General features: G+C 42.1%; 10 protein-coding genes across 20 annotated transcripts in view; 5 read left to right on the forward strand and 5 right to left on the reverse strand.

Annotated features, from left to right (window-relative positions):
* The window catches only part of fcho2 (FCH and mu domain containing endocytic adaptor 2), a 45,721-nt gene extending 35,131 nt beyond the window's left edge, over positions 1-10,590 (forward strand). The window contains exons 19-27 of the mRNA XM_077585866.1: positions 1-97; positions 781-840; positions 2,667-2,778; positions 3,907-4,062; positions 5,242-5,374; positions 6,415-6,614; positions 6,893-6,957; positions 8,173-8,337; positions 9,365-10,590. The exon at positions 1-97 is cut by the window's left edge and continues 33 nt beyond it. Of these exons, the coding sequence (XP_077441992.1) occupies positions 1-97; positions 781-840; positions 2,667-2,778; positions 3,907-4,062; positions 5,242-5,374; positions 6,415-6,614; positions 6,893-6,957; positions 8,173-8,337; positions 9,365-9,387 (1,011 nt within the window). The 3' untranslated portion in view covers positions 9,388-10,590. The remainder of the gene's footprint in view (positions 98-780; positions 841-2,666; positions 2,779-3,906; positions 4,063-5,241; positions 5,375-6,414; positions 6,615-6,892; positions 6,958-8,172; positions 8,338-9,364) is intronic.
* Positions 10,591-23,184: 12,594 nt separating this feature from the next.
* On the forward strand, positions 23,185-72,981 carry btf3 (basic transcription factor 3). 4 transcript variants are annotated; one of them, XM_077542502.1, is made up of 7 exons: positions 23,185-23,248; positions 34,215-34,307; positions 70,583-70,651; positions 70,778-70,891; positions 70,958-71,159; positions 71,604-71,663; positions 72,552-72,981. In XM_077542502.1, exons 3-7 carry the CDS (start codon positions 70,583-70,585, stop codon positions 72,596-72,598), a joined length of 492 nt encoding a protein of 163 aa, XP_077398628.1. In that variant the 5' UTR covers positions 23,185-23,248; positions 34,215-34,307; the 3' UTR covers positions 72,599-72,981. The 4 variants fall into 4 exon arrangements, with proteins under 4 accessions (XP_077398628.1, XP_077398627.1, XP_077398629.1 ...); XM_077542501.1 differs by lacking the exons at positions 23,185-23,248; positions 34,215-34,307 and adding an exon at positions 69,911-70,021; XM_077542503.1 differs by lacking the exons at positions 23,185-23,248; positions 34,215-34,307 and adding an exon at positions 70,053-70,137.
* foxd1 (forkhead box D1) lies at positions 64,789-66,572 on the reverse strand. The gene has a single exon (XM_077542497.1). It carries the CDS (start codon positions 66,314-66,316, stop codon positions 65,324-65,326), a length of 993 nt encoding a protein of 330 aa, XP_077398623.1. The 5' UTR covers positions 66,317-66,572; the 3' UTR covers positions 64,789-65,323.
* On the reverse strand, positions 72,979-76,653 carry ankra2 (ankyrin repeat, family A (RFXANK-like), 2). Its single transcript, XM_077542498.1, has 8 exons — positions 76,076-76,653; positions 75,682-75,840; positions 75,535-75,600; positions 75,160-75,257; positions 74,955-75,080; positions 74,260-74,326; positions 74,013-74,093; positions 72,979-73,851 (listed from the first exon to the last, which is right to left on the reverse strand). The coding sequence occupies exons 1-8, from the start codon at positions 76,383-76,385 to the stop codon at positions 73,796-73,798; spliced, it is 963 nt and encodes a 320-aa protein (XP_077398624.1). The 5' UTR covers positions 76,386-76,653; the 3' UTR covers positions 72,979-73,795.
* A 579-nt stretch (positions 76,654-77,232) lies between these two features.
* Positions 77,233-81,094, forward strand: tor1 (torsin family 1). Of its 3 annotated transcripts, none has more exons than XM_077542494.1 (5): positions 77,233-77,589; positions 78,269-78,534; positions 78,902-79,077; positions 79,397-79,524; positions 80,120-81,094. In XM_077542494.1, exons 1-5 carry the CDS (start codon positions 77,349-77,351, stop codon positions 80,362-80,364), a joined length of 1,056 nt encoding a protein of 351 aa, XP_077398620.1. In that variant the 5' UTR covers positions 77,233-77,348; the 3' UTR covers positions 80,365-81,094. The 3 variants fall into 3 exon arrangements, with proteins under 3 accessions (XP_077398620.1, XP_077398621.1, XP_077398622.1); XM_077542495.1 differs by having other exon boundaries at positions 77,234-77,547; XM_077542496.1 differs by lacking the exon at positions 77,233-77,589 and adding an exon at positions 77,669-77,978.
* Positions 81,083-84,152, reverse strand: nsa2 (NSA2 ribosome biogenesis homolog (S. cerevisiae)). Its single transcript, XM_077542499.1, has 6 exons — positions 83,984-84,152; positions 83,035-83,222; positions 82,729-82,879; positions 82,465-82,644; positions 82,112-82,304; positions 81,083-81,339 (listed from the first exon to the last, which is right to left on the reverse strand). The coding sequence occupies exons 1-6, from the start codon at positions 83,984-83,986 to the stop codon at positions 81,272-81,274; spliced, it is 783 nt and encodes a 260-aa protein (XP_077398625.1). The 5' UTR covers positions 83,987-84,152; the 3' UTR covers positions 81,083-81,271.
* A 167-nt stretch (positions 84,153-84,319) lies between these two features.
* gfm2 (GTP dependent ribosome recycling factor mitochondrial 2) lies at positions 84,320-92,673 on the forward strand. 2 transcript variants are annotated; one of them, XM_077542489.1, is made up of 20 exons: positions 84,320-84,564; positions 84,632-84,713; positions 84,829-84,874; positions 85,359-85,456; positions 85,561-85,686; positions 86,038-86,126; positions 86,204-86,292; positions 86,381-86,441; positions 86,781-86,966; positions 87,132-87,212; positions 87,573-87,721; positions 87,810-87,953; positions 88,306-88,405; positions 89,073-89,235; positions 89,306-89,382; positions 89,589-89,727; positions 89,789-89,971; positions 90,041-90,156; positions 90,234-90,416; positions 90,539-92,673. In XM_077542489.1, the coding sequence occupies exons 1-20, from the start codon at positions 84,556-84,558 to the stop codon at positions 90,665-90,667; spliced, it is 2,250 nt and encodes a 749-aa protein (XP_077398615.1). In that variant the 5' UTR covers positions 84,320-84,555; the 3' UTR covers positions 90,668-92,673. The 2 variants fall into 2 exon arrangements, with proteins under 2 accessions (XP_077398615.1, XP_077398616.1); XM_077542490.1 differs by having other exon boundaries at positions 84,321-84,564; positions 87,813-87,953.
* On the reverse strand, positions 90,929-97,614 carry hexb (hexosaminidase B (beta polypeptide)). Of its 2 annotated transcripts, none has more exons than XM_077542491.1 (14): positions 97,278-97,614; positions 96,545-96,699; positions 96,176-96,241; positions 95,915-95,961; positions 95,665-95,775; positions 95,474-95,575; positions 94,780-94,912; positions 93,908-94,088; positions 93,749-93,835; positions 93,605-93,677; positions 92,336-92,516; positions 91,618-91,708; positions 91,238-91,342; positions 90,929-91,149 (listed from the first exon to the last, which is right to left on the reverse strand). In XM_077542491.1, exons 1-14 carry the CDS (start codon positions 97,532-97,534, stop codon positions 91,086-91,088), a joined length of 1,653 nt encoding a protein of 550 aa, XP_077398617.1. In that variant the 5' UTR covers positions 97,535-97,614; the 3' UTR covers positions 90,929-91,085. The 2 variants fall into 2 exon arrangements, with proteins under 2 accessions (XP_077398617.1, XP_077398619.1); XM_077542493.1 differs by lacking the exon at positions 92,336-92,516 and adding an exon at positions 93,142-93,322.
* Positions 97,615-98,624: 1,010 nt separating this feature from the next.
* On the forward strand, positions 98,625-111,480 carry enc1 (ectodermal-neural cortex 1). 2 transcript variants are annotated; one of them, XM_077542488.1, is made up of 3 exons: positions 98,625-98,892; positions 102,512-104,331; positions 109,373-111,480. In XM_077542488.1, exon 2 carries the CDS (start codon positions 102,518-102,520, stop codon positions 104,291-104,293), a length of 1,776 nt encoding a protein of 591 aa, XP_077398614.1. In that variant the 5' UTR covers positions 98,625-98,892; positions 102,512-102,517; the 3' UTR covers positions 104,294-104,331; positions 109,373-111,480. The 2 variants fall into 2 exon arrangements, with proteins under 2 accessions (XP_077398614.1, XP_077398613.1); XM_077542487.1 differs by having other exon boundaries at positions 102,512-104,320.
* Positions 111,481-133,076: 21,596 nt separating this feature from the next.
* arhgef28a (Rho guanine nucleotide exchange factor (GEF) 28a) overlaps positions 133,077-141,498 on the reverse strand; it is a 24,246-nt gene continuing 15,824 nt past the window's right edge. For all 3 annotated transcript variants that reach the window (XM_077542945.1, XM_077542948.1, XM_077542946.1), the window contains 9 exons: positions 141,173-141,249; positions 140,910-141,088; positions 140,713-140,804; positions 140,352-140,522; positions 139,850-140,037; positions 139,421-139,468; positions 138,061-138,507; positions 134,592-134,790; positions 133,077-133,422 (listed from right to left, as the gene is read on the reverse strand). In XM_077542945.1, coding sequence (XP_077399071.1) covers positions 133,256-133,422; positions 134,592-134,790; positions 138,061-138,507; positions 139,421-139,468; positions 139,850-140,037; positions 140,352-140,522; positions 140,713-140,804; positions 140,910-141,088; positions 141,173-141,249 — 1,568 coding nt within the window. In that variant the 3' untranslated portion in view covers positions 133,077-133,255. The remainder of the gene's footprint in view (positions 133,423-134,591; positions 134,791-138,060; positions 138,508-139,420; positions 139,469-139,849; positions 140,038-140,351; positions 140,523-140,712; positions 140,805-140,909; positions 141,089-141,172; positions 141,250-141,498) is intronic.

Raw genomic sequence — 141,498 nt, forward strand, 5'->3', positions numbered from 1 at the left:
GCCAGTCCGCCTCCTGCCGCGCCGCTGGCCCGCGCCGAGAGCTCGTCGTCGCTGTCGTCCAACGCGTCGCTCAGCGCCGCAAACACGCCCACCGTCGGTAAGGAGGATGCCATTTTGGCACATCAACGCTGCTTTGTCCTACGCCCTTGAAAGCATCGTTATGCTTTCACACCTTTCTTCATCCGTTGCCCTTCCTTCATTGCGTCTTGCCGTCGTCATCCATTTCTTCCTTCATTTATCCATTCCCTTTTTAATCTATTTTTCTTACTTTACTTTTCCTCATCCATTGCTCTTATTCCTCCTTTTTCCATCCATCCATCATCACATCCGCCTCTTGCTTTTATTCCCTCCATGTCTCTTTCCTTCATCATCCTGGTTTTTCTTCCTTCTTCACCCATGTCTTCTTTTCTTCAACTCTTTCCTTCATCTACCACTTGCTTCCTTCCTCACCTCCTCCTTTCATTCCATCCCTCCCTCCTTTGAACCCTCTTCCTCGTCTCTCAGGCCCTGATCACGTTGTTCCCGTTCGTGTGTCGGAAGTCTTCTCCTCTCCTTCGTCTTGTTTTTCTTCTTTCTTCCCTCTTAGTCGAAGTGAGTTTCCCATTGCCAAGCCGTCGTCCTCTCCTTTCACAATGTCCAATTTCTACCCAAATGCATCAAATTATGTGGAATATTTTGCCCTTTTGCAAGTCCCACACACTTGCTAGAAAATTGTGTGGTGCGCATTTGTCAGTCGGTCCTCACATTTGTGTCCTCCTCCTCTGCTTCTTTCGATTAAAGAGGACGACATGTTTGTCTCCAAGCTGCCAACCTTTGAGAGGCGATGTGAAACACCAGCAGGTACCCGGGAAGGCGATCCTCTGAAATTATTTTTCTTATATTTTTTCTTTTTCATGAATACCGGTTGTTGTATTTTTACTGCCTTCTCTCCGACAGCATCCACTTACTAATTTGTGTTTGTGCGAAAGTAACAAATGGTTTGCATCCCGACGTCCTAACTCGTTTGTTTGAACGTGAATGTTTCTTCTAAAGGCTGTGCAATTTATTTGCAAAGCTGATGTGCACTGCTTACACTAACAACATGGTTTGCAAAAGCAGAGTCATGGTTGCCAAATGAGACAACTAAAGGCATTTTGTAGGAGACTACCGATAGTATGATTAAAGTCCATTAATCGATGGCGACATTGTTATATTTTGGACCAAGCGGATCCCAACCTTATTTTCCCCCACAGACCGGTTTGACGTCAGGCATTGAAACAAATTGATTCAAACAAGCCATCGTTCTGTTAACCATAATTATAATTTGTGGGAGTTGATCTTATCTTGTGTTCCAAAGCTAGTTGAAAATCATCTGTAAAATTGCCGATGAGAAGACGAGATGCTAAAAACCTGTGATTAGCGATTTGGTGATGTGCAGTGGTAAAGTCGCCGAGTCAATTAATTGATTCAGCAACTCCTAAATTGTGGGAATATCTAAAAGTTATTTTTGTTCAATTTGCAGGAAAAATGCTTAAATTGAAAATCTGAGCATTTTCTTATTTTCAAGCATAAAATGTAAGAATGGAAAAATATGCAGGGGTGCACCGATCACAATTTTCCGGCCGATACCCGATCTTCTATAAAGTCTGACATGCCGATCCCGAATTTTGCCGATCCTGATTTTGTATTTTTTTTTTTTTCATAACAAGCAGCATACACTTTCAGTATTCCAATCTTGGTTTATTGGAAAACATTGACAAATATGTGTGAAATAATACAAATGGGTTGTTTTAACTTCACATGAAGTAGTTTTCGCAAATAAAAATGAAAAACCTGTTAAGTCATTTCAGCAGAAGACGACAGTGGCTGATTTTTTCCCCCCAGACCTCTAAGGAGGGAGAGGAGATCGGTGGAAAAGATCGGTTTATTTTTAACTCTTTGACTGCCAACCGTTTTCAGAAAAGGGATGCCATGGGTGCCAGCCGATTTAAGCATTTTTGACTGATCTTTCAAGGTCCACAGAAAATTATGTGTTTGGACTATGGAAACACATATACTACCAAATGAAAGATTGGACTCTCATCTTTCATCAGAAAAAAAAGTTTGTTTCTACCTTATTCCGTTTTTCAGTAATCAACAATAGAAAATGGTTAGTTTCACCTCAGTTTTGAAAAAAAAACGTCTTTTAACGTCTTTGGCACTCCTCCATAGGATTTTACTAAACGTTATTTAACGTTTTGGGCAGTCAAAGAGTTAAGGGATCAGCTGATCACCGATCCCCCAAAATTAAAGAAATCGGGGCCGATAAACCGGTCAATCGGTGCACCCCTATCTATATGTGGCAGGAAAAAATCTGCAATATGGTGGGACTGTGATAGATGAGCCACCAAATAGTGGGGATTGCTACAACCAATTTGTAAAAGGGACACGCAGAAAAAAAATATTTTGGGTGTAATTCCACTTTGGACCTTTGTTTGATGCAGTGTGATTAATCCAAAAATAATCATTTTTGTGGAGGCAAAAAGTGTGGGATTGCATTTTAAAGCTACGTCACCCAGCCTTTGTTCCTAATAATATGACTCCTCTTTGCCATGCGCTCTTTTTGAAGCAAAGCCGCCCTCTAAAGTCCTCAATCCGCCGAACTCCTCCTCTCCCTCATCATGGTCTTCATCTTTGTTGTCGCCCAGGCACGTCCCGCGGCCCCAGCCCTGTGACGCTGGCGTCCAGTGACGCTTTGCCCATCGCCGTGGCCTTCACGGAGTCTGTCAATGCTTACTTCAAAGGCGCCGACCCCACCAAGTAAGTCTCACGTCACCTCCTGGAATCCATCCTTCCTTTCGACCCTACCTTTCTGCTTTGTCCCTTTCCTTGAATTGTTTCCTTTTCTTGATCCATCCCTTCCATCTTTCCTTCCTATTTCCGTCATCTCCTTCCCGTCAAGCAGGACAAAATGATGACACGATGAGTTTCAGTGTGTGTGTGTAAGCTAAACGGCGCACATGAAAGTTGCGGGCAGAGGAAAACCTACGAGGCGTTTTTATTGGCTGACTGTTGCTAAATTGAAGTTGAAAAAGACGGCTTATTTAGTCAGGGATTAGCCAATGGAACATTTCACAAGCAGAGATCCCCCAAAAGCCCAAACCTCCCCCCCCCCGTTACGGCCTCTGTTTGGAAATTAGAGCTGAATGTGAGCGGTGGTGTTTATAAACTGTTGCTACGCGGCATGTATAATAATGTAGTCAGACAGAAGAGACCCCAGAGAACTCACAGTGTGAAGTCCAAACATAGTTTGAGGTACGAGGGTCATTACTTGCATATTAAGGTGTCTCTAAAAACAATCTGGACTACCTGTAGAAACAGACGAGTCTGTAAGCTAATGCTACAATTCCGTGTCCCCGCCACCCCTTATCCCATTGGACACAACTGTAACGGGACACCTGTGAGCATCAGGGGGAGGGGCTTGGGAATTATCAGCCAGGTAAAATCTCAACTCTTTGTACTTCCTGTTAGGGATCGTCGATAATTGCTAAAAAAAAAAATAATTACTAGTTATTTTGATTAAGATTTCAATTATGATTAATAAACACGATCGTTCATTGCAAAACATTTGGTATTTTTCAACTTAAAATCTTACTTGCAAGAAAAATATGGCAACAATGTAAAATTAGAACACATTAAAATAATAGCAATAAATCAAAACAAAATGACTCACCTGTGTGCGTTCTGAGGTGCGAGAATATTCGTTATTTGAAGGATCAACACTCCCGAAACGCAATGCTAATTTTCCGTGAGCCTGTCAATAGGATTTTACATTGATTACTAGCATTTGCACTGACGGTGTTTCTAAAAAAAAAAAAAAAAAAAAGTACGTCTTGTATGTAAATATACAATCTATGTATCAAGTATTTCCCACGCTTCCCCCTCCAGGTGCATCGCCAAGATCACGGGCGACATGACGCTGTCGTTCCCCTCGGGCATCATCAAGGTGTTCACGGGCAACCCCTCGCCCGCCGTGCTCACCTTCAAATTGAAGAAGGCGGGCCGGCTGGAGCAGATCCTCCCCAACCAGCAACTCCTCTTCAGGTAACCTTTTTTTTGGAAGCGCGGGGGCGGGGCCTGCTTTTTTTTGAGCTGACTGGAACGCGGATTTGGACGGGATGATCCGGAGGGGAATGCGAAATTGAATTAGCGGGTGGACCTCAACGTGTCATTAAGCTGTTAGGCAAATACTTTCCAGCAGAGACGCATCTGGAATGGCAAACAACGGCCGCCTTCTGAGGACGTCCGCTCCATTTAGCGCACGCGCCTGCTTGCGGTTAGGCTGCTTTTTATGGCGTGGAGAGAAAAAAAAGAGTGTCTGATTTGGTTGTTGTGAAAAAACCTTTCTTTCTAATTAGTTTGCATTTTCTCATCAATTTTATTAAATAGTAAAGAAACTTTATGGACACGCCATTCAAATTCAAACCTTTATTAACTCTTTGACTGCCAGACGTTTTCAGAAACGGGACGTCGCCAGTGCCAGCCGATTTAAGCATTTTGACTGATCTTTCAAGGTCCACAGAAAATTATGTGTTTGGACTTTGGAAACACACATACTACCAAATGAAAGATTGGACTCTCATCTTTCATCAGAAAAAAAAAGTTTGTTTCTACCTTATTCCGTTTTTCAGTAATCAACAATAGAAAATGGTTAGTTTCACCTCTGTTTTGAAACAAACGTCTTTTAACGTCTTTGGCACTCCTCCATAGGATTTTACTTAACGTTATTTAACGTTTTTGGCAGTCAAAGAGTTAATTAGGAATGACAAATCTGTACATGTTTACAACAGGAAGAAACAAAAACAATATCAACGTTGAATCAAAGCAACGGCAAGAACAGTCGGCAGCGTTGCATCATCGAAAGAAACTTCACATATATATATATATATATATATATATATATATATATAAAAAAAAATTAAATCGACATATATATTTCTATTCCAGATCAGGCGGTCGCATTTAGTGCAAGCGAGGCCTTCATTTTGACTTGCGCTCGTATTTCGAGTCATTCCTTTCACCTCCACTGGACTAATTGAATCAAACGGAATCCATGATTTAGTAGCTGGTAGGACACAACGGGAGCTTCACACACACAAAGTCGAGACAGGCAAGAGATGTGAGGGAGGGAAGGATGAATAATTGAGCGGACGATTATTCCTTTTACGCATGCGAGGCGTACTGACTGCGTGCGTGCGTGTGCGTGCGTGCCTTGTCGTGCAGCGATCCGTCCCAGGGTGACTCGGAGTCCAAGGACTTCTGGTTCAACATGCAAGCGCTGACCGCCTACCTCAGGAAAGCCTCGGAGCAAAACCCCGCCGCGTCGTACTACAACGTGGACATCCTCAAGTATCAGGTCAGCACTCGCCACACTTGTCGGACGCACAAACCGTCACCAATCAGCAAAACCCGTGAGTTGAGCGTGCATGAAAGTTCCAAGTGGGACACGTTGCAGCTCTCCAAAAGACACCAACCCAAGTTTCCTTTATTCAAACATACAGTATTAACAATATAGTAAATTAGTAGAATATAGTTCATAATATAAATACAGTTTTAAATAGTTTGTGCATCATAATAACTCAAAGGGCATGTGCTGCGCCTTGACCACTAGGGGGCAATGGAACATTCAGACTATGGTGAAGAGTTGGCTGTCACAGTTACAAAATCTGCGAACATTTTTCGCGGACATTAACTCTTTCACTGCCAAAAACGTTACATAACGTTTAGTAAAATCCTATGGAGGAGTGCCAAAGACGTAAAAATACGTTTTTTTTTAAAACAGAGGTGAAACTAACCATTTTCTATTGTTGATTACTGAAAAACGGAATAAGGTAGAAACAAACCTTTTTTTCTGATGAAAGATGAGAGTCCAATCTTTCATTTGGTAGTATGTGTGTTTCCATAGTCCAAACACATAATTTTCTGTGGACCTTGAAAGATCAGTCAAAATGCTTAAATCGGCTGGCACTGGCGACATCCCGTTTCTGAAAACGTCTGGCAGTCAAAGAGTTAAGAAAACTTATAAAAGCGGAAATTCATTAAAAAAAATTACAACATCATACAAGCCTGAAGCCACTTTGTTGTCATTTTCAGTTGCCAGCAGGGGGCGGTACTGCATAAAATGTAAGCCTCCTTGGAAAATGAAAACGGGTGGATAATTCTGATTTAATCCTAATTCTTATTCCAAAAACAGTCGTAATGACAACACACCATGACTAGTTGAAGTATATTGAACATTTCAAAAATCATAATAATAATAATAATACAACTGGGACAGTGATTCTTTCAAGTACCACTAGAGTGAGGCCACACTTTGAGAACCTCTGTTTTAAAGCGTAAAAAAAAAAAGGCTAGAAGGGAAAAAAAAGCTGATTGACACTGCGGTGTTGCGTTCAGGTGCAATCGGACGGCATCCACTCCACACCGCTGAACCTGGCCGTGTACTGGAAGTGCGCATCGGGTTCCACGGACCTGCGCGTGGACTACCGCTACAACCCGGACTCCATGGCGGCGCCGGGGCCGCTCGGCAACCTGCAGATCCTCGTGTCCGTGGACGGAGGCGTCACCAGCATGCAGTCGCTGCCCGTCGCCCTCTGGTGGGAACGCCACTCGCGCACGCGCGCACACACACACCGAAAAGCTCTGCCAGTGGTTCTGAAACTTGGGTTCTTCCGGCTGTCTGTGAGACGTCATTTGAGGTCCACAAGATAGTTTGCAATAAATGATGTCGTTAGAAAAGACTGGACTGGTTGCCAATCAATCAAATATATTAAACCAATTACCCCTTCATATATTAGCATTTCAAAACTCTGATGCCTGTTGTTGTTTACAAAAAGCACTTTTTGAAGTGTGGATTCTGCTTGTGTCCTTTCAGGAATGCTGAGCAGAATAAATGTCTTTGGAAGCTGAGCGACATTTCGGAAAAGTCTGAAAACGAAGGTGCTGTCTCGTGTTTGTGCTCCTTTTCTATCAATTTCTTTACAAATATAGTGTTACCTTGACGTGCAAACGTATTTTGGTTCCGTGACCGCGCTTGTAACACAAAACTCTCAGCTCATCTTTCCCGCATTGAAATAAATGGAAAAGTGGTTGCAAAATATCAACAAAATTTGTAGTAATATGTTTTTAAAAACATAGAGTAATATAATGAATGTCAATATAGAAACAGTTTGTGTTATCCTAAATGGGCATTTTAATTGCTCATTGTGGTGTGCTCACTGTGACCACCGGGGGCAGTATAATCAGTACAGGCATACTACCGATTTTGTTGGCGTCGGACGCAATCCTGGTCACTCCAAAATCAACACTTATCAGGAGACCCAAAAATTGGCATGCTTTAACATTTGTCAAAAATTTATTTAAAAAAAAAAAAAAAAAAGTGTGCGATTAGCCAACAATTTGTAAAAAAAAAAATAATAATAATAGTAATAATACATTTTTAAAATGCAGATTAAAGATGAGTCAAAAAAGTGTAGAAATATGAATTGTTTAAAGGTTAAGATGAGCACTTGGTGTTAGCATTAAGCTCGGTGGTTTGTTTAGCCGCGCAACATCTATATTGTCTTTACGCTTCGTTTTAAGGTCGACTGGAACGGTATCAAATGAAGGCTTTTTCGGTAGGATCGTTGACTAATCTGTCAAGCTTGAAGCTTGTTTTGCATTTCGCGCTCACCACGGCTTGTGCTCGCCGCTCAAATTTTTGCTCACAAACAAAGCAAAAACAACAACAAAAAAAATCCAGGTACCACTGTAATTAACTCTTTGACTGCCAGACGTTTTCAGAAAAGGGATGCCGTGGGTGCCAGCCGATTTTAAGCATTTTGACTGATCTTTCAAGGTCCATAGAAAATTATGTGTTTGGACTATGGAAACACACATACTGCTAAAACAAGATTGGACTCTCATCTTCCATCAGAAAAAAAAAGTTTGTTTCTACCTTATTCCGTTTTTGAGTAATCAACAATAGAAAATGGTTAGTTTCACCTGTTTTGAAAAAAACGTCTTTTAACGTCTTTGGCACTCCTCCATTGGATTTTACGAAACGTTATTTAACGTTTTTGGCAGTCAAAGAGTTAACTCTATGCCTGTTTGTTGTCCGACGTTTTAACTCTCGTGTGATTGTTTGGGTCGTTCGTGTGGAAATTTTGTTGACAGGCGCCGGCTCCATTCGAGCCAAGTTCGAAGTGTCCGACGGTCCGTCCAACCCGTCCACGTTGGCGGTACAGTTCATGAGCGAGGGCAGCACACTGTCGGGCGTCGACATGGAGCTGCAGGGCAGCGGCTACAGGCTGTCGCTCAGCAAGAAGAGGTTCGCCACAGGTAAGACCGCCCGCCCGCCTCACAACAACAAAAATACAAAAGAACTATTTTCATGCCTTTTTTTTTTTTTTTTGGATCCAAAATCAAGTTGGAGCAAAACAGCTGAAGTGATATATCATATTAAAGCTGCCGATGAGAACTTGACAGATACGTGATTAGGTTATCAACATGTCCTCACGTGAAGACGCAAATTGACCACAAAAATTCGGACTATTTTTGCTTGTTAAAATTGTTTAAAAATGAATTTGCAACAAAACATGCCAAGTAACGTATCATATTAAAGTAACTGGGGAGCACTTTATAGCCATCGGATTATTTTGTATACAGGGATGTGATTTTTCCGCTAATTTGCGGAATTCCGCTTTTTTTATCTCCCCCCCCCCCCCCCCCCCAAAAAAAAATCCGATTTTTTTTTTAGTAGTTGATTGTGTATGCACATGACTCCGACAGATAACATCTTCTGCTATAACAAAGACATTTGTGGTATGCTCTAATATGAGTTACTTTTCATTTGGTCATGATACAATTATTTGTTCATGAAATTTGAACCCCTCAACATTATTTATGTGTTAACTTAGTAATCACATTAGTTAGATATGATGATATTCTCAGTGATAGTTTTTAAAAGCAAAGGCAGTCCAATGTTTTTGAATGTGACTGATTTTGAGTTGACTAAAACTGCCATTTTATATGGGATAGTTCAATATACATTGAAAATTTATGCTGTTGTTTTGTCTATTTCTTTGTCATGTGAGTGCATTGAAAGTACTTAAAAACACGGAAAACCCATGAGCTCCGGGGGGCTTTGCCCCCCTTGTCCCCCAACCAGGGCACTGCCCCTGGACCTAGCTGGGTGCCAACGGCCCCCAGACCCCCGGCTAAATTTTCAGATAATTTCACTTTGGTCAAATCACATCCCTGTGTATATATCCTCATGCAAAGCAGCAAAAGGTGCACAAAACCAGCCCTACAGGTGACCTCATGATTTGTGATTGTTGTGCCGCTTGTCTTTTTTGCCCCCCCTCAGGTCGCTATATGGCAGATTGCTGAGGCTGTTCCCGGGGGAAAAAAAACAAAGCAATGCCTTATCTCGCTTTAAACAAAAGTTGCCCAGGACAACCCCCCCCCCCCCCCTGCCACCGGCGGGAATCACTACAATAAAGCAGCACTGAGTACTGAACACTGTTTAATGGAGAAATAAAAGGTGAGCTTTGGGGGACACGTGTAGCTTATGACGTCTTAAGTGACATTTTCAGGCGCTTTATACTTTGTGAATTTGTCCATCTCATCAGTGTATATTTGAAATCATAAAAAGAGGAAGAAAAAAAAAACATGCACTAACAATCTTTTCAGGCACCCTTTTTTTTTTTTTTTCCCCCGGCGTAACTCCGCTCACTGTGTCAATATTAACAGCGAAAAAAAAACATCTTCACGATGATTTTGTTGCTCTTTAATTATGGATGGCGCGCAATGAAGGAAGAGTCGATCTCATAGCACAAAACGAGAGTGAGAAAAGAAAAGAGAGAGAAAAAAACAGGACCTCAGTGCCTCCTTCGCAAAACTGTGCTCGTTTTTTGGAAACGCACGTTCGGATTTCAGGGCTCTTTTGTCAACGTCCTTTTTAAATGTTTTTTTTTTATTTTTTTTATATAACTGTAAAAGCGTTGCAATGCTTTAAAAATGCTCCAAATGACCCGTGTAGCCTTTCATCGAAACTTGAAGATTTGTTTTTTTATTTTTGCAATATTTTGTCCCCCCTCGCCAAGAAACAATAACGTGCCTGAACAAAAGCGTCACCTTTTAGGATGCTGAAGGGAAGACGTCCTCGGCAAACTTGGAGATTGGAGCTTTCACATAATCTAAAAGATTTTGACGAGAGCTAGCTTTGTCCTCCCATGGACAAAAAAGAAAGAAAGAGAAAAAAAATCCCTGTTTGAAGCATCCGAAAATTTGAACCGCCACTTGTAGCAAGCTGGTTCTTGCTCACCCTGAACATCAAAAACGGGGGCAGGGGGGGGGGGGGGGGTAGACGTTATATATTTACGAGCCTCCAACTTTGGTCACTTTTCCTTTGTGTTTGTATTTAACAGATTTTCTTTTTTTTTAAGCAAATTTGTGTAAATGATTCTCATAAATTGTGCGTTTTTTACAAGTATCAGCCATTTTTTTTGTCTCTCCGTAATGAATTCCCACTGTGCCTGTATTAAATGTGTAATATATGAATATATACAAATATATGAATGACTACTTTAAGAGGGCTTGGTGTCATTTATTTCAAGTTGTATTTTTTTTATGCTTCTTTGTTAACTCTTTGACTGCCAGACGTTTTGAGAAAAGGGATGCCGAGGGTGCCAGCCGATTTAAGCATTTTTGACTGATCTTTCAAGGTCCACAGAAAATTATGTGTTTGGACTATGGAAACACACATATTACCAAATGAAAGATTGGACTCTCATCTTTCATCAGGAAAAAAAAAAGTTTGTTTCTACCTTATTCCGTTTTTCAGTAATCAACAATAGAAAATGGTTAGTTTCACCTCAGTTTTGAAAAAAAAAAACGTCTTTTAACGTCTTTGGCACTCATCCGTAGGATTTTACTAAACGTTATTTAACGTTTTTGGCAGTCAAAGAGTTAAAATTGTCCTCCTGACAGTTCACAAAATGTGTATCTCTAAATGTGCTTTTCATCTATATCCCAAACGTAATACAAATAAAGCTGAGAACAAAATCCATCTTGCCAAATTGCCAAACAAAGAATTTGACCGTGTTACCATTTTTGTCATCGTAACACCAAAAAAATTGTTGACTTCGGATTTTTGTGTTTTTTTTTTTTTTAATTGTTATTAAATCGTTGGACAGCTAACATTCTCTACAATAAAAAAAATAAAAATGGACTTAATGGTTTGTTGACCAAATTCAGTGTCAGCTTGTTCAAGTCCTGACAAAAACAATGAAAAATTATTTTTGTATTAAAAAAAATTAAAAAGAATGTCTGCATATGCATGTCCAACAAAAAACATCACTTAATTAAGATTATTTTTTTTAAAGCAAAATTCTCTTGTTTGGTGTCTGAGAATGACGATTTGAACCCTCCAGCCTTCCATGCTAGACTCCACCCTCAATGTTTATTTAGTCCATTTTTTTTTCAAAGAAGATCCTCAGGCTTCTTGGGTGTGATCATTTTTTTTCCCGGCCAAAGATTTGCGAGGGTCCGTCGAATCCAGCAGCCGCTGATCCGTACGACAACTCCTGTGTGAGATGGAAATATGTCGACGCTATAATAATAAAATCTCTTTTGTTTTCTCTCTCAAGATGAAAACGGACATTTTTCCCGTTTCACACTCTAAGCTTCGAACTCCACAGTGACTTCCTCCTCGATATTTGGAGTGACGGTCGGGACCGGCTGCGTAAACCGCAAGTCGTTAACATCTATTTAAAGACGTTAACTTTGAACTTGGTTGTCTGGTGTCGATTTGACGACCCGAAAGTCGGGAGGGTCTCCAGCACCTTTGTTGTCCGTGTTTGCCCAAAGGCCCGGCGGAGTCGTAGGTTTTCCCCCCCGCCCCTCCCACATCACTGACTTTTATGGACCATTTAGAATTGATGTGGCCGTTTGCTCTCGCCGAAGAGAACCATCTGAACAAACAAGAGGACGCTGTAACTCAATTGCGTGAATATGGACTCCTCGGATTCCCCGTCCCTGCGGGACCGCTTTCGGAATAACTCAGACCCGACGGCCGCCGGGGTCACATTTTCCACCAGGCAAGAAGACGGGATGTTAAAATATCCTAACTGTGTCCTAATACAGACGTGCAAGCAACAAATCAACCAAATAGCTAACCAACTCATAACTAATCAATACGGTAAAACCTAATCATCTTAAAATGCCTGTTGACCAGAACACGCATACTAATAACTAACCTGCCAATATACACTAGCAACAACTACCAATCAACAAATCCACCAAAGCACAATCATCCTACAATGGCCATTAACTCATCAACTATCATCAACCAAAACCCAATTGGTCAACAACTAACCAGCCAACAACTGATCACAAACTCACTAATGAACCTATCAACAATTAACCAACACACCAAAGCCCAATCCTTCTAAAGTGGCAAAAGCAAAACCAGCCCACCAACTAACTAGCCAACCAATCACATGAGCAACAAACCAACTCATCAACTCAAAAAGTTCCCCACGGGGAAAATTAAAAGTATATCGTATCGTATCGTATCGTATTGACCAACGAGCAAACCAATGTATCAGCTAACTAGTCCACACCAAAATCCAATCTAAACTAGAGTAACTAGCTCCAAAACTAGCCAACCAGTTTATCAGACAACCACTAATCATCCAGTTGGCAAACCAACTAACCAATCACCAAAGCCCAATTATCCTGAAATCGCAGATAAAACAAAAATCGTATCAGCATCAAACCAACTAGTCAACCAATGTTTTGGCAAACCAATCCGCCAACACCCAATAATCCTAAACTGGCCATCAAGCAACCAAATCACCACTAACCAACTACTCAACCAATTAGCGAACCAACCTATCAACTGACTGATCCCACCAAAGCCCAGTCATCCTGAAACCAACCCATCAGCTACCTAGTCAGCAAACAAACCACTTGAGCAACTAACCCAATTCTCCTACAGTGACCATTCAGTTGCATCAGCAACAAACCAACCAACCAACCATGAACTACTTCCTATCAACCGATCGTCCACAACGCTCTCATTTCTACCGACCAATCAAACGCTAGCCTCAAATTTTCAAATCTGCGAGTTGTGCCTGCATTCTGCCCACGGAAGCTCCTCTCGCGTCCTCCTCCAAGAAGACGAACGGGATTAAAAAGGTCCAGGCCGCCGTCGCCGCCTCGTCATCAGCCCCGGGGAGAGGGAGTGGACCCTTCCGTGCCGCGTTCACAGAGCCGTGTCACATACGATTTCGTCATGCTAAGCGGAAGCGTGTGTGTATGTTGGGGGTGACTGAGACGTGCCCACATCTTCATTCCAATCATTGCCTTTACAAAATGACCCATTTTTCTGGGGAAATTAGAAGAAACAACTGATACAATGTGGTTGCACAAGTGTACACACCCCTTTAACCCATTAAGGCCCCCGAAAACCTGAAGTTTTCCTGGAAATTCAACAATATTAAAAATAAAAAAAAATCAGTTCAGCCCCCAAATTCCAATTATCGGTAACTTAACATGTGATTTTGTGGACATGTCTGTCACAAGGAGACGCACCCAAAAAAGTGAATGCGTGTGAGTAGCAATTTTGCCATTTTCATCTCTTTCACAGAGACGGCCAAAAGAAGCAGAAGCTCCAGGAGATCAATACAACACTCACACACACAGAATTCCTTGGGAGAGGAAATGTCCAGGTGATAAATATTTGGAGTTTGCTAATTGAAATTGAATGTGCGCTGTTTGGATTCTGGGCGGTCTTTAAACACATGGACACACTCTGTGCTTATCTGACATACACGCACACACACACACACACACACACAATTGCACTTTAGGCCATCAGGAAACACTGCGCGATGCACAGAAAAGCATGTTTGCATGTCATTCGTTTGGCATGAACAATTCATGAACACACATACTGCAGATGGTTGTTTACATTCTTTATTTTTTGGGGGGGGGGGGGGGGGTATCCTTCAGCAAGCGTAGCATGCGTGGAGCACACAAGAGGTCTTGTTGGCGTGTTGCTGCTCACGGAGTACAAAGTTGCGTGTTTAAGTGGCTTTACATGCCACCCTTGCAACGCTCGATAACTTGAGCATTGAAGAGGAAGAGAGCCCTCGTGCCGGTTCAAGTCCAGTGAAGGTTCATCGCAGGCGGTGAATACATTCCGAATGCTAACTCGAGCCTTTCAACCACATTTCAGCGTCATTTAAAAACACATAAGCTTTTATTTATATTTGGAAACGACAGCTCTTCTTCTGGCTCTTAATTACACTGCATCTCTTCCAGTAGATTTCAGTGCTGCCACAACATGTTGTGGCACAACGTGGTACTACACTGAAGGCGCCCGACTTTAAATTTTGACTTCCCTGCATATTGAATACTTGCTTTTTCTCTGGCATTTGACTAGCATCTGTGATTTGTAATTACTTTGTTTTGTTAGTTTGTCACTCGTTTCGCCTTTTCCTTAGCTTTTCTTAATCTTTTTACCAGCATCCATGGTAGGCTATATTTATTCTTACACTTTGCCATCAAGGATGCTAACTGCTGTTATAACTTGCACCACATGACGCAAAATTGATGTACGTTTTTTTTTTTTAACTCACGTTTAAGGTTTCACTTTTTAAAAAAAAAAAAAAAAAAAGGTGCGTTTAAGGTTTTACATTTAAATAAAAAAGTCACGAATTTTGCTATTTGGCTTTTGAAATGTCGCTTTGGTCAAACGTTTTGGCTAATTGTAAGAATGCTAAAAATTAGTTTAGGAGCCCTGTTTTGTTTTTTTAAGGGAACTTGGCAAATGTATTTATACAAGAACTTCCATCTTGACCTTCACTTTATTTTTTGTTTTTATTTGGCTTTTTTTTCTTGAATTCTCACTATGTAAACGGAAATTGCACTCAATAATAGATTTAACTTCTAATTCAAGACACCACATAAAAACCTCAATTTTGTAACTCAGTGTTTATTTTCCCCTCCAAGTTTACCTCTTTTTACACTCGTAGGCGACACTTATTTTTTTTTTATTTTTTATGTTTTATTTTTTGACGAGCACTCTAGTACCAATAATGTGTTTTCCCATTATTTCCTTTGAGTATACTATTTTAGTGGTTTAGTAACGTTTTGTTTGTTTGTGAGTTGTTATTGTCGTGCAGGAAATGTAGTGAGGGAGCCACATGGGGGCACAAGCAGCAACACTCACATCAGCTCCACGCCGGAAACCAAACACACGCACACACTCGGATCTTAATTCCCTCCTGGTTCTCTGCTCCTTAGATTTGCGTATTTCTTTTCTTTCTGGCTTGTGCCGTTTGTGTTTTGCCTGTTAACCGTTATTTTGTTCTTTTACGCGAAATGTAATTCATATTGCTGCTTAAAAGTTTTAATGATTCATTTGTGCACTCTCTAAAGTACGTTTTCTTCCTTTTGGCTGGGAAAAAAAATAATGTAAAGTTTTATTGTCAAGCCACTTATTTGATTGGTTTGAAAAAAAACAAAAACGTTCAAATGTGTATATAAACTTGTTTATTTCAATTCATTCTCATTTTTAATTGTTTATTAATGTATTGATTATGAAATAATTACATTGGATTCAAAACAGTTCATTTTACTAATATTTAAAAAAAACAACTTACAATTAACTATGTAATGATAAATGAATAAAAGATAAGAAAAATAATGAATACATTTTTGATTGACCAATTTTTATTTTATTTGCAGTTGGGAAAAAGGGCTACATTAAAACCACACGACTCTTAATAGTTGCTTGGTGGGACTGATTCACGGGACATATTTTTGACACCCCTTATATGAATCATAAATTAAAAAAAAAAAAAAACACTTATTGACTGGACTTTACTGAAAACTTTAAATGAACACTTCCACTTAAAAAAAAAGCTTTCTTGAATGAACAGTGACAGCTGAACTTTTTTTTAAACACTTAAACCACAACAAATCACTTTTCCATCCCTTTTCAGGCCGTCATTCGTTCATTTTCCCCTTAAAGAATAAAAAAAAATGAGGGGAAACACAAACCTATGGAGTCCCGCGAGACTTATGTCACTAGCTTGCTTTATATGAACAATAATTTCCGTCTCAAATAACACTTGTGAACAAATCGGTCTACCTTCTGCAGCAAACACTAAAAGAGATTCGTTCAATTTTCATATAAATGATGTCTGTCATTCATTATGACCGAAATTCTTCAAACGAAAAACGCAGCAGCTCATTTGTCCGCTTCGACGGCGGCGCCGTGGACGCAACAGGTGCGTTCATTGCTTTAGCTTGAATAACACGTTTGAATTGTTTTTTTTTAAAAAAATGTTTGTCATCTTTTAAACTTTAACTCACATATTCTTAATGATCATATTATTACAAAACAAAAAACAATTAACGTTCATTTGTGTGAAGCGTTCACATCCGGTAGTTATGGAAAACCAAAAACATATCGGCTACTCTCAAGTTAATAGGTGCGTTTCCGATAATGTGAATAAATACATAAAAACGTATAAATTGATATGAATAAAATAATAACTGTGCTATTATTAAATGTTAAAGACGTTCCAAAACAACGTAAGCAACGCAAAGTGGCCGGGAAAAATTACGTCATGTTCTGTTTCAAAAGGATTTAGCGCGCCAAACGGATTCCAGGCGCGGGGAGAAAACTGTTTTCGGTTGTTTGTTGACGACACACACACGCACGCACGCACGCGCACAACAAGCGCCCTCGCGATAGGCTGACTGTCTCTACAGCTGACGTTTGAGTTGACACGTGATGACGCAAAACACGTCACCATCAGAGGACAAAACGGAAAAGACATTTTTTTTTTCTAATTCTAAATCATGTTAAAAAAAAAAAAGGTTATATTTTTGTAATTATTTAGTTTCGTTCAAAGTAGCACGTGACGTCATTTCTTATGTATTCGTTTTGTACTAATATTTTATTTAGTGCAACGTGGCTTCATTTTCTTAAAAAATGACATAAACACACAAATGATAGATATATATTTTTTAAACATTTAAACTGTTTTCACAATGGTCATAATTCTGCCACCCTTTGGTTTTGCACTCATTCCATGAATGCAAAATTATCCAAATTTTTTTCTTGTAATAAATGTAAACCTACATTTTGGTATGACTATTCTCTATATGTGAAGCACTTTGTGAGTCCTCTGTTTATAAAGTACTGTAATTACTTTCTTACACATTAGTACTCTTATTAGGAAATATAAACTCACCAGCCAAAATATGTGTGATGCACATGAACACAATTGAAACGTGTTTCTACCCATGCAGTGCTGATAAAGGACCTTCAGGCCCAGATGGACAAGCGCCGACATTCCCGGGTGTCTGCGAAGGCAACAGTAGGTCTAACGTTTCCCCACTCACACAAATTAGGGGTCCTGCGGGAAAAGTAAACACGGGAGAATTATTTGAGGGGGGGGGGGGGGGGGGACGGTGTTATATTTTGAGGGAAAAGAAGTTCCCGTGTTTGTATTAATATTCCACCTCTGGGAAAACTCACGTCGCTGCCAATTTGAAGATGGAGATGATGTCGATTCTTGACTTGATTGAAGGAAGTGTGTGGCGGGGGAAAGAAAAAAGGACTGAGCAGGAGGAGGCGGGAATATTTAAAGATGGAAAATCACCAGTTATTTTGCTTTCTAAATGTCTTTAGGAGCACATGTGGTCCTCGTTTTTTTTTTTTTGGTTGGGCCCCGGATAGCCCGAATCTCCGTAGTGACCCGTGACCCCCGGCTCCTCGGAATGACATGATTCCGCCTGTCTCGCTCCCCGGCCCCGGAGGTTCAAAGGTCACCCGCGGGGAGCAGCAAATTAACCCAATGTGTCAAAGGCGCCATGACACCATGTTCAGAATCGGAGGCCCAAATGAATTCACGTTCGTGGGCTTTTTCTTACCCAAAAGTACGAGAAAATCAACTTTGCGCACCTCCCGGTTTTTGGGATGGAAAATTCAGCCCCCGAATCCTGTTTCACTGAGCCACATGACATTTAAAAGCAATGTATATCATGAGAAGACCCACCAAAAAGTCTCAAGAAGCCAAGCCTGAAAAGACACAGGATGTCGGCCATTTTGGTTTGAAGCCATCATTTGTTGGTCAATCTTGGCCATTTACTTTCAAAAACCAATTGTCAGTGGATGTTTTTGAAAATTCAGCCCCCGAACCCTGTTTCACTGAGCCTCGTGAAATTTAAAAGCCATATCAATCATGAGTAGACCCACAAAAAAGTCTCAAGAAGCCAAGCCTGAAAAGACACAGGATGTCGGCCATTTTGGTTTGAAGCCATCATTTGTTGGTCAATCTTGGCCATTTACTTTCAAAAGCCAATTGTCAGTGGATGTTTTTGAAAATTCAGCCCCCGAACCCTGTTTCACTGAGCCTCGTGAAATTTAAAAGCCATATCAATCATGAGTAGACCCACAAAAAAGTCTCAAGAAGCCAAGCCTGAAAAGACACAGGATGTCGGCCATTTTGGTTTGAAGCCATCATTTGTTGGTCAATCTTGGCCATTTACTTTGAAAAGCCAATTGTCAGTGGATGTTTTTGAAAATTCAGCCCCCGAACCCTGTTTCACTGAGCCACGTGACATTTAAAAGCCATATCAATCATGAGTAGACCCACAAAAAAGTCTCAAGAAGCCAAGCCTGAAAAGACACAGGATGTCGGCCATTTTGGTTTGAAGCCATCATTTGTTGGTCAATCTTGGCCATTTACTTTCAAAAGCCAATTGTCAGTGGATGTTTTTGAAAATTCAGCCCCCGAACCCTGTTTCACTGAGCCACATGAAATTTAAAAGCCATATCAATCATGAGTAGACCCACAAAAAAGTCTCAAGAAGCTATACCTGAAAAGACACAGGAAGTTGTCCATTTTGGTTTGAAGCAACCATTTTTGGGCGTTTTTTTTTTCAAAAGCCAACTCGTCCACAGAATAAAAAAATAAAAATTAAACCAATTTCAATTCGCCGTAAAACTCAAAACTCTCATATTTAAGTCTACAAGTTCCAAGATAATTAATTTATCACTATTTAAAACTTCTACTTCATCATCTTTTCTAATTCTTGGGACGAAACGATGCCCAGAACCCGCCTCCTATCCCGGGAAGATCACCTTGCTGGTCTCCCTCACTCTGCGGTTAAAGACGTTTCAGTTCAGCTGTCACAAATTACGTTTGCCTGCCCAGCTGTCAAAACAGGGCGGGGGGGGTTTGTGTGTGTGTGTGTGTGTGTGTGTGTTGGGGAGGGGGGGTGTCCCTTTCATTCCAGCTCACATGCCATGAAAGGACATGGGGACGGGTGGGGGCTTTAAACGTCGTGTTTGGACACAAGCAATTATCTCTAATTATTGTTTTTCTTTTCAGTTTGCCTGTCCCGATGGAGGTCCGACATGCAATAATCCGCTCCGGTCGGCCAGGATCGGGCCCGGGCCGGGGCGGGGCCCCCGCAGGACCTGGGCGGCTTTCATCTCAATGTGAGTCAGGAGTTGATTCAAACGTGGACTGATGGGAGAATTAACCCCCGGGACCCAGCTTTCAATGGGCTCAGTCAAGAGATTATGTGTGTTGATGGCAGCCTTTTATATGCGAGCACAACTTAGCCTCTGTCCACACCTACGACACCATTATTTGGAAAAACTTACTTTATTGGGCCACACCAGGAGTAGTTTCTTTCCTTTTTTTTTTTTTTTTTTTTTTTTACAGTCTATGTAAAAACGCGTTCACAACATGTTGTGTGCATGCCAGAGCAGTAGGTGGCGCTATAATGTTGACGTGTACCTACCGAATTTCAGTTTTTGTGTCATTTTGTTCATTTCCCGGCGTGTTTAAGACTTACATAGACTTTGTCCAATAGCTCTCATATTTCAACCACGTATACGAGACACATTGACAAGTTGCAAAGAATTTCAGCGCAATTGGATCATGACAGCTAAATTTCATGACTGGCAAATATGAAAGTCTTTTTTTTTTAATAAAGCCAGGTTTACTTGGGAAATTCAAATGTAATAGACATGTTAGCATGAGTAGACACACAAAAAAAAAGTCTTAAGAAGCCTCACCTGAGATGGCACAGAAAAGCGGGTCGTTTTGTTTTCAAGCAGCCATTTCGGGTGTTATTTCTCTCCAAAAAGAGATCAAAAGATTTTGGGGAAAATCCAGACGCTGGATTTAATTTCACCTCGGAAAAATAATATTTTGCATTATATCTATCATCAGCAGAACCACATAAGAAGCCTTGCTGACAAACACACAGGAAGTCAGCCATTTTGGTTTAAAGCAGCCATTTTTAGAGTCATTCGCCTTCAAAAGTGAACTTGTCCTTATTTTTGAAAATTCAGCTCGCTTATGAAAATGTTATTTGGTAGACAAGTCTATCATGAGAAAAAACAACCTCTAAAAGCCATGGCCAAAAATGCACAAGATGTCTGCCATTTTGTTTTCAGGTCATTTTGGCCATCTTCACAGCTCCTTGGAAGTTTGATGACTTGTCATAAAACACAAAAGCTCATCTCCAAAGCAGCAGGTGGCTTTATATCCCCGCAAATACAATTTCTGCCAACCCAGACCCAAGAAAGTCCTTCTCGAATCTAACTTTTTAACACAAAGTCAATAAAACAATACAAATTCCGTTTGCCCGCCCATCCCAAATCAATAGTTTGCTGCAATGCTACATACTCATGACCTCCCAATGCTAAGCTAATTGCGCTGAGTTATGAACGTATGAGTGACATCTGCGGTGGCCCTCGGCAGAGAGGAAGTCAGACCACTTTTTACAACATACTGCTTGCATCCTTTGGTTTGGGCGCGAGAGCCAAACCCCAAATAAAAGGCACACTAAGGCCAAAGCCACAAAGGCTGAGTCCAACATGGCCGCTGCGCCAAGGAAGGAAGAGGAGAAGAACAACAAAAACAGACACGCATGTTTGTCGTCCCTAAATCAATCATTTCAATAAACTGGTATGAAATAACGAAAAGGGATGATCAGAGCAATCGGATTGGACTGTTTGATGGCATCATTAGTTTATCTTCTAGTTGGATATTTTGGATCCCGAAAATCTCCCAAACTTGTAGCGTATTTAGCATTAGTGATGCTAACAATGCCCGTGAAATTGACCCGAGTTTCTTTGACACGTTGACATTATTCTTGTTTCCTGGCTAGCGCTAATACTATCTTTTAGCATAGTACAGGTAGCTTGTAGCATTAGCATTGCGACTGAAAGTAAATGATATAAATTGTTGTTTTGAAATGAATCAATGAAGCGTGATATGTGTTTGCCATTTTCCTTAGAAATTTGGCGAACGTTGAATACTCAACATAAAATTTGGTAGATGTGTCGCTCACAAGTAAAGCCACAAAGATTTCATACTCAAAAAGACATAAATCGGCCATTTTGTACCGAAGTGGTCGTTGTGTGGTTCATTCGAAATCCTAGAATTTTGTCCAATTGCACATTTTTGATTCATTTGAATTACATATCCAAGACAGAGGGACAGAGGGACTTAATTGTGAATTGTTTTGAGTTTATGTAATGCTTTTGTTGCTGATGTTTTTATTCAGTTTTTCTTGCTATTCTCCGTTAGCTCATAGCATTAGCATTGTACGCGAAGGCTGTGCGTGAATGGTGCAAATTTGCCGTTTAAAAACGAGTCATCAAAGACATAAGAAGTGTCATGTGTGTGTACACGTTTGTGTGAGAGGAGTCTTTGTTTCGGGGGGGGGGGGGGGGGTCTGCGTCTGTGTTTGATTTTGGCCCGATTGAAACCCAAAACTCGGGAAAAGCTGACAAAACACGACGTTCCCAGGTGGTTAATGAGTGGGCAGAAATGACCAGTTGACCAGCGTCGTGTTGACGAGCCCTCTCTGATGCGCCCCCAAACCTCAGTCCACCGCCCGGACCCCCCATCTGCAAGATATTACACACAACCCACCACCACCAATGGAGAAAAATGTCGTGTTTGTTGAACATATGTAACAGATGGGTGGTCCCTTGTTAATGCCAAACGTCTTCGGGATGTCTCCAAGTTGGCTTACTGCTGCACTTCGTTTCAAATGATGGATTTTAACGCCTTGATTCAAAAAAAAAGAAAAGACAATCAATAATTTAAATTAATTGTCGTGTTGTCAAAAAAACCCTTTTGAGGACAAATTACGACTCAAAAGCGCAGAAATGTATGATTAGCTTTGGGTTTAGCATTAGCATTCTTCTTCTCTTGATTTGTTTTGACAGTCGCCAACCGTTCCAAGGTGCGACTAACGACACTTTTGTCTTTCTGTCCACCAAAACATATTTTTGAGGCCAATATTTGAACAATTTCATTGTGCTTCATTAATTAGCCTACATAGCCTGAATGAATTTTTAAATGATTTTTTTTTTTTTTTTTTTGCCTCCGTTCTTTTCTGCTGCACCACCAAAAGATGAGCCCGCTCCAATTTAAGCAAAGTTGCAGGTGTCAGGGGTGATAGGTCGTAGGTCCCGCTAGTGTGGGTGGCTCTGATGGAGCCCTGTTAGCGCTTAATGAGGCCTCCGCAGACACACCCGCGGAATCTTGTCACAGGGCTGGGGGGTGGCGGGGGGGGGGGGGGGGTAATCGGCCAATATTCCCCTTTGACAAGAGAGATTACATGGCGGCACAATGGAGATTTAGCTCGTAATGTCGTCGCTAAAGAGCCGGCGCACAAAAAGATGGCGCATCGGTCCGTCACTGAGGGCCAATTAAGGTTGGCGGTGGGTGTGCGGGGGCTGGGACAACGTTGGGCTTGGGGTGGGGTGACGTGACACCAGTGAGGCCATGCAATGGTGGTGGGGGTGAGAATTGAGGGGTTGGGGGGGTACTGCTATATTGCGCATTTTTTCAGCGTTGCTTTTTTATGAGTTATTCCAGTATATTGCTCAGGCAAGACCCAATTTAGTGTCCATACTAAAAAATCTCCCCCCACTCCCACAACCATCCCAAATTTGATGTCCTGCTATATTGCAGACTCGATTTATTTCAGTACTTATTACTCAATTTTGTTCATTTTTTTCCCCTTTATTTTAGGCTTATTTCCACTGTCGACCACTAGATGGCGGCACTTTGTTTTGTTTGATACTGTGTTGACTAAAGAAGAAGAGTTAAAACAGGAAGTCTTACAGCAAGATTTTTGAATGTCACGCTTTCAATCCTGCTTTTTACATCTACAAAGAGCGACGGGGGTAGGTTTATTCTAAAATATACAACTTTGTCATGATTATTGTTGTATCTTGTGAGATGATAAAATGTTTATATCCCTATTTTATAGTTTTGTATGTCAAGTGATGACTGACGGTTTTCCTCACATGCTAACTTGCTGCTTGTTATGCTGACTGGATAGCCTCACATTTGAACTAGCTGTACAATTATGCAAAAGCTAACTAGTAGCCTCCCATGCTAACTCACAGCTTGTTTACGTCAACACTGACTGGTTGCTTAGATGTTAACTAGCTTCTTGTTTACATAAATGCTGACTGACTGGTCACCTTGCATAAGCTGTCCGGTTGCCTCCCATGTTAACTAGCAGCTTGTTTCTACAAATGCTGACTGGTCACCTCACGCGCTGACTCGCTGCTTGTCTACACAAATAGAGATTGGTCGCCTGACATGCTAACTCGCAGCAGGTGAGGTTTAGCATTTACATCTGTTGGAACATTTAGCACAAACTGGAACAAAATGCGCTTCCTTTGTCGCTGTCGTGTTAGCGTCCGCGATGCGTTTGGGCGCTTCCGTGCGGCCGACGTGAGAAGAAAGTCTTGCGAGGTTTGCCGTCTGGACGGGAACCGTGCCAAACCTCAGCGTGCATGTGCTACAAATGTGCATGACACGGACCACCGGGGTCCCGCCACGCTATATGTATTTTTATTTTATTATACATGTGTGTGTGTGTGTGTGTGTGTGTAGCAGCGTGCTAACCTTTGGAGTGTCGAGTCGTGTCTGTAAAAGTCATTGATGTGACTACAAACCGCTAATATGCTACATTATGAGCTTTCCATGTGCACCACCGTGCAGACTCGGGTCGTCTTTTATTTCTTGGCGTTGTTAGCATCTGGACAAGTGAATCCATTGGTCGAAAAGTCCCGATGCTTCACGATGAAGTCATTTTCATTTGGTTTGTTTACTGTATCGCAGTTGAATGCTATCATTTTGGAAAATTTGGGTATATAATGTTGACGGGTAGATTGGATAAATCTAGAGAGAAGTCTCTAGCCTCAAGGCTAGGCTATTGTGCCAGAAGAAGGTGCTAGCCTTGAGAGAAGGTTCTAGTCCCAAGAAAGGGTACTAAAACCAAGGGAGGATCTAATCAGATTAGGACAAGAGCCATCTCTCTAGATTATTTAAAGAAATGGCTCTTGTCCCAAGAGAAGGTCCTAGTCACGGGAGAAGGTTTTAGTTCTGAGAGGAGGCTCCAGTCCTGAGAAAAGGTTGTAGTCCAGAGAAAGGGTTTCAGTCTTGATAGAGGGTACAAACCCAAGAGAAGATTCTAATCTAGAGAGAAGGCTCTAGTCCCAAAGAGAGGGTCCTAGTTCTGAGAGAAGGCTCCAGTCCTGAGGAAAGCTTGCACTCCAGAGAAGGGATGCTAGTCCTGATAGAGGGTACTAAACCCAATGGAATGTTCTAATCTAGAGAGAAGGCTTCAGTCCTGAAGAGGAATAATTGAATTTTGTCCTCTTTGCGTGTTCCAAAAATGAAGATAGATTTAATGTAAGAAAAATACACCTTTGCAAAAATGATTTTTAATCAATCAGAGAATCTCTGGACAAATAACTGCCTCTAATCATCACTTAAACAACGTGGGATTTCAGAGCGTCAAATGTGTCTCTTCCGGGTGTCGAACGGCTTTTATAATTTTAGGACCTCCTCTCTTTTATTTGTAGACAAAACATACCTCTGAGTACTTTTCCATGAGCAGATGGCGTAAACAAGGTCAGTTGGGTGTTTTCGAGACAAACTCTAGTTCAAGGGCTAAATGTGTTTTCGCACAAAACGCTGAGAAGGAATTTTTTTAGACTAAATAGTATGTCCCAGTTTAAGGTCAAATTATACCAAAATCAACACCATCTGCTCTGCACAGGACACAAAACATTTCGACAAGGTTAATATGAAGAATTAAAATGTTCATAATGTGTAACAATAGTTGATATATGAAATTAGGTATTAAAAATGTTATAATATCTTTCAGTCCCAAGAGAAGGTCCTAGTCCAGAGAGAAGGTTCTAGTCCTGAGAGGAGGCTCCAATCCTGAGAAAAGTTTGTAGTTCAGGGAAAAGGTCCCAGTCCTGATAGAGGCTACTACTAAACCCAATGTTCTAATTTAGAGCGAGGGCTTTCGTCCTGAAGGAAGTCTCTTGTGCCAAGAAAAGTTTTTCATCCAGAAAGAAGTTTCTAGTACCGAAAGAAGGTCCCGAGAGGTTTTAATCTACAGAGAAGGTTGTGGTCCAGACGTTTGTACATGTTTTCTATTTAATCTGTGTCTCTAATAACCTAAATGTAGATGTGACGTGTGATGTTCACATGTAACTGATTCTTTTGAATGCTTTTGATATTGATTAATTTATCTCAATTCACCAACTAATAATGGCAGTAACTGGCGACATGGTCGTTTTCCGACTTCACACTTGCATGTCAGGACATTGCAGCATGTGTGTGTGCGTGCGTGTGTGCGTGGCACTCACCCGAGACCACCCGCGCAGCCTCCATATCGATGATGCTCATAAAAAGTTACAATGAGGCTAATTGTCGTCCTGTACTTCAGATCTGATTGCCAGCGTATGAAAGTCAATAAAATGTGGTATTTGTGGCCTACAGGGGCGGTGGATTAGGGGGGTTTGGGGGGGGGGGGGGCTACGAGTAGATCCACTTTAGCATGAACGATTCGCCAGCCCCCCCCTCCTGCTCTATTGACGTGATGTGTAAAAGTTCCTGTGGTGCGGCGTTCAGTGAGAGTCTCTCCAAGCCAGAACACGTGCGGCCTAGCGCTGACTGAGTAGTCAAATGTTCACTTTACTCAGTCATCGACTGCTAACAGGCTAATCAGCGCGTCCATTAGCATCCTCCAAAAGCTTGTCCAAGCGCTACAGTAAGAATCGGATGATGAATCATCCCAGCATGCGCCTCTGATGCCTTGATCAAGCCCTTTGATTGAATATCATCCTGTGGCCTTTACGATGCCCCTCTAGGTTCCCATCCTCGATCCGTCCACTCGTGCCCGCTACACCCTGATTCTCCTGTAATGCCCCTTTAACACCCTCAATGATTCGCCCTCTAACGCCAACAGGATTAACTCTTTGACTGCCAACCATTTTCAGAAAAGGGATGCCGTGGGTGCCAGCCGATTTAAGCATTTTTGACTGATCTTTCAAGGTCCACAGAAAATTATGTGTTTGGACTATGGAAACACACATACTACCAAATAAAAGATCGGACTCTCATCTTTCATCAGAAAAAAAAGTTTGTTTCTACCTTATTCCGTTTTTCAGTAATCAACAATAGAAAATGGTTAGTTTCACCTCTGTTTTGAAAAAAACGTCTTTTAACGTCTTTGGCACTCCTCCATAGGATTTTACTAAACGTTATTTAACGTTTTTGGCAGTCAAAGAGTTAACTTGCAATGCCGCCTTGGTTATACCCCCTGATGTCCGCCGATTTTCCCCTCAATTCCACCCGTGATGTCCCCCCTTGTTGCCGCGCTTCAAAATGGCGGCTTCCAACCAGATTTGGTTTGTAACGGTTGCTTTGATAAAAGTGTCACAACAACAACTATTGTGCTGAATAGACAAGTCTCGAGCTGTCAAAATGAATGGATTAATCGACTAAGTAATCGATGATCAAATTAATCCACAACCATTTTATAAACGAGTATGAAATAAACACCAATCACTGGTTAATCAACAAAATAATCAAAATCAAAATACAGTAAAGTATTTTAGGGAAAAAAATGCTTTTGTAATACACTTTAATGCAAACTTAAAATGAATCTGATTAATCGATTAAATAATATTATAATAATATTTCATCATCCAACACCACCCCGATTCCCATATGATGTCCCCTCGGACCCCCCCATCCCCCCCCCCCTGTAAGCACACCCGGCATCCTTCTGCTGTAAAAACGGCACACAATGTGAGCTGAGCGTCGGAATCAGATGTTTGGGCACAAACCGCAGTGCGAGGGGACCATGTGGGGGCGGACCACCCATGAGCGTCAACCCCCACCCCCCCCCCCCCGACCGCTCTCCTCCCTCCACTCACCAAAAGCAGCCACCACCCATGTTCCCGGGGCTGCAGCTGGAAGTGGCAGCATGGCGGAGCGAGGGAACAATATGCGAATGGTGGCCATGTTTTTTATGTTTCTGCTCTTTGGGGGCGGAGTCAAACAGGATGTTGTGAGATTTGTCAGCTAACGTGCGCTAGTGGTGTACGTAATTGAAACCAGACAATGCTGGAGTCTGATGAGGTTTTAATACAAAACACTGTCGGGATGCTGAAGGCGAGGTGCGATGAAGTTTTTATTCTAAGAAATACCAAACGCTGTATCTACTCACCTACGGGTTGATTCATAAATTTTGCAATTTTTTTAATTAGGGGTGCGCCAACTATGTTACGAGGTTGAAGAGGGTGCAAGACATCCAAAACTTTGGGAAAGCCTTATTTTGACTTATTGTAAGGATGTGCGCATGGGACGGGGGGGTGCGCCAACTTTGTCGTGATGTTGAATGTGGTGCGCAGATGAAACAGTCGAGGAAAGGCTGTGTTTTGACTTTGGGAAAGAGGGGGTGCGCCTACATGATGTCAATGTTGATGGGCATGTGTGAGAAAGGAGGTGCACCAACTCAATTAAATCTAACAACGGTGCCAATAGCTGGAACGGGGGTGCGCCGATTGAAAAGTTTCAGAAAGGCTTTATTTTGAAGTTATTTTTAAGTGCGCATGAATGGAATCTTTGTTCATACTTATTTATATCTGTCAGGATGTCAAAGCGGGTCGGAGGTATGTTTTGCCTTTTTTTTTTTTTTTTAAGGGTGTGTACGAGAGCAAGGGGGTGCGCCACCTCTGTTAGGACATTTAATGGTTTGTTTTTGAGTTTGCATAATGTAACATTTTTGGGCAAATCTTGTTTAAAAAATTTTTTAAGGCTGTGTGCTGTTGGTGAGGGGGTGCACCAACTTAAAAAAAACCACATGCTTGTTTATGGACTTGCTAAGCATAAAAAGAAGCGCTGGCAACGCTGTGTGCTGTTGTCTCTTAAAGCGGCGGCGCTGATCATGTGCCATGTTTAACCTCGCTCACCTCGCGGCTCAGCAAAGCAAACAAACGCTAAAAGCGTGCAAAATGTCTGCAATGAAAGCCAGGCTGAGTAAACCAAGCAGAGTTTACAAGATGGCGGCGCGGCCCGGCCCGGGCGGCTAGCGTTAATGCGAAACAGCTGAGCGCACCCTTGGACCCGTTAGAGAAAAAAAAAATAGTTTGAAAAGTGTCGCGGGCCGAGAAAAAGATGATTTCATCGGCTTACAAATGCAGCACACACATCAGTAAGCTCACATTTGGGCTCAAGTGATCATCAAAAGCAAGCCAGAGTTTATTCCTAAAAAGTCCATTTTATATTACCGTAAACCTTTAACGCTGCGCTTAAATTTAGGGAAATAAAAACACTGTACTTAGATAATGATTCATTGATTTAAAATGTACTAAGATTACACAAATGTTACCTAAATAAATATATATATATATCTTAAAAAAACAGTTGTTAAAGATTAAATGTAAATTAATTTATCTTAAGGCGCAAGTGTTACCTGTATCGCACTTTGGGAGTCGCCGCAAATGAAATTTAAAATCAACATCCGAAAACAGGAAAAAAAAATTAAAAGATAGCAAACAATTGTTTCTAAGTTAATTTTTTAAAAGTTGAGATTTCCAAGATTTTGTATTACATTTTTTCCAAATGTTAAAAAAAAAAAAAAGGTTAATGAAAAATGTTCACTTTTTTTAAAATTAAAGGATGCACAGTATTTTTTGATATGACTTTATTTTAAATTGTTTGGTTCAAAGGTTTAATTAATCCATTCCCAAAAAGCCCTACATAAAAACATAATTTAACGTAATATTTGTAAATATTTCTAATAGGAAAATTAGCATATAAAGAATTAGGCAGTTATTTATTTATTCTTAAGGTTTTTTTTTTTTTATCAAAATGTTAGCCTTTTCGATTTGAAAAAAAAAAGATCATTACTCCAATGCTATGTTGATTTGAATTTGCTAAATCGTCCACTTTCCTCCATTTGTGATCTTCACTGTCGGCTCACTAAACACTTGACAGAGTCTTTAACGTAATCCCGGATCATCCCATTCTGAGTTATTGCACTCCGTCCAGGGAATAACCCTCACCCTCCCTGACCCCCCCCCCCCCCCCGAAAAACAACACAAGACTTCTTTTTAACTTCTTCTCCCAGATAAAAGCTGAACAAACACAGCCGCACATTCGCAACCGTCCCGCAAGTTGTGAAGAAAAAAAAAAGATCGCTTTCAACCCCCCCAAAAAATTGGGGGTGGGCTTGTTCACTTTTATTGAAATAATAAGACACGGCAACCAAAGACTGCTCTTCTCTGCAGGCGCTTGCTGAGCTTGACAAGTTGTACTCGAGGAGACATTTTACCAAACTTTTTACACCGCGCACCACCTCAACACCCCCGACGGAGTTACTGCATCCAAAGGTCCCTTGTTTTCTAAAACTTTTCTAGCTGTGCACCCACTTCAACATCCTGACGCAAATAGCGCACCACCCTTTCCACCCCTACACATCCCAAAAAGCTTTTAAAAAGCCTTTCTTCAACTTTTTAAACCAGGCACCCCCTTGTACATCCTGGTCGTGATTGCAGACTCTAAATCTGCCTCGGCTGCATAAAAAAGTTAAATCAAAGCCAGTCCCAAAAATTTGCAAGCCGCACACCCACTTCAACATCGTGACACCGATAGCGAAACCCCTGACACACCATAAAAAAGTCTAAACAAAGCCGACGCCAAAGTCGGCGCACCCTTTCTCCCATGCACAAATTATTTTGAAAAAAAAAGATTATCCGAAAGTTTTAAATCCACGCACCTAAAAAAAAAAAGCCAGATCAAAACTTCTTCCAAAATTTGTCAAGTTGTGCACCACCTTCAACATCGTTACACAGATGGCGCACCCCCCTTCTCGCTCTACATGCCCTTAAAAGGTTAAATGAAGCATTTGCTAAACATTTTTAGACATTTATCCACTCCAACATTCTGACACAGTTGGCGCACCCCCTCCTCCTCACACCACACCCTAAAACAAGTCAAACAAAGCTTTCCCAAGCTTTAAAAAATAAATAAATAAATTCCCATGCAGCATCTGTAACATTCTGACAGAGCTGGCGCACCCCTTTTTCCCCACACACACACACCCTTAAAACAAAGTCTTGCCAATACTTAATTAAGATGCGCACCCCTTTCAACATCCCGGACAGTTAGAAAATCAATTTTTTTGCTGTGCTGTGCACCCCCTTCAACATGCCGGCAGAGGTGGCGCACCCCCAATCTCATCCTGGAGGACATTAAATGCTCCTGATTGATTGCCTAAATACAAATTTTCCGCATTATTATGTCGTTAGGCGAGCGCCCGCTGGCCTCCATGTAATCATTTCCTGGGGATATTTAAAACAAACACATTAAGCCCCGAGGAATCCACCAGGTGTCTGCGGCCATAACGCCGGGCCCGTTTGATTGGCACGAGGCGCGGGACGGCGCTCTGGCTTTCCAGTAAGCGCCGGTGTTGCCCGGCTGCCGTTTAAATGACGGGATAATGGGGCGCAGGCGGCGGCGGCGGCGGGGCCGTGTTTATCCAACGGGCCGCTTCACGCGCTTTCTTCCCGTCGGCTTCTGGCGAGCGGCGCGGTGGTCCCGCGATCCGACTGACCCGCGCCATGTGTTTTCACTTTGGCCCTCTGATCTCAGCTGGCCCACCGGCGGGGAGACCAATACAAATTGAACGGTAAGCATTCGCAGGCGTCTCGGAACGCACCGCGCACCCCCCAAAGAGGAGTAAAGGAAGGAAGGATGTGCCCCTGCGCTGCATCGTGCATCCTGTAATGTGAGAATAAAAATTGTTTTGTGAATCTGACCCAGCACAGAGAAGTGTTGTTAACAACCATGGACAATTTGAATGATTACCGCGCTCCCAAAATCAGGAAAACAACAAAAAAAATGTTTATTTCTTCATCTCCATAATTCATAATAAATCTCTGAATTCACTCTTTCACATGTTTTTCCGGGCGTGTGCAAGGGAGAGAGGGTGCGCCAACTGCCGGAATGTTGAAAGTCAGTTCCAGAGGTCACTAAAAAGGCAACCGGTGTACAGAAAGTCAGCAGGTACTGTAGCGTACCGCGATTTGGCCGCCTTACCTCATGAGTGACTTAGTAGAGTCAACGTAGTGCCGCCGGGGGTGTGTGGGGAGGTGGGTGGGTGGGGGGGGGGGGATCCACCCTGCCACCTCTCTGCAGTGTTTGCTTTGATGGGCCTTGGCGGAGATCGCGCAGGTCTGGCGCTTATTTGTCCTGCAGCTGGGAAAACACACGCAGCCCGACTGCATTAGAGCTCATTTTGAAACATTTAGGGACGACGGGCTCACTGTTTATGCAGCCCTCTCGCACACACACACACACACACACGTGTGGTTAATATCGTTTGCTAGTACGACATATTTGGACAGTTTCGCTATAGCGCTGTACTTTATTTACTTATACACAGAGGTAGCTAGCTAGCTCCCTAGCAGGTAAACGAGCAGCATGGGAGCTAGCCAGGGGGCTCGCTAGCTAGCACCTGGGGCTAAAGCCTGTGGCAGGGTTTTTACTTTCTGGACCTAGATTTGCCACTTCTGTTATAGCTAATCTATAAAAATAAAAAAAATAATAATAAAAACTATAATCAGAGGTGGCAAATCAAGGTCCAGAAAGTAAAAACCCTGTCATAATTTGGCTTTAGCCATTGATGCTAGCTAGCTAGCTCCCTAGCAGGTAAACAAGCATCATGGGACCTGGCTCGTGAGCTAGCTAGCTAGCACCTGGGGCTAAAGCCTGTGGCAGGGTTTTTACTTTCTGGACCTAGATTTGCCACTTCTGTTATACTGTAGCTAATCTATAAAAAAAATAAAATAATAAAAACTATAATCAGAGGTGGCAAATCAAGGTCCAGAAAGTAAAAACCCTGTCATAGTTTGGCTTTAGCCCCAGGTGCTAGCTAGCTAGCTCACGAGCCAGGCCCCATGACGCTCGTTTACCTGCTAGGGAGCTAGCTAGCTAGCATCAATGGCTAAAGCCAAACTGTGGCAAGGTTTTTACTTTCTGAACCTGGATTTGCCACCTCTGCTTATACAGTGCTCAACCTTCCTGTTATGTTGTGCAACAAAGTCACTTGAAATGTTTCTTTTTTTTTTCCCCAGTTCATGGCAATCCTTACTTCATTTTAGCATTGACATGAAAGGGGACACTAATGTGCTGTTCATGTCTTTCCCGCAGCTCCTGCCCGTGTGACAAACTGGCCGCAAGCTATTTTCAGATTTTGTATTTCTTTTTTTAGTGGTCAACAAAAGCCTTTGTTGATTGTTTCCCTATGGCCATTTTTTTCTCTCTCCTCGAGACCACCATCTACGTGACAGCGCCTTCTAACTGTGACTTACGGCCCCGTCAGCGCCGCGCTAACCAAGCGTCATCCGGCATGATCCCGCGCTGGGCGAAAACCATAATTGGCCACTGCCAAGAGAGGCGCATCCATCACCAACGGCGTGTCGAGCGCCTTCAAAAACAACCTCAAAAAGGGCTTAAAACACGAGAGGACATGTAATTTATTTCCTTCTGCAAAAGCCGCAAAGGGGCCTATCGATATCCGCTTTGATTTGTAGCATTGTATGACGCCATCCGTTTTGTTTCCTTATTTTTAGCCGCATCTTCAAACGTTACCACACGTACATGATGTCACCCCCCCCCCCCCCCCCATTTGTTTATTGTGAAGGCACACTCTCCTCCCGACATGTTGAAATCATCCAGGTTTGTCCGACCAGTGCTAACATGTGTTTTCGGGCTAGCTGTTAGCATTTGTGTGTCCACAGTCTTCAGTTTGATGCACTTTGACCTTGTCAGCTGAAGTTTTGAAAGAACAAGACTACAAATGATCAAAACAACAACAAAGAAAAATCGAATGATCTTACACCGCTGCGCAATTATCCTCTTCAACTCCGCCTTTGCCGCAGTTTGCGTTGCTGCAGCATAGCAGCCTTTGTTCCACCTGCATCCAAAACCTTTTACAGCCATCCATAAATCAGCTTGGCGTATATTTTTATACATGAAATATAAATAAAGCGTGGGAAAGGTGCCGCACTGTTGGTGGCGGCCTTCTTGCCAAATTAGCTCCCATTAATATCTGGCGGCTTTGCACGCGCTGAGTGCAGCGGCGGCGGGGGGGGGGGGGGGGGGAGAAACCACAACTTAAGACCACTTTCGGAGGGCGTAATTTCTCTAAATGGTTCTTGAACGCAGCGTAATGTTTAAATGCTTGTATAAACCAGGTTTTGCCTGCCTGGGGGGGGGGGGGGGGGTGCAATATTTGACAAGAAGGAGCACAGAGTAAAGATGTAGGCTGCGATGTTAACTTCTCAATCTGGCCATTAGCTAGTTAGCACAGCTCGCTAAGGTTGTCATTTGTGATCAAGAGGCAGCATTTTGTGTAGCTGAGCTTAGGTCAAAACATTTATTGACTATTTTAAAACACTTGTAGCTCTGTTTATTTCAGTAGTTCAGTTTAGCTAAAAAACACTGGCTGTGTAGCCTAGCTTAGTTTGAAATGCTCATAGCATGGCTTAGTTTAAGAAAACTCATAGCAGTTTAAAACATTTGTAACATAGTCGATCTGAAAACATTGTCTTGCCGAGCCGAGTTTAGTTTAAAACACTCATAGTTTAGCTTATAGTTTATTACCGTCATAGCTTATCTTATTTTAAAACAAACAAACAACGTAGCTAAACCCGTAGCTAAGATTAGATTCAAACCCTTGAAATAGAGTTCAGCTAACTACTTTTTATTTTTATTTATTTATTTATTTATCTATCTATTTTTATGGTCATTATTTTTCTTTTTCAGGTTCTTACTAAACAGACCTCAGGACCCTAAGAGGCCTCGCACCCAAATTGCTGGACAGACGAGATAGCTTGGCCAAGTATCGGACACCTCGAGGTGAGTCAGCAAAATACAACCACGTTAGGCTCATATTTGCTTTGCTTGACTGTCAGACAATAAGTTGAAGTCCTTTTTTTTTTGGTATCTCCATTATTTTTATACTGTACATTTTACCAAATAGCTTTATACATAGATACTATAGGGATGTTGCTACATGCTAATTACTAGACACAACGTGACAACTTTAGGTGAAGTTTCTGACATTCCTGAATGCTCAATTTTGCTAGCGGGTCATTTTTCTCCACGTCCCTTACTTAAAAAAAAAAAAAGATTAGCTGTACTAATGTATATTTTCATCTTTAAACATATCAACATTATATTGTTTACATTAAATTACTCCTTTTTGGCTAAAATGTGTGACTCAAAACTTGAAATCTTATTAGATGACATCATTTATCAATTTTCGGACAAGCGCTGTAATATACTTACTTTTCCGAAAGCGCTGTTAATGGTTTACTGCGCTCCAACAGAGCAAATAACAAAAACAAGACTGAGAAAGAGTTTTTGAAGGAAAAACGAAAATTTATTTACCGAATGACGCGTTCCGGAGCAGTTCTTGGCTTTTTTTTTTTTTTTTTTTTCATGGCATTTGTCATTCACGGCATTCATTTTTTTCACGGTTGTGACGTGCACTTTCTCCGAGCTAGCGCGACATATACTTTGTCATTGTCACTCGTCACACGGCCAGGTTTGTAAATTACTGTAATGATCGTCAGATCTCTGTAGATGGCGATGTTGCACCAGTTTGGATTTGATATCAACACAGCTTTTGAGTTGGAAATAAAGATTAGACGGTAAATCTCGGCTTGCCACATCTAGTTGCCAACACGTTGGAAGTCGGACATTTTTTTTGGCTCCTGTACTCCAGCGTGCACGTATACGCGTCCTAGTCTCGATCTGAAAACACTCGTAGCGTAATGTAGCGGCGCACCTCCTCATCCCAAATTCTCGCTTGGAATGCGTCTGGCTATTGTAATGCGAAACACACTGTGGAGGGAAAAGAGAGGGGGAAAAAAAAAAAAAAAAAAGCAAGCGAGCCCACCGCTTCCCCTCGGCGGCCGGCGTGAGACAATTAAGAGCACATTAGATCTTTTCAAGTGCTTGTAATTTCATAAGATGAGGGAGGGGAACGGAACGGGGGTCTCGGGGCGGGAGCGGGCTTTTTAGAGAACAAGATGGGGAAAAGCCGCAGTTCCTCAAGAGCCACTTGGGAAAGATGGAAAGCAGATATTAACCCTAAGAGGGACGCTCTCCTCTCTCCAAAGACCACCGCCGCCACTATGAGACCACACACACACACACCTGCAATATGCCAAACACACTCCCGTTTATTTACTCTTAAAGCTATAAGTTACACGCATGATTAAAACCCGGCTCCACAATGAGAAGAAAGCGGCTTTTTGGGCCCCCCGGTGATGTATTGTCCCAATTAGACGTCGAAATATGACTAATCCTCCCAGCATGCATCACTCCTCGGGTTTATTATTCCAGCGCGAGGTGCGGCTCTGTTTCACGGGGGCCCAATCACGCCGTCGTTAGCGTGTTGTCGCACCTGCGTCATCGGCGCCGTTTCGTGTCGTCGTTTGATTCTGATATCGGATCATACTGTGGTGACGGGAGAATTTCGGAAGAATTTGATCATTTGTCCATTTTTAAAAGATGCCTTCCTATATAAATATGATGGGATTATAAAAGATATCGAAGTTGGTTATTAAATTCCCAACTTTGTAATTGCACAATTTAAAAAAAATTAATAAAATAAAATAAATAATAATAATAATAAATATTAATTGGATGTGATCATTTTATATTAGCAAGAGAATGCAGTTTATAAAGAACAATGAATAATGTAATTGTTTGATTCCAATTCATGAACACAAACTCATTCCAATACAAAAACAGTCTACACATCAGTTTATTAAAATAAGTCCAGATTTGAACAATTTGACACCCATGTGGTGAACTACAACACAATAAAACGTCAAACAAGCACAATCGAATGCAATGAGATGACGATTCGGGACTTCCTTTAGCTCACGCGTTTCACTTTGATCCGACACGTTTGAGGCCTAATCACGCCGTCGTTAGCTGGTTGCCCCTCCGCCCCCCCCGAGAATCCGCCTGGCCTGGCAATGTCCATACATCATGGCCGACGGCGGGGGCGGCGGGACCCCCGCGGGGAATCGTGGGTGTCAAGAGGTTGCACTCGCTGGGCTTTGAGGTCTGAGAGTGGCACGACAGTGAGTGATGGCCGCCATGTTAACCACGCCGTCCCGCCTTTAATCACGGCGAAGTGTGCAGAAGAAAAATGGTGGCCGTTTTTTTCCCCCCTCCCCCTTACACTTTCTCCTTTTAAAAAAATACACATTTTGATAAGAAACCGTTGCACAACATTTTTATTTATTTATTTATTTATTTATTCATTCTGTATGGATTCATTTGGAATGTTTAATTAACTCTTTGACTGCCAAAAACGTTAAATAACGTTTAGTAAAATCCTATGGAGGAGTGCCAAAGACGTTAAAAGACGTTTTTTTCAAAACAGGTGAAACTAACCATTTTCTATTGTTGATTACTGAAAAAACGGAATAAGGTAGAAACAAACTTTTTTTTCTGATGAAAGATGAGAGTCCAATCTTTCATTTGGTAGTATGTGTGTTTCCATAGTCCAAACACATAATTTTCTGTGGACCTTGAAAGATCAGTCAAAAATGCTTAAATCGGCTGGCACCCACGGCATTCCTTTTCTGAAAACGTCTGGCAGTCAAAGAGTTAAAAAGGAGAGCAATGACAATGTCAAATCGAATGAACAATACTGAGCTCTCCTTAAAAACAAAACAAAAAAACAAACAAAAAAAAAAACATTGCACTGAAGGCATCTTCTTAGCTAGCTTGGTATACGTTTTGAATATCTGCTAGATAATCAATTAAAGGGGAAGCCCCCCCCCCCCCCCCCCCGTAATGTGTTATATGCAGCCCCACTAGTGTAAATACAGTATTTTGGTTAATATCGCGTTCGTAATCAATATCAGAAGGCGGCCATTTTGTCACTTGCGCAGGTCTCAAGTGACAACCAATCACAGCTCAGCTTCAGAAAACAGGAGAGCTGTGATTGGTCCTTGCCTGAGTCCTGAGCAACTGGTGATGTCATCTTCAGTCGACAGCAAGTGGCAAAATGGTTGCCCCCCCCGAGATGGATTAAAAACGGCTGGATTGTGCTCCATAACTCATATTCCACAAATGTAATATTATTTAGAATGTCATAACGCATATAAGAAAGAATTACACCTTCTGTATTAAAAATTCAATCAATTTGCTTTAAGAATGTCCCCGTTAGCTTAATGCTAACACTTGCGCGGCCGGTGTTACAACCTTTAATGGCAAAAGGGAAATTTCCATGTTAAAAACACAAAAATCAATAAAAAAATGAGATTTCTTAGTCATCACTATCATAAATATTCTCCGAAGGCTTTTCCCGTCACTTCATTTAATTGCGTGAGTGGCGGCCTTGTCACCTTGACCTCTGTGGGCCCAAAAAAAAAAAAAAAAAGTGGGTCGCCATGGCAACAGCTGAGCCGAGACTCCTGACTGACGGCCCGGGAAAACACCCCCCCAACCCCCCACCCTAATCTCCTCTGTGTGTGTCTCTCTCTCGCTCGCACCACCGCCGCGGTAACCCTTGCGTGCAAGAGGCAGCACCGAGAGCGCCGCATTTCGGCCCCGCTACCTTCCGCATGAGTAGGCTTGGGGAGGGGAGGGGCTGGCTGGGTGGCGGAGGAGGAAAGGCAGGGGTGAGGGGGCAGGACGGAAGGCATCCGGAAACACACACAGCAAGGTCAACTAGTGCCGTAAAATTGAAATTATGATGAGTGGGAAAATTTGGGGAAAATGGGGATAATAAGTGAAATTGAATTTTTGTAATTGCACCTTTTTTTTAAGTGTAATATTAACTATGCGTGGAGTGCAATTTGTCATGAATGTTATGTTGCATAAAGTTTTAAATGCCCTATATGAGTAAAAAAAAATATTAGGGAATATAGGGGTGTTAGAAAAAATCGATTGAGCAATGTATCGCGATATTACAGCGCGCAATTCCCGAATTGATTCGATATTTTTAAACATCAATTTTTTATGGGAATGTTCAACAAAACGTCTTACTTAGGGTTAGGATGTTATATTAATGCAACATTAAGCCTTAATATTTGATTTCAGTGCTGTTCAAACATGAAACCCGAATGCAACCTGTTTGCTAAATGCAGTGGCTCAGTTAAAAGAATTTTCAGATAAATAAATAAATTCTCTTACAAATTTTACAGTGTACATGTACAAGTTTACTGATTAGTATTTTACAAATTTGAGTTTTAAAACATCGCACTAATCAATTTATAGATTCGTATCGTGATGAATCGTGATACGAATCGAATCGCCAGGTACTCGGCAATTCACACCCCTATTAGGGAATATATATATTTGTCCTTTAAAAATGGTGATAATAGCTCGTGAATTTTGGAATTGTAGGCTACAATGAAAACTAATGAATTATGGATTGCATTTTTTTTCTGAATTTTGCTCACTGGGGGTAAAAAGTGCCATTTTGAAAGAATTTTGCAAATGCACAATGAAAAAGACAATCATAACAACTAGGAAATAGAATTTCTCATGAATGCTGCAATGGCAAAATAATTCTCTTTTTTTTTTTTTAAAAAAAGATAACAATGAACATATGCTTCCCCTCTCCTTACACACACAACAAAAGTACACAACAATACCAACACACATTCACAGTCAAACATGTGCGTGCTGTGCACAAACACAACCTGCCAATTTGATGACATCATCAAATAACTGCAGAATGTAATTCACAATTACATTTTGTTATCATGAATTACTTTCGAACAAGTACGGAAGTATTTAGAAACGGCACACGCTTCCTCTCTGCTAGTACCTGGCAGCAAACGCGCACACACACACACACACACACGCACACACACACACACACACACACACACACAATCACTACAGAATGCAAAAAAAATATTGAGAAATATCTGAAGGTTGTTTTAGTAATTCAGCACCATTTTTCTTTCTGGGCTTGTAGTTTGCAGGGGCGCATCCAATCAAAACTGACTGATATATTATTTAGTGTGTACACAAACACTCTCTGAGGTATTACGCACACACACACACACACACACACACACACACACACACACACAGTCAGTCACATAGCAGACGGGATGAGAGAAACGTCTGGCAAATTCTCCTCTCTTGAGATTTCCTCATAAAAATAGCTAAAGAGTGCAATGACAGAAGAATTTTAACAATTGCAACGATAATAAAAGCTACCCTGTAATAAAATACAAATATACACTAGCGTCCAAAAGTTTGGAGTCACTTAGAGATGTCCTTAGAAAATCACTTCTTTTTTTTTTTTTTTCAATGAATACGAATCGATCAGAAATACTGGCTAGACATTAACTCATTCACTGCCATTGACGACTATAGACGTCAAAAATTCATTTGAACTATTTCAATTAGTTGAACATGTTTTTCCACTTTTGTTAACAAGAGTATAGAACCTAGAAAAAAAAATATTGTACGTTTAGAACAGATATAAAATTTGGGATTAATCGTGAGTTAACTAGTGAAGTCACGCGATGAATTACGAAAAATTCAATTGCCTGACTCCTGAATTTTTAATAGTCTTTTCTTCTTCTTCTTTTTTTTTTAAGTAATTGTAATTTAAAAAAATTGAAGAAAAGATTATCAAAACCCAGGCGATTATTTTTTTTTAAATAATAATTAATCGCATGACTTCACCAGTTAACAAATTTTATATCTGTTCTAAATGTACAGTATTTTTTTTTCTAGGTTTGCATACAAACAAAACAAAAGTGGGAAAAAATGTTAAACTAATAGAAATAGTTCAAATGAATTTTTGACGTCAATAGCCGTCAATGGCAGTGAATGAGTTAATGTAGTAAAAAAATAGGACTTTCCAAAATCATACTAAAACTTTTTAATCCAATCTTTAGCATTTAAGACTACATTAGCTGCTACTCTCATGAGCTAAATGACATCATCAGACCATCGTAAACAGATCTTGGTATGATCCACATGACCAATAATCGACAATGTTAAGTCCAAAACTCCATCCATCCTTTTCCGATGACCAGCTCTTCTCTTTTTCAAATCATCACAAAAACAAAAGAAAAGTTGTTTTGTTTTTCCGAAGCGCTTTCTGGCTCAAGCGTGCGTGTCAGTTTACACAAAAGCGTGTTATCGGCAGCATGAAGAAGGCCACAATTACTCGGCCGCACATTTCTTAAGTTAGGAAATGGGCTTGAAAATTGGCCCGGCCTGCACAGTGTTGTTGGGTCCCTGGTGTGTGCGTGCGTGTGCGTGCGTGCGTGTGCGTGCGCGCTGTCAGATGTCAGAGCATAACGTAAACCCATTTAAAGCAGCGTTCCTCTTTTAACCCTGTTAAATAACAATAACAAAGGGAAGGGGGTGAAAGAGAAAGTTTTTTTGAAAATGGCCTTGAAGCACTTTACAGATGGAGAATGAGCAGATGAAGAAAGTATTGCGCCGGCAATTACTTAAATGGCTTTACGCTTGCGTTTTAGGGTTCGAGCTATCTTTGAGGACCTTTTCAAGTGAAGTTCACGATAACACCAAGTAGGATGTTGTTTTGACAGCCAAAAAAGGGCAAGTCACAAATATTGCCAATTTATTATGCGATTATTTTAGGTCATCATTCTCATATCATATTGTATGTGAATCAGGGGTGTCAAACTCAGATTAGCTCAGGGGCCGCATAAAGGAAAATATATTACCAAGTGGGGCCGGATTGTTAAAATAATGGTATATAACTTAAAAACAATTGCCATCAATTTGAAGCAGATTTTCACTATTTGTGGGCCAGCCCTAAATTACGGCGTCCAACTGTAATCATATTGCACGTTATCGTGATAACTTACATTGATGTTTCTGCATTTGGCAATTTATTATTATATTATATTATTAGTATGGGATTTTTTTTTATGGGCTTTAGGTGAACTGATGAATACACACACACACGCTCGCACGCACGCACGCACGCACACACACACACACACACACACGCGCACATACACATACTCACCCACATACAAAAAAAAAAAGTATATATATATATATATATATATATATATGTGTGTGTATATGTATATATATATATGTATATGTATTTAAAAAAAAAAAAAAAAAAACATTTATTAAATTTTTTTTAATTGATTTGTTGGATTTTTAAAAAAAAAAAAAAAAAAAAAGGAGAGCAATGATGATGTCAAATCGAATGAACAATACTGAGCTCTCCTAGAAGAAGAAAAAAAAAATGTAATCATATTGCACCAAAAAATAACATGAATGCAAATGCAACGCGGCAAAACTTTCCGTGTTAAATCTACTTTCTGTTTTGCACATATATTGTTCCCAGAATGCATTGCGTGGCACAGGATATGAGGACGTTAATCTTTGTCATATGTGTTTATGTTACCAGTAATTGAATTTGTGTCGTATTTAACACGGTCTGCGATTTAAAACTAGCTTATTTTTTTTTTTAAACAAACCGTAACTTTAAGTTGTGTGTAAAATAATGATTTTTTTATGATCATTTTTATTTTTTTTTACTTGACAAAATCGTCTCGCGGGCCGGATTAAACCCCTTTGTGGGGCTGATCCGGCCCGCGGGCCGTATGTTTGACACCCCTGATGTAAATGTTCTCATAGGTTAATCTTATCAGTTATTTTTTTTCAGGCCAATAAGAAATAAAAAAAATAAAAAAAGAATAATAATAAAAAAATAAATTCCTTTAATACCACAAGTGACCCCAAGAAGTGCATAAAAAAAGAAATATCTGTAAAAAAAAAACACACACACAACCCTAATGAGACGTCATCAAAAGAGTAACTAGAGAATGCAATTCCTGACCACTCATAAGTCATCGTCTAATGCATTTCTCCAAAGGCAACACCGGCGCAGCGTTTGTCAGTACAACCCGCGACGTGTTTGACGCTGCGCATAAACAAGTGAGCCGACGCGTCTCTGCTTTTTGTAGCGCGGCCTCCACTTGTTTACCATTCCCGGCCCGGCGGGATCACTTTCCGTTCCGAGAACAAATGCTAAGACGGGGGGGGGATGATGTCATAGAACGCAACACGCTGACGGCCCCTTCCACCCCTGAAAGTTATTTATTGACAAATCATCCAAAAAAAAAAAAAGAGGATTTCAACAATCTGCTCCTCTTTGAAAGTATATGCGGTTGCGCCGCCATGTATATCGTGCCATCAATCCGTCCACTGTGAACGACATGAAAGTACGTCATGGAGATGATATAGAAGCGCCTTTTAGGCCTCTTTTGTGTGTGGTTACAAAGTCTGTAATTATGACATTATAAATAATGTTCTAGTGAAGATGATGCTGGTTTTCATCAAATAAAGCACAACCCCGAGTGGGTGTGGCTAAAGCACCAAGACACAGGTGGAGATGTCAGGCCCAAAACGGGCGCCTCCTCATTTTGCTGCCGGGTCTGCCGTGTTTGGGACCGTGTTGCGCCGATATAAACTACTAATCCACCACCCTGTTTTGATATGGAATGAGTGGAGCCGCTTCAATTGGCAGGAAGTCGGCTGCATTCCAGAGCAACACGCCGTATTCTATCTGCGCTCTCGTCAAGCAAAATACCAAAACAGGGATGTGATTTTTCCGCTAATTCGCGGAATTCCGCTTTTTTTTATCTCCCCCCCAAAAAAAAAAATTCGATTTTTTTTTTTTTTTTTTTTTTAGTAGTTCATTGTGTATGCACATGACTCCGACAGATAACATCTTCTGCTATAACAAAGACATTTGTGGTATGCTCTAATATGAGTTACTTTTCATTTGGTCATGATACCATTATTTGTTCATGAAATTTGAACTCTTCAACATTATTTATGTGTTAACTTAGTAATCACATTAGTTAGATATGATGATATTCTCAGTGATAGTTTTTAAAAGCAAAGGCAGTCCAATGTTTTTGAATGTGACTGATTTTGAGTTGACTAAAACTGCCATTTTATATGGGATAGTTCAATATACATTGAAAATTTATGCTGTTGTTTTGTCTATTTCTTTGTCATGTGAGTGCATTGAAAGTACTTAAAAACACGGAAAACCCATGAGCTCCGGGGGGCCCTAGACCCCCGGCTAAATTTTCAAATAATTTCACTTTGGTCAAATCACATCCCTGCCAAAAGAAAGAAAACTCCACCACAGTCTTTAAAACTATGAAAATACTTCTAAGATAATAATGATAATATTTTTTTTCAATAAATTGACTTCTATAATGATTCCGAGGGACCGCCCCACTCAGTTGTCATATTCATGGAGGGAATACGTTGACGTCCGCCACAATCGTCTGCGGTGCTTCACAATCTGCGCCACAAGTTAGACCTGCCTTTTTTGCAAGTCTAAAATGGACCTGTGACTGTGACATGAAAGTGGAATGGCGCCGAGGAAGGTAAGACAAGGCGGGAATCATGGATGATGTCAGGACATATGCGGACAAGTAGCAGTCAAAACATCTGGCTACTAGTACCTAAATTCCTTCTCTTTTTTTTTTTTTAATCCCATTTTTTTTTTTTTTTAAAAATCCAACATAAAAGAAGCGTTTGAAGTGGCAGCGGACGGCGGATGAAAATGATCATGTGACGCTGTGGAATAATGAACGCGCTGAATGAATGAGCGCTCCTCTGCTTTTGTCCCTCCTTTTAACTGCTAACTTTAAGACTGACGCACACGCACGCACGCACGCACGCGCACGCACGCACACTCTTGTCGGTCACACACTCTTAAAGGCATTGTTCCTTTTGGGCTCGCAGCGTATTCATGAGTCTTATTATCCGCCAAAGTTTTGTAGCTTGTCCTTTTGATGTGTCATTGTGTTTCTCAAGCCTTTTTAGGTGGTTTTCCTCCTTTTTTTTTTCTCCCCGGCAACATTACATGAACACCCGCCACGCACACTCATATACACACAAAAGCCTTCTCCATCTCAAACAGCCACTTCGCCTCCACCAGCCCAGTTCCACTGCTAATGATGTGAAAGAGAAGGAATGAAAAAAAAAAAATGAATGGGAAAAAATTATATAATCTTTGATGATGGATATTGAAAGCATTTCAGAAAGCAATTTTTTTTTTTTTTAATAAACGGGTATATGTCACTCTCCACTTTCAACTATTCTGTATTGTAGTTGTCGGTACAGTAGATTTGCAAAACTGCTGGATTTGCCACAAAATGTAAGTCGATCCACTGTTGCGATCTCTACCACAACTCATTTAGGCAGCAGATTAGTTAGGCCGAAATGGACCGGCCCGCCCTGCTGGTTGCTGGTTCATTTTCCAGCAACAAACAGATATATTGTAGTTTTGTTTATTTGTGTCATGTGCGCAGAGCTTTAATACCATTTCCATGGCAACCCATTTAGGCAGCAGACAATTTGGCAGAAATTTACATCGCTCCCCGCTGAGGTTGCTCAAGTCTGGTTTGTCCATTTTCCTTTATATTCATTTGAAAGAAACGTTCTGTGGCAACCCATTTAGGCAACAGGTGAGTTGAGCCTGAATGAACTCTGCCCTCTGCTGGTTGCTGGGTTGATTTTACACTTGGCTGTGCTGTCGATTTATTGGTCATGTTTTTGTATAAATCGATACATCAGTCTGTTGCGATTTACCTGGCAACCCATTTAGGGAGAAGATCAGATGGGCCTAAATGAAGGTGTGCCCTCTGCTGCTTGCTGGTTGATTTTTACGCCAGTTTGTTTTTTGGACGCTTTAGTGTATTTTGGTTAAAAATGATCAGGGAAAAAAAAAAAGTGTTACAATTTGTATGATAACCTGTTAAGGCAGCAGACTAGTCGAGCTGGGCTAAATTGTGCCCTCTGTTGGTTGATGGTTAATTTTTCACCTTTTATGTAGCAGCCTGTTTAGGCAGAAGACTAGATGGGCTTGAATTATTTGCTGGTTGTTTTCCCACCAGTTTTTTTTTTTTTTTTGTGTACATCATTCCGCATAAAACTTGATTTCAACTGCAACCCATTTAGGCAACAGACGAGTGTGACCTAAATAAAATACACCCTTTGTTGGTGGCGTGCTTTTGAGGTGCGTAGAAGTGCTTTATTTACAACAAAGTTTGCTCGATTTTGCATTAGCAAGCACAAAAGTTAATTTCTGATTTTTATGGCAACACATTTAGGCAGACGACTAGATGGGCCAAAATGAAGTGTGCCTTTTGCTGGTTTCTGCTTGATTTCACATTTTCAGTCAGATTTTTTTGTCACATTCATATCAATCAATCATCACAAAACCTTTGCTGGCATTTATGTGGCAACCCGTTGAGGCAACACTTTCGATTGACCGAAACCAACTTCAAATGTCCTTTCTATTTCCCACCGGTGTGACCGACCAGAGCCTTTGTTGTGGCGCTCAATGTCTCCGCTTCAAGACTCCTCGGAGGTCCGCGCATTCGAGTCCCACTTGGGCTTCCTCTTTATTGGCGGCGAAACGCTTTACGCCGCCGCAATGAGCTCTCGTGACCAAAAGAAGGCCACTCGTGCTGAAGGGTCCGCAAAGTCTCCTGAAGTGGCCGCCTCACCGCCGGCCCAATTAACACGGCCGAGGTGTTACGCCGGCAGCTGGCGCTTAGCGGGTGGCCGCCTTGCCCGACCACTTCTTGAACTTGGGCGGCCATTTGCAAATCAATGAGCGCAGGTGGAGGTTAAATAGGATGCCAAGATGGCTGACATCATGTTTAGCAGCTTGTTTAGGAGGTTAAAGCATCGCCAGCACAACAACGGCTGGCCCGGAAATGGGACAGTCGTTCTGAAATCTCCCACGATTCCCTGCTACTGGTAGTAGTATTGTCGTCATTGTGGTCATTTTGAAAAGAAATGTTCAGTAGTCAGTTGTACTAGTTTTTGTATTGTATTGTATTGCTATTGTCTATGTCCTTAGTACTATTAGCATTCATGCTAATAGTAGTAGCAGTAATGTCAGTAGTACAAGTACTGTAGTAGTAGGAGTATTAGTAGTATCTTCACTAAGAGGGGTGACAAAATTAGTGCGTTAATTTTGAGGTAATTTAAAGTTCCTTTAACGCCACTATTTTTTATTTTATTTTTTTTTTACAGGAGAGCTCAGTATTGTTCATTCGATTTGACATCATCATTGCTCTCCTTTTTTTTTATTTTTATTTTTAAAAACCAACAAATCAATTAAAAAAATTTTAATAAATGTTTTTTTATATATATATATATATACTTTTTTTTGAGTGAGTTTTTGGGTGTGTATGTGCGTGTGTGTGTGTGTGTGCGTGCGTGCGTGCGAGCGTGTGTGTATTCATCAGTTCACCTAAAGCCCATTAAAAAAAATCCCATACTAATAATATACCACTATTTTTTTTAACGCGCGATTAATGACCGTCCCTTACTTGGAATTCCAATCGCACATCCACGTTAAAATTTAGCAGTAATAATATTGCATATATTTGTGGAGACTGGGGTCAAGTTGTGTTTTACAATTTTAAAAATGTGCAGAAGTGACTTCATGTTAAAGATTAGATCGCATTTAATCTGAAAAGAAAAATGCACTGTTGAGCTGTTACCAACATCTTACAAATGCAATTATGCCATCTAGTGGCAGAAAAATGACCCCAACACAAATCCATATCACACAGTACATCTTTTTAATTTTAACACAATTTTATGAATTATTATTACACTGTATCAATGAGTAAAAGATGCAGCCATATTTCTATTATTTTGACATATTTTTCCCACTTTTATGTTAACAAGAGTATGGCAACTTAGGAAAAAAATATTTTATTGTACATTTGAATGTACATTTAGAGCAGATATAAAATTTGACATGAATCGTGAGTTATTATTGAAGTCATGCGATTAATTACGATTACAAATTTTCACCTGACACCCCGAATAGTCAGTAATGCTATTAGTAGTTGTATTGTCAGTAGAAGCAGTAATACTAGTAGTACTAGTAGCATTAGTCTTTTAATGAGTGAGTATTGCCAATAGTAGTAGTATAATCAGTACTATAGTATTATTTATGTTAGTAATAGCAGTAGCAGCATTAACTCTAATAAAAGTAGTAGTAGTATTGCCCTAGTAGTACTAGTAATACTAGTTAGCTACTAGTCAGTAATACTCCCCATAAATACACCAATAAATATATTAGAGTATTACACACGTGATCGTCAATATTTGCAACTTTTACGGGCCTCCTCTTCCTCGTCCTCCTCTTCGTCCTCCCGGCGGTCCCCTCGGGGGAGTCCTGGCCCACTTTCCCGGGCCTCCCCACGGACCCTCGGCTGGGTGAACCTGACCAGTCAATTAGCCCAAGCGACCCAATGTAAACATCGCGTGCGTCCCAGCCGCCCCTGACATACATCGACACACACGCACACACACACACACGCACACACACACACACACGCATATGCTGTGTTAATTACATGAAATGCACGGAGCACTTTGTATGAATTAATACTCACACTCACTCACGCACGCACACACACACACAGAGTGTATCAATTAAGTAAAAGCATCCTGTGTTGTGTTGACTTTCACACGCCACACTCGCTAGACGTCGTTAATTCATTTCGTTTCTATACATACGATGTGACAAAAATGACATATGAAATATTTGTTTTATCACATTATCATAATCCCCATTGAAAGTACAGTTGTATGAGTCTTTTAACAAGACTACTAGAAAGAATACTGAAAAATACTCTCACAAACAAATACTGAAAGATACTCTCACGATGTATATTGAAACACTTTTCAGTAGTGTATATGAGAACTTTTCAGTAGTGTGTTTGTGAGAGTAAAAAAGTGCATGTTTGCCTCTTTGCACCCAAGAACTAATTGCACACACAAGTGAAATTCTCTCATTTATTGTGAAATCCTCTCATATATTGTACACAACGAAAAGTCTTCTCACACCTGCAAATATAGAACTGAAATCCTCTCATGTCCACTGAAATGCTCTCGTGCGTTATAATAAAACGCTCCTACACCTTACAGTTAAATGCTCTCACACGTTACGCTGAAATGGTCTCATACATTGTTGAAATGCATTCATATATATATATATATATATATATATATATATATATATATATATATATATACTATTTATAGTAATGTGTATGAGAGAATTGTTTGTTGAACACATTTTTAAATGTATTTTTATTTTTAAGTGTAGCATTTTTTTTTTTGGGGGGGGCACTTGCAAACAAAGCATTTGATTTTACAGCAGGAGAGAAATCCCCTTTAAAAAAAACAAGCAGCTGCAGACCATCAATATTTAATATTTAGGGAGTGGCACAAGTGCTCTCACACACACACACACACACACACACACACACACACACATACAAAATTGGGAATTAAAGACACTTCATTAGGTACACCTGAAAAAGCTCGACTGACGTCCAATACAAAAGATGTGCATACAAATCTGTTTATGGTTAGACGGGCATTGTTGCTATTCTTTGTGCAATTTATATATATATATATATATATAAAATACAATATAACATATTTATTTTATATATACATTTGATAAATATGTTTATTCGAGGGATTAGTGAAGAGGGTTTTTAGCAAAGCAAACAAGTGGCTGCATGTCAGAGAGCACTTTTGTGGTTTACTGTAGTGCGTGCGTGCGTGTGCGTGTGCGTGCGTGTGTGTGTGTGTGTGTGTGTGTGTGTGTGTGTGTGTGTATAATCAGGCCACTTTGCAGAGTTTGGACTGGACGAGCTCCAGTCAGCAGGTTTTACCTCAAAGCTCCACACTACTTCACCTTTGAGGCACACACACACACACACACACACACACACACACGCAAAATATAAATCAATGTATACTCAAATTGTAGTTCGGGAATTTAAACCCCAAGGTTGTTTTTATCATGAGAAACGTTAGATCGTTTATTTATATTTATAATAAATTTATTTAAAAACAAAAACAAATGTGTTTATAGAAAAAAAAATTCAGACACTCCCGTATGACCAATTATTTACAAAAAAAAACATCTTTGATGTGTCCCAAATGTGCACAATGACCTCCCCCAAGGAGCAAAGCTGAGTTTTCAGGCCCTGTGCCTCAATGACCCTCGAACCCTGGACCAGCCTAGCCTCCTTAGACCGCTTAATCCCACCAACATGGATTTAAACAAACAGTGTAATCCATAACTCCTCTTTTTTTTTTTTGTTTCTGTTTTGGGGGCGGATTCCCACACTTGCACGACATCAGTCAAGTGACGCGTCTACCAACTATTAGCATGTTAGCATCTCAGCAACACATTAGCACTTGGCCATTGAGGTTTCCAAATGAGCGTTAGCTCACGGGTCCAAGCCGGTTATTGCTGTTAGTATTGTTGGAACTTCCATTTTGTTTGTTAGCATGCTAGCTGTTAGCATGCCTGTTATGCCCGCTATTGAAACATCAATTTTGTGGGAGCAGGAGAATGTCTATGTGGCATGCTCTCTGTTAGCATCGTTGGACCATCTGTTTTTTGGGGGGTAATATATTTCTTTTTCTTTTAGCTGTTACCATCCTAGCTGTTAGCATGCTAGCTTTTATCTTACCAGCTATTATCATTGTGGGGCCACATTTAGAATGTCTATTTTTATTATTTTTATTTTATGTAGAATAATTGACATGTAGCGTGTCTACAGCAGTTGTTAGGCGTCTAGCTGTTAGCATTATTGGAACTTCCATTTTGTTGGTTTAGAATGTCCATTTCTGGGGGCCACATGTAAGATGTCCATGTGTACTGTTACCCTTCTAGCTGTTAGCATGCAAGCTGGAATTTAGCATGTCCATTTTGGGGGGGGCTACATGTAGAATTACTGACATACAAATTGTCTATACGGATTGTTAGCCTTCTAGCTGTCCACATTTTAGATGTTAGCTTTCAACCTGTTAACATGCTAGCTGTTACAGATACAATTTCCTTCATTTTATTGGAACTCCATGTAGATGGGGCTCCCAAGAGTTTAGCATGCTAGTCATTAGCTTTGTTTGAACATTTGTTTTGGGGACGGTAGTGTTTCCACGTTAGCCTGCTGGCTGCCATGTTAGCAAAGAGGCATCAGGCCCATTCGTAGCCATGCAGGGAATGCAGGTGTGTGTTTTGGGAGGACTCAACACCCCCCCATCCCCAACCCCGCCCCTGCCCCTGCCCCTCCCTCCCGGCCTGCATCCAGCACCTCTGCGCTCCCTTGAAGCGGTTCATCAATATTTTGGTTGGCCTTTGACTTGACCCGGCCGGTGGGACAATGGGATTTGGGGTACACTAAATGGGCCGGCTTAGCAGCGGAGGGCCGACTAATGAGAGGATGTCGTCTTGAGTTTGGAGTCGAGTCCAGAGGGCAGCCGAGCGGAAAAACAATCCGACGTTCCGTTAAGCCGCCTCACGCAAACTTTCAAAGCCGCCCGGGACACTTTGGAATCGGCCTGCGCCCTCCCCGGCACCCCCAAACACCCCGTATCGTTCACCTCCAAACCTCCTCTTTACACCCAAAATGGTGTTCCGCTTGTACTCGCGTTTCTGCTTCCTTGTGCGTCACAGGCAAAACAAACACTTTTACGGTTTACCTCCGTGTGTGTGTGGTTGTGTGTGTGTGTGCGAGACAAAGGCAGCTTTTGTGTGTTTGGTGTACTTTCCCCTCGCCGCCGTCGTCGTCGCTTTTTCAGGCCCTCAGCTGGAGTAACACAAAAAAAACAACTGCAGAGGCGAGTGGTTTCTTTTTCTTACTTTAATTTTCTTATGCTACATTTTGCTCTACATGCTCATTTTTATGACTTGTGCGTTTGTCAGTATGAGGCTGATAATGGACTTTTACTCACCACTGTTGCTTTTCTAAAAGTATTTTATACTACTTTGATCCAATTGAATATACTAGTAAAAAAAAATACTATTGACGCTAAATACATTTTTACTGGATTTTTTGGGGGGCGAGGAACAAAATTGTACATTTCCATAGATTGTGATAGTTTAACTGTTCATGTATAAATTAGAAGGGTAGTGGTTGTCAAATTCAGAACATATTAATTTTCCTTTATTATTATTATTATTATTATTATTATTATATAATATTATTATTATTATTATTTTTTTATTATTATTATTATATAATATTATTTTATTTTTTTATTATTATTATTTTATTATTATTATTATTATTATTATTATTTTCTCTTACATATTTTTGTGTGTGTCAGTGTGAGCGATTAACTTCACTACTGCTGCTTTTAAAATAAATTAATAGATCACTTAAATAAATTTAATCCATCATATTTTGGCAAAATCATATTACATATATTACTGTATATATTATGTATTACATGCTTGTGTGTGTGTACGTGAAAGGCAACTAATCAACAAATAAGTTGTATTTTATTTATTTAGAATATGTTTGTAAAATAAAATGTGCATTTTCACATTTTCAGTTACCATTCTTAAAATAAAAGTAGTGCTTATCGAATATATTTTTGTAAGTTAAGAACTGCTTCATAATGTCAACTAAATATTTTAATATCATTTATTTCATGCAGTGTGAGACCTTCACTCCCCTACTGCCGCTTTCTACAACTCTGTCATACTTGTAGTGATATTACAGGGCACATAGAAAATTGATTTAAAAAATAAAATAAAATGAACAGATTGATAAAAAATAAACCTGTATTTTGCAGTGTGTAGTTAATGTTTTTTGTTTAGTAATAATACAAGTAATAATTCTTGAAACGTTTCTGTTTTTCTTATTATGTATTCATAATTTCATTGAATTAAAACCATTGCAAATGGAACAGATATTACAAAAATTGGGTTGCATATTTTGTGCTATGCAATGTGGGGCAAATGATTGACTGTAGATTCACGACCGCTGCTTAAAAACTATTTATACTTGCACTGAATAGATTATTTTGTAATCATGTATTTTCCCAAACTTAAGTTACCTGTGTGTGCTTCCTGTTCATCCTTCAAATAAAAATGCTAATTGTCCTGGAAAAAAAAAGAACACAAATATTCATTAAAATGTGCAGCTTAAGTGTTTGAATCCACTTTACACTTGAATCTTCTTTAAATCTCATCTCATCCTAATTTAATAGTACAGTTGTGTTTGAAACAAAACTGTAAATGTACAAAAGCTGAATGTCGCTCAAAGACAAAAAAAAAAAAAGGCTATGAATGAACCACCAAAATTCACACTCTCATCTCTGCTCACGTCAACTTCAACCTCTGAGAAATATCAAAACAATTGCCACAGTATTTTGGATTTTATGTACATTAAGCGTTTGTCTCACCGTACAGTGCGCTTTTCAAGCACAACTGTATGTGATATTTCTGTTTTGAAACAAGAACCAGTTGACACCATTTTTTTTTTTGTGGGAGTAGAAAAAAAGGGGCGGAAATAGAAATGGCCGATGCTAACGGAAGTAATTAATATGGCCTACCCGTTAAAAACTCAAAGTAATGCCAAACAGGAATATTACAGTGTAATACAAATAATAATCATAATCATAATTATTCACATTCTCTCGTTATTAATTGTTGCCATGGCGACGACGTGGCCGTTTCCATGTAGACAGTGTGTGGTGATTTATTAGCTTGGGGTGCTAATGTTTACGTAGCGTAAAGCTTCTGACTCCATCACTGCTGTCATAATAGGAACATGTGAGCTCTTGCTCTTATTTATCTTCATGCCAGCAATATTATGATAACACACACACACACACACATTCACACACACACACACACACACACACACATACACACGCACCCACTCCATCCCCATTGGCTGACTCTTTCGAGGAACCGCCTCCCTGAGTGACAGACTTCATCGCTTTCGCTCCAATAATCTCGCACAAATGCTGCTGCATGTGGCCGGCGCATCCCTGTGTGCCTTACGCATGCACGCACGCACGCACGGCACGGTGGCGCAAGTGGATCGGACGGGGTTAGATACCCCCCGTTGTGCATAGACCGACATCCGCCCCTCGGAAATTCTTGCGCGATCTCAACAACAGTATGCGTTAAGCAATGTCTTCCGAGCCTGAAAACAAAAGACAAATGTAAAAAAATTCAATGTGTTTATATAAGCTGAAAATGTTACATGAAAACATACAAAAATGGTAAGTTCACAAGCATTGGTGTTCATTTTGTTGTTTTCTGTGCGTTTTTTTTTTTTCAACAATTGGATGATTTTTGGAGCCTGAAAATGCAAAAATTCACAAGTGGTTCTCAAAATAGAAATGCTTTTGTTTGTCTACACAAACCGAAAAAGCATGACATGAAAACGTACAAATAAATAAGGTTGAGTGGAATTAACTTTGTCGTTTTCACAACTTTGGAACAATATTTGGAGCCAGAAAATCAAAAGTTATAAAGTGGCTAAAGTGGATTCAACCACCACCCCCCCCCCCCCCCCCCCCGCTATGTTTACACAAACTGACATTTTACGTGAAAAAGGGAAACATAAACAAGGTTGTTTTCATTGTTGTCCACAATGATGGAATCATTTCAAAACAAAACATTCTAAAGTGGGTCTCAAACTGGAAATTTTTTCCGTATGTTAACGTGAGCTGAAAACGTTACATGGACACATAATATAAAGAATAACATAATAGGGTTACTTTACATGACAGAAATGGGTTTTCATTTGATCATTTTCACAATGATGGAATGATCGCCGTAGTCTGCAAATGCAAATGTGAAAACTTTTCAGAGTTCAGTTTTGTGAAAACGTAAAAATTGAACCGTGTCATTTCGGTTCAACATGAAAAACTTAGTTTTGGTGTCTGTAAATTGGTTTTATTTTTTCTATACCTTTTAAATAAGTTGAAAAAGTTTTTTTTTTTAAAAAAGAAGAAGAAAGTGGTGTTGACTTCATCCTTTGGTGTGAATTTTGAATGTGACTTGTACATGACTGCTAATTAGCTTACTAGCTCCCTTAGCTCCCTTAGCTTTTTAGGGCTAAGCTTGCTAGCGCCAAGGATAACAACTAGACCTTGTGTTGGCAGCATAACCTTCGCGCTGTAGCTAATGAACAAAGAAGCTAGCTCGGTACGTGACACCTGGGTGGTCTAGTACGCTGCGATGGGGCAGTCATATTTAGTTAGTTAGTTTTAGCTAGTTCCACGGCTTAGTTTGTTTTGTCGCATCCTTCTTTGACCTTCTCGCCATGATGTGTCACACGTTCAGGTTGCAAAAGCTTGACCTTTCTCCACCCTGTGGTGCGTCAGTCGAAAAGAAGATGGCACTTCAGAAGGAGACAAAACACCAGACGTACATCCGTAGCGTTTTAATGTGCACGTTGATTAAGCAATACAGTGGTGCCTTGACTTACGAGTGACTTTTTCAAGATATGAGACATCACATGGTGGATATTATTGTCGTGAGTTGCCAGCAAAAATTGTAATTCAGTTTATTACTCCTAGTCAAGTTCACTGTAAAATAAACATAAAACAAAGAAAAATACATGTTATGTGTTTAAGCAAAACTCACTAACTTTTTCTTTCGAGAGTACGTTAGCTTAATGCTAACACACAATGCAAAAATACCATAGACGGGCTAACAAAATTAGCATCGACATTGTGACAATTATAACCCTTTAAACAGCTATTTTGCGGCATACCCTGCAGGTTTGCAATTGAATTGTTTATGGTTGGACAAGGTACATAAATGGTCCAAAGTAGTTGTTGTGCACAATAAACTTGAAATAAATAAACAGTAGTTGTAGTAATTAATCTAAACCAGGTATGGACAACTTCATGCGCTTTATGCGCTTTCAACGAACTGTCAACGGTTCTTGTCGTTGGTCTGTTGTTTGTGTCCTTTTGTATTATTCGGTCACTCTTCAGCTCCCAGGATGCATTGCGGCGTGCAATGCTGATCTTTTCCCATCATGAGGTCATCATTGTTATTGTTGAAGTGTTCATTTAAGTGTGCATTCTTGTAATCTTATCTGTACAGCGATTTACGACATCCACTCGAATTATCCTCCTCACCCTCAGATTTACCCTTTTTTTTTTTTTTTAGTTATGGAAATAGAGAAAATAAAGTCAACTTTTGGGGTACATCTGGCGGCGCAACCGCAAACACGACACGCGTCTGTGTGGTTGTGGCGGCTGATTCGGATGATTCTGTGCTGCGGGGGCGCTTTGCCAGAAGCGGCGGTCCGTTGCAAGCGGATCGCTTACAGCAGACTGACACCCAGACTTCAACCCACACACCTCACAGAGCTGAGCCCCCCACCCTCGCATCACCCCCCCCCCCCTCTCTCTCACTGCCACCCGTCTCCGTGCCAACATGGCGAGAGCGAGAGGCCGCCTCTTGTTGTGGCCTCGCACCTCCGGCCTTTGGATTGACAGGATTTAATCCTCCTAATTGACTATGTTTAAAAGTTTAAAATTCAACATAAACATCTTTTTTTTTTATGGGTTTGCAATTCAACTTTTAATTACGCTGTCATTCACGCACTACCGTTCAAAGTTTTGAGGGTCTTTAAGAAATGTAATGTCTGGGCATTTTCACGTAGGGGTGTAGTCACTTTTGTTGCCAGTGCGGTTGCAAAACTGACTAATTGACATTGTAGCAAAGTGTCATTTCTTCTGCCAAACAGTTTAGCAACCACAAAATTAGCACTTAATCAAGTTTTTTTTATTTGACAGTTGTTTAAAGTCAACTACAGAGATTTTTTTCATGACTGTAAACGAAAGCAGAACCTTTTTGTTGAACCGAAAGAGATTTCTGTGCATGCTTATTAAGTGGGCCGTAAACTTCCTCCCCTGAAAGTTACTCTTACACGTTTTTTTTTTACGTAAGAGTGATCATAATATGAAATGGTCCAATTACATTATTCCAAAAAATCTAAATATCCATTTTTATGTATTAAATAAGGACATTTATAAATGACCCAAAACTTTTGAACGGCAAACTGTATACATTTTTCAAAATGCAATTCTGAATCAAAAATAATAATAATTGCTGACGTGCCAAATAAATTACTGTAAAGCTGTTCCAATACTTTTAAAGGAGAAACAAAAACTTTTATTTTTTTATGAGGAAAAAGTGTCAAATGAGAATACAGGACTCGTGAATGATCACTTTTCAATTTTACTCATTTATAGTTCTGTACCCAAATATTCACATGAAAGAAATGTATTTTTAAAAGACATTAAAAAAAAAAAACTTTAATATATTTAGTCCATTTGGAATCCAGCTGTGGACAAACCAATTTGTATACTTACTTCACATAACACTTGGAGGTGTAACCAATATGTTAACCAGAGAGCGGCCTCTGGGTGCAAAATCCTTTTTTCGGTAGGGGGGGGGGCGCTAAGCATCCTCACCTCGCATATTAGCCGGCGGGCCTTCCTTAACCTTGGCGGCTGTTGAATGGAGGCCACGCTCGCCCACCCTTTGCCAACTGCCTTCCCTTCCGTCTGGAATGGAATTAGAGTAAAATTACAGCATGAGGTCACGGCTCGCTGGCAACGAAGTCAACAAACCTTTGAAGCTGGAGGTTCGGCGTCGGGATAACATATTGGCTTCAGTGAGACGGAACAGTGGGAAGGAGGGGGCTCAAATTTGGGGGAGAAGCCGGAACATTGGTCTAGGAATTAAAAACCGGTGAGCTATATATATATATATATATATATATATTAGAGGCACCCTCGCCGTGACGTCAACATGATGATGTCACAATCAAGTAGCAGCCGGCGAAGATGGAAAAAAAAAAGAGAGGAAATGAGTTTTTCCGATGAACAGTCGGACCACACGGGATCATTTCGGAAGTCTTCAAAACTCCCCTCAGGGATTGAAATGGAGAAGCCGCACACGACGGCCAAAACACAGTCAGGCTGCTGTCGTCCCAGCAAAAAAAGCCCAGCCGTGTTTTTTTCCCATCCTAATTTTCAAGCAATCCTCCTTTCCACCCATCAGAAATTATTTTTTAAAGCTTTTTTATTATTATTATTATTATTATTGTTTTATGCTCCCAATCATTTACAATTATCATTTATATTTCTTTCTTGAATCACCATTTTTCGGAAAAATCTATTTTTGGTTGGATGGAAGTGTTGTCTTCCATTTACACATTTTTAGTCAAGCCTCCTCAGATGTTCAGTGTTTTTTTTTTTGTTTTTTTTGTGTAGCTCCAGAAAGCACTTTATTAGTTGGAAAAGAAGATTACTTTGTTTCACTTTGTAATTATGTGCCAAAATGTGGAAAAGACAATGCATTTAAGGCATTATTAATTTATTAATAATAAATTGACAGAATTTTCAAATGGCATTTTTTAAACGTCATCTTTATGTGTAGAATGTTAACTCTTTGACTGCCAAAAACGTTAAATAACGTTTAGTAAAATCCTATGGCGTGCCAAAGACGTTAAAATACGTTTTTTTCAAAACAGAGGTGAAACTAATTGTTAATTACTGAAAAGCGGAATAAGGTAGAAACAAACTTTTTTTTCTGATGAAAGATGAGAGTCCAATCTTTCATTTGGTAGTATGTGTGTTTCCATAGTCCAAACACGTAATTTTCTGTGGACCTTGAAAGATCAGTCAAAAATGCTTAAATCGGCTGGCACTGGCGACATCCCGTTTCTGAAAACGTCTGGCAGTCAAAGAGTTAAGGAAAACCATGAATTTGATCCATTTTAGATTCTGGCTGTAACATCACAAAATGTGGGAACGACTCTAATGCGCCGTCTGAACGCACAACATTCTTTGAAAATTCAGAGCCCCTAGAGCCAGTTACAACTAGTCACCTGAAATTTGGGAGACATGTCTGTGATGAGTAAACCCACAAAAAAAAGTCTCAAGAAGCCACGCCCGAAAAGACACCAGAAGTTGACCATGTTGGCTTTTTTTTTAATGGTCATTTTTAGCCGTTTTCCAGGTGTCCTTCAAAGCCAAACACCTTCTGAATATTTTGTCCAATTGCTCCCAAATTTGGACCACATACACTAGACAGATGGATGATCCTAAATTGCAAAAAACATTTAAGAAGTTGAGGAACGCAACACGAAACACGGTAATAATGGCACGTTGTTATTTTTGCGTGAAAACAGATGGAAGCTGCTGCGGCAGTGAAACGGCACTTTTGAAGAGCATGCGTGTGCGCGTGCGTGCGTGCGGCGTGGGGGTGTAAAAGCCACTTTTGCAGCTGGTGGTTGTACGAGAGGGCAAATGGAAGCCTAAGTGGCGCTCTCTAAGCGCTGCCGATGAAACACGTCGCCATTGGTAAACAAGCAAAGGCGGCCCTCTTGAAAAAAGACAAGCGGGCACATCCAAAGTGGAAAAAATATTCATTTGATTTGATGGTTTTTTTTTTTTGCTGTACAAGAATGAAAGCGTAATTGCACATCCACTACAGTAGGTGGCAGTGACTTAACAATAATAAAAGATGACATTTTTAAATTAAGATAAGATTAATGAAAATGCAAAAAATTCAAAATGATTTAAATAAAAAAACACGCATTCCATTTTCAAAAGTTAAACAGTGGCAGACATAAGGTGAACATTTTTATTGCATGAAAAAATAAAATAGAAATGAAAATAACATTTCTAAGTGAAATAAAATGCAAGAATAAAGTAGAAATAAAGTGAAATAAATGAAAATTATGTTTTAAAAGTTAAATAAAGTACAAAAATGTAAATTAAATAGCTAATTTAACTTTACGTTTATGGCAATAAAGTTTTTACTAATAAAATCTGGGCATATCCTGTTGTGAGATGGCTAATTAATAATCCAAAGAGACAAAAATAACCCCCCAAAAAACATAAAAGATCATGAAAGTCTATTCATCAGTTGGGTGATGTAAAAACTAAGTATCGGTATTGGTATCACTTTGGGCAAAATCATCTGAAGGGAATTCATCTTTTTATTTTCAGTGCAAAGGAAAGACATTCCGCCACTAACTGGAGAATTTGTATCCGATTACTCCGCCGGCGCAAGCGCAGTGGGCGGCGGGTGGGCTCGGCCACCCCTACGTCGATGTCGTACTTTGATAGGGGGCCCGAGCGCATGTTGTGACGGGGAACAGGAAGTGCTCCTGCCTGGGGAGGAAGTATCAAATAAAGCTCCACCGAGACTCAACAGCACAATCCAGCTAACACGGCGCACTAGCTTAAATAAGACCACAGCCAGTCATATGAACCGCTTCATTGTTTTGTCTACAAATGTCAAGATGAAAAGTTGTCATTGAAATTTAAATTTGAATAAAAAATGTAAAAAAACGCAAAAAAAACGAACTTAAGATGGATTTCAGCTAACCTGCCCTAATGAGGGAAAATGCTCTTTGGATGGCTGGACGGTGAAAAGGAACTCCAGTGGTTGTGTGTGTGGAAGTCGGGGGGGGGGTCTCTCAGGAGGGTCTCTGCCTTGCGTCAGCATTGCTGGTGTGTATTACCCGCCGCGTGGCAGCATGACGAAGGGTCCGTTGATGTGTTTATGAGCTGGAGGCGTTGTTGCGTGTAAGTGGGCAAGGCAGGCCTGCAGCTGACAATGCTAAATGCTAATAAACACTCTGACTTTGGCGCCACATGCTGCCAACTCACACTGCAAAAAAAAAAAATCAACTTTAACAAAAATCAAGGGGAAATATTTCACAATTTCGATATTCAAGTGCAAAGAATGTTTCTTTTTAATTGAGAAAAGTTAAAAATCACATATGAATCAGACATCTAACAATGCCAGACCTAAACTGATGTTGCGGCCGAGCTTAACATCTCATCCGGTGATACTGAGCTAACTAAATAGCTATTAGCTAGCTAGCTAACAGCCACATAACAAGCCAAGCTGCTCACCTTGTGCTATTGCGTTATCTCACTCTCTATCTGTCCGTCTGTGTGTCCGTACATAACTAAGGGAGCTAATGAGTTCATTAGCAACCATTAAGCTAATTGTCCAAACGGTGTTCTGTTTTGTTCACAGTTAGTCATCAAGCTAGGTTAGGTAGTTCCTCATCTAGCATGCTAACCAGTTATCGTAATTACATAAGCAATGATGCAAGTGATTTATTTATTTACTGTTAGTTAGTCAATGACTAACTAAAGAAGAAGATGAGGATAACTAGCGCCGCATCGCCAAATGTGAGCTAACAAGCTGCGTGCGGTTTATTTAGCACCCTTCAGCTCTGTCGCTATTCGTCCTCCATTTTGGCCATCTCACCCCGGCGTGAACTCGCAGATCCACCGGCCGCAGAATTATGTTGCTGCATTTTTCCACTTTTTTTTTTCCCGTTCTATTTTTTTTTTTCTTTTTTTCTAGCCGCCGCCGTGCAGCACGTGTTTGCTTTGGCGTGCTCCTCACGCAAAAACACGCCTGAACTGTAGCTTATCCATCACGCTGGTGCACAAACGCCACGATAAAATAACAGGCATTTGTTAGCGCCACCTTCATTACAAACTCCCACTCGGCCTACAACAATAAACGCAAGATGTACGCCGGCCGCTGGGAAAGTCCCCTTTGCCTCCACTTACGCTCAACAATTCACATTCAGTACTGCTTATATCCCGTTCTGTGACTAAGATTTACTTCAAATATCCTCATATCCCCTCTCACTGTGTTGACTTTTACAAGTCACAAACATGCATGGCCAAAATGGATAAAAAATAACTAGCTAGCCAGCTAGCGCAACATGAGCGATGACCTTTTATTTGCAGTCAGATTAGCTATATCTTGCAAGTTAGCTTGGTAGTTAGCTAAATAGCATCAGGTGAGCAGCTTTGATCAAATTTAACTTGGTAGGTAGGTAGTTGGCTTGATAATTAGAGCAATAACGGGTCCGGGTGGCGGAGTGGTTACCTTCACTTGCCTTCGGTGCAGGTTGGCGCGAGTTCGCTTCCCGCTTGGGAGGCCATATGAATGTGTGAGTGCAGCCAAAAAAAAAAAAAAAAAAAGTTAGGACAATAACACAAAGTGGGCGGGGGCTAATTATTCCTTGTGCCATTGGGCTAGCTACCTAACTAACACATTACCTAACTAAATTGACAACTAATTAACTAACCCGCGGACTAATGACAATCAAAAGATTAGCACTTTTGAGCTAATTAGCTTGCTAGCTAACAAACTAACTCAATGGTTGGATAACTAAATTAAAAAATAGCATTTTATCTGAGATAGCTAGCTAGCCAGCTGGCTGGTTAACTAACTAACTAACTACTTGTGCTGAAAACAATCACTTTGCTTTTAAATCAAGCTTCTCATGGAAGACATGAAAAGGAAGGCATGACACATGGAAGGAAGGACAATATATTAGGAATTTTATAAATATATATATATAGCTAATATTTGTAACTTATTATAGTTAAAATAAAACAAAAACAAAATATGTTTTCCAAACACTGAATGAGCAAACCTTGGCTTGTCTTCAGCTCTTTTAAGTGTTGCATGTTGTCAGCTCTCTTCGTGACCTTTGAACCTAGCAGGTTCAAATGCTCACCAACCCTCAATTGTGCTCATGTCAATGTAATCCATCAGAAAAAATAAAATACAATTTAATGACATTTTCTTACAGGCTTAAATTTATTTTTTGTTCAATTGGTTTTAAAACCGCAAATAAATGATCAGGAGTATGGTTTTGATTATTTCATATGTTATCATTGTTGTGGTTGGTCTAAAAGGTTTTAGGGAAAGCCTGCATTAGACGGGTGCCGGTGTACCTAATGTTGTGGCCTGCCTGTGGTGCGTCCATAATGTGGGTCATTGCACTTTCATGCACTAAAACTCTCATGATTTGTGTGTCTGTCAGGAAGAAAGACATGCACACGCGACTTCATGGAGCAACACTTGGCGAATGTGTGTGTGTGTGGAGTGGGACGGAGGGCTGTTATGAATGAGTTTGTTCACAGGTTTTAAAGCCTCCGTAATACCGTATTTCCTCAAAAGTGACCGTGACACAAATAGAAGCTGAAAAGGAAGTATACTAACTTGGACACAAAATCTAAGTAATCCTATTCTAATACCCACAACATAACAGGAGGATTTTAAAATAAGGGTATCGATTATTGAGACACAAGGGGTAGGTAAAGCTGCAAGATGAACATTGGATGAAAGCGCAACAAAAAAAAAAAGATGGCCATTTACTTTTGGCCAGCTGTCTAGGAAAAGGTTTCTCAAGATTCATTGAGCCAAGGCACATATTTGACATCGTAAAAACCTTCATGGCAAACACAAATTCAGTCACAGAACTGTTAGCATAATTAACATAATTGTCCAAGTCATTTTTTTTAATTGCTGTAACAACCACAATAAAAAAATACCAAAGTGCTTCTTAAAAGCCAATTTTTTCATATTGCGTGAAAGTAAGACGTTGGCATGTGTTTTTACGATAAACTGAAATAAGGATTCGTCTCAATTATCAATCATTTGCTGTTCAATTTCAGGCATTGGCCTTTGAGATGTTTTTTTTTTTTTTTTTTTTTTCATCCTGTCATAATAGACACGCCCACCAGTGAAATTGGTGACAGGGCTAATTGTACGAACTGCCAATGAAACGATTGCTGGGTGCTGGAGCTTCTTTTTTTTTTTTTTCGAGTGAATAACCTATATGACCGGTTCAATCCAAAATGGCCGACGTCCTGTTTGATTCCCATATTTAAAATGTCTGATCTTCTTCTTTTTATTTTATTTCATTTTTTTTATTTTACTCAGCTCAATTTCTGACATGTTGAGATGCTAAATGGCCCCAAAAGGAGTGGTTTATTATTATGATTATTATTTTCATGAATGGGTCATCATTTTGTGGGGCTTCACTATTTCCCCAAAACTTACCCATTTTTTGCAAGTGCGAGTATCCTGGTGAAAATCTATTTAAGGAGTTCCCACGACAACCCCCCATAAAGACACTCAGTCAAGCCCTGGGAAGGTTGCCCAAATCAGCCCTGGACACAAATTTTTTTTTTGAATGAACAAGTCCATCGTAACAGGACGCATAAAAAAAAAAAGTCTCAGGCCCCGGATGTCCGGAATGGAACAGGAAGTCGACCATTTTGGTTTGAAGCAGCCATTTTAGGCAATTTGGACAAATTTTGTATAAGAGAATTTGAGGATTTGTTTTCGTCCGAAAACGTTCTTGCCTATGCCAACAAAATATGATCATTTAAAAGAGTTTTAGCTTGAATTATTAATAATAGCACTTTAATTAACTACTTTTTACACTTCACACATTTTGCGCACAGTTTTTGGCCATAAATGAGTAATAATTTGCAAAATGGAGTGCACCAGGTAGCATTGAGATTTTCAAACTTTTTACACTAAGTACCATCATCATGACTGATATCAAATACGCGATATACGCCCATCGATCATCCAAAATTAAGCTCTACCCTCCCAAAAAAAGTGCACAAAATGCTTTGCTTTAATAATTTGTGGCCACGATTTAGGTTGCCTTATAACTTTCAAACAAAATGCTAATTGATGTTCTACGTTGTGGCTATATTATTTCATAACGCAAATCTGTACATTGTGGCCGCAGTTTAACATTCTGTGTATATGATACGTCATATCTAGATACCCAAAGTGTTTTGGTTTTATTTGTTGGTTTCTGTTGTGTTTATTTGTCAACACGCTGACCTCCTTAACTCTCCCACTTGCTCTCTCCACCTCTTTCGCTCTCGCTACCCTACGTTGCGTGTTGCATCATCACGCAATGTCTGTCCTCTCGTGGCCCAGTGAACTAGCTGCGAGCGATGCACCGATTTAGCTGCTATACACTACAACACGCACGCGCAGTGCACGCCGGTCACGGAAGCGGCCGTACAGACAACACACTGGAACGATGCTCAAGTGTCGAAATTGTGTTGCGGTGCGAGACTACATTTGGAAGGATGCTTTTTGAAATGGATCACCAAAATGGTGCAGATGTTCAGAAAATGAGGGCACGGCGGGAAATATCGCGTGAGGGTGCAGGCTGCACCTTGTTGTCATGAGCGTGACGAGGGTCACGCGCCGCCTACACTTGTGCGCATGCCCGACATTAATGTACAAAAATATAGTTGAAAATATGAAATGAGCAAGCCTCACAATGGATAGCAATTATTTTAAGATTGATGAAATTGTAAATATTGTGCCAATAAGTGTCAGGCCGCTATTGGATTTATTTGTGTGAGCGTCACATGTGCAGGTAAGCAAATTACTGTATATATTAATCATAAAATTAGAAAATATTTTAAAAAGTAAATAAGTTATAGGTTCAAGTGGCAAACATGTAAAATATTAATTGTGGCATTGACTTATACTGAAAAATACAAATGATCTTTTTGGTGATCTAAAAAACAAACTCAAATTTGTGGCTATTAGAGATGAAAAAAATGTCCTCTCACGTATTATTTTCTTCAAAACAGAATTTATTCTCCTTGTAAAAACAAGTTGTGTAAAAATATCACACTTCATTTACATTTCGTCGTAGCCAAAAAATGTACATTATTTCTTTATTACTCAAATAAACACACACTGCATGTTATAAATGTATGACTTATTTTTTTAAACTCTTTGTGGTTTTATTACAAAGTTTAAAATCAAAAAAACTGTTCAAATTGGCAGAACTATTAATATTAATAATAAAAAAGAAACGTGTTTGACACATTAATACATTATTATTATTATACTTTTTTTTTTTTTTTAAACAACAACATGTGATCATTTATAGCAATTCGTCCTGAGATTGTGGCTGGAGGAGACAAAAGTCCAAACATCCTGATTTTCAAGCTACCAAAAATAAAAAATAAAAAAAAAGAACGAAATATGAACATTAAATATCTTCTCAAACCGCGTGAACGCGCACGCCAAATTCTCCACGCGCGCGCGCTACAATAAACATACAAAAATAATCCTCCTACCTTTCACTGAGGGGCCGTTTTATTTTGTTCGTTTGTCTTTTGTTCGTTAGTTTGAGTCTGCTTTAACAGCCGCCGGCCGTGAAGTTCTCCAGCGGGTGCAAGACGGCCGAGGGGGGGGCCAGCCCCAGCGAGGCACCGGCCATCACCGGCACCACCACCGGGGAAGTCCTGGAGGGGCTCGGCGAGCCGCCGCCGCCGCCGCCGATGATGCTCTCAATGGAGAAGGGCGAGCGGTGCGCCGGCGAGGCCGACTTGTGCGAGCCCTGCAGTGGCCCGGCGCCGAGCTGCGGGTAGAAGCGGCCCCGGGGTCGCTCCGCGGAGGGCAGCAGCGAGGCGGCGGGCTGCAGCGCGGTGCCGCCGTGCCGAGCCGACTGCTGCTGCTGCTGCTGCTGCTGCTGGAAGGCCAAGAGAGCCGAGTGCGTGTGGTACGACTGCAGCTGGAGCCCGTAGCCCCCGCAGCCGTAGCCGGGCGCGTAGCCGTAGGCGGCGGCCGGCAGGAAGCCGCCGTGCTCCCGCAGCAAGTCCTGCGTCTGCTGCCGCTTGAAGCGCTTCCTCCGCCGCAGGAAGCTTCCGTTGTCGAACATGTCCGCCGACTCCGGGTCCAGCGTCCAGTAGTTGCCCTTGCCCGGGTTGCCGGGCTCCCGCGGGATCTTGACGAAGCAGTCGTTGAGCGACAAGTTGTGGCGGATGGAGTTCTGCCAGGCGGGGAACTTCTCGCGGTAGTAGGGGAAGCGGTTGCTGATGAAGTCGCAGATCTCGCTGAGGGTCAGCCGCTTCTTGGGGCTCTGGAGGATGGCCATGGTGATTAAGGCAATGTACGAGTAAGGCGGCTTGACCAGGGGGTTCTTCCCGGCGGACGACGCCGGCTTGTAGGCGTCCCGCCCGGGCTCCGAGCCGGCGGCGGCGGCTGAGGCGTCGGACGGATGCGGATGAGGCTGAGGCTGCGTCGGAGGAGAGCCGCGTCCGTGCTCGGCCTCCTCCCCCTCGCCCACCACGTCGATGTCGGTCTCTTCCGAGAGGACGGAGGCGTCCGACATCTCGGAGCTCAGAGTCATGGCTCGCCTCTCACGCCCGGCCGCGTCCGCCGGGGCCAGATGAGGAAGCGCCGCCGTGCCCCCCTCCCTCGATGAAGCTCATGCGAGGGGGAGGATGAGGAGGAGGGGGAGGAGGAGGAGGTGAGGAGGAGGTCGCAAGAGGGAGACGACTGCCACTTTTTTCCTGCCGCTATGTCCATACGCTTCCAGGCGGGTCGGCGTCCTGTTCCGTGCCGGGTCGGGCCCGTGCAGTGAAGCCGCTAGAACGCCACGCGAGGGCCCGAAGTGAATCCGGGAGGGGGCGGACCGTCCGCCACTAGTTATACCGGCTGGCCGTTCACGTGACTTGTATACGTCACACAGGCCGAGCAAAAGAGAGGGAAGTCTTAACTTATTTTAAATTCACTTTCTATTCATTAACGGGAACATTAAGTGTGTGTTTAGGAAAATAGTTTTTTAATCTTTTTTAAATTAAATACTGCTTTAGCATTTCTCCCCCATTGATAAAAGATTAATTAAAACATATGAGAAAAACAACCAAAAAGGTATTAATCTTTTTATTGAAGTGGTCCAATTAGTGGTTAATTGTGGAGACTAATTACTATTATTAATTATTATTATTATTGTTATTATCATTATTATAAGTAGCAGTTGTAGCAAAATACAGATCACAAAAAACATTTTTATGAACGAAAAAAATAAAATACCAAAAAGAAGAAAATTAAAAACATAATATAATAAATTTAATAATATTTATATTATAACAATATAAATTTATAAAAAAAAAACATAAGAAAATATAAGTGAATTTAATGAAAACAACAAATATATAAGAAGTACAAAGAAAATAAAACATGCACAATACATTTAAAAAAAGAAACAAAAAGCTGGGGAATTACTTGGAAAACTTAAAAAAAAAAAACAGGAACCTTCTCAGCTCAACTTTATTGACAAAAAAAACAACCATGAGCTGAAACTATGTTGAACATAATATATTAGTAAAATAAAAAATAATGGCATAGCTAAAATAATAACAATGAACATCATATTCTTTTCAAGTAAACTATATTTCTTTAAAACAAAAACAACAGCCTCGAAGCGCCCCATCTGTCTCTTGACAGTCCGCGCAATACAGCAAAATAATTTACATCAACATGCAACAAGAATGCTTTGGAAAAAAAGTACAATCAAAACATTTGTTTGATTTCCTCAATGAATAAGAACGAGTTGGCGCTGGCGGAACGTTGCGTGATTCGCTAGTTATCTCCATTATCCGCCAGCCATTTGCAATGGGAAAGAGTCAGCTGTTAACTCGCATCAGTCACGGGTCACGCAGAGCATGCGAGACCCCCCCCCCCCTCCACACACACACACCACTGCTCCACGCACACATCATCGGCATGCAATAAAACAACAACATTTCTATGAATGACATTTAAATGTCAGCAGCAATAACACGCTCGCTGCTTTAACTAAATAAAGACGTGCTAGGACCCCCCCCCCCCCCCCACCACCACCACACACACACACACACACACACACACACCACACTCAAGCCTCCAGCTTGTAAAAGACGATTGACAGTGAAATGCATATAGGCCTAATATAACAATTGTCAAGATAAATACTTATTTTTATTGTTACAAACACAATTAATAATTGATTTAAAAAAAAAACATTAATAGGTTTAACGCTTTATTTGGAGGCCAGACAAAATGTTGATGTGCAGTAAAAAGTGAACTTGAAGACGATTTCTTCGAGTGACTCGTGCAGATGTTATCTTGAGTTCGGCGCCATCTAGAGGTGACTTTTAGACTTTTACAACAAGGCCTACAACATTTCTCCGTAAAGTGCTTTTCTTGAACTTAAACACACTAAACTTAACTCTGAATGTAAATGTTAACGTACATACGTTCATGCTCGACCGTATATTTAAGCATAAAGGACTAAATATTATGTATTTGTGTTACTATCAAACGGTGTCATTTAAGGCGGACTTGACGCATTTTTATAACATCTCGTTTAATATGGATGCGTTTTATAAATTTATAATTTTGACCACAAGTACTGTAGTTGTACTGCAACATGGTGTTAAATTGTTTCAAGTTGTATAGTTTGGGGGGGGGGCGTAATTCATGAGTGGAGAAAATTGTAAAGCAAAATGACATTTTTAAGCCGAAAAATTTATGTTTTGATTATTATTATTATTATTATTATTATTATTATTATTATTATTATTATTATTATCATCATTAGTTCGGGGGAAAAGTTGTGCCCTAAAAAGTTAACGTTGTAGATAAGATGTTTTTTTAAGCGTCTCTGGAAGGAGACATTTATTTTCTTCTCCACATATGTAAGAAAATAACCCGCTCGACACGTGTTGCTTTTGTGACTGTCGCTTCAATTAAAAATACGGGTGTTCATGCTACTTTTCTTTTTATTTTATTTTTTTTAAATGTACTATTTATACGTTTTGAAACGTGGCTATAGTTGCATTACTGTTAAACTCTTTAAAAAATTAAAAGCATATACAGCACAAATTACAATGTCAAAGTAGAATAAACTTTAACTTTAACAAAAATAATCCATCCACCATGTAAACAAGTAATACAAGCTGTATGTTTTTTTTCCAATTATGTTTTTGTGCGTCGAAAGCAGTAAGTGTCGAAAAAAGGAAAAAAATGCAATTAAGCGTCCCCCCAAATGCACCCCCCCCCCACACACACACACAGAATTCGTGCCAAAAAATAAAATGCTGCATCGTATTATGAAAGTTTGTTATCGTACTAGTACACTGTTAGAGTTAATAAATAATAATATTTAGACATTCGAAAAGTGATAATGTTATGATATGAGTACATACTGTATACTACAGGTGGTCCTCGGTTTGTGTTCCCGACATACGACGTTTCCAGGTGACGCACGGTGCGTAATTATGAAACCGTTCTTTTCTTGATGAAAAGTGACCTAGTCACTGTTTTTTGTGCTTCGGCCAAAGCCCTAATATAAAAGTATTGCTTTGGAGCTATCTTGTGGCATCTATAAGCAATTATGAGAGTAGATCAATATTAAACTCACGAATATTATATTATATTATATTATATTATATTATATTATATTATATTATATTATATTATATTATATTATATTATACAAAATAATATTTATGAAGGCAAATTCTTAGTTCTTAAATAAATGAATAAATGAGCCACTGAAAAGTTTGAGTCTGTGTGGGCAGGGCTCCTGAGGCGCGATGTGCGGTCATGTGACTGCCTCGCTTTGATTGGTCAAATAGAGTAAAACGTTGCCAGTGGTGGATGTTGGAGCAGTGTAATGTGACACAAGCCTCTGACAAACCAAAATAAATAAATACATAGCGCAGCAAGTAGAATGTAGCTTATATAACGGAGTCAAAGTCGAGTTTGTTCTTTACAAAAAAACTCAAGTGAAAGTAAAAAGTAGGTGCCATTAAAACTACTCAGACAAGTACATGTAAATGTACCCTTCTTTGTAAAATGGTGTTTTACGCGCGTTACGTCTAATTAGTAACCCTTTTCACGTATATCATGAACTGTGCACAAACCTGATAAACTAAACGTAGGGCAAAATTTAGCCCACTTCAAATGACACACACGCGCATAACAACTTCCTTTTTCCTGACGTCACGTCCGCTTTCCTCTTTGGCGTCCATCTTGCTCCCCGCATGTGTTTGCTGTTAGCTTACAGGTGAGCGTGAAGCTTTTCAGTTACTTCAGTCGCCGCCCCGAGAGCGAACACGGCGTCTCCCAATTTGTCCGGATTTGCGGGATGCCCTCCGAGACGGGGGAGGGCGGACAGAGCAAGTTTGTAGCCGCATGTTGCGCGTCGCTCGGCAGGGGTGGCTGAAAGCTAACATGCGAGCTAACTTTAGCCGACGAGTTGCTGTTCAAAACACACAGCCGCACCTTTAAAAATAAATGGATAAAGTGGACGATGGAGTTAACATCAATTCAACCATTAAGAAAGACAATTGTTAACTGTCTTGTTTTCTGCAAGTGGGTCTCTTTAGCTTCCAAGCTAGCTTTAAAACGCTAAGGCGAAACTAAAGGATGCATTGTCGTGTCAATAAAGTTGTCATATGTCAATGTCGCGTAAGGAGATGATGATAAAGTTGTATAAGTTTGACTGGCCTGACTAGCTAGCTCCTTGTAACGCTTCAGTCAGTGTTCCTAATTATTTGTTGAGTCCCGTTTGAGGTGTATACCCTCTTGCTGCCAACTTCATTTCTTGTTTGTTTTTACCTCACAGATGAAAGAAACAATAATGAATCAAGAGAAATTAGCTAAGCTGCAGGCGCAAGTCCGCATCGGAGGAAAGGTACGTCTCACAAACAAACACAAGTAAATGGCAAAGAAAAAAAATCCACAATTGTTTACAAACTGGGGTGTGTAGACTTTTTCTATACAGCATGTATGCGTAAAGCGAGTTTGTGCATTGTTTCAGGGCAGCGCTCGGCGAAAGAAGAAGGTGGTGCACAGGACGGCCACGGCGGACGACAAGAAGCTGCAGTTCTCTCTGAAGAAGCTCGGCGTCAACAACATCTCCGGCATCGAGGAGGTCCGAGCCTAAAACCGGTGCGGTAACCCCCAAAGGCCCCACTGACCACCTTTTGGTTTTCGGCAGGTGAACATGTTCACCAACCAGGGCACAGTGATCCACTTTAACAACCCCAAAGTGCAGGCGTCGCTGGCAGCCAACACCTTCACCGTCACGGGCCACGCCGAGACCAAGCAGCTCACCGAGATGCTGCCCGGCATCCTCAACCAGCTCGGGGCCGACAGCCTCACCAGCCTCAGGAGGCTCGCCGAGGCCCTGCCCAAGCAAGGTCCTGTCGCCGTCCGCTGCTACAATAATTCCAATTTTACAGGAAATAGTTTATTTTCAAACGTGGACTGTACATTTTAGATTTTTTTTTTTTTTAAGGCCTTTTCAGATGTTTGGCAAATTAAAATTCTGATAAACAATTGAAGAAAAAAAAAATGATTAAAATAACTTTTCTTTGCTTCCTTCATTATTATAATAATAATTATAAATATATATAAATATATATATATATAATTACAATTTTACAATATAGAACTTTCTAAGGCTGCAACGAGCAATTATTTTAAATATAATCAAGTAAGCAGTCGATTATTTGGTCGAATTGATGTATCAGACTTTTAAAACCTGTGTTAATTTTTAGCCTTTTATTGAAGAAAAAAAAAAACCAGGACATTAAAAATGTCACTTTGTTTAATATCAAAACTGTTCCTTTCCTTTCCTGCAGCCACAGATGGCAAAGCGCCTATCGCCACCATTGAAGAAGAAGATGACGACGAAGTGCCAGGTCAGTTTTTTTTTTTTTTTTTTTTTTGAGTGGCGAAGAAGCACAAAAAAACAAAATGTGGCCACAGCTGTATTTCTTCACTCAAGGAGATGGGGAACAAAACTCATGTCAGGCTAGGCTTTCAAAGAGAGAAATATTTATTATTAAAATGTATTTTAATAATTTATTTAATATCATTATTTTTTGAAAAAACTTTTTTTTTTTTTGCCAACAAGTTAGCCTAACAGCATAATTGCCTACAATAAAAAATACAAACACACTTGCTTGAACAAATTCAGGTTTTCTGGAATTTGGGCATATGAGGCTGACTATTTTTTTTTTTTAATATCATCAAAATTAAGGAAAGAGCTTTTATTTTACAAGGACTTCATGAGGGTGTCTGAGGAAAAAAATGGAAGCTGTCAGATTGAAGCAAAAGTAAAAAATTAGCTTCTCAAGAAAACTGTTTTGTGGGACAGTTCAAATTGTTTTTCTTTTTTTTTAGAAAAGGTGTTTTTGAGATTTTTTGCAAGATATTTGAAAGAGTTTTGGGTAAAAACATTTAGATTTTTTTTTTTAAATTTGAGAAAAAGGAGGCGTTTGTCAGGATTTTTAATAAGCAAAATAATATTTTCTCAGGGGAAAAAATCTATATTGTCAAAAAGAGATGTACATTTTTGAGTATTACATTTTTTGGAACAATTCATTTTGAAGAAAAAAATAATTTGAAGCAAAAATGTCCATGTTTTTGCGGAATGTTATGTTTTGAGAAAAATTGTACGACGACCAGATCAAAATGTTTGTGGTGCCAGTCAAAAGCAGCGGTCCATATTTGCTATCGTTGTCCCAGCATTCTGCCTGGCAACACTTTTGTCAACTTTGCCATTATTCATTTTGCTTTGCTTTCAGATCTGGTGGAAAACTTTGACGAGGCGTCCAAGAACGAAGCAAACTAGAGGACCAAGTAGGGGTTGAGTGTGGGGACCTCACGACTGGACTGTGGGGGAGGGCGTCCAAATCTGTGCGCTTTTTTTTTAGCTAACGTTTATTGCCCCCTTCCCCGAAGTTTAGTCCCGCCCAATGATTGTGTGTAAAATATTTTTGCTCCACGTTACTGAATCTTGTTTACGTGGCCTCGTAAAAGAAAAAAAATGTCTGCAGTTAAAAAAAAAAAAGTGTAGCTACTGTCAATCAACATGCGCAACTTTATTTTTCTTTTTTTAAGCGACTCATTCGAGCTTACGGTGAAGTTGAACTGTTTTAGCTTTCAGTCGGCTTGTTGCAATGATGTACTTTCCAGTGGAAAATGAGCTTGGGGAGAATAAAAAAAAAAAGGTGAGTGGAAATGTTTTTTTTTAATGAAAACGTCACAAAAGCAATCGTTTACTTGTAAACACATTCAAATGAACACAAATCCAAAAACTAGTGCAATAAATACAGGACTTGATGCCTCGAACATGCTCGGTTACTTTAAAAAATGTAATTGAATTTTTATTTTAATTACACATTTACACTTTGTAAACGGTATAGTTTAACATTTGGTTACCATATAACTAAAACTGTTAAATAATTTGACCATGTAACGTGTATATATAGAGACTGTGTTTTGAGAAGAAAATATTTATTAGGGAAATGCTTGACAAAATTATTATTATTATTATTTTTTTTCAAGCTCACCAAATACAAGTGGTGGGACTTCATGCTTCTGCTCAAACATGTGAGGTTGCGGTTTCACCCCAAAAAAAGTTAGTATTTAACTTTTACTTACGAAAAAATGCAATTTTAATTTTTTTTCTCATTTGTATTTTAATTGCATTTTCACTGAACTATTTAACGTATGAATTAAACATTTTGAATTTCTATTTCAATTGTGCAAATTAAAATATTTAAAAAGTTATACGCTAGGTCTAATCTTAGAAAAATATTTTACAATTTAAATTTATATTTAAATAATTACACAATTAAAGTAAAAATTCAATTACCTTTTTTTAAACATTACAATAGGCATGAAATGTAAAACTACCGACGACACAAACGCGTGAAATAAATAAAAAAATGTGACGACACGCCTGGAGCCCAAACATGCTCAAAGCAGCACAAAGTCAACCACGTCCAGTACAGGATGCCCGCTGATGTCATGGACGTCGATGACATCACTCTCGGATGCCCATCAGCAACCTCAGCAGGTGCGCCTCCATCACCTGTTGAACTGCACGCACACACAATTAGCATTAACTGCCACAAGAACCCTTTGCACCGATACTTCTTTCACATCTGCTGTGTATGTTCATGTTCCTTTCTCGCCTGGGCAGGTTTTGCTTTTTCTTTGGCTTTTTTTTGCCAAGCTCAATGTGCAACTTGCGTACGTACCGTTGCGATGTCCCATGGCAACGGCCATGTCCATGGCGTTGAAACCCGAGTCGGACTCCACGGTGGGATCGGCGCCGCTTTCTGCAAATGGACATTTTTGTTCATTTCAAATTTAAACAACGGAATTGTAAGTGTAGCTTTATTTTGAATGGTCATTTGAATTTGGCGGTATTTCTTAATTTTCTCTCCGCCCTACTAATGTTGTTCTCAACGGGAATCTGTGGTGCGTGCGTGTTTGTTTGTTTACCTAGCAGCAGCTCCACGCAGCGTATGTGATTGCCGTGGACGGCGTAGAGCAGCGGGGCTCCTCCGTTCTGAAAGCAGCAACAGTGTGAGCAAAAGGCATTTTCTCAAATATGGTTTGTTAGTTTTGTTTTGCATCTTTAGTTCATTGGGTTTGATTTTGTCATTTTATCTTGTTTGGTTTTTGTACTTCCTAGTATTTTTTTTTATGTATCTTGATTTTACTTTAAAAAAATGTTTTTATGTAATTTAAATTTAATTAGTTAGTGTTACTAAATTTGTAAGTAAACACTAATAAAACCACTAAAATAACTTATTTTAGTTGGATAAAAAAATCTATTTGATTTTACCTAATTATTTTTTGTTTTATTTATGTTTTAATAATATATGTTTACATTCAATTTAAATCAAATTTCAATTGTAATGTATAGTTTTAGGGATGTTCGATACCACTTTTTTGGGACCGATACCAGCACGGGTACTCTATTCTTGAGTAGTCACCGATATCAATACCAAGTAGTAGATACCACTAGTATTTTTAATGTATAAAATTCCCCAAGCAAAACAATGACATATCTCACCCATCTCTATATAATTTAAAGTACAATGACGATTATAATTTTAAATTCTATTGTAATTTACAAAATACTGTTTGTTTGTTTTTTCATCTCAGTGTCATTTAAAGTGCGTGTGACCGACCCAGTCGTACTCGTTGACGTCGACGCCGCAGTCGATGAGCATCTTGACTATGTCCGTGTAGCCTTTGCTGCACGCCAGCGACAAAGCGCTCTCTCGTCCTTTGGCCAACAAATTCGGATCGACACCCTGCACATGCATCATTATTATTATTATTATTATTAAAAAAAAGCACCATATCTGATCATGTGCATTTTAATTTTTTTACATTCTGGAGCAGAAACTCCACCACGGCAATCTGCCCGTGCGCCGCCGCCCACATGAGAGGAGTGAAGCCTTCCTCGTCTTGCGCGTTGATCACCGTCTCTTTAAGAAACAAACACAACAATGACATCATTTATGAATACTAAATATAAAATAATAAACAAAACGCACAGAAACTTGACTTACGAGTGAAATTTTTTTTTTTTTTGGGGGGGGGGGGGGGTCAAAATCCAAGCCATCAATTTCGTCTTTAGTTGCAAAGACTTACAGAAGCCTGCTAGCTTAGTGCTAACACACAATGCAAATAGCCATAGCTGGGCTAATGAAACTAGCATCAATGCTTTGTATTTTTGTCGTCATTTCCAGACCACACGTGTACCTTGCTCAATCCTGCTGGCCAAGAAGACCATCTCGCCCTGAGCTGCCAGCTGATGGATGGATAAAGCTGCCAAGACAAATACCAGAAAATAATATTACAACTGAATGCCAAAGGAGCGGTGAAAAGGCGCGGCGGCAGCAGGCATACAGTGCACGAGGAGCGGCGTGGAGGAGACCTCGTTGCCGCGGTGTTTGTTGGTGAGGGTGGTGGATTGCTTGATGGGCGAGAAGTGCTTGGTGGTGGACGGCGTGTACACGTGGCGCACCTGGATGCCCGCCGACGGCGACGTCTGGATGTTGCACTCAGCTGAAAAACACAACGTGCTGACGTTCACACATCACTCTGGTAATTAATAGTGGTTTCATGTCATAGGTGAAAATCCACGTTAATATATATATATTTTTTTAAAAAAAAAGTAAATATAACCGTGGCAGGTTTTCATAGCATTTTAAAAAGGACTTAAACACACTTTAAACCAATAAAAACAATGAACTACAATTTATCATTATCATCACTGTTGTTGTCATGGTGACGAGCAAACCTTTGAAGAGCACGGAAGCGACCTCCAGGTCGGAGTTGACCTGGTCTTGGATGTTCTTGCTCTCCTCCTCGTTGAGCGATTTGACGAACCGAGAGCAGACGTTCATGTCGAAGCGGTTGGGCAGAATGAACTTGATGCCCATCGCCACGTTGGGGTTGCCCGCCTCGTCCGCGCCGCTCACCGGCAGCCCCTGCTCCGTCTTGATGGCACCCAGGTGGGGCAAGACGCCGCCGCCGCCGCCCAGGCCCTCCATGTCGTCGGGCATGGAACCGGGGGTCCCCGCGGACGCCGAACTCGAAGCGATGTCCATTTGTCGGTCACCGACTCCAGATTGCAACGTTGTGAACACAACAGAAGCTAGGTCATATCGTCGCTAAACAAACAGTCGGTATGGTTGACGACCAAGGTGTAAAATATTACCATAAAAATAGGAAATAAATATATATATATTAAAAGCACTTTCAAACAGCAAACACGTCTTATTAGTTTCAACACGAAAGACTGCAACAAAAGGCTACATTGACGGCGCCATCTTGTTTCCTTTGGCTTCTTCGTTTCTTGACAACACTTGCGCGTTCTTGAGCGCCCTCTTGAGAACAACAGGTTGCACTACAGGGACGATTAGATTTATTATTGGCTAAACGTTGTTAAAATCACATTTAAAAAACTTGTAGATTTTAATCTTGCGCCTCGTGTATTTTGATTTGGAGAAGCAATATTTTGTCTGGTTATTTGTGGTTGCATTATTTTAACTTCTGGGTATGTATTTTAAATGGTTTTGTGTACACACTTGTGTATATCACATTGAACAGTTTGTTGTAAATAGCTATATTTATCTGTATTTGCTTTTATTCTTTTTATTTATTTTTGCATTGTAATGCTCTAATGTGTGTCTGCTAGGTTAGCATTGTAAATGAAAATCTGTTTAATTGCCTTACCTAGTCGAATAAATTATATGTAAAACATATTCAACACAGTTAAGTTGTATTGTATTTAACTTCTAAATATAATAGGTTTACATGTACAACTGCTTATTTTCTAACATTTATTTTGGAACATTCTGTGGCTCAAATATTAAATATATTTTTAGAAGCAAAACTTGGTTCTTTTAGGCCTACAATGTTGAGGAGACACTTCAAAGTTCGGTTTTGCATGTGACGTCACGCCAGCTACTTCCGGCAAACAGGGGCAAGACCTCCGGTGCGCAGAAAAGATTCTGCAGCCTATTAACCGCGATTGGATGTGGACTTGGAAAAAGTAGAAGTCGTCCGCGATGAGGCGCCAAGTCGTGCTATTGGTGCCGCTGTTACTGCTGCTGTGCTCGGCCAGCTCGGCGGCCATCGAGCCCATCAGCACCAGCATCGCGGTGGGCATGGCGGCCGCTTTGACGGGCTTTTTAGCCAGCTACCCGAATATCTTCTACCACTTCCACGAGTGCTGCCGTCCCGAGTGGATCGCCTTCAACAGAACGGGTGACAGCAACACACCTATCCAGCTGGTTTTAATCTATAAAAGTGTGTTTATGTCCTTGGATTTGACACGTGAATTATTGTCCCCAACATTCTCCAAAACACGGAGGAGCCCGTGGAGTCGCGACTTGATGACGTGTGCGGAAGTGTCACGTTGGATTGAGCTAGAAGCTAGCGAGTTGCTTTTCGGTTTCATTTTGGGCGCTATGTTTGTTTGTCGAGCACATAAGGTGTTGAAATTCGGCGTTCGACGATGAAAGCCACGCGCGTATGTTTATGGCTGCACATTTTGTCCATTGTTGCAATACTGGCCGGTGCTTTTGACCCAATTACAACCACTGTGGTGTTCGGTATAGGCGCCGCGTTGAGCCGAACCATTTATAACTATTTACACGAGAGCTGCGATTCAAAATGGATCGCCTTCAACGCCACAGGTGAGACTCACTTATTTTTTTGGGTGTGTGCGCTAGTAACAGCGTACAACACCTTAAAAGTGTCGTCGGGCGCCATCACACATAAAAAACACGACACGAATTTAAAGCAGGAATTAAAAAATAAACAACAAAACTACCACAAAAACGCAATATTAACACAAGTAACACCGAACTCAACTGGGTAATCATTTATACACACTAACACAAAGACACAACATTAACCACTTAAAAGATAGTTGGGGCAGTTAATTCTTTAGCGTCATGTGTTGAAATGAACATTGTGTGGGCAGGTTTGAAGGAGGACTTGGACACCAAGCTGTTCGGGCAGCACTTGGCGTCGCACATCATCATTAAGGCGGTGAGCGGCTTCATGAACAACCCCAATCCCAAGAAGCCGCTGGTGCTGTCGCTGCACGGCTGGACCGGCACGGGCAAGAACTTTGCCAGCGAGCTCATCGCCGAGAACATCTACAAGGAGGGCATGGGCAGCAATTTTGTGCACGTCTTCACCGCCGAGCTGCACTTTCCGCACACCAGCCAGATGGACACCTACAAGGTATGACGACTTTGTGTCTGCCGGCGTTCCGATTAAGGTTACAAAGTGTGGTCATTTTCTTAAAATGGGAACTTTTCATGGGAATCATTTTTGGGGGTTTGAAACAAATGAGCATCTGTGGAAGTCTGTTCCTGCTAGTTAAAAAATAACTTAGTATGTGATGATGGCTTGACTGTGACTTACAATCATGTCCTTTTATTATTCCATTAACGTCAGAGAACAAAACAAAATGTTTATATCTATGCTTAATTAGACACGGACCAGTCCTATATTCTGATGGTATAACCGTGAAGAAAAATATCACAGTATGAATATTGAAGTACCCGAAATGTTCCATCCCTGGTTGTGAAACTTGTTGTTGTTGCAGACTCAACTGCAGCAGTGGATCAAAGGCAACGTGAGCAGCTGCGCTCATTCCATGTTCATCTTCGACGAGATGGACAAGATGCAGCCGGGCCTGATTGACAGCATCAAGCCCTACTTGGACTACTACGACAAGGTGGACGGCGTCTCCTACCGAAAAGCCATCTTCATCTTTCTCAGGTGACAACCTCAAACCTTTCTTATTTTATTAGATTTTGAAAAGTGGTCATTTATGACGATAAGTTGAGATGGAAGTAAAAGTATCGCAGGAACATTTTAATACTAATTAATTTTGGAAAAGAATACACTAACTGGTTAAAATGTATTACATAATTTTGCTATTAGTTTTTTTTACTTGACTTTTTGTTCTCCTTTTCTGACTATTCTTGTAACATTTCCAAATATTTTTACCTCAATACATATATTTAAAAAAATAAAATCCAGCTAATGGTGACTTTTTCTGACTTGTGGTCAAATGTTTGTTTGTTTGGCGCCATAGCAACGCCGGCGGCGAGAGCATCGTGCAGACGACATTAGATTTCTGGAACGCGGGCAGAAGCCGAGAGGAGATCGAGCTCAAGGACGTGGAGACGTCGCTCGCTCTGTCCGTCTTCAACAACAAGAGAAGTGAGTTTGCAAAAAAAAATCATGACGGAACCGTCAAAGTAGTCTGATTTGAGGATGATTTTTGTCAAAGGTTACCTAAAACTCTTTATAAGAAAGTTAGGATTTTTTGAGAATCCCTCACTTAACTTTTTTTCTTCCCATTTTTTTTTTTAAATATTATTTTAATATTTCTACTTTTAGGGAAAAACAAACTCACAGTATTTGTTTTCATCATATATTTATTGCTTATGAAATTAAGGGGAAAAAATTCATTTAAAAACTCCCAGTCGTTTTAGTTTTAGAAATGTAAAATAAAAATCTCATCGACAAAAGTTGAGTTTAGCTATAAATCTCCCAGAAATTAGTTTTTTTTTTTTAAATCTCATTTTATAAGGACCTCTGAAATCTTGTTCTAAAAAAATTTCCTCATAATGTTCAGTATTTTCCAATTCCCCGTCATATTGTGACCATTTTCTACCTAAACTGACAACTTGCATAATTAAAAAAACATTGAACGTAACTATTTTTACTTTTAAAAGTTTGGCCCCACTTTCTCATTCAATACATGATTTTCATGACCATGTAAAAACAAGATTGCCCCGTTCTCGTCTCCCAGGCGGCCTGTGGCACACGAGCCTCATCGACAAGAACCTGGTGGACTTCTTCGTACCCTTCCTGCCTCTGGAGTACAAACACGTGCTTCAGTGCGCCGTGGCCTCCATGACGGCGCAGGGCCTGAGGGCCGACGCCGCCGTGGCCGCCGCCGTGGCCGGCGACCTGCGCTACTTCCCCAAAGCCGAGCGCGTCTTCTCCGTCAAGGGCTGCAAGACCATCGACAGCAAGTGGGAATATTACACATAGCGGACGGACGGACGGCGTGTTTGTAACGTCACTGCGCATTTTCCGACGAGCGGGAAAAACTGAAGCGCGTCGCCAACACTGAAGGAAAAAAAAGTCTTGGAGGTTTTTTTTTACAAAATTATTTTTCATTTTAGTAACACATGCCTTAATTTAGCCCCCCCCCTTCTATTTGAGATTAAGGGGGGAAAAAAAGTCACGCCAAGAAAATGTAAATTCCTATTCCTACAGTTTCCTAGTTCAGGAGTCGTTAATTGTTCTTCCTGTCACTATACGTTGCTGGCATAGTTGGGTGACCAAAGATGCACAATTTGTTTGTAGTCGATACATTTTTGGACCAATGAATTGAAATGGGATTATTCAGGCACACTGGTGGGAATCGCTGATCTCTGCTCGACTGCACGTGCGTTTTGAGATGAATCTTGAACACTAATTGGAGAAAACTCAATGTATTGGTCGAGCAAGATGATGAAAACGTTGGGCACTTCTAGTCAAACACTTTTACTTCCGTGAACCAATCTTACATTTTATTTGTATTTTTTTATTTTTTTTTTTTGAATGTGGGAGGAAGTCGGACCTCAGAACCGCGATAGCTCATATATCTCATAATAATTCTTGTCATTTTTGTACTTTGGAGCAGCTCAAATGGCATCCATTTGAGAGGAAATTGCAGGTTCTAACCTTTTAAGTGGTCACCGTCACACAAAATAAAATGTTCCTCTTTGAAATTGTACTTGCGCGCGTGTAAACAACTTTATTGGTATCAAATGTTGACACGGTCACACGTTAGCCTCCTCCGTGTGTGTTCTGTAGCTACTTGGACCCCCCCCCCAAAATATATTGTGGCACAAGTCCTCACGTGCAGCACGTCTTCACCAGACAGTCTTTAGGTTTGAACGAGTAAAGAGTCTTAAACCAGCAGGACCGCGTTAATGCAGCCGTCGTTCTCCGGGTTGTTCGTCACCTGTGCGTATTTACCTGCGAGGGCGAAAACATTTGAATTTGAAACACAACGTATGACCTTCGGAGAGGGGACGAGTTGGCAAATCCACGTCCAGAAAGTAAAAACCCGGCCACAGTTTGGCTTTAGCCCCTTGTGCTAACTAACTAGCTCGCTAGCAGGCAAATGAGCACCCGGGGAGCTAGCTAGGAAGCTTGCTTGCTAGCTAGCACCTGGGGCTAAAGCCAAACTGTGGCAGGGTTTTTACTTTCCGGACATGGATTTGCCACCTCTGGCAGAGTTATTTGAGTTTAGTATCGGAATTAAAAAAATGGAATTAATTCCTACAAATTTCTTAAATTACCCTAAAATGGTTCCGTCAGACAAAAATTGACTTCCTGTGCCTTTTCTGGCTATTTCATTATTATTATTTTTAGACTTTTTGTCACATTTCATGATAGAAATGTTTATAAAATGTCTTACTGCTAAGAAGAACAAAATGGCGGACTTCCCGTTTCTTTTCTGACATGACTTCTTAATCTTGAGATATTTCTCCGAGTCTGTTCATGATAGACGTTCCTCCCAAATGTCAAAATCTTTTGAACAAGTTTGGTTTAGAAAGACTCCCCGAAATGACCTTAAAATGGCCCGGATATGTTTGCCTTCATGACCGCTTCAAAACAAAATGGCTGACACCAAATGTCATGTCGCCAGGTCAATTATCAGTTTAAAACATGTCAGCAAAAACTCTAAAATGGCAGCTTCAACTCAAAATGGCCGACTTGGGCTATCTAAGCAGCCTGGTCTCACCCCAGACGACTTTGCCCCCCTGCGTGACCAGGCCCAGCTCGCTGACGTTGACTTCCACCACGGTTCCCTTAGTGATGACGCCCAGCGAGGTGTAGAGCGGCGACGACGGGTTCTTCTTCACGCCCAGGATGGGAAGGCAGAAGGTGGCTTTCAACTCGGGGTGCGTCACGTGCGCCTTCTTGAAGCGCAGACCCTGCAACGTCGACACAATCCCGCTCAGCCACAGCGTATACCGATGCCATTTTGTCTTCTACCGCCCTCTGCCGTCGGCTGAAATGGATGCCTAAGTGCCCTCGGGCCTGGCATTGCGATGATCACATGACCGAACCCAGAAAGCGTTGGTGCCGACTCACCATGGGTCTGATGAAGCGCTCGTATTTGGGCGGTTTGCGCGTGAAGCCGTCGCCCACGAAGCAAACTTTGGTCACAAGTCTCTTCCAGGCCTTCTTCTGCCGCTTGCCCGTCCGGATGACTTTCAGCACCTCCGTCTCGCCCTGGGCTCGCACCTTGGGCAGCGGCACCTCCCATTTGCCCTGCAAGACCAGGTCGAGTCAAAAAAAAAAAAAAAACGGAAAAAGGAAAGACAAGGACGACGGCTCAATGCGAACGGGACTCACCGCCTTCTCTTTGCGCTTCTGCTTGATCATGTTGGAAAGCACTTTGGCTCGGGTTTGACCTTCACGGTCCAGCAGGTAGGCGGGCACGGCGCCCTTGGGGGTCTTCTCGTCATCCTTTTGCTTGGTTTTCCTCTGCTCGTGCATTTTGAGGCTGCGCGCAGATATTACGTGTATTACTACTGAAAGTATGACATTTGACGTAAACACATTACATACATACATTTATAAAGGGCCTATTTATTAGTCTTTGATTTTTGGCGCTTTTTGATGGGAAAAGTCAAACCATTTGTGCATTTGCCTACTCACGTCTTCTTCATCTGGATCTTCTCTGCGTGCCGCTGCTTGTGGTAAAGTTTGGCCTTGAGGCCGATCATCTTGCGGGCCTTGTGCGAGCGGCTGTGGGCCTCGCGGCTCTCCTTCTTGCGCTTGCGCTCGTGGTGGTCCAGGCGGTAGCCATGCCGCTTGCGGTGCAGCTCGATGTGCTCGTTCTGGGGCTGTTAAAAAAAATAAAATAAAATTAACTTTTAAAGGAAGCGTGTTCCACAAGGTGATAACGAAAATGTGGCTGGTGAGAAATAAGTTGTAACAATGTTCTGTATTTTTAAGAGGGGAATAAAGCTGTATATTTAAATTGAAAAACATTCTCATGAGAAGGAAATAGAATAATTTCAGCGTGCAAAATTACATGCAAATACATTGTGAAAATATATATATTTTTTTCTATAAAAGTTTATAATGTTCAGGAACAGAAATTTGACATTTTCTGCAATAAAAGCATAATCTATGCAGAATAAAAAAAAATAGAATAAAGTCAAGCATTCAAGAAAATATACAATAAAATATGTTCTCTTTACAGGAAAGTTCTATATTTTCCCGAAAACTATTTTTCCATGGAAAAGTTTGCCCGTTTGAGGGGGTAAAAAAAAAAGCCATATAAGATTTTGACACAAATATTTTGTAAACTTTTTTTCTTTTTCAAAAGAAAGCTGCACATATTTGATTGCGGTTACTTAATCGTGTCAGGGTGACACTTTAGAGTCCAACCATTTATATTACGCTAACAACACTTATTTGAATCAACCGATTTTTAAAAATATGATCAGAAAAAAATCGCCATATGACAAACGAATGTTGTGTACACAACTCAAGCGGGCTAGTTTGAGACAGCCACATGGAGGCGAGCTAGCCTTAGCATCGGGTGTTGTTTATCATGGTAAATATCGAAATACGGCGCTTAACACATTCATCTACTTACCATGTTGTTTTGCGAGTGTTACGATGTTCAGATAAACTTGTTTCTGGTGTAAACGTTTGTTCAAACGTCGACAAGATGATGTTTTTATCTTGAGGCTCGGGTTTAGATGTCGACGTACCCGAGCCGAGTTTTACAGGAAGTACGTCACGGTATTTTTCTACTAATGTTCGACTGTGAGCGTCGTTGTATTTCCGGGTAGAATATAATATTCAAATGCATTGATTCAATAAAGATGCGTTACTGGTTTTAGCATAGTAAATATAATATAAGTGTAAAAGATTTAAAAATCAAAACATGTCCATTTTACGGAGGTGGTTTTGACTTACGGAACATTCGCGTCGTCTAGGTTCCGAGGGGGACGTAAATTGGAGCAGTACCCAAATGAAATGTGACTTCTGGAATGATGTGTTCAGTGTAAATATCTGCTATTTTCGTACAGAATATATTGTAAACATAATTTTTTTTTCCTATGGAAAAGTCATATCGGCCCAGGTTTCAGTGATCTCTCTCGGGAAGAATGATGAGAAGGTTAAACGGATAATAATATTTGGCCGTCATTGGACATTTAAAGGATGATTTGGGTAAGAGAGAAACCTTGCGGTCAAGTTACTTGCGCTCATGTTATGAGACGTTCACTGTCCTTTGCAGGGAAAGTATTTCTTGGTACTGCGGTGCTGCAGATGGAGACCGAGCAGGTTTCTACAGAGGAGTTACAGCTTTCTTCCTGGTGGTAAATCATGTCATAGATTATAGCCATTTTCACATGGTATTATTGCAACAAAAACAAGTGTAACACTGTAGTTTTCTACGTATGAATGTATAATGCCATGATCACACTTTTACAGATGATGTGAAATCACTGCGGTCTGTGGTCAGCCCGGATGTGTCCAAGTAAGTGGTTAAGTAGTTTTACTTAACGAGTCTCACACACATTTTTTTTTTAATCTTTTCACTGGCCTGACCATAACATTTTTTTTTAATCAAAGGCAGAGAGCAGTTTTACTTTTATTTTAATTGAATAGCAGTGCATACCTTGCTTCTTCTTCTTTTTTTTTTTTGGAACACTTGTATAGCCCCACAAATTAAAGTCTGAGTAGTTTTAGTTAGTTTTTTTTTTAGAAATACGGGCTAACTAAGTTTTACTTTAATTTAGTTGTGTCATGCACTTATCTTTTTCTTTTTTTACACCTGTAAATTGTAAAACACTAAAAACATATCTATGTTCACAAGAGGACTCATTTCACTTTATTGTACATGTATTTTTGCACAGTGGTTAACTTGCAGGCTTAAAAATGCAGACCGAGTATTTTTACTTTATTCTAATAATGTCATAGTGTTTCTTTTACACTTGTATGACCTCCAAAACGTGTCTTAGAATCCGCAACATCGGCATCATGGCGCACATCGACGCGGGAAAGACGACGACCACGGAGAGGATGCTTTACTACTCGGGCTACACCAGAGCGCTGGGAGGTGAATTTGTGGGATGGGAGGAAGGAAAAAAAAAAAACATGACAGATGACATCAAGCTGCTATTTTATTTTATTTTTGAATAAATTGTGGCGATGCCCTTCAAGATGTGGACGATGGCGACACGGTGACGGACTTCATGGCTCAAGAGCGCGAGCGTGGCATCACCATCCAGTCGGCGGCGGTGACCTTTGACTGGAAAGGTCACAGGATCAACCTGATAGACACGCCAGGTAGGCATCGGATTTTGGCAGGAACAAGAAAACTGTTTTTTGACAAAAAAAAAAATAAAAAAAATCTTGCTTTTGAAGAATAAGAAAAATGTAATAGCCTTGGAAAACATTGCCACAAGATGGTGCCAAATCACAATCTAAATAAGAAAGGAGTACATTGAAAGTGATACCTCTCGTTTGTCTGTTTAGGAGCTAAGTTTAGCCTGTGTTGCTACAGAATCTCCTCTATAAGACAATTACATTGAAGGTTAAGAGTTTAAAAAGTGTTCAAATCAAGCCTCTCTCCATTTTTTCCTAATGTTTTTGTCAGACTGATGAAAATATGACTTTTGTGTGTCCGCGCCATACCAGGTCACGTGGACTTCACCCTGGAGGTGGAGCGGGCTCTTCGTGTTCTGGACGGGGCCGTCGCAGTGTTTGATGCGTCTGCGGGTGTCGAGGTTTTCACATTTCTGCTGAAAAACGTTCCCCCCCCCCCTTCCAAACTCGTTGAATCTGCTCCATGTGTATCCGTTAGGCCCAGACGGTGACTGTGTGGAGGCAGGCAGACAAGCATCGCATCCCCTGTGTTTGCTTCTTGAACAAGATGGACAAGCCCACAGCCAAGTTTGGGAATAGTTCACGAAATATACATTTTAGAATGATTCAAATAGTTACATAAAGATTTCCCCCCCCCCCACCCCCTTTTGTTTAGTCTCAGTTTCTGTTTGGAAAGCATCAGGCAGAAGCTGAAAGCCAACCCGGTCCTGCTCCAGGTAACATTTTAAAAATGATTTAAATCTTTTGATTATTTCATATTATTTTTGAAATTTCCCAAAAAATCTGAAGGATCTACGACTGGTATATTTTCTCATATAGCGGCTGTTCATCTTTTCAATTGCTCAGTACGAAAGTACAATACTAGTTTAATTGTAATTCATGACCAAGATCATAACTTTACTCTTATAAAATCAGTTTTCCTTATCCCCAAATAAATAATGTATATTCTTGTAATAAAGAAAATATTCTACAGTAAAAGGCAGCAATTAATTGAGGTACGGTGTCGATTAGATCTTAAACCAGCGTTTGAGGAAATGAGCCGTCCTGCTTTGTAGCTTCCTGTCGGCAGTGGAAGGAACTTCTCCGGCGTGGTCGACCTGTTGACCAATCAGAGGCTGATGTGGAGGCCGACGGACGACGGGCGCCTTTTTGACACCAGACCCCTCAGTGAGTCCCGGGACGAGGAGGAGGCAGAGCTCGTGCGGCAAGTTCGCCAGGCCAGAACCGCGTTGATTGAGCAGGTGCAGCGTCGTCCGACCAAATCAATCGCCTGCAAAAACGCGATTAACTACTCACAAATTCACTGATTGGGAATCTTTTTTTTTTTTTGTTTTCTTCTCAAAATGAAATCAACTTTTATGCATTCATTTTGAAGTGCAATGTCAATGTTGTATTCTCAATGACAGGTCGCAGATCTGGACGACGAGTTTGCCGAGCTGTTGCTGACCGACTTCAGTGACAATTTTGACGCCGTCCCTCGCGTACAAGTGAGTTGTTGTGTGGCGGCATTTTCAAAATGGCCGGCTGCGCCGAGCGGGCGCCTGCACGGAGGAATAAACTGCAAAGTTACTTGAGTGTCCAGTTTTATGGCGAGTCATCAATGCAATGATGAAAATTTGAGCGGTCAATCGGACAAGATCTCTTGGACGAGTCCATCTTTGAAGGGCTGCTGGAAATCTCCAAGATGGCCACTTCAAACCAAAATGGCAGACTTCCTGTCTTTTTGAGACTTTTTTTTTGTGGGTCAATGTTCTTGAGTGAAACTGGCCTCGGTGGTAGAATGTTCCAAATGTCCCATGAAGCGCTATTATCTCTCGCTTGCCTGCTGAACAAGGTTTTGTCTTCAGCTGCAAGAGGCGGTTCGACGGGTCACTCTGGCCCGCAAAGGCGTGCCGGTGCTCTGCGGAAGCTCTTTGCGCAACAAAGGCGTGCAACCTCTCCTGGACGCCATCACCGCCTTCCTGCCCTCCCCCGATGAAAGGCCCCACGACCTGCTGTGAGTCAAGCATGCTTCCTCCTTCACTTGACTTCGGGGAACTACATTTTGCTTGTTGGAAGATTTGAGGCCTACGTCTGGGTCTTAGCAGGCGCTGGTACGAGGACGACTTGTGTGCTCTGGCCTTCAAGGTTCTCCACGACAAGCGGCGCGGCCCTCTGGTCTTCCTTCGGATCTACTCGGGAACATTGAGAGCGCAGACGGCGGTGCACAACATCAACAGGAACAACACGTGCGTCTCTACTAACGCTGTGTGAAAGTGTAGTTGCGCATTCTCTACAGTAGGTGGCAGTGGCGCGCTCATTTTCAGAGGAGGTACTGTAGCTCCTCTGAGGACGTGCACCTAAAACAATTTTGTAAACAAATGGTACATACTATTTATAGTCACGGTGGAGAGTTGTTGGGGGGGGGGGGGGGCATGAAATATTTTCTTCTTCTGGATTGGGGGGGGCTGACAAAAAATAATTGAGAAATATATATAAATATATTTGGATAAAAGTAAGGACTGGAATGTATAGATATTTCTTCAGCTCTGAATACTCAAGTGCATATACTGTACCTAAAAACGTTACGTTGTGCTTCAGTGAGAGGATGAGCAGACTACTCGTACCTTTTGCCGACCAACATGTGGAAATCTCCTCTATGACGGCGGGAAACATCGCCCTAACTGTCGGACTCAAGCAGGTGAACTTCTATGGAGGACCAAAACTGCCAAAATGAAAAATTAAGTAATGACTAAAAGAGATAATAAAAACGGATAGAAAAAATATTATACAAAAATACAAAAACAACAAATATATATATATATATATCCCTAAATAAATAAAAGTAAAAATAAATACAAACATAAAAAACAAGATTCAAAAAATAAATATCGAAATAAATACAAAACTAAATGTATAAATAAAATTAAACATCAATCAATAACTCAAAACGCTCTGCTCTCACATGCATTTATTTCATGCTGCAGGACGCTCTGTCAAGTCGAAAATGTTATTCAAATGAGGGGGCGGTCCTAAGCGTGTTATGGGTTGGGCTTTGCTGCTGCAAACTGCCTAGAGTGAGTGGGTCGGCCAACAAGGAAGTCTCGCCGCCGTCGCCGGCTTGCATCCGGAGCTCCAGCAACGGACGGCCATCTTGTCCACTGTCACCACGACTTGTGACTTGAGTTTCTGGACAGCAAGTTGCGGTGACAGTGGACAAGATGGCCGTCCATTGCTGGAGCTCTCCATGCAAGCTGGCGAGACTTCCTTGTATTTTGGCAGTTTTGGTCCTCCATCAACTTCGTCGCCGCCTCCTTTTCATCGTGTCCCGCCGTCCGTGTACCGCGTGTGCCTTCTCTCTCTCGAAGACAGTAACTGGCGACACCATCGTCTCCTCCAAAGCGTCGGCCACTGCCGCCGCCCGCCGAGCGCAGACTGAGGGACGGACAGGCGTGGTCCTGTCCGGGGTGGAGGTGCCTGACCCCGTCTTCTTTTGTACCATCGAACCCCCAACCATGGCCAAACAGGCTGGTGAGTTTGCGTGAGGCTTCTTCTTCCACCATTACTTGCTATTTTTTATTTATTTTTTTTAACCACCCAGATCTTGAGAACGCGCTGAATAACCTCCAAAGAGAAGACCCCAGTCTCAAAGTCCGGATCGACCCAGATTCCGGACAGGTATGATCGGCTCAACCACGACTCAGGCTTGTCAGGTTTTACCCAACCCCAAAGTAGATCAATAAATGTTCCAGCTGCGATGTCAAATTAGATGAAGAAGTTCCGAAGCACATCAAGCTTTGCTCTGCTAAGTGCAGTGCGAATAGGGCTTAACCCCGTTGTGAAAAAGGCTGGCGACTGAATTTCCCGTCATGCCGCCCCCTCAGACAATTTTGTGCGGGATGGGAGAGCTGCACATCGAGATCATCCACGATCGAATACGACGGGAGTACGGCATCGAGACCCACCTGGGCCCCCTGCAGGTGGCGTACCGGGAGACCATCCTGCACCAGGCTTCCGCCACAGGTACGCCGGATGGGTTGGCCGCCCCAACGGGCTGCCATGACCTCCTTTTGACATGCGACAGACACGCTGGACCGCACGGTGGGCGAGAGGAGACACGTGGTGACGGTGGAGCTGGCCGTCCGACCCGGCGACGACCACGCCGTCGGCTCGTGCCAAGTGGCGTTCCTGGAGGAAGCCGCCGGGACCCTGTCGGGCGATATGAGGGAGGCGGTGGAGAACGGCGTGCACAGCTCGTACCTCCAAGGCGAGTCGTCTTGAAAGTTGGGCCGAGTGTGTGAAATGCTGATTTTCTTCAATGTCTTCCCTCGTCCAGGTCCACTCCTGGGCTCGCCTCTTCAGCGCGTCTCGACGCTGATCCAGCGCGTCTACATGGAGGCGGGAACATCTCCGGCCATGGTTTCTGCTTGCGTGTCCCGTTGCATGCTGAAGGTTTGGAAAATGATGCGCCACCTTTTTTAATTGGGGAATTTGCACCATTTCCAAGTTGTGCGCTCGCCCCCGTGCAGGCCCTGAGGCTGGCCGGGGGGCAGATCCTGGAGCCCGTCATGTCCATGGAGGTGATCGTGGGGGAGGAGCACCTGGGCGTCGTCTTAGGCGACCTGGCCCACAGGCGAGGGACGGTACGGGAAATCCAGAGTCGCCATGACGATAAAGTGCTGCTGGCCAGTGTGCCCCTGGCAGGAATCAAGGTTCGTCCCGACATCCGTGTTTGCGTCCGTCTCACCTGTTTGTATTTATTTATTTTTTTTGTGGAACTCGTCCCGATCGAATGGAAAAAGTCAACTTATTTTTGGTTTTGTGCTCGCCAAAGGGCTATTCCACTGCCCTGCGAACTTTGACCTCGGGGAGGGCCACCTTCTCGTTGGAGCTGGACACTTATGAGGCCATGAGCACGCAGGAGCAGAACGTGCTCGTGAAGCGAATGGCCGGCTTGCTGTGATTGGCTGCTGATTTGGACCAATGGCGCGGCTCGAAACAACTTTCCACCGACCCTGGACTTGATTCAAATGCTGTTCGGTCCGTCCGCACATTTTCAATGCCGCTTATCCTCATTAGCGTCACGGGTGACGCCGGAGTCTATCCCGGCGGATCGCGGATTCGAACCTCCGACCTCAGAACGGTGAGGCGGATGTGCTAACCACTCTCCCACCATGCTGTCTGAACAGCTGTCAGTGATAATAAAAAGAAAGTGTATGCCATGTCAATTGATCAGCATTTGTATTCATAATCAGTTTTACAAACATTACATAAGAGTGCATTGATCAGAGTGTGTGCGTATAAAAAAAAAAAAAAGGTGCCTTCATCATGCGCCGCCGCACTCGATCCTTCACATTTTTCCCTCGTCTTCCTATTTCTCCTCAAATTCCCTTGAACTCGTGGGGGCAGTAGCTGGAGAACAACGGCTCGGCGGGGATCCCGCGCCTGCCACCGACACGGGAGGGAAAATCATTCAATTCAATTGCGTTTTCTTCTTCAAGTCTTAAGAAAAAAGGCAAGCGCGGGTACTCACGCGACCATGCGACAGCGGTGCGAGGACAGCCGGTCGTACGCGTCGTTGACGTCTGTCACGCTCTCGGCGCTCCACAGGCGCTCAGCCACGGCGCTGGCGCGAGGCCTGTCCGAGCAATGGAGGAAAATGAGTGGGGGGGGGGGGCATCAAACACTTACCTTTATTGGTATTTGCGAGGGGTTACTATGTCACGGATTTAAGTTTTAATGCGAATGCTGAGCGGACATAATAGAAATGTGAGGAATGTAAAAAACAAAACAAAAAAAAACTTTATAATAACATTGCAAATGAGCCGAACAGTTTGAAGTTGTAATGGTTGAAATAATTCATTTCAATCGATATCACGTAGACATTTTTTTTCCACGGAGAAACGTCCGTACCAGAGTCGCGGCGTGAGGTTGGTGGCGTCCACGTACTCCCCCCACAAGCAGGCTTCTCCGCCGATCACCAGCTTCTTCTGCGCCTCAGTTCCTATTTGGGGGAAAAGATGGCAGAGAGAAGATTTAACTATGCTGATGTGATTGTTAAATTATTATTTATTTTTTTTATTAGCTTTGTTTCATCCAACAGGCTTACACTCATTTTCAATGAAGCGATCATAGTTTTGGTGGGAAAGTCAATGTATTGGATCATGTATGTGTATTATTATTATTTTTTTTAATTTTAGAATTGTTTTTTAACTTAGTTTGACACCGTGTGAAAGATAGCAAATTAGTAATGTTGTTGTTGTTGTAATGAACTGTTTTCCTCCACTTAACATACTTTGCTTTAGTGTTTCTACAGCGGCTAACAAATTAGCATTTTGTAACTGGGGGTTCTCCACATTTTATTTTTTTTTTTAAACATTTGTATAAATGTTACAAATGTGTTGCCTAATAGTAATGTAACTGCCTGAGTCCTCTTTGAGATAATAAAAATAAAATAAATATAAATAATAACAATTCAAATATGACACGGGCAACGTCATTATTCAGCTGACCCTTGTCGTCAAAACCGTTTAGAAACTTGAAAACATCTTGAGTCAGAAGAAGCATCGAGGAGCGGATTGCGTTTTTTTTTCACATTTAGCGTTGGCGCTGCATTTTGGGGACAACAAACCCTGGAAGTCCTGCGGGTCGGCCTTGTATTGGCCCTGCCAGTCCTGTCCGTAGGAGATACGGTTCAAGTACCAGGGGGTGGACAGCAGGGTTCGGTAACCCGCCGCGGTGACGTTGGCCATCTCGCTCTGGTATTGCTGCTGGGTGCCTTTCCACACGTGGATGAGTGTGTCGGCCTTCAGCTACACAACACACAAGACAAGCCGCCATGTCATAAAAGTCGGGGCGTCCCAAGTTTGGCCTTGCCGTCTGCCGTACATTTTTTTTAAATAGCCCTCCATTTGAACCGGCCCGGCAACGCAATGATGTGGTGTCGGAAAAGTGGCGGGTTAAAATATATTTTTAAAAAAAAGAGAGAGCAATGATGATGACATGTCAAATCGGTAAAATTACCGAATGAACAATACTGAGCTCTCCAGAAAAAAAAAAAAAGGAAGAAAAAAAAAAAAAAGTGGCGGGTCGCCACATCCTAAACTCAACTAAAATAGGAACAAAATTCCTCTGAAGGCATGTTTTGTTCAGCTCCGTGTCAAAGTCCGACTTGTGAACACGTCACATTATTGATCCGGCTTTAGAAATTGCTAGCGTACTACAGATTGCTCTTGTTTTGGTGGCGAATGTGGAGTTCTGCTGCTGCTAAAACTGGCCTTAAAAAAAAAAAAAGAGAAAAAAAAAGTCACAAAGTGAGGAATATTACAATTACTGTAAAATCTGACAGGGAACATTTCACGCGTTTTTAAGCATAAGCCTGTTGACGGATCCAAAGCCTCGCACCCCACCCCCCCCCCCCCCGCACCCCCGACTGACCGTTGAAGCTGAGCGGTTCCACCTTGTAGTACTTGAGCCAGTCCTGGGCGTAGCTAATGTAATCGAGGTACCAGGGCGCCGACAGGACGGCGGTGAATCCGGCCGCCGTCACGTTGTGCATTTCGTCAGCGCCGGAGTCGGCGCCGCCCATCCAAACGTGCACTACAGCGTCCGGCTTGAGCTGCAACGTGCCCAGCTTAGTGGCGCCGCTTCACTACTTTGCTGTGCTTTATTATTTAGGCACAGCTAGAACTTACTGCAAGAATTTCACGATTGGTCTCATAATAAACAAACGCTCCGCATGTTTGAGTGACTGCATATTGCAAAAAATGTTTGCGCTGTAATTCTTGAGCTTTGGGAATTTTAACAAATGCATGTTACATGTTATTAAGAGAACCATTAAAAATAGCAAAAAAAAAACAAAGCAAGATGTGTCTCCTTTAAGTGTCAAACCTGCATTTACCTTCACGCCATTGTCGAAGACCTCCTGCCAGATGATGTAGCCCTTCTTGGTGGAGGTCACGATGTCCAAAAGTCTAATCAGACCAATCAGATATTGATATTCATTGTCAGACATTGAGCCCGCTGATACATTTTCCATCTCCACCTTTGGATATAAAAGGACTCCAGCTTGCTGTAATTTTTCCCAAAGTCTTGCTGCTCCATAAACGTCTGGATGTCAGGGTTGGACTTCCTGGAAAGGGGAGAAGATGTCGAGTGTTTGCCGGGGAGATGTTCGGCGTATGCGTTTGGACGCGAGGCCCACCAGCAGGTGAAGTCCACCTCGTCGCCCCCCAGGTGAACATAATCGTCCGGGAAGACGGCGGCCACCTCCTGGAAGAAGCGGCTCATGAAGTTGTAGGTGGTGTTGATGATGGGGTTGACTGGGCCGAAGCTGCCTGACGGTTCCGAGCCGGCAAAGCACGCCGTCAGAAGATCTGCTTGTCCTAAGGAGAGGCGGATTTATTCATATTAGCAAACTATTGAATGAGATCAATGAACCAATTTCAAGAAGTAAACTCAATTTTAATTACCGGTATATAGTTTCAATTCACAACAGAAGCCAATACTTGTGTTAAAAAAAAAAAAAATACGACTGGGAAAAGTAAAAGTACTTGTCAACAACCGAACACGTTACACATTACATTTTGTTATGGGCTGCAACATTGTATGTCCAAATATGGTCAGTTTCATGTTTATTCAGTTTTTTTTTTGTACATATCAAAAATATTGGCACGTTCCTACGTTGTCTGTTTTTTTTTATATTTACATATTAATTTTTAAAAAAGTGTGGAAAATAGCTTGAGAACAAATTTATTTGCTCTCTTAACCCCTGGGCGTTATTTTATTTTGAAACGGCTTGGTCAGAACCAACAAAAAGCCAAAAAATGGTCAAATAACGCCCAGGGGTTAAGTAGTTGGAATTGTTTGAGAAGTGTTGTAAAACTCACTAAGTGGGAGCCATGCGGTTATTATGTCGCCTCAAGATTGAAAGTCTTGATTTTTAGACAATAACAGGCCCAAATAGTTTCATTAGACAAATCTAAGCAAGCCTGTTTTGTTCAAGAATAGAGAGATATAATGCTTTGGTGGTTTACTGTATTGTGCTGAGTATGGTGGCTGACAAGGGACACCAACCTTTGCCCCAAGACTGCGTGTGGCCCGGAGTGTCAAATTCTGGGATGACGCGGATGCCTCGCAGGCGAGCAAATTCGATGATCATCTTCACGTCGGATGGCGTGTACACGTGAGTGAACGGGTGGTACGCCCCCTGTCGTGAAAAGACATTGTTCCCATGTTGTATAGCCACGCCCGCCAAATCCAGACCGGCCAATCATAGCGCAGCAGACAACAAAGGTAAGCTCTGTAAGCAAAAGGCTAACATTATACGACCGACATGAGGCCACGTTAATATCCTTGGCATGTAAGCGCTTTGTTAGCTAACCTAACACGGCTAGCTACTTAGCTCGTTAACCAAAAGGATAACGTTAGGCAACTGACATCAGGCCTGGCTTTTATCTGTAGCACTTGAGTTTACCGTTGGCTCCTAACTAAGCTCGCTAGTGTCATGGATAGCATCTATGCTTCAAAATATTTTTTATTTTTGGTGCGTTACGTAGCTAGCCTTGTTAGCTTACTAGCCTCATTAGCTTAGCCAGGTTAGCTTGATGGCAGGATAAATCTACGTGTGGCATACCTATTTGGGGTGTTAGTAAATTAAGCTAACAAGGCTAACAACTTAGCTTGTTACTCTAAATGCTTACATTCGGATAGCAGTATGAGGTGGTTCCTAACGAGGCGAGCTAATTTGTACACTTCATAGATTACTGACCTTCTGGCTGAGGTCCGGGAATGTTCGGCTCAGGTACGGAAAGGATTGATCGTCGACAATGTGCCAGTGGAACACATTAAACTTGTTCATTGCCATTGTTTCCTGGAGTCATGAAAAAAAAGAAAGACAACAAAATGCTTGAAAAAAAGTTAGCAACTTTGATTTTTACTCATTTCCCCCCCCCAAAGTACCAGATTGTCCAGAATGACTTTGACAGGTAGGAAGTGTCGGGAGGTGTCCAACAAGATGCCACGATGTACAAATCGGGGGAAGTCGCTAATTTCAGTCCAATTGACAGTTTTCTAGAAAGAGCAACAAAGCTTAATGACGCGAAGAATAATTGTGAACAACTGGAAATATAAAGAACAAATGATGAATACAACTCGTGAACATTCATGTAATCATTTTATGAGTATGATTTCAATGGCAAAGTCCACTTACAGCCCCAAATTCATCCTCATACACCAACTGACTGAATGTTTCCAGACCTAAAAACAGACAAATAGACGTCATGACTGGATAAAAATTGCAAGTTTGCGCAACAATTTTTTCATTTTTTTTCCCATGTTAACAATTTTGACGCTACAACTCCTTAGTCATCTTTTTGAGTGACAAAATATCAATTTGATTCAGGAAGAGAGAGTGACAGTAAGAGCAAGAGAGAGAAAGAAATAATTGAAAAATAAAAAAATGCTAGCATACCATGCAGGGCACCCCAAACTTTTGGCGCTTTCAGGGTGGCAAAAGGCTGGTCCACCAACAGTTCATCTGAAGACATAAACATGTTTTGTTTTTAGTGGCGTCATCATGTGACATTGTGTTAGCACTTTAAATAGGTTTATATAGTACACTAAAGTGATTAGAAGGAAGAAAAGGGTGTCAGTAATAGACCATACAACAGGAAATGGAGCCCATTACAACATAAACATAGCATGACTCTTGTCCCGTAAAGGCTGTTGTACAAATATGGCTGTCGGGTCGACACACTGACAAAAAAAAAGAAAGAAGGGATGCAAAATGTGTCTTTCAGTGACTATAAAGTAACTGTAAGTCAATGATTGATGAACTTACATGACTCGTCCGATGTCACACTGGGGTACTGGTCACATTCGGGATCTGGGTCTGTGATCAAAACCTGCAGTCCCATCAGTGCAGGAATGTCAGTCCACTTGTCTTGTGTGCGCGGCCATTTGGTTTTAACTCCGCCAAAAATGTACTTGTAGTACCTACAAAGGAAGACATTAAAAAAAAAATAGAGAGAAAGAAAAGTGGGTGAGAGTGTTTTACACTGTGTCATCTGTTGCCGGCATGGTTTGTGGTGTGGCAATGTACATAAAAAAAAAGAAATGGCTAAGGATAAGCATTTATACATAGTTTGTGCATTTTTGTGTATTTTTTTAATGTCGTTTTTTTTCAACTATCTGTTGTTTTAGCTTTATGTTGTTTATGTATTTTGGTTACTTATTAGCTCCATTTGATACATCTGGTATTAGATTTTCTTTTTATGCGTTGCTATGACAACAACAAAAAAGCTACCGTACTTGAATCCTATGTTTACGATTACGAGTAGTGGGAAGTAACTAAGTACAAATACTTTGTTGTTAATGGAGTAGATACCCAAAAGTCTACGAAGTAGTATTTGTTTTTCATTACATGATTTTGCGGGTATCTTCCAGCTTTGAAGCATTTGTTCTTTGAAATTGTGCTACTCGGGTTTTTCAGGTACCCTTTTCATTTACAACATAAAGTATTTAAAAAAAAAAAAGTAAAGCAGAAATTTGGAAACAATTAAAGCCAATATCACCTCCGGTAGGCGTTCTGTAGGAGGTTACAGCTCGGCCCCGCCGACGACGCTTTGCCGTCGAAGATTTGAAAGCTGGCGGCGGCTAACTTGAACGACGCGTCATAGACGTCCACTCGCTGGGGTAGCGGCCACAACGATCCCCATTTGGAGGGCTGGCGGTTCCGGGCGAGCTCTTCGTCGAGCCGGGTGTCCTGCCGGCGCCCCCAGCAAGAGGACAAGGCCGCCAGCAGGACGACAACGGTGAGGGAAGAAAACATGCTCCGCCGAAGTGACAGCAAAAGAGTCACGAGACACCGACCGCAAACAGCAGCTGGGTAATGTCCAATGGGCGGGGCCAAAATGACACATGAGGAAGTAACTTTGTGGAACCGGAAAACAGATTTAAAGGAGCACTCTTTATATTTTACGCTCGTCAAAGCTAACATTTTGTCGTGTCATTCTCTTCTCACCGTCGACAAGAGCATTTTTTATGGAAAGAAAAAAACTAATAAACATATTTTTGTGTGTCACTTGATTTCATTTTACTGACGTTTTATGTGTTTCATTTCATTCTCTGAAGACATTGTCCACCAGGTGTCACTGTTGTTCCATATTTATCCAGTTTTTTTTTTTAATCAAAGAAACTTAAATGGATTTGCGGCAAATCATTTAGCGGTTGAGATACATTAAATTTAGTTATTTGTTAAATATAAATATACCTATACATTTCTGATATTCTAGTAGGATTTCTGTGACATTTTTTCATTTCTAGCCTGAAAGTTTTTTGCTGTCTGCTATTTCCAGACTATTCCTTTTTACCTTTCCCAAGGCAACAGTTGCAGCTGGGGGTGGGGGGCGGTTATGTTGCTGCCGCCGTTATTTTTGTGATGTGAAGTTTGTGCCAATATTCGGAATTGTTTCCAAAAAGTTCAACCTTGGTATTAATCGGACCATTTCACGTGCGCTTGGTTGATTTTAAACAAATAAAATGCACATCATATGGTTATTGTTTCCAACAGGTTCTTCCCACAAAACATCATGAGTTCATCAGTTCCCAGTACAAAACCGGAAGTGATGGACTTATGAACACATAAATGTACAACACGCTTGTAATCAAATAATGGAGACTAATAATAATAGGAGAATATATGGAGACTAATGGTGTGTGCGTATGTGTGTGTATTAAAATTAAATTACCGCACGTTTTGTGTTTTTGTTTTTGCATGCCAACACTTCTCCCCATCTCCCTCCTATTCCCACACGATTGGCTCCACGGGGTAACAAAGCCCCGCCCCTCGCCACAACCCCGCCCAATCAGACCAGAGCACTGAGGCGAAGCACCAGCGAGCAGCGGAGCGCAGTCAGTCAGTCCCAGCTGGACAACAAGAGAAGAATCAACAAGCCGCCGCCGCCGCCGCCACTATCTCGTCATCATCACCTCCAAGATCCCGTTCTTCTCAAAGTCCGGACCTACAAGTCACGTCGCGGAGGACAGGTCCGGGATTGAGCTCGGTGGTAACGGGAGAAGAAGAAGCGGGGTGAGGCAAGAAGCGGCGGCCGCATCGTGGCTCTCTCACCGCGGGTATGTCCGAGGGTTTCCACGGGCGAGGTTGAACTCCTGCGTTCCCGCAAAGAGGTAAAATGTCTGAAAATTAATAAACATGTTGCTACTCCATATAGCATTATTACCATCAGATAGCGCGCAAGCAGCAATATGCACACGGTGCACTATAATATGTAGTATAGAATGCAACAGGAACAAAGAGCAGCCATGAGAAGGAATTAAATATTTAGTCATGTAATAACAACACGCAGAAGATGTTAATATTCTGACCAAATTTTGATGAGCAATGCAGTAAGTAAGAGATAATAATACAACTATACAATATAGACCCGAGCATCATTCCCTTAAATTTATTAAGATGATTGTCATATGTTGTTATTTATACTTTATGCACATTTCATGCATGCATATCTAGCGTTTAAATGGATATAATTTGTAAGATACTTGAGAGTGGCGCAAAAGGTTGCGTTTCCTCCAGAAATATCAGTGACTAAATAATGAGGTGTTCAAATTGTAACAAGGATGAAAATGGAAGCATTTTATGTGCAACGTCTTTAGCTAAATCATTCAACTCATATTTTGGTCATTCAAAAATGATCCATCCATTGTCTATTGTGCTTGTCGTCTGAGCCGCGGGTTGAGTTGGAGTCTAACCCAGCTGACTTTGGGCGAGAGGCGGGGGGGGGGGGGGGGGGGGGTGTACACCCTGGACTGGTCACACTCACACTCACATTCACACCAATGGACAATTTACAGTCTTCAATGACGCTAACGTGCATGTTTTGGGATTGCGGGCGTACCCTGAAAAAAGGCACGCAAGCGCAGGGAACGCATTCAAACTCAACACTTTGAATTTTACAACTGTGATACAGATGTGCGAACCACTTGATCAAAAATTTTTAAAGTATAGTTTTGAACTGCGGGAAAATGTATCCCTCTATGAGATTTTGAGCCAAAGATGATACATGTGTGTTTTAATCAACTTAACTAAATTGAATCCAGATGTGATCCAGTTTGCGCATTTAGGGGCAATGTGAACGCAACACATTCAGGTCTCTTTCCGACCATTAAGATCACTCTTTGACGTGTTTATTCAGCCTTGGCGGAGGTCTGCGCTGTGTTGGATCCCGATTGTAACAACACCGATTTGTTTTGGTATCCGTAAACGGCTTGACGATTCTTCCTGTGCTTTACACCAGCAGGCAGAAGCAATCATTTGCGCTTGCGTTGGACCACAGAAGGTACAATTGGCAATGAGACAAACAATGAACCTTAATTGTCTCCACCTGTCGGCAGTCATGCAAGAGAACAATAGCTTTGTGTTCAGCTAAATAGTCTCAAATTTCACTGTGAGGAAATGAAGACCAGATCATCATTTCGATATAACCCAAGTTATAAGTAACCCACATTTTACAATCTCGATATGACTGCTTTATACGACTAGGACATAATCATCACCTTGGTATCGGTACGTCCTGGGGGAGAACGTGAGGCGGTGTTGATGGTTTTCCAAGACATAAAATGGCGACATCAGGTGTCGCTGGCGAGTAAGTGAGGTTTTGGGCTGACGCACGTACAGCGACAGCTGGCCCGAGACGCGAAATTAGATCCAGAGGAGTTTTGATGCTGATCAGCCGCCGCCGCCGCCGCCGCCTCGCTTTTTCCTTTTTGTCTCCTCCAAGTGGCCCATCTGATCCCCGTGTTTACTCGTGAAGAAACTCCCACCCCCCCTTTCACATTCCCATCCCTCTTCCTGAGTCCATGATTGTGGACACCTGGCAATGATTTCAAGTTTACATCCAGCCTGGCCTCAGATGGAGGCCAGAGGCTTTTTTCACTGGGGCTCTCCCTGTTTTGTTTGCTGGCATTTGTGTCTTATTATTCGAGAATGATGCCAAACATTAAAAAAAAAAAAAAAAAGCTCGTTACTCATATGTATTCCGCCATACACTCAGAAAAGTCGTGGTGAAGCGGATGTTTGATGATTGTTAGGATGAGCTCATGGCTCCATTAGTCATGTCTGACGATGAGAAAACAAACCAATGATTGATGTAATTATTTACAGAATAGCCATCCCACTCGTGACTTTGAACATCAAACCCCAAAGAAACAAAAGACCCAAAAAAACAAAAAGATCAGTTAGCAGAGAGTGTGGGAAAAAGAGTTAGTTCCAGATTGTTCTCAGGAAATTATTGCCATCAATAAAGAGTAATGGCGGTTGTTTGAACTCGGTCACTAGCACTTGTGAAATATGAATTAAGCAGCAAAATCCACCCGTTTTTTTTTCCCCACTTGCTGTCGACTGAAAATGACATCACAGTTGCTCGGGGCTCAGTTTGCCAATGTCACATGACCAAATCCAGGAACCAGGTGAGCCGCGTTTGGTCGTGACCAATCATGACCTGAACCCTTGGGCACTGTGATGTAATTTTCATTCAACCCCCCATTTTAAATGTTACTTATATCCATCAAAAGCACTGAATCCAGATCTGATCCAGACTGAGCAACAGTGTAAATGCAACACAAAACTGCATTTCACGTGCTCGGTTTAGGGAACCCTTCAGCTCTTAAGATTGCTCTGAAGGCGGACAGCGCAGTGGACGGGTGGTTCTTGGGACTGATTGTTGACTCTGGTCCAGGTTTTCTGAGGCTCAAGCTCATCTGCAAGGACAAGCACTGTTACTGTACTGTTACTTTCTTACTCTGACCTGACGATCAAGTGTGATTTGGCCAGAAAGCCTTTTTTCTAAATGAATAATTAGGTCGATAATTGGTGCCGTCTGCGTGTGTGATTGTCGTCTTGGCTGAGCCCGAAGCCGCAAGGTGACGCGTCGTCGCCACTGGAATGCGACCAGTCCTGTCAGGCGGAGGTTTTTGCGCTTTGTTTGATATTTCCTCCCAAGCGCGGATTCTCACCATGACATCTTCATCTGGAACTTGAAAGTCAGCTGGTGTATTGTGCGCGGGAATACAACGTTTTACGTCAAATTATCATTGCCGATTTGTTCATGTATTTTTTCTCATTTGACTAAAAATCAAAAAAAAATCGAAAAATCAATAATGGTATCAATGACTATTCTGACAGGATATCTGTTGATATTATAGTCTGTTCTACATTAAGAGTTTGAATTATTAATATATTTGATATTTTTAAACATTTACATTGGTGTCATGTTTCGCTCTTTGCTGCAGCGCTCGTTCGCTACCCGCCGCAAATAACAGCCGATTATCATATTCAATCCATTGCATCCTGTTTCCACATGCTTGTTGCCATTAAAAGCGCTTATTAGCACCCCCCCCCCCCCCAAAGCTAACAAGCTAACACGTTCCTGTGTGAACTTTTACTGCACGCATACCTGGAATGCCAGCAAGTGAGAAAACCACTCATGCGACACGTCAACCCTAATCGTTGACGGAGTTGTCATTGCTGGAATCCCGGGCATCTCTTTCATGCGCGTCGACCTCGTCGTCACCTCAAATTGTTTTGGTGCTTGGAATTCCCGGGAGACGACGCCATCCTCGCAATTTCCCTGAGAAACCTTCACGCAATGACTGTGACCTTTAGGATTTTGAGGTTGATGATGCAAGTGAGCCAAGGCAGACGAATTGCCTTCTGGAACGTCATTTGTTTGTAAGTAGCGTATCATCTATATCTGATTTTTTTTTTGTCGTCCCTTGCTTTTATTTCCAGGATTCAATGAAAATGTCCGTGTGCGTCCATGAGAACCGGAAGTCCCGGGCCAGCACCGGCTCCATGAACATCTACCTGTTCCACAAGTCATCGTACGCCGACAGCGTCCTCATGCACCTCAACACCTTGCGGCAGCAGCGTCTGTTCACCGACGTGCTCCTCCACGCCGGCAGCCGCTCCTTCCCGTGCCACCGCGCCGTCCTCGCCGCATGCAGCCGCTACTTCGAGGCCATGTTCAGCGGCGGACTGCGCGAGAGCCAGGCCAGCGAGGTGGACTTCCACGACTCGGTCCACCCGGAGGTGCTGGAGTTGCTGTTGGACTACGCGTACACGTCGCGGGTGGTCATCAACGAGGAGAACGCCGAGTCGCTGCTGGAGGCCGGCGACATGCTGGAGTTCCAAGACATCCGCGACGCCTGCGCAGAGTTCCTGGAGAGGAACCTTCACCCGTCCAACTGCCTGGGCATGCTGCTGCTCTCCGACGCCCACCAGTGCACCAAGCTGTCGGAGCTCTCCTGGAGCATGTGCCTCAGCAACTTCCCCGCCATTTGCAAGACTGAGGACTTCCTCCAGCTGCCCAAAGACATGGTGGTGCAGCTTTTGTCCCACGAAGAGCTCGAGACGGAGGACGAGCGGCTGGTATACGAGGCCGCTCTGAACTGGATCAACTATGACCTGGAGAGGCGCCACTGCGACCTCCCTGAACTCCTTGGCACGGTCCGCCTGGCCCTCCTGCCCGCCATCTTTCTGATGGAGAACGTCTCCACCGAGGAGCTGATCAACGCCCAAAGCGGGAGCAAAGAACTGGTAGACGAGGCCATCCGGTGTAAGCTGAGGATCCTGCAGAACGACGGCGTAGTCAACAGTCAATGTGCCCGACCCCGGAAGACCAGCCATGCCCTCTTCCTCCTCGGAGGCCAGACCTTCATGTGCGACAAGTTGTACCTGGTGGACCAGAAGGCCAAGGAGATCATTCCCAAAGCCGACATTCCCAGCCCAAGGAAGGAATTCAGCGCCTGCGCCATCGCTTGTAAGGTGTACATCACGGGGGGACGGGGCTCAGAGAACGGCGTCTCCAAAGACGTGTGGGTCTACGACACGGTCCACGAGGAATGGTCCAAAGCGGCACCCATGCTCATCGCCAGGTTCGGCCACGGCTCGGCAGAACTCAAACACTGCCTGTACGTGGTCGGCGGTCACACGGCGGCGACAGGCTGCCTCCCCGCCTCGCCGTCTGTATCGCTCAAACAAGTGGAGCAGTTCGACCCGGCGGCCAACAAGTGGACCATGGTGGCGCCCCTGAGGGAGGGTGTGAGCAACGCGGCGGTGGTCAGCGTCAAGCTCAAGCTCTTCGCCTTCGGGGGGACCAGCGTCACCCACGACAAGCTGCCCAAAGTGCAGTGCTACGACCCCCAGGAAAACCGATGGACCGTGCCGGCATCCTGCCCGCAGCCGTGGCGCTACACCGCTGCCGCCGTCCTGGGCAACCAGATCTTCGTCATGGGCGGCGACACCGAGTTCTCAGCGTGCTCGGCCTACAAGTTCAGCAGCGAGACCTACCAGTGGACTAAAGTGGGCGACGTGACGGCCAAGCGCATGAGCTGCCAGGCGGTGGCGTCCGGGAACAAACTGTATGTGGTGGGGGGCTACTTTGGCACGCAGCGCTGCAAAACCTTGGACTGCTATGACCCCACGCTGGACGCGTGGAACAGCATCACCACGGTGCCGTATTCCCTCATCCCCACTGCCTTCGTCAGCACCTGGAAGCATATGCCCGCCTGAAGACCGCCACTGGCCTCCTTCCTTAAGGTGCGTCCAAGGTAGAAGTTGTGTTTCCCTCTTTTGCAAATTCCACAGTGCTCATAGTAGTCTTGTGGTTCTTGAGATCGGTCCTGGTCTCAAGACCACTTTTCAAGAATCTGGGTCTCGTCTCGGAATCAAAGGCATTTTTACTCGGTCTTGTCTCGGTCAGGGCGGACTCTGGATTTTTGATCAAGAATGGTTGCGAGCAGGACGCTGAGCAATGAGAAACGCAGAATGCAGGTGCAGCAGTGCCTTCCAGTGCCACCTGGCGTGCCACACCCCGTTTCATTGTACTACTTCAGAAACTACTTAACAGAATATGTTTTTGCTGCTAACATAATTATATATTAAAAAAAAGATACTTGTCATTTTGTTGTTGTTGTTTTTTTTTCTTTTTTTTCTTTGATATATACAGTCTTGGTCTTGATCTCCAAAAGTCCTGGTCTCGCATCGGTCTTGACCTCCAAAAGTCTTGGTCTTGTCTCGGTCTTGTCCTCCAAAAGTCTTGGTCTTGTCTCTGTCTTGACCCCCAAAAGTTTTGATCTTGTCTCGGTCTTGACCTCCAAAAGTTTTGGTCTTGTCTCGGTCTTGACCTCCAAAAGTTTTGGTCTTGTCTCGGTCTTGACCTCCAAAAGTTTTGGTCTTGTCTCAGTCTTGACTCCCAAAAGTTTTGGTCTCCTCTCGGTCTTGACCTTCAAAAGTCTTAGTCTTGTCTTGAGCTGCAAAAGTCTTGGTCTCGCATCGGTCTTGACCTCCAAAAGTCTTGGTCTTGTCTCGGTCTTGACCTCCAAAAGTCTTGGTCTTGTCTCGGTCTTGACCTCCAAGAGTCTTGGTCTTGTCTCTGTCTTGACCCCCAAAAGTCTTGGTCTTGTCTCTGTCTTGACCCCCAAAAGTTTTGGTCTTGTCTCAGTCTTGACCTCCAAAAGTTTTGGTCTTGTCTCAGTCTTGACCCCCAAAAGTTTTGATCTTGTCTCGGTCTTGACCTCCAAAAGTCTTGGTCTTGTCTCGGTCTTGACCTCCAAAAGTCTTGGTCTTGTCTCTGTCTTGACCCCCAAAAGTTTTGGTCTTGTCTCAGTCTTGACCTCCAAAAGTTTTGGTCTTGTCTCAGTCTTGACCCCCAAAAGTTTTGATCTTGTCTCGGTCTTGACCTCCAAAAGTCTTGGTCTTGTCTCTGTCTTGACCCCCAAAAGTTTTGGTCTTGTCTCGGTCTTGACCTCCAAAAGTTTTGGTCTTGTCTCGGTCTTGACCTCCAAAAGTTTTGGTCTTGTCTCTGTCTTGACCCCCAAAAGTTTTGATCTTGTCTCGGTCTTGACCTCCAAAAGTTTTGGTCTTGTCTCGGTCTTGACTCCCAAAAGTTTTGGTCTCCTCTCGGTCTCGACCTTCAAAAGTCTTAGTCTTGTCTTGAGCTGCAAAAGTCTTGGTCTCGCATCGGTCTTGACCTCCAAAAGTCTTGGTCTTGTCTCGGTCTTGACCTCCAAAAGTCTTGGTCTTGTCTCTGTCTTGACCCCCAAAAGTTTTGATCTTGTCTCGGTCTTGACCTCCAAAAGTTTTGGTCTTGTCTCGGTCTTGACCTCCAAAAGTTTTGATCTTGTCTCGGTCTTGACCTCCAAAAGTTTTGGTCTTGTCTTGGTCTTGACCTCCAAAAGTTTTGGTCTCCTCTCGGTCTCGACCTTCAAAAGTCTTAGTCTTGTCTTGAGCTGCAAAAGTCTTGGTCTTGCCTCGATCTCAATACTCTCTAGCCTCGATAATGTCTTGGTCTCGGGCGGTGTGGTCTTGACTACAACACTAGCTCATACTCTTAATTCCAAAATCAGGAAATACAGAAATCGTTCCGCTTGCCAAACGAGCCAATCTAAGATTCAAAACTTTTTTAATGAACCCTCCGCACTTTTACCAATTGACAAAAAATGTTGTGGGTGTCAATGATAACAGGTTTGAAGCATTTGTGCGAGTTGTAGGGGTTGTTTATTTTATTTTTGTGGATTTCAAATGTTTTGTGTGGAGAACCCAAGCCCTCCAGAACTCAATCGCTATCTTCATCCCTTCTAATTGTGCTTCCGTCCTCTTTGTGTACCGGAATGCAGCCAGAAAACCCAAAAGATGTGCGGTGGGATACAATGTGGTCGCCAATGTTGGTACGACCACGCATTACTAGAATTCTTTTGTGTGGGAATTAGAGTTCAGCAATGTGGGAATATTGCGAGTCTCGATCCTCAAGATCTTTGAATTCAGGCCGGCTCTTCTTGGACTCTTTGTCCAGCTTCTTTGGACCTACTGAGGAATGTCAGCTCTTAAGGCAGGCGAGTGGCGGGAGGTCCTGCGAGGTGGGGGCTGACCGAGGCGTTTGCATGCGTTAGTTAAGTGACTGCAGGGACGTGCCAGAGGACAGAGAGGGTAATTGAAGTAGAATGGGATACTTTTATTGCTCCTGTGGGGGAGGTTACTCCTAGCCCGGTTGGCCAATTAGAAAGGGGGGGGGGGGGCACACGCTAGCGGTCCGCAACGCCTGGACTGGGCTAATCCACTCTCTGTCGCCTCCCTTTGATGAGGTCACGCTCCCGGTGGCGGGCGGGCGGGCGAGGAGGAGGCCGCCCCGTTGGGAAGCATTCATCATGGCTAACCACTGGACTTGCTGGGGTGCAACGGTTTCATAAGGTTCACATTTTCGGGGGCCGTTTTCACATCAAAGGCAGCGGGGGCTCATGCAGGGTACCTTAACTTACTTTGAATTTGTTCTATAAATTCCTGCGCAAGTGTGGACCAAGTGTCTCTTTCATCTTTTGCATTTGGCAAAACGCACTAAACTCTTTCGCAAGTTTAATTCAGTGGCTCTGTAATGAAGTGCTGCCTTCACCAGTGAAAAACGAGCACTTAATCACTCCTTTGTTCTATAGTGTTTGCCCCAAAAGGCACGTTTCTACCAGTTTCAGTCTGCCACTTGGGCGGAATGGCGGTAGCTACATAAACAGTGCCACATGTTAGCATACCATCATGAGTCAGGACACGCAGCGTGTAATCCACACACTAAACCAAGAAATGAAACATGACACAGTATATCATAACAGTTTTGAACCCTCCTTCCATCGTAATCTTAACTATCTTTTTTAAGATATGACCCGTTTTGTTAGCATGGTAGGCTAGTAGTTAGCATGTCTGGTTCAAATGCTAGTTTAGACCTTTCTAGGTGGAGTTTATATGTAAAAAGTACCTAGCCATTTTTTTGGGGATAAATTAAGGAATAGAAAGTACAGATCTGTTTTCAAATACAGGAAGTAAAATGTAAAGTTTGACCGAATAATTGGCCGATATTAGCTCATTTAAAATCGGGGGGTGGTGTATTTTTTTTTTTGCCTGCTCTTTCTATTATTAGCACATTACAACATCAGACAAAGTCAGAAATGTTAAAATATTTAAAAAAAAAATCTAAACAATTTCCTTTTTTTGTGTGCTGATTTTTAAGTTAAGTTAAACAAAAACTAAAAGAAAACATATTGTAAAACTGTCAAATGTTCTGCCTGTAATTTATATCTTTATTTAGTGTAAATGCGAAGGAACCCAAAAATACTATTTTAATCATAATTTTTTTTTTATTTATTATTCTGCCAATTAATCGGTTACCAAATTTTTGTTCTGCCAAATATCAGAATCGACTACAAAAAATAATTTCAGTTGGGCCATAGTAAGAACTTGTCTGAAAAATAAATACTCAATTGGGTTTTTCCTGGCTCCGATTGAGGCAGAGGTGGTTTAATCCTGACTATGACAATACCAGGTAGCGGTGACTACTCAGAGTTACGTATCGGTATCGAACATCCCTTAATCCTGAAATTCAACCGACTCGCTTTAATTTTTTTTACAGGCGACATATAATAATTCCATGTTTCAATAATAAGAATATGACTATTCTCATGTTAAAGCATTCATTCATGATCAGTCACTGAGGCTGAAGATGGTGAGCAAATAAGGTAGAGGTGGCCGCCTCGGAATTTTGTACACAGGAAAAACCCTGATTAAAGTAGGGATGGGCAAGTAAGCGATACCAGGTATCGGTACCTTTTTAAGGTACCAGGTACTCACGGAGGCTAAAGTAATTAAGAGTAAATCCTTCTTGGCAGAAGTTTGCGTTCTCCTGCGGCTGTTTGACACATAATACAGAAAAGTATTTATTGTGTACGTGAAATGAAATTTGAATCTCGAAACTCATACTTGCGTCTGTATGAAAACAAAAAGTGTTTTTCGTACGTCGCTAAATGAAAGTATAGCTAGAAAGTGAACCGCGCTGCCCTGGCCGTGCTTTCCTTCTGACCTCCTTCTCAACCGCCACGACGGCGAGCGCCCTTCACGTAGGAGGCGCTCCGCTAGCCGACGGTCGCCCCGGGCCCAGGGTGGGGGCGGGCGGGCGGGCATGCGGCGGCATGGCGCGAACCCGCTCGCCCACACGTGGCTGCCAGCTCTTGACAACGAGGCGTGGGCGAGCATCCGTCGCCGTACGTCCTCGTCGGATAAAGCCTGGGAAGCGGCTAATGGCGCGGGATTACCGCCTGGCTCAAAACAGTCTCCGAGGGCTTTAATCCTGCCACTTATTTAAACCTCAGCTGGCCTTTTTGTGCGCGCCACGGTTCGGGCTGACAGCTTGCTCGCCGGGCAAGTTGCAAAAGGCGGGAGGGGAGATTGCAATAAAAGCATTCCCCCCCCCCCCCCCCCCCCACCCACCTCGAACCTTTGCCAGTGATACCATTTAGATTTTATGGAGCTACTCGTTGGCTTGACCAAGCCAGTTGAAGCTTTTTAAAAGTTTATTGTGAATTCATATTGCATATTCGGATCATTTCAAGAAAGATACAAAAAAAAAAATACACACAACATGTAGGCTAATTTATGAGGGAAAAAAACATTGAATTGCTATCGGGCTATGAAAAGGAAAATGGATTCCATTCGATTTTTTATTTATTTTTTTTTAAACCCAGCCCTTGACAGGACCTCGTCCTTGATTTCGAGGGCTGCTTGTGTTTTTTTTTGACATATTTAAAAAAAAATCCTCTTTCTGTTCTCTTCCAGATGTTTTGTTTTTCATCATCTACTGAACTCCCGACTGTGACGAGGCGCTCCAAGAGAAGAAGACCTCTGAGACGGACGCTCAACCAAAAACAAACTAAACAAAAAATATATATATAATAATAATGGGCTCATGTGGCACATTTCCACTGCATTTTGATGTTTTTTTTTTGTTTTTTTTTTGTCTGGACGACAGCAGAGGCTGCAGTGTCCAGCATGTGTTTGGACTGAATGCACACAAAGCTCTTCATCCGCTAATAAGCTCCTTCCTTTGACCCCCCCAACCCCGCTTATGATGATGCATGGAGAGCTGAGGGCCGGGGGGGGGGGGGGGGGGGGATTGTTGCCTTGTTTTGGGGATGCCGCTTTCTGCCGATGCTGCTGCTTTTTCACACTGCGGGTGCTGACTTGACACAGTGAGTTTTATCATGTGTTTAACTTGCCCTTTCATTGAAGAAAATATTTTTTGTTGATTTTTTTTTTTATGTGAATGTTATCATGACAAAATGAGCAAAAAAAACAGTCATTTTTTTGCTGATTTTTAAATCATATTTTAACATTATAACAATTGAGAGAAAAAGTAGCAAAAAATAAGCCCATTTTTTTGTTGATTTTTAAAACAAATTTAATCTTATAAAGGGGGGAAATTTGCCCCAAAAAAGGTAATTTTTCGGCAATTAAAAAAAATTGAATGTTACTATCTTAACAGAGAAAATAATTTTTGGGGCTGATTTAAAAAAAATAATAATTCAATCTCATCTGAATAACAGAGAAAACAATTGGCAAAAAAGTTGGGTTCGAGCGAAAAGAATTCCAACTCAGCTTTGCGAAAACTGCCTTAAATCAGCCGCGCCGCGCACCCCCCCCAAAAAAGTGCCACAATTAGCCGTGGCGTCACGTGATGACCAGTGCTGACTAACGGCCAAGAATGCGGCCGTTCTCGCAGCTGTCGGCGGGACGAATAGGCGGGGGCGCGCAAAGGGGGGCTTCCTGGTTAACTGCAGCGGTAAAGCCCAAACTCGACACTTTTGTTCAGAAAGCTCAACATCCTTACATTCGTTTTCCACGAGCTTCTGAAAGGCAAGACGGCAAACTTTGATGCCGTTCAATATGTAACGGAACAATTCACGACACTTGGTTACGGCTCGGGCTGGGAATCTTTGTGTCACGATTCGAATCAATTGCGATTTCTGATTCAAAAATGATTTCATTGACAACGATTTCTGCTTCACTTTATCGTCACAATCTACTCCAGCCTGACTCGCTAATGCTAACTAGCGCGCTACTCGCGGCACTTTTATCACTCAAAAGAACGGCTATCCACGCAAAACGCTTCAGGGATGTTTACAGAGAAGCGTCTTAACGTCGCTCACCGGCATAAGCGCTTCCTACGCTGCAAAAAAAAAACTTTTATTAGCATAACTTGATGGTGACTTTCTCCTTCTACTCTCTAATGTGGCTACAACTTAGTGTATCAGAACGTGCGGAACCACACTGCCCCTAGGTGGCCAAATCGTGTACAACATGAACAGCGCTCCGTATAAAAGGCACACACAAACAAGGGCAAGACGGTATAAAATAATGTAAATAAAAACAATTTGGGGACATTTAAAATCGATTCTGAATCGTACTAAATGAGAATTGTGATTCTTATGAGAATCGATTTTTTGGCAAACGCCGCCCGTAACGCCGACAATTACTTGTAAATACAAAACTGCCCTGCCTGACATTCGTTCATGTCAATAAAAGTAAAAACACCTTCCTGTTCCCTCTCCAGTCAATTTCTGAGTGCTCTCACGTTGTTTCCGTCGGCTTCCGAGATCATCGTTGACGTTTTCTGCTCGATTGAAGCTCGATGATGGTGTTGCCTGCTGTGATAAGATTTTTGCTTTCATCCCGATGAATATTTATACACGCGGATGTTCCTGAAGACCAAAAAAATGTGAGAATGAGGCCACATGTTGCTCACCGAGCCTCGTTTTGTTGTCTTGGATGTCATAACTCATTCAATGGCATTATTTTGTACATTTCTTTTTTTTTTTTTTTTTCACAATGTGAAATCCATGGCTGAATAAACATTGAGAGTTTTTTTCCTCTTGGTTGTACAGAAATTGTGTGTGTGTGTCATTGCATTATCAGGTGAAAACTTAATTTAAGGCTTTTTTTTTTTTTTTAAAGTCGGTATAAAACGGCAAAATCCGTTGCTGGTTTTGCTTCACGCGCGAGAAGCGCCGCATACTTTCCCTTTCTCTGGCGAGTCACCTTGACAACCATTATCTGCAAACTGTGGGGGCTGGAGGAGAACATGAAATGTTAAAAAGCACCCCCTGCTTCCTCCTCCTCCTCCTCCCCTTCTTCTCACACTTCTCATCATTTATTTTTTTTTCTTTTATCGCTACGTCGCAAAAAAAATCGTCCAATGGTCGCTTCCTTGCTTGTTTACATTCCTAAACCTGACACCGGTTTGAGAAACACCAGTTTGACTGGATCCTGACCCTCATGAACCCATAAAAGGTCGCGAAAGGGCGTGGGCGGGGGGTCCTTTGAGGGTTTTGGCGCTAAAGAAATAAACAATCTCAGTGTGGAGATGTTGCAACCAGCCACTCAAATGATCTTTTCTCCGGTGTGTGTGTGCGCGTGTGTGTGTGTGTGTGTGTGTGTGTGTGTGTGTGTGTGTGCGTGTGTGTGTGTGTGTGTGTGTGTGTGTGTGGCCCGCAAACAAAGGCTGACATTTAAGTTGAAATGTGGGGGCGCTGTGTGTGGGAGCCCCACTTTTCACCCGCCCCCCCGCCAGAGCCGTCACATCAATCACGACAGGAAGTTGAATTTCCTGTCCGGCAGGAAGCTCGACTTATTCCCACACAGGGAGGCCACGCCGGCGCTCTCTGACAAATCCGCAAGTCCGTCGGGCACTGCGGGATCCACCAGGATAAAAATAAAAAAAAAATACAAATACCAATAAGGATGCATGTTTGCCGTCTAGTGGTGAATTTGTTCACTGAGGAAATGGCCAAAATGAGCCCAAAATGGTCACTCCAAACCAACATGGCCGACTTCCTGTCTTCATTTTGGGATGGATTCTTTTCGTGGGTGTACTCATAACAGACACGTTTCCAAAATGACATGTTGCTACGTTAACACTGGATCCAGGAGTTGAAATGAAAAATAAAAATATCTTGGCGCACAAGTTAGCTCCTGAAGAGAAATGGCCAAAATGAGCCAAAATGGCCACTTGAACTCAAAATGGCCGACTTCCTGTGACCTTTAGGGCATGGCTTCTTGAGGCTTTTTTTGTGGGTCTACTCGTGATTGACGTATTCACCAAATTATGAGGCCCACATTTGACAAAAAAAATTCTGGACAGAAGTTAACTCTTGAATTTGCCTCAAATATTTGCCAGGCAAATAAAAGTACAAAGATGACGATGACATTGAATTATCTCTTGTAGCATTATGACTTTTCTGTGACTCTCTTCTGACATGACTTTTCGTTTTTTTTTTAAACACTTTTTCCTTATATTTTGATAATGTACTTTTTTCTCAAAACTTATTATTATTATTATTTTTTCCTCTCTCTCAAAAAAAAACGTGATTAAAAAAACAGACAACAGCCAACATGCAGCAAAAATGGAGTCGACGGCCTCACACAAGCGAATGCATCCCAAACCTATTTGCAATCCGGACAGTCTCACTTAGGGGTGCAGTCACTTTTGTTGTCAGCGGTTTAGACATCAATGTCTGTGTGCGGAGTTATTTTGGCACGGTTGAAAACTTGACATTGCAACAAAACATAATGTCCTCCTATTACAAAATGAAATCCAATATTTCCAAAAATGTACACACTTTTTCCGCACTATTCAAGTTGAAAACATCTGCGCGGGGGGGGGGGGGGGGGGGGGTGCTAATGTGTGATTAAATTCCACTGACTTCTCATCACACACTGGCCGCTTCCAAAAGTTTTTGCAGCGCATCGTCGAGCCAGCGTTGAAGTGCTTGCGGCTAACCGAGTGTGCGTCTGTGGCCGTTTGGATGTGCGTGCGTGCGTGTGCGTGCGTGTAGACCACACGCACACACACACAGACGCTCATCAGCGACGTTTCATCTGGCTTCACGCTCGCCGACACCCCAATGGGGACCACATGTGCCGGTCCGGACGTCCTTTTGTGCGCGTAACGTCATAAAAGTGGAAGGGGGCTTCCCTGCTGTCGGGGGGGGCGGGGGGGCGCAATGATGTCACGCAAACGGCCTTTCAGAAAAACACATCCTTTCTTGGAAACGTACTTTTTTTTTTTTTTTTTTTTTTTTTTTACAAAAGTGATTCTGCCAGAAACATTGAAGTTTAATATCATGTAACGTGACAAATTTCACATTTTAAAAAAAAGGAACCCCGACTGTTCCGACTTTGGTTGCTACTAACATAACGATGAGATCCATTCTTCAAAAATCATGTCCAGTTGAATACAATTTGTAAAAACTTTATTTGGACGTACGCCGCCATTTGCTATTTACGCATTCGGTACGTAGTGACGTCGAATATAAACGGAGCGAAGCGCATATCAAGAAAGCAAAGTAAGCCTCGTCGCGTTCCTAAAGGGACGATCACAAGTCTTGAATGACGAGAGCACGGCGTGGGGGGGGGGGGGGGGGGGGCGTTTCTCTCCCGATCACATGTTGTTTCTTTAAGAACGCTACGAGACTTAACTTGCAGGATTTCTTTCTAAAGTAAAAAAAAAAAAAAAAAAAAAAAACTTTCTGTGAAGCTCAACTTTTTTGTGTGTGATTTATACGAAAACATTTCGGGGGTCCCCCGTTCTCTCCAGGGGTGCCAAGATGTAACTTAAGCTCCCATCAGGGGGTGGAGGGGAGCCAATCACAGGCGCTGATAACAACCTGACATGGGGGGGGGGGGCCTACCGACTTGATGGGGTGCGCTAAAATCCCATCCAGCTGTCAGACATCCTGCGTTTCTCTGCTAATTACAAACTCAAAGGCTTCCTGGTAGGCCACAAGTACCCCCCCCAACCCCAAAGCCCCCCCCCCCCCCCGACACTACCGTACCCATCACCGCAAGCAGGGGTGGAGCTTCAAGTGGTCATGAAGTCAGCTTACGTCAGCGCACAAAAATTCTACGCACGTTCTGCCTCAAAATAGATGACTAGCTTTGGAAATAGCAACTTTTGAAATAAATAGTCAATTAAAAAAATACAATAAAAAAAAACTTTTGTATTTAGTCTAGACTTAAGACTTTAGTCCAGAGTTGGCAGTTGTGCGTGAAAAGTTCCAAACTTGATTAATGCAGCTTTAAAATAATCGACTTTTCTGAAAAACAAAAACTAATTCTTCCCCTAAAATCTACAACTTTTTCTGAAAAACATAAACCAAGTTCTCAATTAAAAATAAATAAATTACATATATAAGAAAACCCCCCCCCCCCCCCCCCCCCACCAACTAACCACCACAAACCTCCTGCTGAGCGCAGGCGGTGGATGCTCGCACCTTACGCCAAACGCAGAAGCATCTGACGCGGATGTGTTTCTATTTCAGCGTTTTGTTTGGAAGCGCCGCCGCCGCGTCCGCCATCGCGTCCGCCATCGCGTCCGCCATCGCGTCCGCCTCGAGCGCACATGACCTTTTATCTGACAGCTGAGTTCGGGCCGCAGCTGAGTCACGACAACATCCATCCGGAAAAAAAAAGAAAAAGAAAAGAGAAGATAAAAGGCTAGCTAGGGACGAGGCGACCCGTCTCGGGAGTCCAGATAGGAAATGGCAACATTGATACCGTTTAGGCCTTCACAGAGTCAGAAATTCTTTTTTTTTTTTTTTTTTTTATTAGACACGTCTACTCAATTTCATGTTGTTAAGTGAAATACGGCGTGGATGCTACTTTTTGGACAAATAATTGTCTATAGTGACTTTAAATGGCCGCTTTAAAGCAAAGTGTGGCTCCTTGAGGCTTTTTTTGTTGGTCTACTCAAGATTGACGCATCTACGAAATACCGTGTCCCCAAAAGAAACCCGGTTTGGGGGCAGAATTTCCATCCTCGATTTATGATTATAATGAGTTTTATAGTGAGTCACCAAACTTAGCTGAAGTAAAAAATATGCTAACGTTGACGTAATTTACATTTGGTAGCCGACCGACAAAATCTCCACGACAAGTTTGGATTGAAGCTAACTTGCTTTGGGGGGGGGGGGGGGGTATTTTTCAACTCCCATCTTGAAGGGCACTTGGAACTGGCCTAAAATGGCCGCTCTGGACCAAAATGGCTGACTCCGTGTTAACGGCCGTGGCTTCTTGAGATTTTTTTTGTAGGTCTACTCATGGCAGACAAGACCGCCACATTTTGTGGCTTTAGGGGCTGATTTTTTTTAAGTTCCTCTTTGAAGGACCCCTGGAAATGGCTGATTTCAAACCAAAATGGCCGACATGGCTTCTTGGGACGTTTTTGTGGGTCTACTCGCTGTAAACATATCTACGAAATTTCATGCTGCTCAGCCAAACAGCCAAGTGAGGCTGAATTTTCAAACTTTTTTTTAAATTTCATGTCAGTCCAAAGGGCGATTTATTTGGCTTTAGAAAAACACGTCGAAAGAGAGGAAGCATTTTGAAGAGGAGGACGACTGGAGGGCATAAAACGATGTTTGGACAGTAAAGGTCACAGCTGACACGCATCTCGTCTCTTTGAAAAGTTCAAGGCAAAAAATGGAAGCGAAGACAAAGCAAGCATTCAGGAGCGCTTCTTCGTCCTTTAATTACGAGGCGCAATTTTAAGGATTGTTTTGGCTTTGCCTGTCACATCAAAGGAGGACTGATGGAAAATATAAATTTTCGAACATTTGAAGAAGAAATTAGGCCAGCTATGGAAAAGGAAACTTCAGGCAGGCAGCCCAGAACTGCCAACAAACTGTCTAAATATTACTGCTAAAAAAAAGAATTAGAGAAAAGTTGGAAAAGTGGGAATTTTTGAATGTCTCACGATTCGATTCCGATTTTTGGGTGTGTGATTCGATTCAGAATCGATTTTCGATTAGGAACGATTTTTGATTTAAAAGGCTTTGATTGTCAATGATTTTTTGCTTCAATCTTTAAATGTGCAAGGAATCGTAATGATCTACTCCAGTCTGACTTGCTAATGCTAATTAGCGCGCTACTCGCGGCACTTTTATCACTCAAACGAACGGCTCCACGCTAAAAAAAAAAAAACTTTTACTGGAATAACTTGATGGTGACTTTTTCCTTCTACTCTCTAATGTGGCTACAACTTAACAGTGTATCAGAACCAGCGGAACCACACTGCCCCTCAGTGGCCAATTCATGTACAACATGAACAGTACTCCCAATAAAGGCAAACACAAACACGGGCAAGACAGTATAAAATGATTGAAATAAAATCGATTTTGGGACATTTAAAATCGATTCTGAATCGTACCAAATGAGAATTTTTTTACGAGAGTTATACGGCACAAAAGTGCACTTTTGTATTTGCTTACTGCACAGGAAGACTTCTTTCCTTCTTCTGTGCTTCTTTAATTGTTCCCTTTGCCCCCGTTGCAAAAAACATTGTGCTACTATCCTCCCTTATTGGACCCGGCAGCACGAGCTAAACAACCAAGCACGGGGGGAATCTCAACACAAAACCTCCGCTTAGTGGATTAGCCTCAGTCCATTATTATTATATTTCTATATAGCTTTGAAAAAGGTTTGGCCAGTAATTATAATTGGCCTCGGATGGCTACTCCTCACACGTTGTCATTTTTAATCTTTGCTAATCCTCCTTTGTGTCTCCAGAAATGACTGGCTGGCTCAATCTAGGTCAATCCATGCAGGACACTCCAGTGTGTGTGTGTGTGTGTGTGCGCGTGTGTGCGTGTAACATTGGAATTGCAAGTTAAAAGCGGATGAGGAGGAGGAGGAGGAGGAGGAGGAAGAGGATGGAGCAGAGGTGGCGGCTGTATTGGCCAAACACCTTTAATGGGCACTTAAATTGGAGATTAGCGAGCAGATTAAAGGAGGTCCTGAAATACACCTAGAAATGTGTTTACACAGAAAATAAAATCAATTTGAAAGATCACTTGAGGAAAATATTTTTTTCACCTCCAATTTTCATTTACTGCCCGTTTATTCCCAAAGCAGTTTAAACAAAATATACAAAAATAGGATCTAATCAGGCACATTTTAAATGAGAATTTGATTCCACTCTCGTCGAGAGGAGTGATACTCCTCAGCACAGCAGGTGAATGTGTGTGTGTGTGGGGGGGGGGGGTCGAGATAAATGGGGGAAAAGTCAACATTGCAAGAAGTTCTAATATCTTTTACAAGCGTTCATTCTAAGTAGAAAAACGTGATTATCGTAGTTAATAAATCAGCAAATTTTGATTAATCGAGGGTAACCCTAACCCTTATAACCCTAATGTAAAACCCTAGTTTGAAACCCTTACCCTAATTTGAAACCCTAGTTTGAAACCCTAATTTGAAACCCTAACCCTAATTTGAAACCCTAGTTTGAAACCCTAACCCTATTGTAAAACCCTAGTTTGAAACCCTTACCCTAATTTGAAACCCTAGTTTGAAACCCTAATTTGAAACCCTAACCCTAATTTGAAACCCTAGTTTGAAACCCTAACCCTATTGTAAAACCCTAGTTTGAAACCCTTACCCTAATTTGAAACCCTAATTTGAAACCCTAACCCTAATTTGAAATCCTAGTTTGAAACCCTAACCCTAATTTAAAACCCTAGTTTGAAACCCTAACCCTAATTTGAAACCCTAGTTTGAAACCCTAACCCTAATGTAAAACCCTGGTTTGAAACCCTAGTTTGAAACCCTAACCCTATTGTAAAACCCTAGTTTGAAACCCTTACCCTAATTTGAAACCCTAGTTTGAAACCCTAGTTTGAAACCCTAACTCTAATTTGAAACCCTAGTTTGAAACCCTAACCCTAATTTGAAACCCTAGTTTGAAACCCTAACCCTAGTTTGAAACCCTAACCCTAATTTGAAACCCTAGTTTGAAACCCTTACCCTAATTTGAAACCCTAGTTTGAAACCCTAACCCTAATGTAAAACCCTAGTTTGAAACACTAACCCTAATTTGAAACCCTAGTTTGAAACCCTAACCCTGTTGTAAAACCCTAGTTTGAAACCCTTACCCTAATTTGAAACCCTAGTTTGAAACCCTAACCCTAATTTGAAACCCTAGTTTGAAACCCTAACCCTATTGTAAAACCCTAGTTTGAAACCCTAACCCTAATGTAAAACCCTAGTTTGAAACCCTAACCCTAGTTTGAAACCCTAGCTTGAAACCCTAACCCTAATTTGAAACCCTAGTTTGAAACCCTAACCCTAATGTAAAACCCTAGGGTTTCAAATTAGGGTTAGGTTTCAAACTAGGATTAGGGTTAGGGTTTCAAACTAGGGTTTTACATTAGGGTTACGGTTTCAAACTAGGGTTTTACATTAGCTCTTTGACTGCCAAGCATTTTCAGAAAAGAGAACATGTGGGTGCCAGCGGATTTAAGCATTTTGACTGATCTTTCAAGGTCCACAGAAAATTTTGTGTTTGGACTATAGAAACACAGATACTACCAAATGAAGTTTACACAGTTTTTCTTTTTGTGTAACACTCCCCTGCGTGCAAGGGGACGCAGCAGGATTTGCACAACAGATTAGTTTCACTGCGATTGCCCCTTCGCGTGCAGTCCCTACACTTTCTTGCCGGCCTTTTTTTTCCGGGGAATAGCAGGTATATATTGCAGTGTGTGTTTGGCCATGTTGCCATCAAGTCTACTCTCAGGATCATGACGGTGACCTGGTGTTACGTCTGGCTTCCTCATGTCCTTCAGTTCCTATACCGGGTGGTAAGAGATGTTCTGATCCATCTTATCCGCTCCATTCATGGTGGCATCGTAGTCCAGAACCAGTGTCTTCTCCGTGATCAGACTGTACCCACTCCTCCGATGAATATGCATTGGACTCGGGGTGCTCCTCATCGTCCGATTGAACGGCCGCCTGAGCAGAAGTGCTCGGTTGTGCGCCGCGTTTTCCGGCGTTAGCATCGCTAACGTCTTCTACTGACGCCTACCCGATCTTGTCCAAAGAGAGTCATCGCTGCCATCTAGTGCCCATAAATAGTCATTATACTAACTCGATCTGCTTGATACTTTCAGCACAGCTGGCCAAGGCTTTCCTCTACCCCCCCCCCCCAAAAAAAAAAAACATAGTTAACGTCTTTTAACGTTTTGGGCGGCACTCATTTGGATTTTACTAAACGTTATTAAACGTTTTTGGCGGTCAAAGAGTTAAACGCTAGTCATTCAAAGTGCCTCTGATTAACCCCAATTCAAGTTCAGATGTTCTAGTAGGCTTTCTACCACAATCTTGAAGGTTTGAGCCAACACCGACTGCTATTTGGAACCGTTTGTAATTTTCCTTTTCATGATACAATTTCTCCTGATCCGACTGGCAGTGCAAACGACCTTAACCCTGTCTAGTATCCAGCCCAGGCCTGGACGACGGCAGCAATTGCGGAAGTAGGACGACAAGAACACGAGGAGCACCCGCTCCGACCCACTTCTCAACTTTCAACTCTGCGTGACTCTTGCTTCCATCCATCAGATCACATGCAGGGAGGACGCGAAGACCTCCCAGCAACGTCCTCGTCTTCCTCCCTCATGAGTGATCATCATCTTTGGCCCACTACCAGCCCTTGGAAGTGACTCACAGAATGACCTGAAAGCTTTGGAATTGATCTGAGGACCCGGCAGAAGCCAAGCACGCTGACAAGCTAATGATCTTAGCGAGAAGCTAACGTAGCAAGTCTACATGTTCACCAAGGTTATATTAGTTAACGAAAAATAAAAATAAAAGTTAAAAAAACAATTCTGTTTGATTATCGGCCTGGCAGATCATCGGCGCCGATATTTAGCATTTTATGAATATCGGCAACTCTTTTTTTGTTTTGATGGCCGATTAATTAAACTATTATTTCTGCTCCGATGGGCGCTTTCTCCTCCGTCTGCTCGAAGTCAGCGGCTGTCGACTCCCTGCATCATTGGCCCGCCCGCAGCACCATCTGATTGGTTGCTCGTGCAGTGCTGACAACCAATAAGTTAGCAATTAGCAACGATTAGCCCACGAGCTATCGGCTAGCTTGCGGATTTTTTTTAGCAGCAATTTGGGAGTTATCCCAGGGTTAGCGTGTGGGTGAACAGTTAGCCCACAAGCTAACAGTTAGCTCACGAATTAGCATCTATTTGGGAGTTAGCGTAGGGGTGAATGGTTAGCCCGCGAGCTAACCGTTAGCCCACGGGCTCACCATTTTTTCAGCGGCTCTTTGGGAGTTATTCCGGGATTAGCGTGTGGGTGAATGGTTAGCCCGCGAGCTAACAGCTAGCCAGCGAATTAGTGGCTATTTGGGAGTTGGCATTATAGTTTGAAGGCATTTAAGCAGTCAAGTGCTGGAGTTTTTTATTTATATTAAAAATTTTGAAACCAACTTTTTTTCCCCTGCAAATGTATATCGGTTTCAAATATCAGTTATTGGCCTCCCTGAAAAAAAGCATATCGGTCTATCTCTAATTGAAATGTTCTATTTTGAGGTGCTTACTTATTGCTGGGGTGGTCTGGAACATAAACCCCTGATCAACGGGGAATTACTTTACCTATAATATGCACAAATTAATTGAAAAATATATATAGTTCAGAGAGGAGAAGAAAAATAAGCAACCGCAATTGTAATTTGTTTTAAAAACTGATGAATGCCAAAAATTGGGTGAAATTTTTCATCTGGGTCAAAAGGGGAGGTGCTTAAGCACCACATAAGGTCCATGTGCGCTCGTGCCTGCTGAAATACCATAACACTCTTCTCTCACTGAGAATTAAGCCGAGCACAACGGCCGATGAAGGAATGTCGCCGCGCGCCGCCGCCCCACATATTGCCAAGCGTCTATGTGCGCAAACACACATTCACACACACACACACACACACACACACACACACACACACACACACACACACACCTTTTGATGCGCTTCAGGCCTCCAACATGTGCTGCAGATGCAAATGCAGCACGCCGCAGGCAGCGCGAGGTTAGGATTTAACCTCTTGGCTCGTTAAAACAGTCAGGCAGCGAGAGTCTGACCCCCCCCCACCCCACCCAAAAAAAAAAAAGTAGCAGCAGCACATTCCCACACTGGGAAGGAGCCTCTTTGCCATGCAGGAGAAGACTCTCGCCTGGCGTGCCCCCGAGCCAACATGATTCCCGTAATGAGATTTCCAGCGCATTTCCCTGAGCTGAAAAGAAAAAGAAAAACTAACATGGCAGCTCCTCGAGAAATAAGAAAAAAAAAAAAGTTTTCTCATTGATAATAAGATGAAGTACTTTTTGGAAATGACTCTCTTGCTCGCCCAGTGGTGGGGAGTGAGAGAGAACAAATAAGTTTGGATTTGGATGAAACTTGGTGTACTGGTCGGTAGTGATGGCACAATACTAAATGTCAAATTTGAGGTCAATCGGGGCAGGATTTTGGGAGTTACGGCCCGCCAAATTTGGACATTTTCGTCAAAAAGGGGCGTGGCTGCCATCATTTGAACCCAAACTACTGGATCAACCTTCACAAAACGGGTATTGTTGGAAAGGGAATTCAACAAGGATTCCAACTCTTTTTAAAAGATTGCCGCTAAAAAAAATTTAACTTGACATTTGACCTTCTGGATCACGAATAACAAAATTTGTCATGAAATCTCTCACATTTTCTCCAAAACAGTCTCAGAGATGTAAAATATTTGGTTTCCAAGAATACAAACCAAATATTTTTGCAACCTCTGAGCATCAAGAAGTCGTTTGCATTTTCATTAAGTCTCTTTCTCCCACCGAGGCCTTTGGGATGAGTCATTTCGTCCGTCTGTTGTGGAGAAGTGCATTATGGGACAACGTGACTCACAGGGGCTTTGTGGGCAAGCGTCATTGTCATTCCTGGCAGGTTGAATAAATAAATGCAATTAAAAAAAAAAAACCAAAAAAAAAAACAAAAAAAAAACCATCCCGCTCATCAGTCGGCACACACACGGAGAGACAAATAGATGGAATGACGAATCCTGAGACGAGTGCTTGAAAGGCTCGCCCGTGTCGACGGGGGTGGGGGGTGGGGGGGGTTGAGAATGGGAAATCAATAACGGCAGGAAAAGGGAATTTATGGGAAGATGAATGAGGATATTATTCATCCTAAATCAAGATAAGTTTTGCTTTTGCTGAAAATGGCAGCGGCGGCCTAGTTTGCTTTGCACTGGAAAGAAAAAATTCAGGACAGATTTACAAACTCATTTTTCCCCATTTAAAAGCCAAAACGCCGCATTTTCTCACACAACATATATTATTAACTCCAGAACACAATGCATCGTTTTTTGAAACTCCCGAAGTTCCATAACATAACATATGCTTTCCAAAACATAATCTTCTCATACTCCATAACACAATTTACACTCTTCTCGGTCTCTGTATCACTTTTTTTTTTTTTTTAACCACCAATTGAATCGCAATGTGAACCAAATCGGAACGAGAAGCTAAAGCGCTATTCTTTATTCATGCATTTCCTTCTGCATTCCTTGCTTTTCCTTTTGTCCACGTCTACAAAGAGTTGGAATGCGGCAAGGGCCTGTTGCACTCACGCACGCACCGACCGGGTGCGCAGGCCTTTGTTCCTTCATTAGGTTCCGTTTTCCCTCATCGTCTCGCCCATCCACCACTGCCGAAACAGTCACGCGGCTAAAAGGACGTTTGTCGGAAAGTTTGAATTATTCACCGTTACCGGAGGAGTGCTGACACTGCTCGCCATCGTTAATATTTCATCGCTTGACCTTGTCTGATGTTGCTCGTCTGGCTTGTGTTGCGCTTCCTGATTTTACTGAGCCAGGGGATATATTTTACATCAGGAAAATCTTAAGATACACAAAAAAAAAAAATGGGACAAAAAGTATTCCTACTAAATTCATGTTAATCATATTTCAAGTTACACACCAACAGGCTTAGTGTCAAATCTGAGCCCGTTTAGTTGACACAACGCTAAGATTCTGTTGTGTGAATGGCAACAGGTTAACAGTTCTGCCATCTAGTGGAAGAGCACTGAATTGTTCTGCCTGTCACTAAACCGCAGAGAGGAAATATAAATAATACAAAGCGAACACCGGCTTGTCGAGCATCAGGTGACGGTCGCGTCTGCTGTCATTTCACCCATTTTAGTTCTCCACGGGTAGGAGGAATTGCCAACAAATGTGCCTTTTCAATGTTCAAACATCTTTGGACAAGCCTCACCCTCCATTTCGGCGTTTAGCATAATTGGCTTCATTATTCTCACATGTGAGTACAAGCTAGCGTACATTTGACTGAATGTCTGACATTGAGCTTGCACGTACATGAAGGAGCTTTTAACAAAATCAGGTGGCACAGGTCACATTCTTCGCGCCATTATGTATGTTCCGCAAAGGCGGCCATGTGAGAAGTTTCCTTACCTGGGAATGAATCATGCTGTGTTAAAGCCATTGATAATTTAGTCAGGCACCTCGCTAGACGACCAGGGGTCCTCATATGGATAAGTGGGGTCAGCGAGCTTGGAAATTTCTTTAGCTGGGAATATTTCTGGAATGAAGTGTTACAAACTGAGCCACGTCCAACTAAAAGTTGTATGAGACTGTGGGAAATAAAATAAATTAATTAATAAATTAAAATTCGCGGCCATCAGTGGCTGTAAACGACGCTGATGTGAGAAACCCGGAAGTCCGTGGCCCGCGTTGGGGGGCGGGTGGTGGTGATAGGGGTGTTGGAACGCGGCCATCGTTGGCTGTAAACGACGCTGATTGAGAAACCCGGAAGTCCGTGACGCGCATTGGGGGGCGGGGGGGGTTGTGGGAGGGGGGTTGGAACGCGGCTATCATTGGCTGTAAACGACGCTGATGTGAGAAACCCGGAAGTCCGTGGCGCGCGTTGGGGGGCAGGTGGTGGTGGGAGGGGGATTGGAACGCGGCCATCATTGGCTGTAAACGACGCTGATGTGAGAAACCCGGAAGTCCGTGGCGCGCGTTGGGGGGCAGGTGGTGGTGGGAGGGGGATTGGAACGCGGCCATCATTGGCTGTAAACGACGCTGATGTGAGAAACCCGGAAGTCAGAAGTCCGTGACATCCATCTTCCCCATTGGAAATGTTTTAGTTTCTGGAATAAAGCATTCCAACCTGCCACAAACTAACAAAAACAGTTTCTTTAGACATTTTTTGTCTTTAGTATGTAGAATATATAACCTGTTATTGTTATTGTGTCAAATCCCTTTTAATTTATATTCAATGCCCATTCATGTTTTATAAAGTACAATACAAAGTGAAATGCTGTGAATACTACAGAATACTGTATGACTGCTAGTGTGTGTGTTTTAGTGTAGCTGATTGCAAGACACATTAGGATGAAGAGCTCCCAGCACAATGCACATGTCAGCTGGGTGGACTTAAAAGTATTCGCGGTTGCTGCTCCCCGAGGGCGCAGATGGGAGGACTCCAAGCTGTGTTAATTACAGGTGTGATAGCAGCGTGCAAAGTGTAGAATGTGTGAGAAGGAGAATGTTTGACAGATTTCTTTCTCAAAGGAGACCACAACAAAGAAGAAGAAGAAGAAGCCGACGTGTCCTGTCAGTGGCAGTTGTAGCGAGATCCTGCTTGATGGTCAGTGATGGCCGAGATGGGTCCAAAATCTTTCACTATTCACGTCATACTTGTGGTCCACGGCCAACGGCTGAAAAGCTGACACGCTCCAATGCTTTAATGTCCTTTTTGTATTTCTTATACACATTTCCCCCCATTCCTGTTTCTTTATCTTGTTCCCTGTGATGCGTTCACTGTACAGGAATTTCCGCCGAAACTTTCAAGGTAGGTCAGGCATTTCGTCAGCTGCTATGATGGGAATTTTGATGTCACTCGCTTTTCACACCCCACCAACATTCGTTTATTGAGTGACAACGAGGAGGAGGAGGAGGAAGAAGAAGAAAAAGAGGCACGGCAGCTATTTTCCCAGCACATCTGCCAAAAATAATATCTCGCGCCAATGCGTGAACGCCGCTATTGAAGTGTTTCGTTGCCAAAAAGAAGCTTGACTTTTGACTCCCACGGGACGAGTTAGCAGCAGTAAAAAAATGAAAAAATAATTCTCGGAAACAAAAAATAAAAATAAGAAAGGAAAATGTGAAATAAAAGAAAGCAACTGACACTATGATAAGGCAATGATCTGGCGAAAGTATTTTTGTATTAATAAAGACCACTTGGAAGCTTCAAAAATTTAGATTTGTGGTAATGTAGAGCCTTCCTTAAAACCATGTTTTTGTAAACAGAGAAAATTTGGAGCCTTTGACAAACATGGTACAAGTATTTGTAAATACACAAACCATTTTAATAAATAAATAAATCACTTTCATGGGTTTGCTTAATGGCGACGTGTCCACAAACTCAATTAAAGTAGCCGTTGTCATTATTTAGTCATGTGAAGGAGGGATGGAGTGTTGGGGGGTGTCCGTGGGGGTGCATCCGATTGGCCACTTCTGCTGAAGTGGGCTTCTTTGCAACAGGAAAGTGGAAAATTATGTCAACAAACAACATTCAGATTAATAATGCTCCAATCCGATTGGAACATTTTGATTTAATTTTGTGGGATTATTATTTTTATTCATTCGTATTTTCAGCTGATTTTATTTTCATATATTTTTTAATGAATTAGCATTTTTAATAGTCTATATATTTTTTTATTATATGCATCTTTATTTGTAGTATCTTTTTTAAAAAAAATAATGTTATTTGATCAATTTGGAAATTTTGTATTTTATTTTAAATTGATAGTCATTTGTATTTTTATTCATTTTAAATGAATTTGTACTTTTGGTAACCATTATTTGTCACAAAAAATATTTTTATTTTATTAGAACATTTCAACAACAGAATTATATATATACTGTATATATATATATATATATATATATATATATATATATATATATATATATATATATACAGCTGGCTCCTCTCATTCAAATTCTAACAAACAACTGGTACTGTTTCTGACCACTTGAAATGTTGTCAAGATAGGAAAAAAAAAGACTCTCCCCCTGACTCTTACCTAACAACATAAAGTGTAAGTTATGATGATATGCAGCAGAAGTGATCGTATAATAATTCATACAGCTCCAAAAAGCTTGTGATGCCTCACAAAGCATCAATTAAGGCCGTTTTCCCGGCTGAATGGGCGATTTATCAAGTCGCAGGGAGGATGAGCAGTGACATCATTCACTCAAGGTTGTCCATTAAACAAGCCTAGCAGGCATGTCCAATCGATAGCAGATTGAAAGCGTCCAGGAGACTGACCATCATCAGGTGTTTTTTTTTTTTTTTGGGTCACCTTAGTTGCCACGGTAACAAAGGAGAACGTGATCATAAGGTGTTGAAGGGTAAACAAATCAGTGGGTCAGTCAGGGTCATGGGCGACGTGTGTGAAGATCGTGTGGTTCATTTCCTGTTACAACGGTGAGTGTGTTAGTCCATTGTTGCCATGGCGACATGGGCCCAAATCACCTGATGCGTCACTCTGCGGTGCCGTTCGGACCGTTTGATTCGATTTTTTTGGACATGTGCTGATAATCACTTTGTCGTGAGGTGTTGACAGTGTTGAGCCGTTGCCGTTTTAGCACAGAAGAAATGTTTAGAGGTGCTTTGGCGCTCCCACACGCGTGTCCCCTGACCACACTTGTTCCAGTGAGTCACGGTGAGTCATGAGTGCGGCAGGATGATGAAGATGATGATGATGGTGGTGGTGATAATGATTGTGATGGTGATGAGCGCACAGCTATTCTACTGTACTGAGCAAGGAACACGTCATTGTTGTTATGCTGAGGGGAGGAGCTTGAGAAAGTTGACGATGCCTTTAGGCTTCGGCCGATTAAACAGACGAAGTTAGCTCTTTAAAAAAAAATTGCAACATTTGTATGATTTTTGACAAACCAGCCAGTCAACAAACTAGTTAACCAATGGACAGAATCAATCCAGTCAACTAACAAGGGTCCCAGCAACTAACCAACCAATTCACTAAACAACTGACAAACCTAATAATAATCAACCGACTTATCAACCAACCCGCAAAGCAAACAAGTCAACTCACTAAACAAACCAACTGCCTAACATAGCGACTAACTGACTAACCAACCAACCTACTAATCAACTCAGCAACCCAACCAACCAACTCACTAAACCAATTCCCTACCAACCTACTAACGAAGTCACTAACTCAATGACCAACAAACTGACTAAACAACCAACCAATTAAGTCAACCATCTAACTAACCTACACTATTCAATAAAAACCTAAGATCAACAACCACCTAAGATATCAGCTAACCAACCCGTTAACTCAATGACCAACAAACTAACCAACCAATCAAGCCATCCAACCAACCAACAAACTAAGCAACATACTAATCAACTCAACCAACCGACAACTACTTAGCCTACCGAGCTCGCTAACTCAACCCAACCATCAGCTAACTAAGCAACACTACTCACTAGAAATCCACTGACCAAACAACCATTTAAGCCAACTAACAAATTAACTCAGTGACCATCAAACCAACCAACACGACTCACTAAAAAAACACCAACTGTCCAAGATAACAACTAACTAACTCATTAACTCAATGACCAACCAATTGACTAACCAACCAAAAATCAACCAATCATGCAAGCAACTCACTAACCATACAAAAAACAACCAAGGAATAAACCACTCGCAGCTACCGACCACCCAAACAACTAGCAACCAAATAACTAATCAAACAGATAACTATTCACCATCAAATCAACCAAGCTACTAAGTAACTCAGTAACTAGCGTCAGCATAAACTGTCCCGGTTTGCTGCATGCCTGCAGGAGGTACACTTGCAGTTGATGTCGGTGTGTCGCAATCCAAAGCAAATATTTCATTACTCTTCTTCTTTGTTGGCAAGTCGCTGGAGGCCTTTTTTTTTTTTTTTTTCTCGCCTCCCGCAGTGGCGCTTCTGCTCCTTTCTTCCCCGCATCCTCGCTTTAATTCAAACAAGTTGATGTAGAGTGTCAAGCGGATCCCCGCAGGCGGCAAATTATGAGCAGGGCGGGGAGAGAGCCGAGGGAGGTGGTAATTACCGCAAACAAACGCAGAGGAGCCTCCACCAAGGAAGGACAGCAACACCGCATGCCGCAAGCGTCTTACAAAGCAAAACGTCATACAATGAAATGCGCCCTCACGCTTTGATTGCCGGTAACTGCGCGTGCGTTTGTGTGCCTCGGAGGCAAAACTCTTCCCAACAGACTTTCCAGTCTTCTTGTTTTGTGCTCATTTGCAATTTTGTGGTTTTTGCCAAAATGGAGCTGGAGAAAGGTGAGGATGCGCGACACTTTCGCTATAATAATTATGACAAATAACTAACCAATGACTTACTAACTCATCATCCAATAACCATTAACTAGCCAGCTCTGCCAGTTCCTTTCTGTCTTGTTGATGCAAAACGCGTTTGGCTGCAAAAAGTAGGGATGAGGTGTCAAAACCGACACTTCTGGAACATTCCTGCAGGGTGTGTTTGTGTGTGCGTGTGTGTGTGTGTGTGTGTGTTCCATGTTCTTGTTGTTTGAGGCGTCGACGACCAGGTTGCTAAAGGACCCAAACCCCTCAAGAATTCCCAAGGTCGGGCCGTCCTTTCTAGCGTTTTGGTAAAAAAAAAAAAAGTTGACGGATGGGCGTGGTGTTTACGTAGTGTTGGCGGGATCGTAAGCGCGAGCTCCCAAGCGCCAGGAATTCGGACCCCCGGTGTGAGATTTGTGAAGGAAGTGAAGGAAGCAGCACCCGCCGGCGATTCCCGTAAACGAGAGTTGACGTTGGTTCGCAGCAGTGCATCAAAGTCAACTACAAGGTCACGTTCACCGGCCCACAAAACAACAAACATCACAATTCAATTAGAAGCACTTTGTGATCGACATTTGCAAAAGCTTATGTCAATATTTTGAAAATACATTCAAATATTTTTATAAACATTTAAAATAAATCACTTAAACAATACTAAAAATTACTTTTAAAAAATGTGGGGGTATTTTCTCTTTTTTAATGTTTAAATATTTTAAAACAAAAATATTTTAAAAATAAATTTTCATAATTTTTGGGGAAAATTTTAAAAAACTTTTATAATTTTTTTTTTTTTAAATATGACATTTTTAAACACCTTATACCATCATTCATATATGTTTTTGTTTACTTTTTATTTGAAAATAGCATTTAAGAATCCCGTCGCTACATTTGTGAGTTCACGGCTGTCAAAGCTGCCAATGACCGGTTGCCGCCGGCAAAAGGTCGTTTGGTTGTCTGCTGTAAAATCAAGTGGGCGTGCGGGAACTTTTGGCCGTCACGTGCTCATGTGACCTTTTTTCCGTGTCGCCTCGAGGGGAACGCCCAATCATTGTCAATTCACGCCTGCTAAACGCTAAATGTGGAAACGTGACGCCCACATGTCATCGTCAAAGTCCCGCTGATGGTGAGCTGCGTGGGCTAATTAGTTAGCCTCATTAGCTTAGCCACAGCTAGTAGGTAAGCTTGACGAAAGTTGAACAATCAAACATGACCAAACATCGGGAAGTCGCTGCCAGCTTCGACAGCCAATTGAGTTAATTTAGTCAACTCCCAACCACGGCAACACGATTTGCAAATGCTAACGTTTTGGCTAATACCGTACACGATCACATCATCCCTCCAGCCCCTAACGTTAGCAACTTTCTGCAACTATCCGAACAGAAGAAAGTCTGACAAAGCAGCAACATAATGGAAAATATAAAAACTGCCTGAAAATCGTCCTCATGTGGTTGCAGCCGTCGCCGGCGAGTATATTGCCAGTCTTGCAATCCCACCCAAGAGAAATATACAGTACACAGTATGTGCTGTATATTGTTGGGGCGAGCCATAAAAGCCTTATTACGGCCGTTCTTCACATTGATTTGGCCACAGAAGTTGTCACGCTCAGCAAAATAACGCACTTTCCTCTCTCTGCTTTGGCCAACTTCAACGTAAACGGGAACTCGCGTAGCCGCTAACGTGGAAAGAATTTTATTCTTGCAATATTACGCCTTTATTCCCCCCCCCCAAAAAAAAAATGGACAGTATTCTTTAAAACAAAACAACCTTTTTTTGTTCCAGAAAAAATCATGCATGGATGTCATATTTACAATGGATATAAAAAGTCTACACACCCCTGTTCAAATGCTGGGTTGCTGTGAAACCACAATGAATTATTTCAAAACGTTTATCACCAATCACATTAAAACTCAAGTTAAATGGGGGTCTTGTGTATTCTTGTCACTATTTAGAATGCCTCTGATTACCCCCCCCCCCAAAAAAAAAAAAAGTTCAGCTGTTCTAGTAGGCTTTTTCCTGCCATTTGACACGGTATTTGTGGCTGTGTTCAGAACTAACCAATCACATTCAAACAGTACATACCTGCTGCCATTTAGAATGCATATAATCCCTGGGGGGGGGGGGGGGGGGGTAAATCAGCTGTTCTTGTAGGCCTTTTCTGACATTTTTTTCTTTCAAATGAGTTGTTCTCTGTTACATTAATGGTGTAAAAAGTTTTTACATCTCCAAAACATGACATTCGAACGGGCGCGTGAAGACGTTTTATATCCATGCTGTACGCTGCTTTGAAACTAATACAACACTTTTTTTTTGTGGGCCCCTAAACTACAGCTTGCGCGACCTTGGGGGTCAAATAGAAGCGCAGCAATAAATCCACCGCATTCAGTCAATCTAAGCATCCAGTAGTCGGAAACAAATCAAAAAGGTGAAAGCTGGTAAAAGTGGGCCGCGGTGCCGTAAAATGGCGACCCGCCGGAGCGGAGTCTTCAAAATTGATGAGGTGATGTGATGAGATTCGCGCGGGGCCCCCGGCGGGAGAAGTCGTCGCAGCAATCTGAATTTTAACGGCGACAGAGGGGATAAACATGACGGATGGCGATCGGGGTGAGGGCGGGACTCTTTTAGTGCGACGACAGTCATCCTCCACATACACACAGTCTGCAAGTCATGTTGTTTTTCTATCGGCTCGATCCATTGCTGTTTGTTAAAAATGAATCCTGGTGCCAAGCATCGATGTTAAGGTGAGGAGCTTCACGTAGTGCTTTGGCGCCATCTTCTGGAATCTTGCTGCCAAGGAACAATGTTGAAGTGAGTTAAGGAGCTTCATGTAGTGCTTTTGGCATCTCATTTCCAAGGAGTTTCATTGAAGCGAGTTGAGGAGCTCCACGTAGTGCTTTGGCGCCATCTTCTGGAATCTTGGTGCCAAGGAACTATGTTGAAGTGAATCGAGGAGCTTTATGTAGTGCTTTGCTGCCATCTTTTGGCTTCTAATTTACAAGGAATTATGTTGAAGTGAGTTGAGGAGCTTCACGTAGTGCTTTGGCGCCATCTTCTGGAATCTTGGTGCCAAGGAACTATGTTGAAGTGAATCGAGGAGCTTCATGTAGTGGTTTACCACCATCTTTTGATTTCGAATTTACACGAAATTATGTTGAAGTGAGTTGAGAAGCTTCATGTAGTGCTTTTGGCATCTAATTTCCAAGGGATTTTATTGAAGCAAGTTGAGGAGCTCCCCGTAGTGCTTTGGCGCCATCTTCTGGAATCTTGGTGCCAAGGAACTATGTTGAAGTGAATCGAGGAGCTTCATGTAGTGCTTTGCTGCCATCTTTTGGCTTCTAATTTACAAGGAATTATGTTGAAGTGCGTTGAGGAGCTTCATGTAGTGCTTTGCCGCCATCTTTTGGCTTCTAATTTACAAGGAATTATGTTGAAGTGAGTTGAGGAGCTTCATGTAATGCTTTGGCGCCATCTTGAAATACCTTGGTTTTAAGAAACTTTCTTCGAGTTGAGGAGCTTCATGTAGTGCTTTGCAGCCATCTTTTGGCTTTGAATTTACACAAAATTATGTTGAAGTGAGTTGAGAAGCTTCATGTAGTGCTTTGCCGCCATCTTTTGGCTTCTAATTTACAAGGAATTATGTTGAAGTGAGTTGAGGAGCTTCATGTAGTGCTTTGGCGCCATCTTGCAGTACCTTGGTTTTAAGAAACTTTCTTCGAGTTGAGGAGCTTCATGTAGTGCTTTGCCGCCATATGCTGAAGTCAGCTGAGCAGCTCCATGTAGTGCTTTGGCGCCACATTATGCCATGTATACAACTATAAACCTTTTTTCTTCTTCTTATTTTTATAGCGGTGACCTGTATAACAGCTAGGATCACTGAAATGTTCTGGTGGGTTGGGAGGCGTCGGTTGTCGGACAGGAAGTCTTTGGTATGGCGCGCAGCTGCTGCTCCGCTGCCTGTCGCCGCTGGCAACCGCACGTCCAGCGTACACGGACTGAAAATGTCTCTGGAGTCCAACAGGAGGCGCAAGTTATTCATGGAGGCCATTTTGTCAGCAGCGTCGACATGTTCGATTTACTTAACAGGCAAGTTGGAATCAAAGTGGATTAATTGTGATACTCCTGATTTTTATGTCATATTATTTGTACCTCTTTCAACAAACTGTAATTAATGAATTAAGCAACTACTTATGTAAATTTAAATATCTGTAGTGTTTAATTCGTTGTTGTTGTTTTTTTACAACAATTACAAAACATTGACTAATATTTGTTCACATTTTATTTACAATAAATAAATTGATCTTTAAAAAGAATAAATACATTTAAATGAACCAAATTCATGGGGGAAAAAACTGCAAATATTCCATGACACTTGATAATGTATGAATTTGTACACAATTTCCTGTACGTTGTACTTACAGCTCCCACATTCAAAAGCGCTCAGAGGTAAACCACCGTTTCCTCTTCGCCCTTCCCGCCGCCGCCGTGCGTCTCCATGGAAACCGGCCGTGCGAGGTCAGGGGTTAGCGATGGCGGCGGGTGCGACGGGTGGGACGCATCATCCCCGCTCGCCGATGCCGAGCGCGCTTCGACCGCGCAGCGCTGACCTGAGGCCGAGTCACAAACAAGGAAGCGGGACGTCACGCAATTAGAACAACACGGATGCGTGACTTTCATACAAAAGCCACCGAGCAACACAATCGAGATATTTCGGGAGGCCTTGAGTGTGCAAAAGGCGCGTCGGCTGATTTCCAGCTGCTCTCCAAATTCCTCCTGGCGATCAATAACACCGTTTTAAGGACTTTTGGAGGTGGCCGTGTGTGTGGAGTGTGTGCGTGCGGGGCCAGGTGCGCTGTCATGGTAACAGATGGCGTGAACTATAAATTGCCTGATTGTGTCCCTGAAGGGGAGAATGTGTGTGCGCGCGCAATGATATTAAGTGTACATTAGAGAAGCGGCGTGAGTGTGAAAAGACGAGACGTCAGCATGCAGCCAGCGAGCCGTCGCACGCGCTCTTGAAAAGCCACAGCGTCGAAAGAGCAACTTCATCTGTCGTTGCTATGGCGACATCCCGCTTTTTTTTTTTTTTCTTCCAACAAATGACTTTGCGTTACAACTTACGATACAGCGAGCCATGTTAAAAAATGATGCATTGTGCCGTTCAAGACGGTAATGTTAAAGCTTTTTTGACATCACGCATGCTCCACCAATGTCCGGATGAGTACGACGAGCCCCGACTCTTTTACTCTGACTGCACCTATCAAAATCCTCTTCCCTTTATAGTGGAGTGTGCGGACCCTGCACACTCCACCGTTTCTTTGGGGAGGGGCGGAGTCATGTCGTCGTTTTGTCAACTGCGGCTGTCGCTTTAAGATCGTTAAGATGCTGCAGTTACGTTTTGGGCCAGGGGCGGCAGTCGCGAGTAAAAACAGTGACAAATTAATTTATCGAAAAAAAAAAAAAATACATTACATCCTGTCTCTCTAACATTTTTCAATGATATTATAGTGCACAAATCAATGCTGAAGCCTGCTGTCCCCCATCCAGTGCATAGAGGAGCCATTGATTGGGTGATTGGGGATGGGGGGGGGGGGGTTGTCTTTGTCAGGTGACACTGATTAACTGTAAGGTCAGAGCGGATGCCAGCCTTGACAACATCATGTGTGCAAACTACTTTGTTGACCTTCTCACGGCTTCTCTTGTGTACCGATAGCAAAGACGAGAGCACTTTTGCTGATTTCCCGTGCAGCTAAAACATCAAAACGTCAGCACTTACCAAGCAACGTGAACCCTCCGTCCGGGTCGGGGCGGAGGGCCGAGCTGACGCCGTCGAGTGGTTTTCTGCTGTTGGACCGGGCCAGCAGCGTGCTGAGGCCATTGTGCGAGCCGGCGTCGCTGTTGTCGATGACGACGAGGCCGCCGCTGGACGGCGACGCCCCGTTTACGAATACACAGTCGCTCGCCGCACTTGCATTCTGGAAATGACGGACAAAACATTACGTTTAAGGATTTAAAGTTAGGGGGAGGAAAGTGGCAGTTAGCATCAGATGCTAAAATTGCATGAATAAGTATATTAATTTTTTTTTGATTCTCATAAGAATCGCGATTCTCATTTAGTAGGATTCAGAATCGATTTTAAATGTCCCCAAAATCGATTTTATTTCACTTATTTTATACTGTCTGGCCCTTGTTTGTGTGTGCCTTTATTGGGAGCACTGTTCATGTTGTACACGATTTGGCCACTTAGGGGCAGTGTGGTTCCACTCGTTCTGATTCACTGTTAAGTTGCAGCCACATAGAAGCAAAAAGTCATGATCAAGTTATTCCAATTAAAGTTTTTTTCAAGCGTTTTGTATGAATAGTCGTTCTTTTGAGTGATAAAAGTGCCACGAGTAGCGTGCTAATTAGCATTAGCGAGTCAGACTGGAGTAGATCATGACGATTCTTTGCACATCTATAAATTGTAGCAGAAATCATTGTCAATCAATCGATAATCGATTCTGAATCGAATCGCAGGCCCAAAAATCGGAATCGAATCGAATCAAATCGTGAGACAGTCAAAGATGCCCAGCCCTAATAGACACGCTAACAAATTAGCATTCATGTTGCGGTAGTTGTACGTTGGAACACATGACGCAGCCCCACATGTAAACAGAGCATATAACAATATTTAGAGGTGCATCTTCTTTATCCTCTGCCAAAAACAACTAATAGTGTAAGTTTATCAAGCCAGAAATCATGATAAAAAAAAAACAAGAAAAAAAAGAAAGAAAATAATAATGGATTAAGAGGTGGAAATAATAAAAATAATTTAATAAATAACTATTTTCTGTATTTAGGCAGATAAACTCTTGTCATGAATAAATAAAAACGCACATCTAAAAATGTCTTCCCAAAAGTCATCCGGAGGTCATGACAATTTGTACAAATGACGTTGCTCGGGATTGGCTAAAAGGCCCGTGTGGCTGCCATTTCTACAGAACGGCGGCGACAGGGGGTAAAAATGTGCCAGCGTTTCGTCCCCCCACCCCCCCTGCGCTCAGACGAGCTTGTCACATTGACATGACTTGCAGCCAATTAGAGCAGGCCTGAGAGTTCACCCCGTGACCTGTTGCCTCGGGCTCGGCAAGCAGCCTGTCAACGCCAGCGTTGCCTAGCAACTAGAAAGGACCCAAATAAGTAAGCGAAGCAAAAAAAAAAGGAACCAGGTGAGCCTTCATATAACTTAAATTAAAATGGAAACATTTAAAGAAACTAAATAAAAAAATATTATAATTATAGTAAAATTGTCTTCTGTTTTCATCTTTGTCAGTTAATATTATACATGAGCCTGGGGTTTATTTTAAATGTGTTTATTTTTATTACTTTTCGGCGATTCGCCACAAACTAAAACTAAACCTTATTTAAAACAATTAAAAACATCCAAATGAATAAAAACTAAGAAACCTGCTCTAAAAACTAACAGAATTTATAAAAGAAGTCAACAAACAAAATAAAAACTACAAAACCATTATAACTCTGGTTGCAAATCTTTCTTCTTTTTTTTAATGACTTTGATTTCTGTTCTTTATTTTTACTTCCCCGCTCAAAAACATACCAAAAATATTGTATTTATAATTGCATCATATCGTCACATTAATGGTTAAATGTGGTCGTTGACTACAAGTTAGCTCCGCCCTCGCCTAGCTCGAAGCCCCACAGGGAACAGTGCGCCCTTTTATCCCCCACTGCTTTTCGGACACAGAAGCAATCATTGAGGAACCTTTCAGGCCCCGGCGCTTTTAATTATTGCAGCGGGCCTTTTTATTTGCTGCACTTTAATTACCATCCATCACGTCGATGTTTATTGGCGCGCGGCGGCGGGGACAAATGGAGCTGAAATGGCGCTCATTATCGCAGCTCGTACATCAAGAGCTGTGGAAGGCGCCGCGCTTGCCGGACCGTTCCGGAGCAGCTCCATTAAACCTCAGGGGACACCTTAAGACTGTCGCTTCTTAAAATGGAGTCGGCGGTTGCGTTCCATCGGCCTTACAATGTGAAAATGATTCCACTCGTGCAGTCTTAGCATGAGTTAAAGTGTCTTGTTATTTTTTTTTTTATTAGTTGAGAGGGGGATCGAATGACTAACATATCCCGTAATAAAGATAAAATATATGCTTGGTTATTAAATGTATTAACACGTACAAATCGCGACAGATGTAGCTTGCTTTGACGAACCAATCAGAAGACAGAAAAATATTGACGATGTCAGTTAGCTTGGTGAGTATTTGAAATCGGATTGGCAAAAGAAACAGTCCCGCTGTTAACACAGTTGAAGTTGCACATTCACCAGAACTAGAGCTGTCAAAATGAGTTGATTAATCGACAAGAAATCGATGATCAAATTAATCGACAACTATTCTAATAATCGAGTAATCGTTTGGAGCAATTTTTTTTATTTATTTAAAACTGTCCAAATCCTCAGATTTCCAGCATATCAACAGCAGTTGTTAACGGATTTCTGTAGTCCTTATCTCTTTGACTGCCAGACGTTTTCAGAAAAGGGATGCGGTGGGTGCCAGCCGATTTAAGCATTTTGACTGATCTTTCAAGGTCCACAGAAAATTATGTGTTTGGACTATGGAAACACACATACTACCAAATGAAAGATTGGACTCTCATCTTTCATCAGAAAAAATAAGTTTGTTTCTACCTTATTCCGTTTTTCAGTAATCAACAATAGAAAATGGTTAGTTTCACCTCTGTTTTGAAACAAACGTCTTTTAACGTCTTTGGCACTCCTCCATAGGATTTTATTAAACGTTATTTAACGTTTTTGGCAGTCAAAGAGTTATTGAAAGAAGACGTATTATCTTCTGTTTAATCAAAATAAGACATTTGCAAACACCCGTTTTTACTTTTACCTTTTTTTTTTTTTTTTTTTTTAAATCACTATACAAAGTAGTAAATAACCACCAATCACCGGTTAATAAATAGTAATCGGGGGAAAAAATGTTTCTGTATTACATTTTAATGCAAAATTTAAATTAATCCCATTAATTGATTGAATAATCAATCGATTAATCGATTCTAAAAATATTTGATAGTAACAGCACTAACATTTCTAATTTCTTTAGATTTCCCCCTCATCATTAATACTCTTTTCAAGTATCGTAGATATTCTTGTCATCACGTTGAGATGGACGATCTGCCAATATATGGAGGCATGACAACTAGCAAAAATCATTGACGTTGGCCACGCCCACCTGCTTGCCATCCAGCGGGATGATGGCGTCGGGCAGGCTCCTCTGCCGGCTGTGTCTCCACGTGTGGAGGATCTTCTTGTGGTTCTCCAGACGCTCTCGCTCCTTCCCCACGCTCCTCCGGCCCTGCCGGAGCCTCTCCAGGCTGCGCCGGTGCTCCTCCTGCTGCCGGTCCAGCTCCTCCCGCTCGCGCCGCAGCCCCTCCGCCAGCAGGTGGCACCGGCGCTCCCGCTCCTCCACAACGCTCTCCTTCTCGCCCAGCTGGGTCTCCCGAGCCTGGCATTCCCTCTCCCAGCGCTGGCGGTTTCTCGCCACGTCCTCCTTGCGTTTGTCCAGGTGGCGCCGCGTATCCTGTTGCTCGGCGCTCGCCGGACGCTGGCGAGGGAGTCCGGCTTCGAGGAGGAGGAACCTCTGGAGCTCGTAGCAGCTGTCCTGGATGCTCACCGCGGCCTGGTGCGCCGATGAAAACAAGCGCATTTGAATGTGACGGCCCACCTGAGCTGCACGGGTGAAATGTGGATGCTTTGAATATGCAAATGATATCAAAGAGGGCCCGGGAGCACCTGCACTTAAAAGCGGGAGTGTCCAAACTTGTGTCCAGAAAAATGGACGGATGAGTCTTTTATATTTTTCTATGTTAAGCTCGGTACCAAATTCTCTTCAGCAGTGGTTCTCAACCCCCCCCCCCCCCCAAAAAAAACGAGTGCTGTGCCATCATTATCTGATACTCTGATTTATTATTAAATTTTGGAACTTTTTGTATTTACCGTATGTGGTCTCTTGAACTATTTGGAAATAAGATATTACTAAAAAAAAAAAAAAAAAAGGAAAAATTTATTTAATTATAAATAATGATTTATCAACATAAAGTGTCATCTTTTGGGATCATACTGTAGTAAAGCTCTGTTCTCAAAAATAAATCATTAACTGAGTTTTAAATAAAGTTTTTAAGTGATTGATGGGTGATCCGAGGTGGCATATAACACGTTGCCTCAAACCATTCTGGTATGAGGAAATGCTGTTTTTTTTTTTATTACCCTGAAGTTCAATTGCCTACTGAATATAAAACTCATTTTATGAACTTCTATTTTTCTAGAAATATCTACATATACTTTTTAGATATATTTTAAAATCTCATGTACCCCCTGGAGTGCCTTCACGTACCCCCATTTGAGAACCACTGCTCTGCTGTACTTACAGTATTGGAACATAGAATAACAAACATTTACAGTAACCATGACTTCATCGTGACTACATTTACTGATTTATGAACAAATTTAGGCCGCTCCGCCGGAATGGAACCAAACTGAATAGAATGGTGATTCAGTGAGTAATGAAATGAGCAGAAACGGACAAAAGTCACCTGAAGACTGTAGAGCAGCTGCGTGAGGCTCTGCACACTTTGAGCAATCTGTAAAAAACACAGCAAGACACAAGTTGAGGTTGAACAAAGAACTGCTTCTTGCCATGGCCGCAGCTGAGGTGAAGTTCCATCTGTGGGACACATGCGCCCCCTGGAGGCTACGCAAAGTCCTACTACCATTTTGTGTGCTTCAGTGTCGTGTCCGTTTGGCCGGCAGATGTCCCTGCGACTTTCCAAATTGTTCCCTGTTGCACTTTGACAGCCATTAAAACAATACACTTACTTTAGAACGTGTCTTAACATGTTTTTTTGGGGGGTTCATGTTAGTAAATAATATGTTAAGTCTGCTTGATAGTCACAGTGTTTTAATTCTGGAAACAAACCCAACACGTATTTCCCGCTCAGAATTTGTGGCTCACTGCTCTGTACCTTGAAGTCTTCGCTTTGCAGACGAGTCAGTGATCGAAGCTGAATGGTCTCGGGGGCCGCAGGCGAAACCGACCCCGTACCGGAAGACCGTTCCGACGGCGTGGCGGGACTTTCGGCCAACGCGGAGTCTCCGGCTGAGTCCGAGCCGTGTCCGGGTCTGGACGCGAGTGTGGACTTCAGGTTCTCAGCTGGCGAGGGCACAACAAAATAGGAAGTTTTTTTTTTTTTTTTCAACCTATCCCGTATTTGTTATTTTTGTGGTAAGGCCAAAGACATGTCTGCCATAAAAGTAGTGCTTTGGCACCATCTTGGTGCCAAGGAACTTCATTTGGTCAGGCTATCTTGGAAGCTTTTCTGACATAAAATACCAAATATCTTTGCTTTGTGATAGTAACAACAAGGATTTATTTATTTTTTTTAAAATAAAAAATAAATAAAAAATTCTGGTTCTGTACCAGCTGTATGAAGAAAATCCTATTGATTGATGTGCATAAGTGCGAACCTTCCTGCAGCGCAGCAGCCAGCAGCACGCCGGGCTGCGGCAGCTCTTCCGGGCGCGGCCAGACCAGCAGCCGCGGCTCGCTGGGCGCCGACTCCGCCGAGAGCGCCGCGTACATCTGCAGCTTCTCCTCCAGGCTGGAGCAGATCTGCTGGTCCCGGCTCGTCAGGCTCTCTGGCGGGAAAGAGAAATCAATCAATGGAGTCTTATAGTAGCAGTAGTTGATTATTAATGTCATCAATACATTTGTGACAGTGTTGAATAACGCCTAGGTCGGGTTGGTGCCGATTTATAGCGGCCGCCACATTCCTGGCTATGTCCACTTCCTGTATGTCCCGATACTTTTGTCTAAATGCCGTCATACCTTGAAACTTCTGGACCTTATGAAAGCGAGCCTCGGCAACGCGCTTTTCCTCTTCCGACTCGCTCGTGTATTCTTCGTCTTCCTCGGGACAGCTGAGGAACATCAAAATAAAACCACATGGAGAAAGAGCAGACGAGGAGAGAGCATGTTTGAGAGAAACGACATTTTAAGGTGCCTGGCAATTAATTCACGTTCACCTCTCCACGGCCTCGCGGACGAGTCGCATCCAGGCGTCCCGTTCCTCTTTGGACGCGGCGCGGACCTCGTACATCTCGGGCCCGGCGGCCGAGGCGCTGATCAGGAACATGCCGCGCTCCTCGTTGGCCACCTCCCGCACGATCAGCTTCTGCAATGCGATGATCGGAGGCTTCTGGTCCTGCGGGCACATCCGAGTTCCGAGTCACCAGTCGACAGGAAGTGAGCAACAGACGAGGTTCGGGGAGCTTCGGTGCGGACGTACCACGGTGGCGAAGGTGTATTTCTGGTCTTTCTCTTGCAGGAAGACAAGCGAGTCGGTGAGCAGGAGAGCCAGGACGTCTGTTGAATTACCAAAGCAGCACCAGGCAGCGGGCAAGATTAAGAGTGTTGGTGTTTTTCCCAAGACTGATAGTTTTGTTGCTGTTGTAGTATAATAAATTAAATTAATAAATTAAACTATAAATTAACTTTTTTAATTATTATTATTAAATAATAATTAAAAAAGTTAATTTTTTTAAATTATTATTATTTTTTTAATTAATTTATTTATTTATTTATATATTTTTTATTAATTATTTTAATTTTTTA

Source organism: Vanacampus margaritifer, chromosome 14, assembly GCF_051991255.1.
Source record: "Vanacampus margaritifer isolate UIUO_Vmar chromosome 14, RoL_Vmar_1.0, whole genome shotgun sequence".
Taxonomy (NCBI): domain Eukaryota; kingdom Metazoa; phylum Chordata; class Actinopteri; order Syngnathiformes; family Syngnathidae; genus Vanacampus; species Vanacampus margaritifer.

Coding starts and splice junctions, on each gene's coding strand:
- foxd1 (XM_077542497.1), bottom strand. CDS start 66,316: ATGACTCTGAGCTCCGAGATGTCGGACGCCTCCGTCCTCTCGGAAGAG.
- btf3 (XM_077542502.1), top strand. CDS start 70,583: ATGAAAGAAACAATAATGAATCAAGAGAAATTAGCTAAGCTGCAGGCG. Junction 70,892..70,957: donor ACATCTCCGGCATCGAGGAG/GTCCGAGCCTAA, acceptor GGTTTTCGGCAG/GTGAACATGTTCACCAACCA. Junction 71,160..71,603: donor CGAGGCCCTGCCCAAGCAAG/GTCCTGTCGCCG, acceptor CCTTTCCTGCAG/CCACAGATGGCAAAGCGCCT.
- ankra2 (XM_077542498.1), bottom strand. CDS start 76,385: ATGGACATCGCTTCGAGTTCGGCGTCCGCGGGGACCCCCGGTTCCATG. Junction 75,841..76,075: donor CGCTTCCGTGCTCTTCAAAG/GTTTGCTCGTCA, acceptor TGTGTTTTTCAG/CTGAGTGCAACATCCAGACG. Junction 75,258..75,534: donor GGCCAGCAGGATTGAGCAAG/GTACACGTGTGG, acceptor TGTTTCTTAAAG/AGACGGTGATCAACGCGCAA.
- tor1 (XM_077542494.1), top strand. CDS start 77,349: ATGAGGCGCCAAGTCGTGCTATTGGTGCCGCTGTTACTGCTGCTGTGC. Junction 77,590..78,268: donor GCTGGTTTTAATCTATAAAA/GTGTGTTTATGT, acceptor TTGTGTGGGCAG/GTTTGAAGGAGGACTTGGAC. Junction 79,525..80,119: donor CGTCTTCAACAACAAGAGAA/GTGAGTTTGCAA, acceptor CTCGTCTCCCAG/GCGGCCTGTGGCACACGAGC.
- nsa2 (XM_077542499.1), bottom strand. Junction 82,880..83,034: donor AAGATCCAGATGAAGAAGAC/GTGAGTAGGCAA, acceptor ATCTGCGCGCAG/CCTCAAAATGCACGAGCAGA. Junction 82,645..82,728: donor AGAAGCGCAAAGAGAAGGCG/GTGAGTCCCGTT, acceptor CTGGTCTTGCAG/GGCAAATGGGAGGTGCCGCT.
- gfm2 (XM_077542489.1), top strand. Junction 87,213..87,572: donor ACGCCGTCCCTCGCGTACAA/GTGAGTTGTTGT, acceptor TTTTGTCTTCAG/CTGCAAGAGGCGGTTCGACG. Junction 90,157..90,233: donor TGTCCCGTTGCATGCTGAAG/GTTTGGAAAATG, acceptor GCCCCCGTGCAG/GCCCTGAGGCTGGCCGGGGG.
- hexb (XM_077542491.1), bottom strand. CDS start 97,534: ATGTTTTCTTCCCTCACCGTTGTCGTCCTGCTGGCGGCCTTGTCCTCT. Junction 96,700..97,277: donor CTACAGAACGCCTACCGGAG/GTGATATTGGCT, acceptor CTTCCTTTGTAG/GTACTACAAGTACATTTTTG. Junction 96,242..96,544: donor TGTGACATCGGACGAGTCAT/GTAAGTTCATCA, acceptor TTATGTCTTCAG/ATGAACTGTTGGTGGACCAG.
- enc1 (XM_077542488.1), top strand. CDS start 102,518: ATGAAAATGTCCGTGTGCGTCCATGAGAACCGGAAGTCCCGGGCCAGC.